At 53.8% G+C, this 125,273-nt stretch overlaps 6 protein-coding genes across 13 annotated transcripts; 3 read left to right on the forward strand and 3 right to left on the reverse strand.

Annotated features, from left to right (window-relative positions):
* Positions 1–13,978: 13,978 nt before the first annotated feature.
* LOC101556259 (tubulin gamma-2 chain) lies at positions 13,979–19,138 on the forward strand. Its single transcript, XM_004608801.2, has 11 exons — positions 13,979–14,261; positions 14,498–14,610; positions 14,798–14,965; positions 15,260–15,328; positions 15,691–15,770; positions 16,089–16,215; positions 17,096–17,182; positions 17,272–17,421; positions 17,780–17,932; positions 18,015–18,176; positions 18,731–19,138. Exons 1-11 carry the CDS (start codon positions 14,213–14,215, stop codon positions 18,926–18,928), a joined length of 1,356 nt encoding a protein of 451 aa, XP_004608858.1. The 5' UTR covers positions 13,979–14,212; the 3' UTR covers positions 18,929–19,138.
* Positions 19,139–19,489: 351 nt separating this feature from the next.
* On the reverse strand, positions 19,490–29,013 carry PLEKHH3 (pleckstrin homology, MyTH4 and FERM domain containing H3). Of its 7 annotated transcripts, none has more exons than XM_055133767.1 (14): positions 27,759–28,276; positions 26,709–26,822; positions 26,435–26,490; positions 25,998–26,077; positions 25,691–25,882; positions 25,446–25,603; positions 25,204–25,324; positions 24,038–24,344; positions 22,995–23,202; positions 22,621–22,757; positions 22,163–22,295; positions 21,529–21,987; positions 21,089–21,280; positions 19,490–20,407 (listed from the first exon to the last, which is right to left on the reverse strand). In XM_055133767.1, exons 1-14 carry the CDS (start codon positions 27,915–27,917, stop codon positions 20,177–20,179), a joined length of 2,547 nt encoding a protein of 848 aa, XP_054989742.1. In that variant the 5' UTR covers positions 27,918–28,276; the 3' UTR covers positions 19,490–20,176. The 7 variants fall into 7 exon arrangements, 5 of the variants coding, with proteins under 5 accessions (XP_054989742.1, XP_054989743.1, XP_054989741.1 ...); XM_055133768.1 differs by lacking the exon at positions 27,759–28,276 and adding an exon at positions 28,355–29,013 and having other exon boundaries at positions 19,491–20,407; positions 22,630–22,757; XM_055133766.1 differs by lacking the exon at positions 27,759–28,276 and adding an exon at positions 28,355–29,013 and having other exon boundaries at positions 19,491–20,407.
* Positions 29,014–31,143: 2,130 nt separating this feature from the next.
* CCR10 (C-C motif chemokine receptor 10) lies at positions 31,144–34,003 on the reverse strand. Its single transcript, XM_004608802.2, has 2 exons — positions 33,122–34,003; positions 31,144–32,232 (listed from the first exon to the last, which is right to left on the reverse strand). The coding sequence occupies exons 1-2, from the start codon at positions 33,143–33,145 to the stop codon at positions 31,183–31,185; spliced, it is 1,074 nt and encodes a 357-aa protein (XP_004608859.1). The 5' UTR covers positions 33,146–34,003; the 3' UTR covers positions 31,144–31,182.
* A 119-nt stretch (positions 34,004–34,122) lies between these two features.
* Positions 34,123–52,675, forward strand: CNTNAP1 (contactin associated protein 1). Its single transcript, XM_055133471.1, has 24 exons — positions 34,123–34,415; positions 35,250–35,351; positions 35,433–35,626; positions 35,975–36,122; positions 36,224–36,427; positions 38,757–38,941; positions 40,085–40,228; positions 40,619–40,880; positions 41,121–41,270; positions 42,073–42,244; positions 42,762–42,868; positions 43,036–43,155; positions 43,389–43,592; positions 43,741–43,897; positions 44,008–44,135; positions 44,616–44,801; positions 45,203–45,424; positions 45,613–45,852; positions 46,780–47,133; positions 47,239–47,366; positions 48,877–48,970; positions 49,101–49,346; positions 49,468–49,515; positions 51,355–52,675. The coding sequence occupies exons 1-24, from the start codon at positions 34,352–34,354 to the stop codon at positions 51,660–51,662; spliced, it is 4,167 nt and encodes a 1,388-aa protein (XP_054989446.1). The 5' UTR covers positions 34,123–34,351; the 3' UTR covers positions 51,663–52,675.
* A 280-nt stretch (positions 52,676–52,955) lies between these two features.
* EZH1 (enhancer of zeste 1 polycomb repressive complex 2 subunit) lies at positions 52,956–99,764 on the reverse strand. Of its 2 annotated transcripts, none has more exons than XM_055133472.1 (21): positions 99,678–99,764; positions 88,648–88,687; positions 86,781–86,910; positions 86,169–86,297; positions 83,974–84,093; positions 76,612–76,732; positions 74,277–74,453; positions 72,660–72,762; positions 71,813–71,976; positions 71,322–71,413; positions 69,440–69,620; positions 68,222–68,418; positions 63,547–63,638; positions 61,424–61,464; positions 60,888–61,013; positions 59,165–59,343; positions 58,249–58,344; positions 57,791–57,872; positions 55,707–55,787; positions 55,142–55,226; positions 52,956–54,859 (listed from the first exon to the last, which is right to left on the reverse strand). In XM_055133472.1, the coding sequence occupies exons 3-21, from the start codon at positions 86,895–86,897 to the stop codon at positions 54,799–54,801; spliced, it is 2,244 nt and encodes a 747-aa protein (XP_054989447.1). In that variant the 5' UTR covers positions 86,898–86,910; positions 88,648–88,687; positions 99,678–99,764; the 3' UTR covers positions 52,956–54,798. The 2 variants fall into 2 exon arrangements, with proteins under 2 accessions (XP_054989447.1, XP_054989448.1); XM_055133473.1 differs by having other exon boundaries at positions 88,648–88,692; positions 99,678–99,739.
* An 18,954-nt stretch (positions 99,765–118,718) lies between these two features.
* RAMP2 (receptor activity modifying protein 2) lies at positions 118,719–120,331 on the forward strand. The gene is made up of 4 exons (XM_055132674.1): positions 118,719–118,881; positions 119,205–119,270; positions 119,691–119,802; positions 119,935–120,331. The coding sequence occupies exons 1-4, from the start codon at positions 118,812–118,814 to the stop codon at positions 120,188–120,190; spliced, it is 504 nt and encodes a 167-aa protein (XP_054988649.1). The 5' UTR covers positions 118,719–118,811; the 3' UTR covers positions 120,191–120,331.
* The last annotated feature ends 4,942 nt before the right edge of the window (positions 120,332–125,273 follow it).

Genomic DNA, 125,273 nt, shown 5'->3' on the forward strand with positions numbered 1-125,273 from the left:
TGGGCCCAGCTGAGGGACTGCAGCTCAGAAGCAGAACCCATCCCTCTCAGAGGTGAGAGGAATCCTCGGTTCCAAGCCAGGCACCAAAGCAAATTGCAGCAATAAAAAGGGACAGTTAGAGAATCCTGAAAATGCTACTGTGCGATGCATAAATTCCAAAAAATAAAAAGGTTTTTTAGGGGCTAGAGCGATAGCACAGTGGGTAGGGCATTTGCCTTGCATGCGGTCGACCTGAGTTCAATTCCCAGCATCCCAAATGGTCCCCCGAGCATCTCCAGGAATAATTCCTGAGTGCAAACTCAGGAGTAACTCATGAGCATCGCCAGGTGTGACCCAAAAATTTTTTTTAAAAGTTTTTTTTAAATACATAAGGCTAAAGACCTTTCATTCGTCCTAAAATGATAAGGACTGGGCTGGAGCAATAGCACAGTGGGGAGGACATTCGCCTTGCAGGTGGCCGACATGGGTTCTATCCAAAGTAAAAAAAAAAAAAAAAAAAGATGTTGAAAGTTGGTTCATTAAACATTTTTTAAATAAATAAATAGGGGGCTGGAGTGATAGCACAGCGGATAGGGCATTTGCCTTGCATGAGGCCGATCCGGGTTCGAATCCCAGCATCCCATATGGTCCCCTGAGCACCGCCAGGGGTGATTCCTGAGTACATGAGCCACGAGTGACCCCTGTGCATCACCAGGTGTGACCCAAAAAGCAAAAATAAATAAATAAAAATAAAATAAAATAAAATAGAATGATAAGGACTGATGAAAGGTCTTTCATAATTTTAAAGATAGTGAAGCACAATCTTTTCCTTTTTTAAAATTTTGCCTAGTTTCTAAAATATTCAGAGGGTCCTGTGGCCTTCTAAAATTTCCCTTAGCATTCAAGTGACTTTCCTTTTTCTTTTTCTTTTTGGGTCACACCCAGTGATGCTCAGGGGTTACTCCTGGCTCTGCACTCAAGAATTACTCCTGGCAGTGCTTGGGGGACCATATAGGATGCCGGGGATTGAACCCAGGTCAGCCATGTGCTAGGCAAAGGCCCTACCCGCTGTACTATTACTCCGGCCCCTCAAGTGACTTTCAAGGGTACTCTTAGATTTACACGCGAGAAGAGATTCTTCATGTAAAATCAATGGTAAGGGACACAAAATGTTATTGTATTATCTTAGGTAGATTTACTTTCAAATAGTCAAAATCACAAAATTTTAAAGTTAAATTGTTTGGGGGCCACACCCAGCAATGCTCAGGGGTTCCTCCTGACAGTGCTCAGGGGATCAAACCTGGGTCAGCCACTTGCAAGACCAACACCCTACCAGCTGTATGATAGCTCCACCACAGAAAGCTCAGTTCTGCAACAAACCCAGCCCTCGGATCCTACAGGTAGACCTGCATCCAGCTGCAATTAACAGAATATTCTATTCAAAGTAGCTTCATAGAGCCAGGGAGATGCCTCAAAGGGCTGGAGCCCCAGGTTTGATCCCTGGCACATGGTCTCCTGAGCACTGCTGGGAGTACACCCAAGAACTGGTTTGTTTGTTTGTTTTTTCCTGTTTTGGGTCACACTGGCGATGCTCAGGGGTTAAATCCTGGCTCTGCACTCAGGAATTACTCCTCGCACTGCTCAGGGGACCATATGGGATGCTGGGGATAGATCCCATGTTGGCTGCATGCAAGGCAAACGCCCTACCCACTGTACTATCACTCCGGCCCCACTCCAGAACTATTGAGGAGGACCCCTCCACCCTGTCTCTGCAAAAAAAGGAACAGTAGCATTCCTCACTTGGAAAGTCTAGAGGTGTATAAATCTAGGGCCTCTAACAGAAAAGCACCAAGGGACACAGGCTTTCTCTCTGTCCTTCAGTCTTCCAGGGTAATACCCTGGGCTCAATCCACGAAGTCATGATGTGACTTCTGGACTCAGGGGCAGAAGAGTGGCCAGGACTTACCCAGTTCTAAGAGGAAGGAAGGGCCCAGGAGAAGGGCCAGTCAGCACACTCGCTCCGCAGACTGGGGCTCGGAGAAGGAAGCTCGGCTTCCCTCTCCTCTGTAAAGAGTCTGCGGGTAGAGGGTGAGGTAGAGAGATCGTAAGAACGTCTAGGGTATTCACTTGCACTAGGGCAACCTGGGTTGATTCTTGGTATCTTGTATGGTCCCCTGAGCATGGCCAGGAGTGATCCCTGAGCACAAAAGTCCCGTGTGGGGGCTGGAATGATAATACAACAGGTAGGGCATTTGCCTTGCACGCGGCCGACCCGGGTTCAATTCCCAGCATCCCATATGGTCCCCTGAGCACCACCAGGAATGATTCCTGAGTGCAGAGCCAGGAATAACCCCTGTGCATTGCCAGGTGTGACCCAAAAAGCATAAATACATTGTGGGGCTGAACAATTGTTCCTGGGTGGAACAATCCTAGACATTGCAGGACACTTAGCACCTCTGGTCTAGAGGTCCAAATGCCAGAGTTGCCCCCCACCTGGAGACAAACCCTAGGGTTTGTGGATTCTTCCTAGCCAGGTTGGGGCCAGGAAGGGGACGATCTCCGGGGGCTGGCAACCACTACACCGGACTGTGTCTGGCCCAGAATGATCTGTTTCTCCCTAGCCTCTGTAATAAAGGCTAATAACTTTTTTGGAAGCCCCAACTACAGAGGTTCATGAGTCTGCTGCTCATGAATCCTTACGGGAAGATTCTTTTATCTCTTTATTGCTACTTTCATTAGCGAGGCAGAGGGCGGGGGGAAGCCCATGGCTGGAAGCATACCTTCTGGACCACTGAGTTCCAGCCTCTCCTTATTGCTACTTTAGTTTTTAGAGTGGGGAGGGGCTGTTCCTGGCTCTGTGCTCAGGGGTGATCCCTGGCGGTCCTTGGGGAGCAAGGGATATGAGTGAGCTGCCTGCAAGGCAGAGACCTCACCTCCTGGGCTATCTCTCCAGTCCCGTGCTATTCTTTTTTTTTTTTTTTTTTTTTTTGCTTTTTGGGTCACACCCGGCGATGCACGGGGGTTACTCCTGGCTCATGCACTCAGGAATTACTCCTGGCAGTGCTCGGGGGACCATATGGGATGCTGAGAATCGAACCTGGGTCGGCCGCGTGCAAGGCAAATGCCTTACCCGCAGTGCTATCGCTCCAGTCCCCCGTGCTATTCTTCTTAATATGCGTTCCCTTCCCCAAGCTGCCTTCTCTCCACAGTCACCTCCCTCCTTGCCTGAGCCACCCAAGGCCTGACTATTTTGTTTGGTTGTGTTTTGCGGTCACACCCACTTGTGCACAGGGATTACTCCTGGCTCTGTGCTCAGGGATCACTCCTAAAAGGCTCGGGTTGCCAGACCGAACCCAGGCCACCTGAGTACAAGGTAAGCGCCCTACCCACCCACTGTACTATGGCTCCAAGCCCTGGCTACTTTATCAACCCTGATCTTCAACCCATCCTCCTGGCAAAACTCAGGCCCTGCCTCAAGCTAAGTTTCTGCTCCCGGACGCCTACATTCAGGCGTCTGAGAGCAGAAAGCTACATTCCAAGCTGAGGCCCGTCCCACTCCATTGGAGGCTGCTATCATGACTTCCTGGTGGCCTCTCCCCTGCCCCTCCAGCCACCCTTGGGGCTGGCACACAGGGCTCCAGCCTGTCCCTGTCACCCCTCTTCTGCTGCCTCCCTTGATCACCTCCGCTCTCCGATTGCTCCCCAGATAGCTCAACTCCTACTTGCAGGTGAAAATAGAACCTCCTCGACTTCCTGGCCTCGCTGCCACCCCACTAAAACACTTATTTTTATCCACCCTCATCCTTTCCTCCCTTGATTGTGGGAAAAGTTTCCTTCCTGTAGCTAATCCCTGCACCTGAGCCCTACATCCCAAGAGCGCCAGCCTCCTCAGGGACCTCGGGTCTCCAGTTCCCCTTCCTGGGCCTGAGACCGGACAGCAGGTAAGGTGGTTGTCCTGGCGACAGACCAGGTTCGAATTCCCAGCACCTCATGTTGTCTCCCTCCAACATCGCCAGGGTTCCCTCCTGAGCACAGAGCCAGGAGTAAGCCCTGAGCAGCATCCCCCAATGCGGTCCCAAAACAAAATAAATCATGATCCCACCTGTTCCTTCAGCATCTCCACACATCCACGTCCTAGGGAGGAGCATCCCCAGATACTCCCCTTCCCCTCCTCCGAGCCAGCTCCCTTCTTCCAGTAGAGCGATCTGTTTTGGTTTGGTTTTGGTTTGGTTTGGGGGCCACACCTAAGGATGCTCAGGGCTTACTCCTGGTTCTGAGCTCAGGGATCGCTCCTGGCTGTGCTCACGGGACCATATGGGATGCTGGGGATTGAACGCAGGTGCCATGCGTGCTAGGCAAATGCCCTGCCCCCTGTGCTGTTGTTCTGGCCCCTGGAACAGTTTTTTCATTTGGCTGGGGTTGTTAGGCCACAATTCAGAAGAGCTCAAGAGTTACTCCCTGCGGTGCTCAGGCAGGGGCCACGTGATTTCAAACCAAGAAGGGTCATGTGTGAGGGAAAAGCCTTAATCCTTGTACAATCTCTCTGGCTCTTGGAGCAGGGATTTTTTTCTGGGGGGGGGGGTTAGGGGTGGGGAGAGAGGGTCCCACACACACTCTGTCTGTCTGTCTGTCTCTCTGGATGGCCTTCTGTGACTCACACAGGACGCAAAGAGAGACCTGCACAGATGGCAGTGTGCACTCCTGGAGGGGCTCAGGAGACCATATGGGGTCCCAGGATCGAACCCGGGTTAGCCATTTCAAGGCAACAGCCTTATCTCTGTACTGTCTCTCTGGCCTTGTGTCTGGCTATTTTAATTTGCAGCAGGGTGGAGTCACACCTAGCAGGGCTCAGGGCTTACTCCTGACTCTGTGCTCAAGGATCACTCCTGGCAGACTCAGGGACCATATGGGATAAGGGGGATCAAACCCATGTCAATCGCATGTAGGCAAATGCTCTACCTGCTGTGCTATTGCCCCAGCCGCTGTATCCTGTTATTTTTAACCTTAAAACAACAGTGCCTAGAAGCCCTGGAGACTTGACTTACATCCCAGGAGCCTGGAGTGCACTTGAAGTGTGTGCTCCTTCCTGAATCAGTGTCTCTCGAGGAAACTGCAATTCTCATCATTGGTTTGGGTTCACTGGGACTTCCTGCTGAGTCCCTGGGGGAAGGATGAAAAGCAGGACAAATTCCAGGTGGGCCGGGCAAGGCCCTTGAGCCTCGTTGACTGCTTCATGCTGGCTCTGCTATTGTGGCTTTGCTGGCCTTCATTTTTCTTTGGAAGACCCTCCTCCTCCTTACCCCTCAGTTTTTGTCAGATTCCGTTCCAGTCTTTCCATCCAGGACCCTCCCACACCACATTCCTGGGTGGGAGGCATGTCTTCTACATGCTTGGGGTAGAGCAGCCTCTCCACCAAGTTTTTGTTCCTAAGGGTTAGGCCTGTGGGTTACTGAATGCCTACTTCCATCTGGCCATCCCTCAGACCTCTCTCTCTCTCTCTCTCTCTCTCTCTCTCTCTCTCTCTCTCTCTCTCTCTCTCTCTTTACTCTAGGCTTACTCTAGAGCTTACTCCTGGTTCTGTACTCAAGAATTACTCCTGGCAGGCTCGGGTGACCATATGGGGTGCTGGAGATCGAACCTGAGTTGGCCACATGCAAGGCAAGTGCCCTCCCCGCTATATTACCACTTAGGCCCCAAGACTGAATTCTCGTGGTCCAGACTCCTCCCTTCTTCCCATCCCCTCTTCATTCACCTTCAACTCCTGCTGACTTGCTCCACGAAGCACTCCTAGTATCTGTCCTTTTCTCTCTGTCCTTGGGCAGGTTCCTCCTCCTTTTAGGCCTGGTTGGCATCCAGACCCCTTGGCTGCAGTCTGGCCTGCCTGGCTCAGCGATACCAGAAAGATCTTTCTAAGATACAAATGAATCAGGTGCAGGGAAATAAATCAGAGGCTGCGAACAGGTGCCTTGCAAGCACATGGCTGCAAGTTCAAATCCTCAGTGTCCCACGTGTGCTGAGCAGGATCCTCACAGTTCAGTCATCTGTGATCCCTGGGGTCACAAGTGATCTCGGCCCCACTGCAGCCAGCTGTGTCAAGGCACCGCCAGAAAGGGGGTAAACCCTTTGGTGGCACCACCACTAAAAAGATGAACAATGGGAGGAGCCTGGGTTCAATCCCCAGCATCCCATACAGTTCCCAAAGCCAACCAGAAGCAACCCCTGGCATTACTCAGTGTTAAAACAAATAACAAGGGCTGGAGCGATAGCACAGCGGGTAGGGCGTTTGCCTTGCACACGGCCAACCCGGGTTTGAATCCCAAAATCCCATATGGTCCCCTGAGCACTGCCAAGGGTAATTCCTGAGTGCAGAGCCAGGAGTAACCCCTGTGCATCGCTGGGTGTAACCCAAAAAGAAAAAAAAACAAATAAACAAAATAGGAGCTGGAGCAATAAACATAGCAGGTAGGGCATTTGCTTTGCTTGCTTCTGACCCAGGTCTGATCCCTGCTATCCCATAGAGTCCCCTGAGCTCTCTGTGAGTGATTCCTGAGCATAGAGTCAGGAGTAAGCCCTGAGCATCACCAGATATGACCCAAAACCATTAAATAAATAAATAAAAATAGGGACTGGAGGGGCTGGAGTGATAGCACAGCGGGTAGGGCGTTTGCCTTGCACGTGGCCGACTTGGGTTCAAATCCCAGCATCCCATATGGTCCCCTGAGCACCGCCAGGGGTAATTCCCGAGTGCAGAGCCAGGAGTCACCCCTGTGCATCCCCGGGTGTGACCCAAAAAGCAAAAAAAAAAAAGGGACCAGAGCAACAGTCTAGCGGCTAGGCCATTGGCCTTGCTCTCAATGATCTGGGTTTGATCCCCAGCATCCCATATGATTCCCGAGCCCTCCAGAAGTGACCCCTAAACAAAGAGCCAGGAGTAAACCCTGGGCACCACAAGGTGTGGCCTGAAATGAAAAAAGTAAATAGAAATAAATATATCTTAAAATAGAAAAAGCAGTGGGTCTGAGAGAGAGTACAGCAGATAAGGTCCTTAGCTAGCACACAGCCAACCTGGGTTCAATCCTCAGTACCCCACATGGTCCTCTAAGCCCCCCTGGGAGAAATCTCTGAATATAAAGCCAGGAATAAACTCTAAGTACAGCTGGGTGTGGTCCCAAAACAGACCACAAAGTTAAAAATAGGGCCAGAGCAATAGTGTACACGGAAGGGCATTTGCCTTGCATACAGCTGGCCTGGGTTCAATCCCCAGAACCCCATATGGTCCCCTGAGTCCACCTGGAGTGATCCCTGAGCTCAGAGCCAGGAGTGAACCCTGAACACCACCAGATGTAGCCTCCCCCTCCACACACACAGAAATTAAAGATAAACTACAATACAAATTAAAATACAAATTTGGGCCCTGGATATCACTCAGTAGCCCAGTACATCTCACATGGTATGTTGCTGGTTTTGATGCCTACACCAAAATAATAACAATAATAATAATAATAATAATAATGTAAATAAAAATAACATGCAAATCAGATTCTGGGCTACAATCTGCTCAGGGTTCTAATTTAGCAGCTTCCTCTTCTATAAGAGCACATCAGGGTTTGGGTTCTCCCGACTTCTCCAGTTCAGTTCATGACAGGCACATCTGGCTGTATTGCCTCTCACAGATACGACTCTTCTACACATCCATGGTGTTGGCAACCCCCTATCAAGCAAGTCGATTGCACCATTTTCCAATAGTTAAAAAGATGTTAGCCTTTTGGGGCTGGAGTGATAGCACAGCGGGTAGGGCATTTGCCTTGCACGCGGCCGACCTGGGTTCGATCCCCAGCATCCCATATGGTCCCCCAAGCACCGCCAGGAGTAATTCGTGAGTGCAAAGCCAGGAGTAACCCCTGAGCATCGCTGGGTGTGACCCAAAAAGAAAAAATAATAATAATAAAAAATAAAAAAGATGTTAGCCTTCCTTAGCAGTAATGTATTTTTAAATTAAGGTATGTACTTTTTTTTTCTTTTTTGGGTCAAACCCGGCGGTGCACAGGGGTTACTCCTGGCTCATGCACTCAGGAATTACTCCTGGTGGTGCTTGGGGGACAATATGGGATGCTGGGAATTGAACCCGGGTCGGCCGTATGCAAGGCAAACACTCTACCCACTCTGCTATCTCTCTAGACCCAGGTATGTACTTTTTTTTTTTTAGCTATAATGCTATTTCACACTTGGTATAGTACAGAGTAAATATAACGTTCCTATGTCTCAGGAAACCAAAAAGTGACTCACTTTATTGCAGTGGTCTGGAACTGCACCCAAACCACCTCCAAGGTGCACCAGTAGCTAAAACTTCCCTCCCTAAAGGGAACATTTTGACAATGGTGGAGGAAAATAGGCACCCTGGAGAAAGACGGAGTGCTGGAAGGAAGAGTATGGGCATGATCCCCTCTCAGGAATAGAATCATAAACCACAGCTGGAGGCAGGAGGGAAACTGAGGACGTTGGTGGGAGGAAGTGAGCACTGGTGCAGGGATTGGTGTCGGGTCGTTGGATGCTTGAGACTCAGTCATGACTTACTTTGTAACTTCGCAATTCACAGTGATTAAATTTTCAAAGATCTTAAAACAATAAATAAAATCTACCAATTTTAATCAAAACAACAACAACAACAAACCCTTCCTTCCTTTACCCGAAACCCAACATGTCATCTTCCACATCTGCCTGTGTGCTTTTTCTTCCGTGCCATCAGTTCCCAACACACTCACACACAAATCTCTCTCTCTCTCTCTCTCTCTCTCTCTCTCTCTCTCTCTCTCTCTCTCTCTCTCTCTCTCTCTCTCTCTCTCTCTCTCTCTCTCTCTCTCTCTCTCTCTCTCTCTCTCTCTCTCTCTCTCTCTCTCTCTCTCTCTCTCTCTCTCTCTCTCTCTCTCTCTCTTTCTTTTGTGGCTTTTTGGGTCACACCCGGCAACGCACAGGGATTACTCCTGGCTCTGCACTCAGGAATTACTCCTGGCAGTGCTTGGGGGACCATATGGGATGCCAGGGATTGAACCCAGGTGGGCCACATGCAAGGCAAATGCCCTACCCGCTGTACTGTAGCTCCGGCCCTGGGCAAGTGCTTTAAGCCACAGCCAGTTTCTGATCCTTCTTCACTGGGGATCCAGAACAATGGAACGGTCCTCATTACTCTGGGTGGCAACACCAGGGTTTGAACTCACTACCAGCGACTGCCAGGCTAGCATCTTCCAGACTCTTTCCTTCTCATCTTTGTTTCTTCTCCTGTGCATTTTGTGTTTTGTTTTGTTTTTGAGGGGCCACACTTGGTGGTGCTCAGGGATCACTCCTGGTGGGGCACCAAACTCAGGTGCTGCATGGAAGGCACGTGACCCTCTCACTTGTACTCTCACTCCAGCCACAAAAGGTTATGAAAAATAATTTAAATTGGGGCTGGAGCAATAGCACAGCTGGTAGGGCGTTTGCCATGCATGCAACTGACCCGGGTTCGATTCCCAGTATCCTATATGGTCCCTGGAGCACTGCCAGGAGTGATTCCTGAGTGCAAAGCCAGGAGTTACCCCTGAGCATCGCTGGGTTTGACCCAAAAAAAAAGCAAAAATAATAATAATAATAATAATAATTATGGGACTGGAGTCATAGTACAGTGGGTAGGGCATTTGCCTTACAGTCAGTCAACCCAGAATCAATACCTGGCATCCCAAATGGTCCCCCAAGCCCCACCAGGAGTAATTCCTGAGTGCAGAGTCAGCAATAACCCCTGAGCACCATCGGGTGTGGCTCCAGAACAAAGCAAAATAATCGTTTCTCAGTTATACAGTGGGTAGGGTGCTTGCCTTTTGCACGGTGGACCAGAGTTCAAGCCACCAACATCCCATATGGTTCTGCAACCGAGCACCACCAGGAGTGATCCCTGAGTGCAGAGCGAAGAGCAATCTTTGAACATCACTGGGTGTAGCCCCAAAACAACAACAACAGAAAACCTAAAATAACCTCTGCTTTTCCCCTCCACAGGATCTGTTGCAACTGTACAGCTGTAAGTCACTTCTGATTGCATCCAGCTATGACAAAACAGGAGCTAATAGTCGTTGAATGTTTACCAAGAGTCAAGCCTAAGTGCTCCTGTATCATCTCAGGTAATCAATAGGGGACGGAGCAGTCCTCAGCAGAAATGGGGAGCATGACCGGCTCAGGCCTGGGAGGATTTATGCTTAGCTCTGCCGAGGCCTTTCTATAGACCCAGAGGAGCCTCGCGGCCGTCTGTGGTAGCTTCCTGGAAGAGTTTACACAGCAATTTCTCCAACTCAGGGAACCTCGCACGTTCTAACCTGCTTGCCTATAAACTAGGAGCCCAAGGAAAGTTTTCCCACTTCTGGGAGACCAGAGGGAGGAGCAAGGCTCGGTTATTAATCACAAGAAAGGGTTGAAGTGAAGCTCTGGCCTTTCACAAGAGTTCATAAATGGCCAAGTAGCTCGATTATTTGCAAGGCAGGAGACAGCCCTTCCCGACCCGGGGCAAGTTTGCTCTCATCTCTGCCTTCACCTGAGCCTGAGCCTGGCAAAGCCTCAGAAGACAGGCAGCCCTTAAGGAGGGTTGTCGGGGGGAGGGAATCCACCAGCCTAATGGGGGCGTCCGGACCCCACCCTGAAACTTCAAAGGGAGCAACCAGACTTTTCCCCCTGAAAGGGTTGAGGGGCCGCTGGGCGCTCACAGAGGGCCTGGCCCGAGCCAGAGGAAGCGGCTGGGCCTCCCAGCCCGTGTCGGGTGAGGGGAGGGAAAGCAAGCTGAGGCCAGGAGGGGCAGGCGTGGGGCGAGCCAGGGCCTTCTAAAGAAGCCCAGAAGATTCCTGGCGGCCCGGGCCTGGAAGGCAGCCGAGTTCTCTTTAAAAAGAGAGAGAGAGAGAAAAGAAAACAAAAAGCCCAGTCTGAGCCTGACTCTGGGCGGAGGCGCCTCGGCAGCGCGCTCCAGGGAAAGTCCACTAGCCAGGGACAGGCGGACAAGCCCACTGGGCGGAAGAGGTCAGGAGTGACCTCGGTGGAGGGGGGAGGTGGGGGGGCCGGAATGTTCCCGGGCAGGGGGAGACGCACAGGCTCTTCAATAATTGGTTGGGAGCCAATCGACCATCCATATGGAAAAGATAAAGTACATCCCTATCTTCCTGCAGGCCTCCAAATTAGTTCCAGATGAACTCAAGACCTCCAGGGAATAAACGAAAAACTACCACGGGCTTCGGGAAGAAACCAGAAATGGACAGCTTTATGGTACTGGAAGAGGGAGATTTCTTAAATAAGGCCTAAAGTGTGCAAAACATAAAAGAAAAGATGAAGCTCTGGTTTTATTCCAATTGAAATTGTTTCTAAGCCAAAGATACAAAGGGAGGGCCTGGAGTGATAGTACAGCGGGTAGAGCGTTTGCCTTGCACGCGGCCGACCCAGGTTCGAATCCCAGCATCCCATATGGTCCCCTGAGCACCGCCAGGGGTGATTCCTGAGTGAAGAGCCAGGAGTGACCCCTGTGCGTTTCTGGGTGTGGCCCGAAAAGAAAACAAAAGATTATGAATAGGCAGATCAGAGAGGGCAGTAACCAAGGAACATGGATCACTGCCTCACAACTGTGAGATCCTATTAGGCTCCCTCAGGACTGACAAAAACCAACAACTGATAACCCAAGGGGAGACACTGTGTAGGTAAATGAGAATTCTATTGCTGGAAAGAAGGTAAAATGGTACAGATAACTAGAGGAAAATCTTCAAAAACTAGTAAGATTTAAACTGCACTGTCTCTGGCAGAGATACTGTCCTTTGATGTTTTGCTTCCTATTCACAAGCAGACAAGCCTTATTCTCCTTGGATATAACAGGAACAAAGTGGAAATAATCTAATTGCCCCATGGGGAAATAGAATAAACTAGTTTTATTCATCCAGTGAAATGAAGCAGTTAAAAGACATGAAATTGGAACTGGAGTGATAGCACAGCGGGTAGGGCATTTGCCTTGCATGCAGCTGACCCGGGTTCGATTCCTAGCATCCCATATGGCCCCCTGAGCACCGCCAGAAGTAATTCCTGAGTGCAGAGCCAGGAGTAACCCCTGTGCATCGCCGGGTGTGACCTCCACCAAAAAGAGCAAAAAAAAAAAAAAAAGACATGAAATTAATCTACATGTATCAACATGGCTAAATCACAAAAATCTACTGTAGGGTGAAAAACTGAAGTTACCAAAGGATACAACATTCTGACACCATTTATATAAAATTTCAACACCCCCCCAAAAAAAAGTCACCATCACAATCACGATCACAAAATCCCGTTAATCATCGATTTCTCGAGCGGGCTCAGTAACCTCTCCATTCGTCCTTTCCCTGAGATCTTAGAAGTCTCTCTCCACTCAGCCCTCCCAATGATGTCGTACTGGAGGCTCTTTCAGGGTCAGGGGAATGGGATCCAGCTTAAAACTGGATTTACCATATGAATACACCATGGGAAGCTTGCAAGGCTGTCCCATGTGGGCAGGAAACTCTCAGAAGATTGCCAGTTTCTCCCAGAGGGAGAAGTAGGCTACAAGATATCATGAGGCCTCGCGCTTCTGGGAGCTTGCTTGTAAGTCTCTGGATGTTGGCTGTTGATGGGATTACACACACCTGGGTTCCTCTGCCGGTACCTTCATTCATGAGGCCTGTCCAAACATGTGGAGAGGGGCCTCCAGCATGGCTGTAGCTAGGTTCCGGTGATCTTTGGCTGCCGGGAGCTCTGCTCGTGGTGGGAAGCTGGAGCCCATCCCCTCCAGGGAAGACAGCCAGGCGTGCGGGCAAGAGACTCTACTGGTACTCTTAAATATTTTGCAATTAAAATATAGAAACCACAGCGAGATACCACTTTACACGGATTATGATGGCTATTAATTTAAGTAAATCAAGCACCAAGTACACCAGGTAGAGGACTTGCCCTGCATGTAACCAAATCGGGTTTGAGCCTTGTCACCACATATCCCCTCTCCCAGAACATTGCTAGGAGTGATCCCTGAGCACAGAGCCAAGAGAAGGCCTTGAGCTCCACCAGGCCTGGCTCCAAGCCCCGAGCCCCCAAAAAACATTAAACGTAGAATTGCCACTAATCCAACAATTTAAATTATGGGTGTATACTCAAAAGTATTGAGATCAGAGGGGCCAGAGATAGTACAGTCTGTAAGGTACTTGCTTTACATGTGGCCGACCTGGGTTCAATCCCCGGCATCCCATATAGTTCCCCAAAGCCTAGACAGAAGTGATCCCTGAGCACAGAGCCAGGAGTAATCCCTGAGCACGACCAGATGTGACCCTCCACAAAAAAAGTAATGAGAGCAGAGACTGGAACTGATATTTGCATACCCATGCTTATAGCAGCATTATTCTAAAAAGCCAATAAAAGCTAGCAAGCCCATTATTCATCTACTAATGAATCTAATAACTTAAAATGTGGTTTACGAGCACAGTGACATATTATCCAGTTTTTAAAAGGCAGGGCATTTTAACACAGGCTCCTTCATGGAGAAATCTTGAGAACGGGATGTTAAATTAAATGAGCCAGACTCCGAAGAATAAATACAAGGCAGCTGATGCAGTCAGTTTCTTGGGGCCCGAAAAAAACGGTGACGAACGGCGGGTGGAGAGCTACTCCTTAGCGGGAACAGACTCAGTTTACAAAGACGAACAAATTCTGGAGACGGGTGTTGGCAGAACGATGCCACAGAAGGACACACTTAAAAAAAAAAAAAAGATTAAAAACTGGTTTATGGTGTCTATTCCACTAAGATATGAATATCTAGCGGGAGGCAAGGTGGCAGACCCCGCCCCTCTCTCCAGCAGTGCGCGGCGCTCTGCTGGCCTCTGGGGTGAGCGCTGACGCTGGCACCTGGCCCGCCGCAGCCCGCCCCTTCCCGCACCCCCGGGTCTGGACCCAACCGGCGCGCCTGCGCGGGGCGGGGGGCGGGGGGCGGCAGGCGGGGGCGTGGCCTCCCTCTGCGCCTGTGCCGAGCTCCAGATGCGCCTACTTTAGGGGAGAAGGATGCCCGGGTTGGGCTCCCGGGCCTGCCGGCCGAGGGGAGGCCCGCACTGCACACGCGCAGACGGAGCACACGCGTCAAACGGAGCGAGCGCTCCCCGCGTCCTGCGCAGCCGGCTGCCAGGCGTTCGTCTGTGCCGTGACTCCCACCGGGCGGGACTGGGGCGCCCACGTCCGAGCAGCGATGCCCCGGGAGATCATCACCCTGCAGCTGGGCCAGTGCGGCAACCAGAGTGAGCGAGCGAGCACCCGCCTTTCCCCCTTTCCCCTCCCATGAAACGACACCCCCACCCCCCCAGCTTTCCTGCGCATGATGGTCCGAGCCCCTTCAAAGCGCGCCGCTTCTCCAGCCGTGGGTCGTGACGACTCACTGAAATGTGACAGCTGCTGAGCCCGACCCTGAGCTCACGAGGCTTTAAGGTGCTAGCAGACCCAGGCGTCTCCCTCCCCTCTCCCCCATCCCCCACAGTTGGGTTCGAGTTCTGGAAACAACTGTGCGCTGAGCATGGCATCAGCCCCGAGGGTATCGTCGAGGAGTTCGCCACCGAGGGCACTGACCGCAAGGACGTCTTTTTCTACCAGGTGCCCCCCAGCGACTGACCCAGCGCCGCCAGTGGCCCCGGGGCACAGGAAGGGCAGGGCAGCGGCCTGGCTGCAGGCAGCTGGGCTGGCCAGAGGGGTCAGGGCGCGAGCTGGAGGAGGGAGGGCAGGGAGGCGGCAGCCCCGCGCTGGCCTGGCTGATGGGCGGCCTCTGGCCTCGGCTCCACAGGCAGACGATGAGCACTACATCCCCAGGGCCGTGCTGCTGGACCTGGAGCCCCGGGTGATCCACTCCATCCTCAACTCCCCCTATGCCAAGCTCTACAACCCCGAGAACATCTACCTGTCAGAGCACGGAGGAGGAGCCGGGAACAACTGGGCCTGTGGATTCTCCCAGGTAGAGAGGCTGCCCTGGAGACCTTTGATGTTCCCTCCCTTGGGGCAAACAGCCTAGGGAATTGGCAGGACCAGATTGGCAATTAAAAAAAAAAAAGAGGCTTACGAGATCCCCTGCCAAGAGGGATGGCTTAGGTGAGGTTGATGCAACGTTTATGCAAATCATTTGCAAAGTAGCAAGAGGGTGTGGGCAGGCCTAGTCTCTGGGTAGCCCCTTTTTTTTTTTGGGGGGGGGTGTGGCGTGGTTCAGAAGACAGGACCTCCTGGCCCCTTACTCCCCTGTCTGGCACCACAGGGAGAGAAAATTCATGAAGACATTTTTGACATCATAGACCGAGAAGCGGATGGAAGTGACAGCCTAGAGGTGAGGGTCTGTTCCACTTCACTGGAGGGGGCAGGGAGCGGGTGGGAGGCTGGAAAAAGCTGGGGGAGAAACTAGAGGGGGCTGAACAGATGGCGTCTGGGGTGGGGGTGCAATTCATAACCATTTTAATGAGTATCAGATGAGACATGGAGATGTAAATAAGGGCGAGCCATGCCCTGGTGAAGGTCCTAATCTGGCTGGCATTAGCTCCGCAGGCGGGAGATTTCCTTCCCAAGGAGCCCGGGATGGAACCAGGAAGCCTGCAGCCAGGAGTGTGTTGGGCCTAGGGCCGGGGCACTGAGACAAGCCTGTAGCCTGCCCCCCTCCCTGGAGATTGCCTCTGGGTTCCCCCCCCATTGCAGGGCTTCGTGCTGTGTCACTCCATCGCTGGGGGGACAGGCTCTGGCCTGGGCTCCTACCTCCTGGAGCGACTGAATGACCGGTAAGCCTGCATGAGGGAGAGGCCGCTGGCCCGGTCCCTTTCTCCCTCTCCGAGTAAAAGGCCTGCCACTCTCCCCTTTGGGGTGTCGGTAGGAAGGGATCCTGGCTCTGGGGGATTCCAGAGGGAAAAGCTGTCGGGGAGGGGGTGTCTTCAGGACCTGGAGCTGGAGGCTGACCCTGTCTGGTTTCCTGGGGACCAAAAACTCCACCCTCACGGCTGTGATTTGAGAACTAGGTGGCAGTGGAAAAGGAAATGACCTCTTGAGAGATGAACTCCGATGGGTTCCTTCCACTCCAGTGTACGCTTTCCCCCACCCAGGTACCCCAAGAAGCTGGTCCAGACCTACTCGGTGTTTCCCAATCTGGATGAGATGAGCGATGTGGTGGTCCAGCCCTACAACTCACTGCTCACGCTCAAGAGGCTGACCCAGAACGCGGACTGTGTGGTCAGTACCGGGTGGGGGGGAGGAAGATGGGGGGGATGGTGGAGGCTGTGGCTGATCTCCCCAAACCTGTGCGCACATACGCCTTATCTAGAGAAGCCATGCGCCACAGGGCCAGCGGCGGTGGTCCCGTTGATGAGACATGGACAGAACTGGCAAGGGGCTGCGAGGCCCTTGCATCAGCGGGACTTGAGAGAGCGATGGCCCTGCACAGGCCCCGCTGGGTCTACTTAATGCCTCCTCATGCTTCCGCTCCCAGTCTCAGGGGTGACTCTTGCCACAACCTTCTCTGGCCGCCCCGGCAAGATCGAATTCCTGGGCACACATTTTCAGACTGGGACTCTCATTTTGTATTTAACAGTGAATGTGGACCTCCCTCCCCTAGAGGGTAGTCCAGGCGAGGGGGGAGATCATGCCCACTGGACTGTCTGGTGTTCCCAAAGTCAGATGCATGTGAAAGAGAGAAAGAAAGAGGGGCTGGAGCAATAGCACAGCGGGTAGGGCGTTTGCCTTGCACGCGGCCGACCCGGGTTCAAATCCCAGCATCCCATATGGTCCCCTGAGCACGGCCAGGGGTGATTCCTGAGTGCAGAGCCAGGAGTAACCCCTGTGCATCGCCAGGTGTGACCCAAAAAGCAAAAAAAAAAAAAAAAGAGAGAAAGAAAGATGGGGGTTGTTCGGGGAGGCGGACAGGACAGGGAAGGGACATGGAATGGACCCACCTGATACGGCAGATAATAGCAAAGCATCTCAGTGCCCTGGAGAAAGGACTTTCTTTGGAAATGAATATATCTTCCCCAAACTTAGAGGTGCAGGGGCAGGGGGCTAAGCTAATATTCCTATTTCTCTGCCACCCCTTCTTAAAAATGTGCTGTTCCCCAAGGTGGTGCTGGACAACACGGCCCTGAACAGGATCGCCACAGACCGCCTGCACATCCAGAACCCGTCCTTCTCGCAGATCAACCAGCTGGTGAGCCGCACGCACAGGCGCCATCACACTCAAACCCCTCCTTGCCGCTGCACCAGCTCAGGCCCCTGACACTCCCCCCGCACCCTTAGGTGTCCACCATCATGTCGGCCAGCACCACCACCCTGCGCTACCCCGGCTACATGAACAACGACCTCATCGGCCTCATCGCCTCACTCATCCCCACGCCGCGCCTCCACTTCCTCATGACCGGCTACACGCCCCTCACCACGGACCAGTCGGTGAGAGCCGCCCCCGGTGGGCCCTGAGCCTCTCCCTCCTCCCTGCTGGCCACCCCAGGCTCTGCGCTCAAACCAAGGGACAGACACCAACTGCTCCTAGCCCGCTGCTCCTCTGGGCTCTGCCTGTGGCGCCCTGCGTGGCAGGGACTGGCCGGGGCTGCGGATGTCGGATGCTGAGCAGAGAAGGGCTAAGAGTCCCCGCTGCTCAGCACAGACCCAGACTGTTCACTGATACTCACCAGGTGACACCCCACACACACCCTCACCACCCTGACTCTGAGTGGGGCCAGGGGTTGCTAATGCCCCTCTGGCTGGTGTCCTGAGGGCCGGCGGGGCCCTGTGGCCTGCTCTCCCTCAGGTGGCCAGCGTGCGGAAGACCACGGTCCTGGACGTCATGAGGCGGCTACTGCAGCCCAAGAACGTGATGGTGTCCACGGGCCGGGACCGCCAGACCAACCACTGCTACATCGCCATCCTCAACATCATCCAGGGCGAGGTGGACCCCACCCAGGTACGGGGCCCCTCTGTTCCACCCTACCCGGGCCCCCATGAGTAGAGGAGAGGCCGCCCCCGTCACGGCTGTCCCCACCCAGGTCCACAAGAGCCTGCAGAGGATCCGGGAAAGGAAGCTGGCCAACTTCATCCCCTGGGGCCCCGCCAGCATCCAGGTGGCCCTGTCCAGGAAGTCTCCATACCTGCCGTCGGCCCATCGGGTCAGTGGGCTCATGATGGCCAACCACACCAGCATCTCCTCGGTGAGCCTCACCTCCTGCTCCCTTTGGCCACCCTGCCACTAGCCACCTGCCTCATTTTCCCCTGTGCCAGGGCCTGGGACCCTCCATCCTGGACATTAACCTTTTTGTTTTGGGGGATGTAGACTATAGCACTATCATGTTGTTCATCAGTTTGCTTGAGCAGGCATCAATAACGTCTCCATTGTGAGACTTGTTGGTACTGTTTTTGGCATATTGAATACACCACAGGTATCTGGCCAGGCTCTGCCATGTGGGCAAGATACTCTCGGTAGCTTTTCGGGCTCTCCGAGAGGGACGGAGGAATCGAACCTGGGTGGGCCGCAAGCAAGGCAAACGCCCTACCTGCTGTGCTGTCACTCCAGCCCATTTTTTAGGCTACATCTGGGAATGTTCAGGGGTTAGTCCTGGCTCTGCACTCAGGAATTACTCCTGGCAGTGCTCAGGGGACCATGTGGGTTGCTGGGCATCGAACCCAGGTCGGCCATACATGCAAGGCAAGCGCCCTCCCTGCTGAACTGTGGCTCTGGGCCCCTGGACATTTCCGTTTCTTCCAGCTCTTCGAAAGCTCCTGCCAGCAGTATGACAAACTGCGGAAGCGGGAGGCCTTCCTGAAGCAGTTCCGCAAGGAGGACATCTTCAAGGAGAACTTCGACGAGCTGGACAGGTCCCGGGAAGTGGTGCAGGAGCTCATTGATGAGTATCACGCAGCCACGCGGCCGGATTACATCTCCTGGGGCACGCAGGGGCAGTGACTCCCCCCATCCCCCACAAGCCCTGCTAGACAGGAAGCACAGCCACTTCATGCCTGTTCCTCTCACTCAGATTCTCCGCCCCAGTCACCTCTTTGGCCTCGGCTCCAGCCCAGGTCCTGCGCTTGCTTCGTCCCTCCCATGCCTTGCCTGGGATATGCTTGTGTAGCTCTAATAAATGTTAAACAAAATACAAAAACTTTCCATTGTGAATAGAGTCAGCACTTGGTGTGTGGATATGGGGATGCTGAAGCCATCTCCATGTGGCCCCCCCCACCCCGTTTCCAGGTTTGTGCTTCCCTACTAGCTCGCCACGCCTTCTCCTAGGGTCTCTTGCCTGGAATCAGGCGGGGCTGGCTGACCAGATCTAGCCCTACTGTCCGCACTCCAGAGGGTCACTCACAGTTGCTCCCTCCCCAGTAGCTAAGTGTCTGGCCTAGGGAGGGTCAGGGCTCACGGGTGCCCTGGATGTATCCACCCAGGGCAGAGGCTGGGGGTGGGGGGTGGGAGCTGGGGAGGACCTGGCCACAGGCCACATCCTGAGCAGCTCAGGAATGCTAGAACTCTGGATTCCCAGGCCCCCTAGAATTCAGGAGCTCACCCCAATTCAGCAGAGTTGGTGGGCAGGACTCTGTAGGGCTGAGTCTCTGTAGGGCTGAGTCTCGCTTGATAAACTCTTTTATCTGTGCCCGAGACAGTCTTGGGCCCATGCCCACTCCAGGTCCCAGGCAGTCGGCACACCAAAGGTGCAGCCAACCAGGGCCCAGAGAGGACCAGCAGGGCAGGAACTGGGTAGTGTCGGTCTGAGTGACTCACTGCTCTGGCCTCGGGGACGCCAGGAGGCCACCTCTGTCACCCCAGGGAGAAAGGCGGGTGACTGCCAGCTTCCAGCCTGCCTGCTTGCCTGCCGCACCCACCGCCCCGACAGCAGCATGCAGGCCAGGAGGGGGTTAAATCCAGAAGGTCAAGGAGGGTGGGGCCCTGTGTGTCCAGACTCCCCTCGAGTGCGGCTTCGGCTGCGTGGGTGTCCCCCGGGGTGGAGCACAGAGCTGTGGGGCTCCAACTTGTCCCACTGACAACACTCCCACAGGAAGGGCTTGTGTAAATAAGGATTTTTCTCGTCGTTGTTGCTTCTCGTCTACAAATAAATTAAGACACAAACTAGAAAATTGTCTGCATCCATTGCAGCCGTGGGGTGTGGGGTGCGCCCTGTCCCTGCAGGGCCAAACGCGTCCATAGTTCCCTCCGATCTCAGAGCGGTCCAAGTCCGGGCCCCAAGCAGGAAGAGGTCGTGACCTCCTGGCAGGCTGAGTCCTGCAGCTGCCCCAAACAGCCAGACTGTCCCTGGGGCGCGTCCAGGCCTGGGCGCTGGCTGGGAGGGGAGGTGTCTGACGGATCTTGGCATGGAGAAGAGCCGCTGCGAGGCCTCTCGGGCGAGAGGTTGGCCAAGTAGGCATTCACCAGCTGCATGATCTCTCCCACCTGAGGGGGGGGCAGAGGGCAGAGGGCAGAGGGCATCAGGGGCCACAGGCCTCTCATCTCATCCTCCCCTCGGCTGGTGTCGTCAGACTCCAGCTTCCTTCCTGAGGCCTGACTTGTGCCCCTCCTCAACACCACCTCCCCACCCCCCCCAGCCGGCTTGCTCGGTGCCAGTCACAATCTCTTCTTTCTGTTCCGCCAAGTTTATTCTCATCCCAGAGCTCTGGCGCTCGTGGCTCCCTCCACCAGGAATGCCCTTTGCTCACATCTTCCCCGCGGCTAGCTCAGCTGTCACCCTCTGAGTATCCTTTCCCGACCGTGCATCCTGCCCAGGGCTACTTTGCCGTGGAGTCTTGATTCCCCAGCTCTCATGGAAACTCTCAGAGCCTGGCTTTGAACATGGCGGGATCCCCAGGAGCTGGCCCCGATTCAAGAAATGTTTTTTTTTTTTTTCTTTTTGGGTCACACCCAATGGTGCTCCGGGCTGGCTCCTGGCTCTGCACTCAGGGTGCACTCCTGGCGGGCTCAGGGGACCATATGGGATGGTGGGAGTCAAGCCCCAGGCAGGTGGGCCTCGTGCACGGCAAGCACCCTACGCGCTGTGCTAGCAATCTGGCCCCTGACAGGTTTCTTGGCTGATCCTCATCCTCCTCCTCCTCCACCCTCCCACTCCTTCCCACTCACCTGGGGACTCTGGAGGAGGAGCTGGCTCTCTCCCACCCTCAGCGCCAAGGTGTGGGGGCCCATTAGGTGGCAGGCGGCCACATGGCCATAGCTGACACTGTGGATGGGCTCGGTCTCACCAGGGCGGGAGAGGGACATGGCCTTGGCTCCCAGGCCCAGGCAGAGCTTCTGTGGAGCGCCCCCATCAGGCTCCTAAGAGAGACAGACTGAGTCAGGGTGCAAGGAGCGGCTCCCTGGAGGCAGCCGTGGGGTGATAACGAACAGGGAGGGTCCCGGTTCTCCCTAAGACCCACGGTCCTCCCTCTGTGTGCAGGGGCTGGGACTTGGGACGGTTTGGGCTTTGCAGCTGGTGGCTGTGACCCTCAGCCGGGGCCTGTGGCTCTGGGGCAAAGGTGTGGGGCTTGGGCCTCCAGAGTCCCCATCTCCCGTCTCCCCCTCACCGTGCTCAGCTCCAGAACGTCATACCGAGCAGCGCCGAACCCGGGACACTGCGCCGCCAGGGCCAGGTAGGCAGCCATGGCCTCAGCTCGGCCCATGCCCCGGAGCCGCTTCCAGCCGCCCAGGACGGCGGCCGCGGTGCCGGCGCCCCCGGCCCCCTCGCGGGCCACGCTGCCCGCCGCGCCGCCCGCGCCGCCGCGCCGGGCCCGTTCCGCCCGCCGCTTGGCCGGGCCCGGGCTCCAGATCGCCCCGGCCAGCAGGGCGGCGGAGGGCGCGGGTCGGGGCAGCGGGCGGGGAGGGTCCCCGCGCGGCGGCGCGGGCGGCGGCAGCAGGCAGTCGAGGCGCGGCAGGGGCGCCCGCGGGGAGAAGTCGCGGTGCAGACTCTGCAGGCGCAGCGCCGCCAGGGCGCGCAGCGTGTCGTCGGGTGGGGGCGGCCGGCCGCGCAGCAGCAGGGCGTGAGCCTGCGGGGGGAGGTAAGGGGGGAGGCAGCGGGGCGTCAGTCTTGGGGCCGTGGGCTCCCCGTCGGGATCCGTGGGAAGCCGCCGCCGCCCGCGACGCGACGCTGGGGGGGCCGTCGCAGCAAGGGAGGGGGGCCCAGGGTCGGGGACGGGGGGGGGGGTCTTCGGGGAGCCACACCTGCTCAAAGAGGAAAGGCAGCTCGTGACCATGCGGGGACAGCCCCTCTGGGTGCAGAGGCCCGTGGAGACGCAGACACAGTCTCCAGCCCGAGTCCAGCGAGTCTTCCACCCCGGTGTCTTCCGCCGCCAAACTGCAGAAGAGAAAGCGACGCGTTTGCCAATCAATGAGGGTCCCCAAGTTCCCCATCAGGGCACCGGGGGAAGTGGGGGGAGGGGTCTGGGGGAGAGCCAGAGGGGACAGGCTCGTCCGCTCGGGTAGCGGCCTATAGCTTGGGGGTGGGGCTGGGGCCGCTGAGCCTGATCGAAAATCGCCGGCGGGCAGGACTCCCCCTGGGAACCCGCGACAAGGCAACTGAGCCGCACATGGCCAGCGCAGGAGAACCCTTATTTCGGGACGGGCCGATGCCAAGAGGCAGGATGGACTAACCGGGAGCAGGGCTGGGTCTGGACATTTACTTCTCAAACCTGGTGAGCACATCGGCCACGAGGGTTCCCCCAGCCAGGGCTCGCTCCTGCGCCCCTCGCTGCTCGTACAGAGCAAATGCGTTGCGACTCCGGGCCAAGCCCAGCCTCCCCACCAGCTCCCGAGCCACCTGGAGGAGAGAGGGGGGTATGGGGGATTAGTGGGACCCACCGCGCAGGCGACCCGCCTGTGCTTGGGGGGGGGGCTGAGCCCACTGGGGGAATATTGCGGGTGTCTCCATCCGGCCACCCCACCCCACCCCACCCCCATTTCCTAGACGTCCAATCTCAGACTGGAGAGAGGGGGACGGTGGGGGGGCGCACTCTCGGGCACATCAGGGGAGCTGGGAGTTGAGGGTTTCTCTCACCTCCCCCGCTGTGGTGTGGGAGTCTATGGCCACGGGGCAGGCGCCGGCCCCCGGACAGTGCACCGTGCACAGCAGCTCCTGCCGGCGGCTCAGCGCGGAAATCTCCGCCAGCGATGGCACCAGCTCTCGGCCGCGCGTCCTGCCCAGCGCTTTCCGGATAAAGCGCGCATATTCGGCCAGTTCCGAGTCCGGCAGCGCCTGCTCCGTCCTGGGTCAGACAGAATCCAGAGGCTCAGTGCTCCCACGAAAGCCACCCTCCTCACTCCCTCCCTGCCCCCACCCTCGCCTTCTTACTTCATATGTAATTTTTCATCTCGTCTATTCTCTCCCCTCCATCTCCTGTTTAAGGCAGCCACCTGCTCTCCTAAAAAGCCGAAATTACTAAGATCCCTGCAGCCTCTCCTGAGTCGGAACCACCCCTCCCTACTTCCCCACACCTTGCCTTTCAAAACCCCCAAATGCGGCCGCATTCCCTTATTTCCTCCTTTCTTTTTTTGGTGCCAGAGATGGAACTTAGGGCCTTTGCACAAGTGCGCCACGTGAGCTCGACTAGCCCCGTTTGGTGCGCTCCCCTTTCTAACATCATTGTTTGTTTCTTTGGGGGCCCATCGAGAGATGCGCAGGGGTTACTCCTGGTTGTGCGCTCAGGAATCACTCCTGGTGGGGCTCAGAGACCCTAAGGGATGCTGGGGATGGACCCTGGGTGGGCCGCGTGCTAGATAAGCACCCTCCAGGCCGTACTATCTCTCCAGAAGCACTCCCCTTTCTAACCTAAAAGCCCCCCACCCTGGCAAAGCTGTCTTTTCTTTATCTTCTGCCCAGAGGGGGCGCCCTTCTGCAATTCCCCCCGCCTGCGCGGCAGGCTCTGGTTTTGTAATTGCCACAAAGGCACTACAGATCGGCGGCGGCCCTGACCTTGGGTAAGTCCCCTCCCTTCTCCAGGTCCCAGCGCGGTGTCTGCCAAGCTCTTTGGAAAGGCTCGTCCGTCTCTCCCCGCCCCACAGCGCCCTGGCCTCGGTCTAACCCCGCCCCTCCCCTCTCACCTCTCCAAGTGCCCCAGGAGGTGCCCCCGGACGGCTCCCCCTGGCCGGAAGGTGCAGCTCATGCAGGTGAGGAGCTGCCAGTACCGTAGGGCAGCGGGGTCGCGCGTGGCCGGGGGCCCCGGGGGGCCCGCGGGGCCCGAGGTCTGCTTAGCCAGCTGCAGGAAGAGTTCGTCGCGGAGCGCAGGCAGGTCCCGGCAGGTCTGGAGCACACCCTGCATCAGGGGCCCGGGGCGCCGCGCCCCCTCCAGCGCCTGCAGCGCCAGGAACAGCCGCACCGCCTCCTCGCGCAAGGGCGCGTAGCCGGGACCTGCGGGAGGGTGGGGCGGAGGGACGGTTTGGAGAGGGAGCCCAGAGCGCGGGCCCTGGGAGGAAGGAGTGAACCAGAGGAAGGTCAGGGGGAGTGTAAGGGTCGGGGTGGAGGGGAGGGTGTGAACAGGCTGAGTGAAGGATGGAAAGCAAAGATCCCCCAGGGCCAGCCTCTCCGCCCTACCTCCAGGAAGCCCGCCCTCGGCGGCCGAGACGGCTGGACTTTGCAAGTGGAAGGGAGGGGGACAGACCCGGGCAGATTTGGTCGCTGGGCACTGAACGTTCTCACCAGCGGCCAGAAAACCAGCTGGGCGGGGAGTCAGAAAACCAGAGTTCTTCTCCCAGCTCTCCTTAATCCTCTAGCTTAGGGTCTGGGCCAGTCACTCTTCCCTTTGGGGGAGAGGATGACTGACTGAGGCCAGCCCAGTCTTCAGCCACTTGTAAAGGGATCGTGACCTGGTCTTAAGAATATCCCACAGATTTGGACCGGAGAGAGCACAGTAGGCAGGGCCGTTTCCTTGCAGGGGGGCTGACCCGGGTTCTATCCCCGGCACCTTATATGGTCCCCCAAGTACCACCAGGAGTAACTCCTGAATGCAGAGCCAGGAGTAACCCCTGAGCAGCGCCAGGTGGGTGACTCCAAGACAAAAACAGACGGAACAAAACTGAGAACCCCACTCCTCCCTGCCGGCTCTCAATCTCAACAGCTTCAGTTTCCTCTTTGTCCTTTGGAAGGTGAGGGGCTGAGTGGGCCCCCCCAGGACTCCTGGACCCCTCCCCCTGTCAAGAAACAGGCAAGATTTTTCTCTCTGATCCACCTCCCTCCCACCCTGGGGGCTCCGGCTAGGGCACCCACTCACCTGGGGAACTAACGCCATAGGGCAGGGGCAGGAGGGGGGCGTACAAGGCCCCGCTGGTGTGTCTCAGAATCGGGTTCCGGTGGTAAATGAGGGCCACGGCCTCTGGGTCACCACAGCTCTCCTAGGGGCCAGGGAGAGGGTTGCAGTGATAAGAGAGCGCGGGTTCTGCCTCAACCCTGGAAGTTTCTGGGTCCTCCGCCCACTTCTTTCCCCGCCGCCCGCCCTTGCCTCCTCTCACAAACCTGAATGTCCCTGAGTAGCAGCTGGGTAGGGGTCTCCAGGGGCGCCTTGGAGGCGATCACTTCCCGCAGTGCCGCCCCCCAGCGTTCAGCCTCTGCCTGGCGGGGGGAGCAGAGCCGGACGCTGTGCTTCCGGCCAGACACGGTGACTGACCACAGACCTGGGGGCAAAGAGAGGCCACAGAGGGTGACCAGGGACGGCTGGAGCCCCTACCGCAGAGGGCAGGCGAGTGCCCGTGAAGCCTCACCCGTCTCCTTGGGCCTGCGCTCGGGCCCGGTCACGGAACACAGGCTGGTGAGTACGAGGCTCCCCAGGTGGCGCGCTCCCTTCCCGCTGCTGCTGAACTGGTCCAGGGATTCCCGCGTGAGCACGAACCAGGCCCTGCGCGGGGGCAGCCAGGGCCTTGCAGCTCCTGCACGGGGCTCTCGGTACAGCCAACCTGGAGGAGGAGGAGGAGGAGGAGGAGGTGGAGGGATAAGTGATCAGTGGAAGAAGCTGCCACCTGGAGGGTTTGGCATGGGGGGTCCTCCAGAATGCACGCAGGGGCCCCCCACCTTTCACAACGACGTCCGGGTCGTCCTCCAGAAGCCCCTTCTCTGGGATGAGGCTGCGCGTCTCCTCCCAGCTGTGCAGCCTGGACCAGAGGGCGGGGGGGGGGGTAAGGGGGGGAAGAGGGGCGAGGCTGCTGATCCTGACCCAGGAGAGGGTCCCCAGAGTGAGAGGGGCGCCTGCTCCCAGGCTGGGCACTCCTCCCCCCTGACTGTGGGAACCGCCGGGCCATTCTGACCTCATACCAGAAATAGCCTGGACCCCCCCTCTTCCTCCCTGTGCCCCCAGCAGGACCGCCCCCCGGGACCCTGGCCAAACCACAGCGTCCGGCAGCGTCAGGCCTCTCCCTTGTTGCACAACGGGCTAGGGAAGACAGCGAGGACGGGGGTCCCAGCAATTGCGCGTCTCAAGATCCCAAGACGAGGAGGGAGGCGGGGCTTACCTGTCGGAGACCTGCGAGCCCCTCCCGGGCTGAGTCAGTGTCACATCCAGGGGCCCCTGAGGAAGAAGGCGGGGCGGCCCTCAGAATCGGAGCCCTCCTGGGAGTTAGGGGAGCGCCTGTGGCTTTCGCCCCCGCCTCCCAGACGGCGAACTGCACTGCGCAGGAAACTGAGGAATCCCAGTGGCTGTAGTGGAGAACGCTGAAGGCGCTGGCCTGGCCCCTTCCGCTGCTCTCTGCCTAACAGCCGAGCTCAGAAGCCCCGCCGGTCCCTCACCTCCGTTACCCTCTGAAGCTGCAGGCAGGGCTTGGGCAGGGACGGGAGACCTGGGTTCCATGCCAGCTCAGCCTCGAACTCCTGGAGCAACCTTGGCAGCCCCTCCCATCTTCCCTTCAGTGGTAGGAGGGCGGTCCGGTGGGGGGAAATCCAAGGCGAGTGAAGGGGAGAGGGACCCCTTCAGTGCAGGGTTTCTCCAAGTGCTCCTCTTGTCCCCCAGCCCCAGATATGCCTGAGAGTGAAGGTGGGCCGGCCCCTGGGCTCCCTGAGCTCGGGAAGTGTGGGCTAGGCTGAAGACTGGTGCTGGCTCTCCAGGGGAGGGGTGACTGGGAATCCCCACCCCATGCCCTGGAGCTTTAACTGTACTCTGGGGTCTGAGAAAGGCCCCAGATGAGTCCAGGAGCCAGGGCAGGCGGACACCATGCCATGGTCCCATTGCACCCAGACAGCTAAAGCCAGGAGCGGGTGGGGGACAGGGGGCAAGGAACACCTGTCCCAAGCTCCCGGGAAGGGGGGGTGGAGCATGAAGGAGGCCATAGGCTGGATCTTGGAGCCGGCCCTGCCTTGAGAGAGGCTTGGGGACCCTTGAGCCCTGTGATTTCCCAGGGTGTAGACCCACCAAGCTTTAGGGTGTGTGTGTGTGTGTGTGTGTGAAAGGGGTGCTCAGCCACACACCACCACGGGGGGGGGGGTGGCCCACTTTCCTAGACCGCCTCCCCTAATCGCAGTCCCCTGCTGCCTTCCCTCCCCCCCTCTATATTTATCCGCCCTCCGCCTCCGCCAGGTGCTGGCTCCGGCCCCAGCGCCGCAGCCTGCCCCACCCGGGCACCGAGCCACCAGGCCTGCTTTGGACCCCTGAGCGGGGGAGGGGAGCCTGACCCAGGCCACGGCACAGAGAGCTTCTGGATGAGGGTGCAAAAGCACCAGAAGGGGATGCCAGGGGACGGAAGCCTCCTGCACCAGCCCAGCCTCAGTTTCCCCACCGGGAGATCCGACCACACCGCAATCGCGTCTCTCCACACCCCCTTCAAGTCTGCCCAGGAGCCTCACCAGGGCGGGTGGAGAGTTGGGTCCTGCGCAGCAGGTCCAAGACGAGAGACCCTCGAAGAGCTGTGGCCCCCAGCTCCCTCTCCGTGTCCTCGCCCCCAACCCCAAAGCGAGGATGCCTTCTCCCCCTCGCCCAGGTCCCTGTGGCGGGGGCTCCCGCATCTGGCACCTGCGCTCGGCGCTCACGAACTGGGAGCGGAGCGGACCCAGGCGACCGAGCCGCCCAGCCGGCCTCGCCACATTCCTCGGCGCTGGCGGAGGCGGAAGGAGACGGGATGGGACGCGGGCCCGGCGGGGCAGGGAGAGGCAGGGCCAGGTCGGGCCACGCGAAACGCCGCCCCTGCCTCCGGGGCCCCAGCAGGTGGACAGCAACCCGCGCGCAGCGCGAGGCCCACAGGCACAGCCCGCGCACGCCTGCTCCCGGAGCTCCGCGGGGTGGGGGGCTCCGAGACCCCGCCCGCCCCGCAGCGAAACCCCCTCCCGCGGCCCCAGGCGTCCTGACGGAGTGCGGCGCGCGGGGCTCGAGTCCCGCAGCTGAACAGGAGCGGGCGTGACGCTCGGTGGTAGCTAGACGAGGCTCCAACCCCCCTGGGACTTACCCTCCCGCCGCCCGCTGGACTCGGGGTCCGCAGCTCAAAGGTTTCCTCGTCCTCGTCCTCGTCCCCGTCCCCGCTAAGCTCGCCGTCCCCGTAGTCCCGGTGCAGAAGAGTGAACCCTCGACGGCAGCAGAGGAGCCACCACAATCCCCCGGGGAGAGGCATCCGGGCGAGCAGCCGGGGGATGGGGGCGCGGGCAGCGGGGCCGAGCTGCAGGGGGTCAGGGAAGGTGGCGGTGCTCCGACCCCCGAAGGGGGTGGGGGAAAGATGAGGCTGGAGAAGGAGGCGTAGGGAGGAGGCAGTGTCTGGCGCTGGGGTGCAAGGAGTCGCTCGCTAGAACCCGCAAGGGGCTGAGTGTCTGGGCCCCCGGAGGGGGAGGGGGGAAAGGCGTCCAGGGCCCGGAGCGGGGGGGAAGGAGGGAGCAATGTCCGGAGCTGGGAAGTAGTGTCCGTTGTAGTGTCCAGCCTTGCGGGGGGCAATGTCCGGTGCAGTGTCCGAGGTGGGCAGTGGTCCAAGCTCCAGGGAAGACTGTGTCCGGTAGGGCGTCCGGTGGCCGGGGCCCGGGCCGCGCGTGCTGCGCTCCCTGCAGCCCCGGGACTGGCGCGCTAGGAGCACAGCGCCGGGACCCCGCCTCCCCACCCCCTGCCTGCCGGGTGGCCCCCCCCTTCCCTCTTCTTTCTCTCCTCCCTTCTTCAAGGGGCAGGGTCTAGTCTTCGTCACGGTCCCTCTGCCCAATCCCTGTGCCTGGCGCCGGGAACGGCCACCAATCACACGGCCAAGGCCGCGGTGGGTTGCATCATGTGCCCCTGGCTCGGTGACAGCGGGGAGGGGCAGGGGAATAGGGAGGGAGGAGGCGGTACCCTGCGAGCCGCGCCCCAATCACTGAGGTCAGTCGCGGAGTGCTGGTGACGTCACGGAAGCCCGCCTTCACGCTCTGCTTTTAACCCTTGGCGTGCCCACCCACCGATTAAAAACCCTTTGGAGAACCCAGGGCAGGTCCCGACGACTGCCCTGTGAACCCCTTGTCTGGTCTCAGGGTCCCGGAGAGTGGACTGGGTTTCAAGTGCCCGAAAGTGCCCGGACCCGCACCGGACACAGCGGCGGAGGTGGCTCTCCGTCCCTGCGTGAAGGAGTCCAGCCCCTCCGTCTGAGTCACCTCCTTTCTGGAGTGGAGAAGCTGAGGCAGTGACTCCGGAAAAGAGAAATATTTTTTGTGGATTTTTTTTTCTCTTTGCGTAGTAAAATTGAATGCCGAGCGCCCGGCCCGCCGAAATCCAGTGGGGAGAGTTGTGCCTCGGGCGTCTGGGGGACTTGCCCTGGAACGGGAGCTGCGCGGAGAGCACTCCGGGTGGGAAGGGGTTAACCCGGGCGCCGAGGGGGCGGGGCCGGGCCGCGGGCGGGCGGGGCCAGGGCGACCTCGGGCGCGCTCGAGTGTTGCTGACTCAGCGGCTCTTCCCGCGGTCTCCGGTGGCCGGTTCCAGGTCGGCCCCGCGGGGCTGGCGCGTTGGGCTCCTCTGAGGACCGGGGCCCTCTCCGGGCTTCTTCTGCACCCTCGCCCGCTGGGGAGCCGGTGGCCCTCGGTCGCGGCCACAGGACACTCCTGGAAAAGGCGAACCCCAACTGGGCGGGGTGGGACCGGGCGGGGACAGCGGGCCAGCGCCTCCCCGGAGATCTCCCCGCCACGCCCCGCCCTTCTTGCCCCGGGTCCCCACACTCGGGGCTGGAGAGTGCACTGGGCAGCCTCGCTGACCGGATATTAAATTGAGAGAGTTGTCGCACAGGAACACCATCTTGTCTGTCGTGAGTGTGTAAAACAAAGACCAGGGATCAATAAGATTGATGGTTCTCGAGGCCCATCCCCGTCCCTGGCCGCAGATGAAAGGCGCTTCCTCCGGGATAGAAATAACTCCATCACACATGTACTCTCACCCCCGTTGGGATCCCAGCCCCTGGCCTGCAGGAAAGTTCTTTCCGAAGTCTACCCTCTCTCTCTTTCCGGAATGCTCCATGCATTTCCTATGAGCCGGCCCCGGGCAAGATGGAAAGCGGCGGTCACCCCGCCACGCCCAAGATAATGACTTGGAAATGTGCAAAGTGGAATTCTCCAAGATGAAAAAAAAAAAAGTCTTCGGCTCAACTTCTTTTTCCCCCCCCTTTCCACTACAGGACCGTGGAAAGGGTTGCAAAATGGTCATCGAATCCGAAAGTCCACCCCTCACAGGACTGTCCGGCCCGCATCCTTCCCCCTCCCGCCACCCCCCCCCCACATCGTGCACTGGCGCACACAGTCCCCACGGCCTGAGCCCCAACGTCCCTGCCCAGGCGGCGGGTGCCGGAGTGCGCTCGGGTTGTTAGAAAGCTCTCCCTTGCACCGTTTCAGGAGGGACCCTCGCGCCTCCCGGCTGGCAGCCTTCCCACCTCACCTCTGCCGGCAAGAAACAGGGTGGAGGAGAGTGTCCGTGGCCGGGGCTTTAGCAGGCTCAGCAGCCCCCCACCTCCCCCTAGGCTCGCTGCACTTTCCGCTCGGAGTCCAAAACGGGGGAGGGGGAGGAGGGGAACCCGCCGCCCCAGCGCTGTTACAAATCACTTCCAAGCCAGGAACTCAAAAATAGTAACAGTTGTTGGGTTGCATCTCATTTCCATATTCTCAACGTTCAGGGACCCGCTCCAGACGCGGTTCAGTCAAGCCTCGACCTCTTTCTCGTTCAACCCGCCCCCACCCCCCGCCTCCCCTTTCCAGCTCCCCTCAGCCCAGCCCAGCCCAGCCCACCCCACCCCCATCCCCGCGGGAATGACTTCCTCGGCCCGCCCCCTCCTCTGGATTCGCGGCCCTAGTTGTCCGTGAAGGAGACACTGTGGGTCTCGGTGGCAGCCGAGCAGGAAGAGAGGCGGGGCCGGCGGGGGCAGCGGCCGCCCGAGTGAGACCCCCGCAGCAGCCGCCGCAGATCCTGGCGGAAGCGCAGGCCGAGGAAGGCGTAGAGCACCGGGTTGAGGCCGCAGCGCGCCAGGGCCAAGGCCCCGGTCACCAGCAGCGCCAGGTCCTTGCGCTTGCTGGCCGTGCAGCTCCGCTCCCGCGCCGCCAGGAGGTCGGCCGTGTCCAGGAGCAGGGCGAGGCTGTAAGGCAGCTGCAGCACCACGAAGGCCGCCACCAGAGCCACGACGACGCGCAGCGCTCGCCGGCGCTCGGGCCCCCTGGCGGCCAGCAGCGTGCGGCCCAGGAGCGCGTAGCAGGCGACCATGACGCCCAGCGGCAGCGCGAAGCCCAGGGCCACCTGCGCCACCGCGCTCGCTCCCTTCACCGTCTGCGTCAGGCCCTCGGGGAAGATGAGGCGGCAGCGCCGCTGGCCCTCCCGCCGGCTGTCCTGGCTGTACAGGAGAGCGGGCAGCGCCAGGAGCAGGGACAGCAGCCACACGATGCTCGTGACCCAGTGTGCCCGGCTGGGTGAGGAGGGCCTGGATCCGGAGGGAAGGGCCCGCGCGATGGCCACGTAACGATCAGCGCTGATGCAGGCGAGGAAGAGAAAGCCGGCGTGGAAGGAGGCCGAGTAGAGGCCCGAGATGAGGCGGCAAGCGGTGCCCCCCAGACTCCAGCCCCACAGAGACCCCACTGCAGCAAAAGGCAGGGTTAGGGCCAGCAGAAGGTCGGCCAGGGCCAGCTGCAGCAGGTGGGCAGAGGTGGGCGAGCGGGCAGCCTTCTGGGCTGCCAGGTGGGTGGCCAGAACCAGGCCATTGCCCGCCAAGCCCAGAGCAGCCACTATGAGCGTGACACTGGGCTGGAAGGCACGGCTGAAGGCCTGCACGTCCTCCTTGTAACAGAGCTCTGGCAAGGGCCAGTCCAAGTAGGCAGTCTCATCTTCCCCGGAGTAGGGGCCCCAGGAGACCTGGGGAGGTCAGAAGGAGAAAGAGATTGATAAGACATCTTCCCCACACCTCCCCCAGAGCCCCTGTGTTCCATGCTCAACAGTCCAGGGGAAGAAAACTTAAAACTCTGCTTAGCATGCCCTCAACATGCCGGGAGCTTCCCTGAGCACCCCTCCTGCCTCCACCTTCCAGGCGGGACCTGGAGCAAGCTGCCTGCTCCCTCCCCATAGCGGTTGCATGATACATAATGTAGAGATAACAGATTTGGACCAGCCCACTGCCTGGATGGTTTGGAAGATATGCAGTTAGACATAAGAAAGATAGCAGGAGAGATATTACAGCAGGTAGAGCGTTTGCCTTGCACAAAGCTGATCCCTGGCACCCCATATGGTCCCTGGGACCCCATATGAGCACCACCAGGAATGACCCCTGAGTGCAGAGTCAGGAGAAAGATGTGCATAGCCAGAGTGGCCCACTCCCCCCCCAAAAAAAAAAAGAAAAATAAGAAAGATATCCATTGATATGAAGCGTCTGATCCTCCACACAGAGGCAGTATTATTAATAAATCCTGGTGCTACTGGCACGCCTCTGCTGCGCCCTCTCCTGGACAAACACCCAACATGCAGGTTGAAGGTTTGGGTCCTTCTGCCTCACCCCACCCAGCCCACCACCCCATGGTTGGTTCTCAGGTTATTCCAGCTGGGTTGGGACTTAGATCTCTAGGTTCAGTTTTTCCTTCCAGTCCCACACCCCCACACTTCCATCACTACCCCAACTATCCAGAACCTGGTTCCAAATAACTCTAGGCATCCTGGTCAGGTCAGGGGATACCAAGCCTACTGCTAGTTGAAGAATCCCATCCTTTACCAGCCACCCCCCCCCAATTCTCCCTCAGGACGCCACTCCTACCTGCTCTGCGGGCTCTGTCCCCATCTCTGGTTAGTGGGTTTTTGAAGTATAGCCACTGAGGGGAGAGGTTTAACCAGTGGGGCAGGAAGGAAGAGGCGGGGAGAGAGACCAGGCAGATGGGGCTGGCATTAGGGTCCTTTATTTCACTTTTCTATTCCACCACCCTTGTTTTGTTTTGTTTCAGGACCACACCCAGCAAATGCTCAGAGCCTATTCCTGACTCTGCATTCAGGAATCATTCCTGGTGGTGCTCAGGGGACCATATGGGATGCTGCAGATCGAACCAAGGTCGGCTGCTTGCAAGGCAAACGCCCTAATCACTATACTATCACTCCTGCCCTCAGTCACCCCCTAGCTACATTTATAATCTTTAGTAGAGGTTTTTTTTTTTTTTTGGTGGGGGAGGTACACTCGGCTGGGCTCCGGGACCCTATGAGATGCTGGGGATCTAACCAAGATCATCTGTGTACAAGACAAATACTGTCCCCGATGTACTATCTCTCTGATCCCCCAAGTAAAGGTTTTCGGCCTCTCTGAACTTAGGTTTAGGTCTTTTTTTTTTTTTATTTGAAACTAGAGCAACAATCAAAAATGTTGGATTCAGTCTGGGGGAAGAGGTTCGGCAGCAAAAGTGCCTTGCATGCATGAGATCTGGATTCTGTCCCCAGCAGTGAAAGGGGAAAAGTGGGAGCAGCATTCAGAGGACAGCGCCTAGCACAGGTGTCTGCGGCATAATTTACTCTTAGAAGATAAAGTGTTTTATATATATATATATTTTTTTTAACTTACTCCTCTCTCATTTTTTAGGCTTTTCCTTCTCTCTTTCCTTTTCTTGGTCCCCAGATGACCTTTGCCTTTCCTGCCAGCCTCGGGTTAGTCAGGGTATTTCCCGGCGGCTGTTGGCTCTGTCCCCCCCCCCACCCCACCCCCACCCCCGCCCTTTCGCGACAGGGCTGAGACGCGCGCTTGCGCGGGGTCCAGGAGAGAGGCTGGGGAGGGGGGAGGTGAGAGGAGAGAGGGTGGAAGGGAGCCGGGAGAGGACCACGGAGAATCTGGAGCGTCAGAGGGAGAAGAGGGAGGAGAAGGGTTAGGGGAGCAAGGAGGAGGAGAGGGCAGAGGAGGAGAGATCAGCTGCGAAAATCCCCCCCCAACCCCCCCCCGCCAGAGGCGAGCTGGGAGCCCTGGAGAAGCTGGGCACCTGGAGGCAGCCCCGACCCTGCGCCCTGCGCGATGCAGCTCCGGCTCTTCTGCATCCTGCTGGCCTGGGTGTCGGGAGCCCGGGGCTGGGGCTACTGTGAGTGCGGGGGCTGGGAGGCCGGCGGAACTGGGCCCGGGAGGCGGCAGCTTGCAAGGGCGGGTACCGCACCGCATTGCGGCTGGGTGGTCGCGGGCCCCTTCTCGGCCGGCCGGCGCGCGCTGGCTGGTTCGCATCCTTCGCTGCCTCTCCCCCGCGCTCCGCAATGCAGTTGGGAGGCTGGCAGGCGCGCCGGGGCTGGGCTGGTTCCTCCCGAGCCCGAGGATGGGGATCTGGGAGCCCAGCGGGAGCTGCTGCCGCGGGTTGGGGTGGCGGGGACGAGGGTGGCACTGGTGATGGGACCAGAGTTACCGTTTTCTGTGGTTTTGTTTTGTATGGAGGTTGGGGGGTGGGGGCTGGGTTTGGGGCTGGACTTTAGAACTGGCCAGGTGGCTGGGATTTGGGGCTGAGGCTGGATTTGGAAATCCGGGATCCTAGGTAGAGTTGGCGACGGTGATGGTTCTGGGAGCTGCTGCTGATGGGGCGGGCAGTGGCTCTGCGGTGGGGGCAGGGCTGGAGGCGCCGCCGGAGAGTGGAACTGAAGCTAAGGGCTGGGGCCAAACTGATGCCATATAAAACTCAGGCTCTCCAGGCTGCGGTCTGGGATTGTGTTTGGGGGAGTATGGAACCAGCGCAGGTAGAGCATAAAAGGGGTCCCTGCCTCTCCCGTCATCCTAGCACCCTCTGTGCTCAGGGGTGGGTAGGCAGAGGGCTTTTAGTCAGGGCTGGGGCTGCCAGTGTGGGGAGTGGAGAAGGGGGTGGGGGTGGGGAGGCAGGTGGGGAGGTGTGTGGGGATGCATCTGACCTGAGTGTCCTTTCCCCTCGACCCCAAAGATGGCTGTGATGAAGAGCTGGTGGGGCCCCTCTACTATCGCTCCCTGGGCGCCTCCTCTTACTACAGTTTTTTCACAGCACCCCGCTTTGCCCGTCTGTATGGTGAGCAGGGCAGCAGCTGGCAGGGTGGGGGCAGGCGGGGTGAAGGGCGAGGTGGTGGTGAAAGCTTTGCCTCTTTCCTAGGCATTAGCGGATGGTCTCCCCGGATCGGGGACCCAAATCCCTGGCTCCAGATAGATTTAATGAAGAAGCACCGCATCCGAGCCGTGGCCACGCAGGGTTCCTTTAACTCGTGGGACTGGGTCACACGTTACATGCTGCTCTACGGTGACCGGGTGGACAGCTGGACACCTTTCTACCAGCAAGGGCACAACTCGGTACTTGGAGCTCCCAGCCACAGACACTGGGGCAGTCTCCTGTGTTGGACACCGGTTTTGGGGGAGCAAGGGGGTGGAAGCAGCTGTGAGGACACAGTGGCACCAGGACTCAGTCCACCAGGACTCAGTCCAAAGTGTCAACTCATCATGTGTGCGCACACTTCTAGGCTTTGAGCCTGCTTTTGAGTAATCTTGGGGTGCTTCCTGAAAGAGGTGCCCCCCTGACTTGGAGCTAGGATGACCGGAGAGGCAGGGAGCAGAGTTGAGGAAGTCTGGGCATATCCCGGGAGGCCGAGATGGGCCGGGCGGGTGGGGACGCGGTCACTCCTCTCCCCGCTGCTCTCTCAGACCTTCTTCGGGAACGTGAATGAGTCGGCCGTGGTCCGCCATGACCTGCACTACCACTTCACAGCGCGATACATCCGCATCGTGCCCTTGGCCTGGAACCCGCGCGGCAAGATCGGCCTGCGGCTCGGCCTCTACGGCTGCCCCTACAGTAAGGGCGCGGGCCGGGGGCGCGCGCGCGGGCGGGCGGGCGGGCGGGACGTAGCCGGGGCCTCCCCGCGCCCACCCACGGCCGCGCGCCGCCCTCTGCAGAGTCCGACGTGCTCTACTTCGACGGCGACGATGCTATCTCCTACCGCTTCCCGCGCGGGTACAGCCGCAGCCTGTGGGACGTGGTCGCCTTCAGCTTCAAGACGGAGGAGAAAGACGGGCTCCTGGTGCACGCCGAGGGCGCCCAGGGCGACTACGTGACGCTCGAGCTCCAGGACGCGCATTTGCTGCTGCACATGAGCCTGGGTGAGCCCCGGGGGGCGCGCGCCGCCCCCAGACCGCCCGTGCCGCCCCTTTCCCAAGCCCCTGCGTCTTGAAGCATCCCTTTCTTTCTTTTTTCCCTGTTTTGGGTGGCCAGACCCGGCGGTGCTTAGGGCTTACTCCTGGCTCTGCACTCAGGAATGACTCCTGGTGGTGCTTGGGGCACCATATGGGGTGCGGGGGATTTGTGCTTGGTCCTCTGTGTGCAAGGCGAGCTCCCTACCCGAAGTACTCGCACTCCAGCTCCCTGAGCTTGTCTCTCTCTCTCTCTCTCTCTCTCTCTCTCTCTCTCTCTCTCTCTCCTTCCTTCCTTTCTTTCTTTCTTTCTTTCTTTCTTTCTTTCTTTCTTTCTTTCTTTCTTTCTTTCTTTCTTTCTTTCTTTCTTCCTTCCTTCCTTCCTTCCTTCCTTCCTTCCTTTCTTTCTTTCTTTCTTTCTTTCTTTCTTTCTTTCTTTCTTTCTTTCTTTCTTTCTTTCTTTCTTTCTTTCTTTCTTCCACCACATCCAGCGATGCTCAGGGGTTACTCCTAACTCTGCACTCAGGAATTACTCCTGGCGGTGCTCGGGAACCATATGGGATGCCAGGGACTGAATCTGGGTTGGTGTCGTGCAAATGCCCTACCTGCTGTGCTATCACTCCAGCCCCATTCTTTTTTTTTTTTTTTTAACATGAGAGGTCTTTATTGCATTCAATGTTATTGCATTTTTTAATGTTGTTTATTCAATGCTGTTTTTTTTTTTTTTTTGCTTTTTGGGTCACACCCAGCGATGCTCAGGGGTAACTCCTGGCTTTGCACTCAGGAATTACTCCTGGCAGTGCTTGGGGGCCATATGGGATGCCGGGGATCGAACCTGGGTCGGCCGCGTGCAAGGCAAACGTCCTACCCGCTGTGCTATCGCTCCGGCCCCTCCAGCCCCATTCTTAAGGTTAAGACCAACCTGCCTTTAAACAATTTTTTTTGTTTGTTCTTTTCTTTTTCTCTTAAGAAATGTTTTGTTTTGTTTTTGAGTTACACCCCCCTGGCTTTAGGTCTGGGATCAGGTCTGGCTGGCTCAGGGGCCATATGGTGGTGCCAGGGATCGAACCTGGGTTCACCGTGGGCAAAACAAGTGTCCTACCTGCTGTATACCCCCCACTTCTGTTTTTCGGTCACACCCATCGGTGCTCACTTAGGAATCACTTCTGGCAGTGTTTGGGACTGAACTGTCCCCCACCCCCCTACAAGGCCTTCAATTCTGTACTATCCCTCTGTGCCTTTTTTGTTTTGATTTGTTCAAGAGGGCCTTACCTGGCAGTGCTTCTGGTTATTCCTGACTCTGTGCTCAGGAGTGACCCCTGGTGGTGCTGTTGGGAACATATGTGGTTCAGAGATTGCGGTGGGCAGCGTGAAGGGTAATCTTAATCTTTGGACTCTCTATCTATGGGGGGGGGGTAGTTTTAGGCCACTCCTGGCTCTGTGTTCAGGGATCACTCCTGGCAGAGCTCCGGGGATCATAGGGGGTGCCGGAGGTCAAACATATGTGAAGCTGCATGCAAGGCAAGCTTCCCATCTGCTGTGCCATTGCTCTGGTTCCCTTTAAAATGTTTTTGAGGGGCTGGAGTGATAGCATAGCGGGTGGGGCGTTTGCCTTGCACGCGGCCGACCCGGGTTCAAATCCCAGCATCCCATATGGCTCCCTGAGCACCGCCAGGAGTAATTCCTAAGTGCAGAGCCAGGAGTAACCCCTGTGCATCGCCAGGTGTGACCCAAAAACCAAAAAAAAAATGTTTTTGATCGCAATTTTATGGTTTACAATCATATTAAATATAGTTTCTCATGCACATAATTCCAACAGCACACACAATACCAGTGTCCCCATCTTGCGGGGGAGGGTGTGCCTCGCTTTTTGTAGTGCTCACACCCCCCTGGCTGCAGTGGCTCCAGGCTCCCAGAGCCTCCAGAGCTGCTGAGGGCTTCCCTCAGCCCACCTGGGCCACGGGGATTTGACTCATGCTGGCAAGGCAGGTGCTCACCCACCCCGCACTCTTCCTCGCTGTTCTAGGGGGAACTGTCATTACATCAAAGCTCATTCGCCTTTCATAACTCCCCCGTGATAAGACAGAGGCAGCTCTCTGGCTCCAAATTCTGGGGAGAGAAAAGGAGATTCAGAGTATTTAGGGGTGTATCCTAAGCCACAGACTCCCCCCCCGACTCTTGTACATTCCCACCCTTCCTGGCAGCTCTGGGACCTTGTGCAGCCCCTGACATCCTGGGGTACAATAAGTGTGCTGTAAGTGTGAGTTCTGATCTGATCCCCCCTGCGCCCCTTCCCCAGGCAGCAGCCCCATCCAGCCCAGGCCAGGCCACACCACGGTGAGTGCCGGAGGCGTCCTCAATGACCTGCACTGGCATTATGTCCGGGTGGACCGATTTGGCCAGGATGTGAACTTCACCTTGGATGGCTACGTGCAGCGCTTCATACTCAATGGCGACTTTGAGAGGCTGAACCTGGACAACGAGGTGAGTGGGGGAGGCCAGAGGGGCCGTCTGGGTGGGTGGGGGAAGTCCATCTTCAGCTTTCTAATCCTGAGAGTCCTTGAGGCTCTACTACAGCCCGGGGTGGTCAGGAGCTTCTCTCAGCTGGGGCTGGGAGTGGGGTCCCTCTCTATGGAGACCCTAGATCAGACCCGGGGCTTCCGTGTGTGCTCCAGACCTTTGCATGAACTCCCTGGTTTGTCCGCGTTCTTCTCCCTACTGCTTGCAGACTCCCTGGCGTGCCACCCTACCACTACTGAGAATTGACTTTGGCGATCAGGCAAATGAGACAATGACCCCCTTGGGTTGCTCCCGCTCTGTGGAGTTAGTGAGACCCTGGGGCCTCTCCGCAGATCAAGAATCTGAGACTAGGGGCTGGAGCGATAGCACAGTGCGTAGGGCATTTGCCTTGCATGTGGCTGACCCAGGTTCGATTCCCAACATCCCATATGGTCCCCCAGGCATGGCAGGAGTAATTCCTGAGTGCAGAGCCAAGAGTAACCCCTGTGCATCGCTGGGTGTGACCCAAAAAGAAAGGAAAAAAAAATCTCAGACTAGGGGCTGGAGAAATAGCACAGTGGATAGTGCATCATCTGCCTTGCAAGCTGCTGACAGGGCTGGGGCTGGGGTATTCAATCCCTGGGACCCCACATGATCCCCGAGCTCCACCAAGAGTGATCTTGGAGCTGAGTGTCCAGCCAGGAGTAAGCCCTGAGCACTGCTGGCTGTGACCCCAAACAAAATTAAATCTCAGGAGAGGCACATACATACAATGGGTAGGGCACTTGCCTTCCACCCAGCTCACTTGGGTTCAATCTCCAGCACCCCACATGGTTCCCTGAACCTGCCAGGAGTGATCCTTGAGTGTAGAGCCAGGAGTAAGCCCCGAACACTGCTGGGTGTGGCTACAAGGCAAACCAGAGGGCTTGTTAGTGATGGTTGGGGCTGGGAACCCAAGCCTCTGGGGGCCCACGAGGATCCACTTTAGAGCCACATCGGGAGATGTCTCTATCTTTTCTAACGTGGAGTCTGGAGTCTGTCTGGGAAGATGTACAGCAAAGGGGCGGGACGGGAGAAGCTCGCAGACCTGCCCTATGGCTAACCCTGCCGGCCTGGCCTACCCTGCAGATGTTCATCGGGGGCCTGGTTGGCGCCGCTCGGAAGAACCTGGCCTACCGGCACAATTTCCGGGGCTGCATAGAGAACGTCATCTTCAACCGGGTCAACATCGCCGACCTGGCTGTGCGGCGCCACTCGCGGATCGCCTTCGAGGCCAGTGGACAGGGGCTCTGGGAGGGTGGGACCTGAGAGGGGGGGGGGCTGGGAAGATGGGGCCCTGGGAGGACTGGCACCCAAGAGATTCATTTCCACACCCAGACCCCTCCCTTAGGGGTGAGACGCTCAACGGGTGTGGGGGCGGGTCACAGACTCACAGAAGGTACAAAAACCACCCCACTCCCCCAATTCTAGAAAGTCTGGTTTGATTTTCACGAGGAGGAGGAGGAGGCGGCGCACTGACCGGCCAGGGGTCCGTTTGAGCAGGGCCGTGATTTTGACCCCTGGATGCACCGACCCCAATAGTTGGTGCCGGGCCCAGGGATCGTGGTCCGGGCGCCAGGTGGACCCCGAGGGGACACTGAGGGCCCGCACTTCCGCCCCCAGGGTAAGGTGGCGTTCCGGTGCCTGGACCCCGTCCCTCACCCCGTCCACTTCGGAGGGCCCCACAACTTCCTGCTGGTGCCCGGCTTCCCGCGGCGCGGCCGCCTGGCCGTGTCCTTCCGCTTCCGCACGTGGGACCTCACGGGACTGCTCCTCTTCTCCAGCCTGGGCGACGGGCTGGGCCACGTGGAGCTGATGCTCAGCGAGGGCCAGGTCAACGTGTCCATCGCCCAGGCCGGCCGCAAGAAGCTGCAGTTCGCTGCTGGTGAGCGCGCAGGGAGGCCTCTGTGGACCAGCGCGGGTGGAGGCCAAGCCCTGTGCTGGGGTGGGGGGAGTGGCGGGAGGCGGAGTTGGGCCCCCCCCCAGGTGTTGGGGAGAAAGGTCTGGGGAGGGGCTGCTGCTTCCCTACTGGCCACCGCCCCGTGGCCTCCTGCTCCTCCCACCCAGGCTCCTCCTCCCGCCCAGGCTCCTCCTCTCACCCCGCGGCTCCTCCTCCCCTGCCCAGGGTTTCGGCTCAACGATGGCTTCTGGCACGAGGTGAATTTCGCTGCCCAGGAGAACCACGCGGTCATTAGCATCGACGACGTGGAGGGGGCAGAGGTCAGGGTCTCATACCCACTGCTGATCCGAACGGGGACCTCATACTTCTTTGGGGGTAAGGAGGGGCCATCTGGCCAGGCCCCTGTGTCTGGGCGGGAAGGCCCCTTCTAAGTCCACCCAGACGGGGTGACTTGGAGAGTTTCAGAGGTTTGAATCCCTCTTTCTCTCCGGAAGCTGTCCGAACCAGAAAGTCACTGTGATTGTCTATGTGTCGCATTGCTTCCTTCCTCCCTTCTTCCTGTCTTCCTCCCTTGCTTCCTTCCTTCCTTTGTCCTTTCCTTCCTTCTTTCCTTCCTTTTTTCCTTCCTTCCTTCCTTCCTTCCTTCCTTCCTTCCTTCCTTCCTTCCTTCCTTCCTTCCTTCCTTCCTTCCTTCCTTCCTTCCTTTTTCCTTTCTTACTTCCATCTTCCTCCCTCCCTTCTTTCCTTTTCCCCTTCCTTTCTTTTCCTTCCTTCCTTCATCCCTCTCTCCCTTTATTTCTTATTTCCTCTTTCCCCTTCCTCCCTTCCTCCCTCCTGCCTTCCCTCCTTCCTTTCTTCCATCCTTCTTTCCTTACTCCCGCTTCCCTCCTTTATCCCTCCCTTCCTTCCTTGCTTTATTCCTTATTTTCTCCCTTCCCCTTCCTTCCTCCCTTCCCCCTCCCTCCCTCCCTTTCTCCCTACCTCCCTTTCTCCCTCCCTTTCTCCCTCCCTCCCTCCCTTCCTTCCTTCCTTCCTTCCTTCCTTCCTTCCTTCCTTCCTTCCTTCCTTCCTTCCTTCCCTACTTCCTTCCCGCCTTCCTCCCTCTCCCTGGGCATCTCCCTGGGGAGGGTCTCTGGAGTCTCCCCTGGGGAGGGTCTCACAGGGATGGTCGCTCCAGGTTGTCCCAAGCCAGCCAGTCGATGGGGCTGCCACTCCAACCAGACGGCATTCCACGGCTGCATGGAACTGTTCAAAGTGGACGGTCAGCTGGTCAACCTGACACTGGTGGAGTTCCGGAAGCTCGGCTTCTTCGCCGAGGTCCTCTTTGACACATGTGGTATCACTGACAGGTATCCAGAGCCCCTCTCCCTGTAAGAGGTGACCCCCATGGTTCCCACAAGGATTGGCCATTCTTGGTCATCTCCTTCTCAGCCTCCCTCCAGGGATGGTCCCTCCTTAGCCTCTCGCCTCCTGTCTCTTCCTTTAAGTGACCAGTGCTTGGCATGGAAATGAAGCTTCTGTTGGTGGGTTTTCTTTGGGGGCCGGGGGAGGGCCCACAGCAGCACTGTCCCTTCTCTTGGAGCGTATCGGCTCAGTGGGAAATATTCTGGAAACTTCACCATTGACCCTGATGGCAGCGGCCCCCTGAAGCCATTCATGGTGTACTGCGATATCCGAGGTGAAAACCACAGAGACTTGCACCCTGAGACCTTCCTATACCCCCCCAACCGCCCCCGGCATTGTGCTTCTCTCTTGTTCAGTGGAGTGTCAGCAGACCAGGTCTGCTTCGTGAGGTTTGTGGGCCCCAGACCCCACCCTCAAGCTCCCAACGAGGTCGCTCTTCCCTTGGGGCCCCCCGTTTCCCAGGTGCAGCCCTAACATGTGTGAGCATGATGGCCGCTGCTACCAGTCCTGGGATGATTTTATCTGCTACTGCGAGCTCACGGGCTACAAGGGCGTGACCTGTCATGAGCGTAAGCCAGCCGGGATCTGGGGGTTCTGAAGGCTCCTGGGGGTGGGGTGGGGTGATGAGGTCATGGGGGGTATGGTAGTTCTGGCCCTCCTAGCTCTCTGACCCATACTGATTTTCACCCTAACTAACCCTGCTCTGCACACACACACACACACACACACCTACCAGCTTTGTATAAGGAATCTTGTGAAGCGTATCGGCTCAGTGGGAAATATTCTGGAAACTTCACCATTGACCCTGATGGCAGCGGCCCCCTGAAGCCATTCATGGTGTACTGCGATATCCGAGGTGAGCAGCTTAGGCCAGGCCAGGGGCGTGGGGGCAAACAAGGGAGGACTGAAGGGTGACCAGGGGCCAGGGAAATAAAACTGCCCGGGATTGGCACGGAGTCTCCCGGAGCAATTCCAGCCTGGCGCTGGGCCGGGCTGCAGCTGCGCCACCCCTGTATCCTGCCTCTGACTTGTGGCCTTGGTGGCGGCAGTGGGCGGGGAGAAGTTCACCTGCTGCTGGTCCTTCCCTAGAGAACCGGGCATGGACCGTGGTGCGGCATGACAGGCTGTGGACCACGCGGGTGACAGGCTCTAGCATGGAGCGGCCCTTCCTGGGGGCTGTCCAGTACTGGAACGCATCCTGGGAGGAAGTGGGCGCTCTGGCCAACGCCTCCCAGCACTGTGAACAGTGGATCGAATTCTCCTGCTACAACTCCCGGCTGCTCAACACAGCAGGTGAGGCCGGGGTGGGGGGCAGGGAGCCACTGGGGCCGCAGAGACGTCAGCAGTGAGTGCCCCGGGACGATCCCCTTCACACTGGGTCCTGGCACCCAGAGCCTGGCGGAGGGACGGGGCCCCGAGACTGCCCGCGCCTCTCCCCCAGGAGGCTACCCCTACAGCTTCTGGATGGGCAGGAACGAGGAGCAGCATTTCTACTGGGGCGGCTCCCAGCCCGGCATCCAGCGCTGTGCCTGCGGGCTGGACCGCAGCTGCGTGGACCCCGCCCTGCACTGTAACTGTGATGCCGACCAGCCACAGTGGTGAGGGCGCAGAAGGGGGTGCTCGTGGGCGGCGGGGGGACAGGAGGGGAGGTGGCAGGGAGGAGGGGTAGCAGAGTGGTCGGGGCTGAGCCACTGCGTTTGTTCCCCAGGAGAACGGACAAGGGGCTGCTGACCTTTGTGGACCATTTGCCTGTCACCCAGGTGGTGGTGGGGGACACGAACCGCTCCAGCTCCGAGGCCCAGTTCTTCCTGAGGCCTCTACGCTGCTACGGTGACCGTGAGTGGCCGAACCCTCGCATATCTCTGCCCCGGCTTCCTCCTCTCCAGGGCCCTGAAGTGGCGGAGGGGTGGGGGGTCTCGGGACACGCTCCCAGGACACCCCGCTCCTGTGGGGACGTGACCCTCCAATCCCCCAAAACCATGCTGCTCCTGTGCATTTTCTTTATTTTTCTTATGTTTTTGGGCCACACCTAGTGATGCGCAGGGGTCACTCCAGGAGGGCTCAGGGGACCTTATGGGAACTAACGTACTGAACCTGGGTTGGCCACTTTCGAGGCAAGCTCCCTGCCTGCTGTACTGCTCTTGCAGCCCCACCTTCCTGCTCTTTCTGTCCTGTCCTGAGCATCCCTGGCCTGCCCCTGGCTGTCTCCCCTCTTCCTTCCTCCCGCCCCCCCCCCCCCCGCTGAGGGTCCCCTTCTCCTCCGTGCTGACTCTGGTCTCCCCGACACGTCTCTCTCCGTCCCCTCCGCTTTTGCAGGCAACTCCTGGAACACCATCTCCTTCCACACGGGGTCCACGCTCCGCTTCCCCCCGATCCGGGCCAACCACAGCCTCGACGTCTCCTTCTACTTCAGGACCTCGGCTCCCTCCGGCGTCTTCCTGGAGAACAAGGGGGGCCGTTACTGCCAGTTTCGGCGGCCTTACTTGCGGGTGGAACTTAACAGTGAGCGGCAGGCCCGGGGAGGGGCCTGGGGGAGCCCCTGGCCCCTGGGAAGATCGGGGCAGGCTGGGGTGACAGACACATGTTCTTAAGAGGTGGCAGGACAGGGGTCTTCAGAGACCTGGGGGCCAGGCCTGGCCCTGTCTGCACGGTGGGTGTCGTGGGGTAGCTTCGGGCCTTGCGCTCTGCCCTTGGCCTCTTGCTTCTGGACCAGGAAGTGGATTCAGAGTTGGGGAGCTGGCTCTGGCCTCTGCGGACTTGGGAAATCGGGGTCAGCAGGTTTCAGCGGCTGCTGGGTTTTGTCTCGGAAATAGACTAGCTGGAATGACTTCGGAAGTGGGGTGGCCGTGGGTGAAGGAGCCCAGGGGTCTTGGCATCCTGAGTCCTCCGTCTCCCCGCCCCAGCCTCCAGGGATGTGGTCTTCGCATTCGACATTGGCAACGGGGATGAGAACCTGACAGTGCACTCGGAGGATTTCGAATTTAATGACGACGAGTGGCACCTGGTGCGGGCGGAGATCAACGTGAAGCTGGCCCGGCTGCGCGTGGATCACCGGCCCTGGGTGCTGCGGCCGATGCCCCTGCAGACCTACATCTGGCTGGAGTATGACCAGCCCCTCTATGTCGGTGAGCCGAGGCCAGCCCCGTGTTATTTCTGGGACCCCATGTCTGCAGCTCCAGCCCCCTCGGCTTTGGGATGATTCGGGGCCCCACTTCTTCTCTAGCTCTAGAACCTTCTCTTCTCGCCTGCTGCCGCTCCCTGCCCAAGCCCACTCTCTGACATCACCCCCCCTTTCTTGCCTTCCTTTCCCCAGGATCTGCGGAGCTTAAGAGACGCCCTTTTGTGGGGTGCTTGAGGGCTATGCGTCTGAATGGGGTGACTCTGAACCTGGAGGGTCGTGCCAACGCCTCAGAGGGCACCTCCCCCAACTGCACAGGCCACTGCGCCCACCCCCGATTCCCCTGCTTCCATGGAGGCCGCTGTGTGGAGCGCTACAGCTACTACACGTGTGACTGTGACCTCACGGCGTTTGACGGGCCGTACTGCAACCACGGTCAGTGCTGCCGCAGGGAATCATGGGAGGAAGAGCAGGCAAGGCAGGAAGGGACTGTCAGGGAAAGACAGAGGTTCCTGGGTTCCTGGGGGTCAGTTAGGCTTGGAAGATGTTATGGGTAAGTCCCACGGCATAAGGAGGGCAAGGAAAGAGTGGGGCAGTTCGCAGGTAACGAAGCAGCCGAAAGGGCTGAGCTGAGGCATCCCCTGTGGTCCCTCAAGCCTGCCAGGAGTGATTCCTGAGTGCAGAGCCAAGAGTCACCCCTGACTATTGCCAGGTGTGGCCCCCCCCCAAGAAACCCCAGAAAAGCGATGAGCAAATGTTTCCCCTCTCCCCGTGCCCACCCAACTGGCTGAGGCTACACAACACCCACCCTGACCACTTCCTGTCTGACCATCTCCACCCCGCCACAAAACGTGTCTGTGGTATGGTCTTGGTTACGGCAAGCCCTGACCTTCCCCACAGCGAGATTCTGCACATCCCCCTCCAAACTTATCCCCCCATCCAAGGCTGGCCTGGGAGGAAGCAGGCCAGTTATAGGGACAGGGTGATCTGATGAGGTCGGGTCCAGCAGGCCTTTGGGCAGCCACAGGAAACCTTTGGTCTCATTTTGGAGATGTGAGGAGTGACGTGTGTGCCTGCTGGGGCCACTATTCCAGTTCAAGCTCCCGGAGCTCACCCTATGTGCTCAGGCCAGTGACTTCCTCTCCCCACGCCTCAGTTTCCCCATCAGTACAAGACAGGCTTGGATTAGGAGGATCTCTCCTGGGTTTCAGGCTCCATCCTGGGAGAGAGACGCAGCCGGCAGTATGTGGAGGGGCTGAGGGCAGGCACAGGGGCTCTGTGGGGGCCACGCTCTGCCCCCAGCTTAGGAGCTGGGCCCTGACCTCCCTCCCTCCCTCCCTCTCTCCCTCCCTCCCCCTTCAGACATCGGCGGGTTCTTCGAGCAGGGCACCTGGATGCGCTATAACCTGCAGTCGGCCCTGCGCTCTGCCGCCCGCGAGTTCTCGCACATGCTCAGCCGCCCGGTGCCTGGCTATGAGCCTGGCTACATCCCTGGCTATGACACTCCCGGCTACGTGCCGGGGTACCATGGGCCCAGGTACCGCCTGCCTGACTACCCACGGCCCGGCCGGCCCGTGCCCGGGTACCGCGGGCCCGTCTACAACGTCACGGGGGAGGAGGTATCCTTCAGCTTCAGCACCACCTCGGCCCCCGCGGTCCTGCTCTATGTCAGCTCCTTCGTGCGCGACTACATGGCCGTGCTCATCAAAGAGGACGGTAGGCGTCTCCGCCAGCATCCCCTCCCCGTCTTGCTCGCCTCCCTCATGCCAGGCCCCACGCGAGGACAGGGGGAGCTGAGGAGTCGCCCCTTCCTCCTCTCAGGGACCCTGCAGCTGCGCTACCAGCTGGGCACCAGCCCCTACGTGTACCAGCTGACCACACGGCCGGTGACCGACGGCCAGCCCCACAGTGTCAACATCACACGGGTCTACCGCCAGCTCTTCATCCAGGTGTGCGCCCAGGGAGGGCGGCAGGAGGTCAGGGGGGGGCAGAAGCTCAGGAGCTCAGCTGTGGCTCGGGTGTGGAGAGCACATGCCAGCTTACAGCGGCTCCTGTGTCCCCCGCAGCACCCTGGGGTGGCTCAGGTAGACAGAGTGTCCCCTGTCTCATTCGGCTAACACAGAAAATGGACTCAGTAAAATGGCCTTCCCCAAACCAGCAGTAAGCCACAAAGACATTGCTCAGAAAACAAAGTTTTGGGTCCAGAGAGATAGTCCAGTGGGTAGGGCATTGGCCTGGCATTGGCCTGGCCCGTGGCTGACTCGGGTTCCATCGCCAGCACCTCAGACGGTCCCCCCAGCTCAGCAGGAGTGATTCCTGAGTGCAGAGGCCGGAGTAAGCCCTGAGTATCGACAAAAGGCAGAACAGGGGACTGAGAGATGGTACGGAGGGGAGGGAATTTGCTTTGCACATGCTGCACCTGGGTTCTGTCCCTGGCATCCCAGAGGGTCCCCAAGCACCACCAGAAGTGCCCCCTGAGCTCACAGCAGGAGTAAACCCTGAGCACGGCCGGGTGTGGCCCCAAAACATAAAACAAAACAACCAAAGTTTTATTCATTAAAAATTATGTTGTTGGGGGGCTGGAGCAATAGCACAGCGGGTAGGGCGTTTGCCTTGCACGCGGCTGACCCGGGTTTGAATCCCAGCATCCCATATGGTCCCCTGAGCACCGCCAGGAGTAATTCCTGAGTGTAGAACCAGGAGTAACCCCTGTGCATTGCCCCGGGTGTGACCCAAAAAAAGCAAAAAAAAAAAAATTATGTTGTTGGGACTGGAGAGATGATACGGTGGGTAGGCATTTACCTTGCATGTGGCTGACCCAGGTTGGGTCCCCGGCCTCCCACATAGTCTCCTGAGCACCGCCAGGAGTGATCCCTGAGCACTGCTGGATGTGGTCTAGAGCCTCCCTCCCCCCCCCAAAAAAAAAAACAACCCGTAAGTTGTTGTTTGGGGGCTACACCTAGCAATGCTCAGGGGCTGCTCCTGCCACTGTGCTTGGGATCACTTCTGGCCGTACTCGGGGTCCATGTGGTTCCAGAGACAGAATTTGGGCAAAACGTGTGCCTCAGCCCTTTAAGCCTTTGCACACATCCCTCAGGACCAAGTTCTGAATTGCCAAATGTTAGGTCTGGGCTCTGGCTGATCACCTAGGACGGATCGAGGGTTCATCGGGTGGCACCTCTACTTTATTTTCCTTGTTCTTATTTTTGAGGTGTCGGGGCCACACCCGGCAGTGCTCAGCGCTTATGCCTGTGCTCAGCGGTCACTCTGGGCTGTGCTCAGGGGAACCCGATGCGAGGCTGGGGATTGAACTGGCCACAGAGCGAGTGCCTCAAGCCCTGTGCGGTCTTTCTACCCGACTCTTTTTTTTCAGTTTCGTTTAGCACAGCCCTAGAGTCGCTGTGCCGTCTTGGTTCCAGCTGCCTCTGGCCCCTTTTCTCCCCCTGCCCCAATCCCCAGGTGGACTACTTCCCGCTAACCGAACAGAAGTTCTCCTTGTTGGTGGACAGCCAGCTGGACTCACCCAAGGCTTTGTATCTTGGGCGTGTCATGGGTAAGCTGTGGGCTTCGTGGGCGGGGAGAGTGGCAGGGCCCGGCACCAAAGTGACGGAGGGGAGGGGTGGGGGAATCCTGGCTGCTGGGGCCGGGGCCAGAGTGAGCCACGCCCCCTCCCTGGCCCGCAGAGACGGGCGCCATTGATCCGGACATCCAGCACTACAACACCCCGGGCTTCTCGGGATGCCTCTCCGGCGTGCGCTTCAACAACGTGGCTCCGCTCAAGACCCACTTCCGGAGCCCGCGCCCCATGACGGCCGAGCTGGCCGAGGCCCTCCGGGTGCAGGGAGAGCTGTCGGAGTCTAACTGTGGTGCCATGCCACGTCTGGTCTCAGAGGTGCCGCCTGAGCTGGACCCCTGGTATCTGCCCCCAGGTCGGTGCCCGGGACACAGACGACCCCAGGGTTGGGTGGAGGCGGGCTGGGGGATGGTGGGAGGGTGTGGGGCATGGCTAACGTGGCCTTTCTCCTCATGAGTGCTGCTTTCTCCCCCCAGACTTCCCGTACTACCACGATGATGGATGGGTGGCCATACTTCTAGGCTGTGAGTAGCCCTGGTCATCGCCCGTCATCCTGCCCGCTCCCACCCAGACCCACCCCATTCCCCGCTTCCCCCGCCCCGGGGCTGATGGAAGAACAGGGTTGGACTGGAGACTTTTTTTTTTTTTTTGCTTTTTGGGTCACACCTGGCGATGCACGGGGGTTACTCCTGGCTCTGCACTCAGGAATTACCCCTGGCGGTGCTCAGGGGACCATATGGGATGCTGGGAATCGAACCCGGGTCGGCCGCGTGCAAGGCAAACACCCTACCCACGGTGCTATTGCTCCAGCCCCTGGACTGGAGACTTTTTTTTTTTTTTTTTTTTTTTGCTTTTTGGGTCACACCTGGCGATGCACAGGGGTTACTCCTGGCTCTGCACTCAGGAATTACCCCTGGCGGTGCTCAGGGGACCATATGGGATGCTGGGATTCGAACCTGGGTTGGCCGCGTGCAAGGCAAACGCCCTACCCGCTGTGCTATCACTCCAGCCCCCTGGACTGGAGACTTTTAACTGAGGTATCACTATGGACCCGAGGGTGAGGGAGGAGGACAGGGGCTGGTTCCCTGGGGTGTGGAAGTAGTGTTAGGAACAGGGATTGGAGAGCAGGGGAGATAGCACAGCAGGTGGGGCTCTTGCCTGGCACATGGCCCACCTGGGTTTGATCCCTGACACCCTCTATGGTCGCCTCATCTCTCCCATCTGCCGGGAGTGATCCCTGAGCATAGAGCCAGGAGTAATAACAGGCAGGTATGGCCCAAAAAAGAAACAAGGAGAAAGAGAGCGAGCTTGGGAATGGGACACAGCGCCAAGGGCTGGAATGCAGGCATCGGATGCACGAAACCCCTGTTTCACCCTTGGCCCTACAGGGGCTGAGAATGGAAACTGCTGGCTGTGCTGGGTGCCCCTCACAGCTAGCCTGGCTGGGGAGGCCTCTTTTTTTTTTTTTTTTTTTGCTTTTTGGGTCTCACCTGGCAATGCACAGGGGTTACTCCTGGCTCTGCACTCAGGAATTACTCCTGGTGGTGCTCAGGGGACCATATGGGATGCTGGGAATAGAACCCCGGTTGGCTGCGTGCAAGGCAAACGCCCCACCCGCTGTGCTATCACTCCAGCCCCTGGGGAAGCCTCCTGCCCCGAAAAATAAGATGGCAGAGGATGAGCAAGGTTCAGACCTACTGACGCTTAGGAAAAAACTTGACATGGCCATGGAGCTGCTGTGGTGTTTTCTTTCCACCAAAAGGACACGTGTCTGTGCACAAATGGCCATCTCAAACTATTATTTTAGTTTTGGGTCCCACTCGGTGATACTCAGGGGTTACTCCCTGATCTGCACTCAGGAATCACTCCTGGCTCTGCTCAGGGTACCCTATGGGGTGCCCGGGATCGAAACCTGGTTGACCACATGCAAGGCAAGTGCCTTACCCACTGTACTACCTCTCTGGCCCCTTGAAATGTTCTTACATCTTTTTTTTTTTTTTTAATTTTTGGGTCACACCTGGTGATGCATAAGGGTTACTCCTGGCTCTGCACTCAGGAGCACTCAGGTGATGCACAGGGGTTACTCCTGGTGGTGCTCAGGGGACCATATGGGATGCTGGGATTCGAACCCGGGTCGGCTGTGTGCAAGGCAGATGCCCTACCTGCTGTGCTATCGCTCCAGTCCCTGTTCTTACATCTTTTAAAAATTTTAAGCACTATGATTTATGTAGTGGTTTACAGGGGGGTTTCAGGCATATAATGTTCCATCTCTGACGCCACCACCCTGGGTCCCCAGCCCTCCACCACTGACCCCCAGCCCCTCCCACCCAGCTGAGCTGAACCGTTCCGTTCTTCCCTTTCAGTTTTGGTGGCCTTCTTGCTGCTGGGGCTGGTGGGGATGCTGGTGCTCTTCTACCTACAGAACCATCGCTACAAGGGCTCCTACCACACCAACGAGCCCAAGGCCACCCACGATTACCAACCTGGCGGCAAACCTCCCCCGACTTCGGGGCCTGCCCAGGCGCCCGCTCCTACACCAGCCCCCACAGAAGTTCCAGCCCCTGCCCCTGCCCCGGCCCCTGCACCGGCCCCGGCCCCAGCCCCCGCCCCAGTTCTAGTCCCTCGGGAACAAAACCTTCCACAGATCCTGGAGGAGTCCAGGTCTGAATGAACCAGGGGAAGAACTAGTCCGTCTCCTCTGACCCCATGAGTCCCACCCCTCCCCCGCCCCCAGCAGGGACATCGGGCTCCTTGTAGCTGGCTCTGCTCATCCAGAGGAGAGCCCCCTCCTGCCAGGTCTGGTGGGTAGAGCCGAGCCTCACTGCCTAAACCAATGTCCTGCCTGTCCCCGTGCTCCCAGCTCCTGGTTGTTTGCCTGTCCCCAAAGAGGAAGCCGAGAAGGCCCCGGTGCGCCTCCCTCCCGGCTGCGGCCACGGTCCCAGCAGAGCGCAGGGGAGGTGAACTGCCTCCTGCAAACACGGGGTCTCACTCAGCAGGAACAGATGTGAGGAGTTGCAGGGGTGCGCAGGGGCATGAGGTGGGGGGAGGAGGCTGCTAAATCCCATCTCCTAGCCTCCCCTCTGCCCCGCAGAACGTCCTCCATCTGCTTCTACTCAGCCGGACAGTTAGGGGGTCTTCTCTGCTCTTCCCTCCTACCCCCTTTTCCTTTTTTTTAACAGAGACCACGAGGCCTCAGTTTAGCACTTTAGTACCTCCGCTGCTTCACACGCTTTAGCCAAAGCCATAAAAAAGAAAAAAACAAAAAAAACCTTGCGATGTAGAGAGAAAAGATGCAGACCCTGACCTGCTTGCCCTCTACTCTCCTCCCTCTTCCAAGATATGCAACCACCCGGGTGCCTGTCTGCAGGCTCGGCCCCCCCTGCATGCGGAGCCTTTTTCCCTCTGCTCAGATGCTGCTGCGCTTGCCCAGGTCGTCGTCACTTTCTTTGTATACTTGTTGTTGCAAAGCCCCTCCCTAGAGAAACACTCTATATTAACTAATTTTTTTTAAACATCAGTTTATATATAAAAGAGAAAAAAAAAATCCATGATTGTCCTGTGCCGTGCCCACTGTCCAGACTGCTGCTCCTGTGTCGGGAAGGGGGTCTGCGGCCCGCCCAGCCCGGCCCCTGCTCTGAAGCTCCGCTCCAACTCGGAGCTGTTCTAATAAAGCCGAGAGGCAGAGCCCGGGTCTGTGTGGTGGCTGGCGCTGCGCTCAGGTGGCAGAGAAGTGGCGTGACCGGAAAGAAACAAATCAGAGGGCTAGGGGATTTCCTCGGGGAGCCCTCAGCGTCCTTACCTCAGGGACCACGAGCCCGGTTGGTTCCCGCCCAGTCCATCACCTCCTGGATGATGTAGCCAGGGGTCAGTGGGGAAATCGGGATAGTGACCTTTGCCCCAGCTGCCCCGGCACCTCCATCCTAGGGCCTGCGGTCCCACAGCACACAGTAAGCAACACCCGAAATGGATTCTACCACTTTATTCAGAGAAGAGGTCACAAGCCATTGGGCTTTAAAGTGCGTGAGAGTAGCTGCAATAGCGCCACAGGGCGGCAGCCGGGCTCTCCTGGGGAGGGGGCACCCCACCGTCACCATTCAAGCAGCAGGCGGCAGGGGGAGGGGACGGGAGTGTGAGTGGTCTGAACGGGTCACCCAGGGCGGTGGGGGCCAGGCCAGCCTCCCCCAGGCCCGTGTCATCTGCTCGTCACCTGCTCTGCGGACAGCCCCTCATTCTCCAAGCCGCACTGCTCCTCCTCCGTGTCTCGGGGCTTCCCCTATGATTTACAAGCAACCCGGAGCCCCCAACCCAGGAGGGTGTCCCCCTGCTGGCAATGATACAAAGCACAGCAGATACAGGGACCAGGTCCCCCATGGGGCAGGAACCAGTGGGCAGGGAGAGGGTCTGCCAGGAGCTGGTGCTGAGTACCCGCCAGTGAGGTTGGGAGAGGAGTGTGTGTGACTGTCGGCGTGAGCGTGTGGGTGTATGTGTACGTGTGTGTGTGTGTGTATGTGTGTGACCGGATGTGTATGGTGTGTGCTGTGTATGTGTGTCTACGTGTGCATGTGTGTTTCAGTGTATGTGTGTGTGCGTATGTGAGTGTATGTGTATGTGTGAGAGTGTGTATGTGTGGGTGTGAGTGTGTGTATGTGCATGCCCCACGAAAACCCTGAGTCCCAGCTTGGTGGCATGGAGAAGAGGGTAGAGCGGAGGGCGGAGAGGCTCCAGCTGCCCGGAGAAGGGAGAGCTGCTCCCTGGCACAGCCTCTCGCTGTCGGCACCTGCCCACACCCTGGCCGGTCCCGTGCCCGCCCTGCTGCCAGCTCAGCATCTGGCCACGGCCACGTGGGCAGCTCTCAGGCTTGGTCCTGCAGCCACCGGTGCTTCCTGCCCCCCTGGGAAATGAGCAGTGTTGGTGGAGACACGTGCTCCTCGTTCGGGAACGGGGTCTATTTACCAGGGACCCCAGAGACCGTGACTCAAGTTCCACCTTCTGAAAGAAATAAAGTGCTTTTCTGGGCACCGCAGACTGGCACAGCTGGTTGGCTGCTGCGCCCCAATACCCCAGACATCGAGGTCAGTCTGCCCTGCATGCATGATGCCCTTGGGACCCGGGCCCCGCCTCCACGCTCAGCAGAGAGGTGGCCCAGCGCGGAGAGGCGGGAACCACTCCGTCTGGGGAAGTGCTCAGAGTCCCCCTCCTGCACCTGCTGGGCCCCAGAGGCAGGCCGAGCAGGGGAAGGGCAGCGCTCCGGGAGGCGCTGAGAGGCGTGGCACGTGCACCCGAGTGGGCTGGGAAGGGGGCTCCGAGTCTCAGGGGCCCACTCGGCGCCGTCTCCTGCCATTTCCGCGGTGGCAGGGCGGCCTGAGCTCTCCTTCCCCTGGTCCTCGAGGCTGCGCTCAGAGCCCGCTCAGAACCCTCTTCCCAGCCGAACCCTGTCCGGAAGGCAGAGGCACGACCCGCTGCCCTCCGAGCTCAGGCTGGCCTGGAACCAGGCCTCTCTGAGGTGTGCGGGAACCCCGGCCGCAGGCCTCTGGCCCCACGGAGCCGAAACTCCAGGCTGAAGCCAACAGTCCCTTCAACAGTCACAGCCTGCGCAGCATCAGTCCTCGGGGGCCTGCGGTCCTGGGTCCCCTCTGAGGGGACCGGCCCTGGCTGCCTCTGTCGCCGTCTTTCTGTCCACACTCAGGGCAGAGGCGGTGGTGGGGTCACTTAGCGGGGACAGTGCGGGAAAGTCCAGCAGGGGTGGGGAGGGGCAGGAAAGCAGAGACAGTGCCGCTACCACAGCGCTGGCGGGGGACCCCGGAGGGCTAAAGGACGTCGGTCTCCCGCTCAATCCCCACGTACTTGAGGGCGTCTGCTTGGCTGTACCTGTGGAGGGCAGCAGGGGCAGGGGGGGAGGCAGGTCAGGGTCAAGGCCTCTGGGAGTGAAGCAGCAGACCTGCCTTCCCTCCCCAGCCGCAGTTTTCTTGGCGCCCACTTCCGGGGTCCCAGAGCACAGAGCCGGGAGCCCCGAGCTGGCTGGGAGAGTCCCTCCTCCAGGCCACGCCCCCCCCCCCCCCCCCGCCCCAGCCCCAGGCCTGAGCCGGCCACCACGTGCCTCCACGCCTGCTTCCAGGGCCGCCTCCCGAGAAGCGCTGCCAGCTGCCTCACCTGTAGTCAAAGAAAAGCTCTTCCCCAGCTTGAATTGCCCTCTTGGCAAAGATCCCAATCCGATGATCCCCGTTCACCATGACCACTGCAAAGAGAAGAGGCAGGGCCAGGTGCCCCGCCAAGCCCACCTCAATCATGGTGGCCTGCAGGCTCCAGTGAAACGTAAATGAAGGGGAATTAGAGCGCTTGCCTGGTACTCGGCCAACGTGGGTCCCCTGAGCCCACCAGGAGTGACCCCTGAGCAGGAGCCAGGAGTAAGCCCTGAGCGCGGCAGGGTGTGGCCCAGAAAGCCATCAGGGAGTAGTGGCCTCTCTGGTTTCGGATCTGTTATTCTAACTACAGGGAGTGGGGGACAGAGCTTAAAAGACTCACATCTGTGGGAAACGGTTGACAATGTAGCCAACGAACCAAGACTGCAACAGTGAGAGCAAGAGGCACAGAGCCATGTCCCTTGCTATTCTCCATGCTTCCACATGGATAAGACACATGCTGAATACGGGCTAGAAGTCAGAAGACCTGAACAGCCACAGCCCCCACCCCACTTCCCTGGTCACCGGGAACCCACCTTTGGCGTAACAGTTGGGATTCACTGAATGGTTTGCAAATCGGATTTTGTTTCCTTTGCGGGTAGCATCCACCACAAAATCTGTAGAACATAAATACAAAGAAGACAGTGAGCACACCACAGTTTCTGGGATCTGAATTGAAAAAAAAAAAAAAGGAATTGAGGGACACACCAGGCGACGCTCACAAACTGCCTGAGAAACTGGCACACTTCTGGCTCTGCACTCAGGAAACACACTTGGAGGTGCTCGGGGATGACATGGGATGCTGAGGATTGAACCCCGGCAGGCTGTGAGCAAGGCAAATGCCCTACCTACTGTACTACTGCTCTGGACTCTGAATTAAAAATTATTTAAACAATCATAGACATTTTATGAGAAATTTCAAAGATAGATCAGCCTGCCAAAGGGGGTGGGGGCGGGGCAGGAAAGTAAGTGACATAAGAATTCAGATGCTGCTGGGGCTGGAGTGATAGCACAGCGGGTAGGCATTTGCCTTGCACGCGGCCGACCCGGATTCGAATCCCAGCATCCCATATGGTCCCCTGAGCACCACCAGGGGTAATTCCTGAGTGCATGAGCCAGGAGTGACCCCTGTGCATTGCCGGGTGTGACCCAAAAAGCAAAAAAAAAAAAAAAGAATTCAGATGCTGGGGCTGAAGAGATGACAAAGCAGGGAGGGTATTTGCCTTGCACATGGCCAACCCGGGTTCGACCTCTGGCATCCCAGATGGGCCCTGAGCACTGCCAGGAGTGATTCCGAGTGCAGAGCCAGGAAGAACCCCAGAGCGCTGCTGGGTGTGGCCCGAAAAACAAAACACAAAATGAAACAAAAGAGAACGCAGGTGTGCTTGGAGCCACAATGAGTACAGTGGCACAGGGATTAGGGCACTTGCCTGTGGGGACCCACGCCCCAGCCATCACACACACAATCCCAACATTCAGCCAACCAGGGTTTAATCCCCGCATCCCCTATGTTCCCGAGCACGGCCAGGAGTGATTCCTGAGAGCAGAGCCAGGAGTAAACCCCGATCACTGCTGGCTGCGACCCAAACAAACAGCAACAAAGCAGAATTCAGAAGAGGGGCCTGCGACGAGCTCACCCGGTCGTTTAAGGGAGGCCGATGAGGCCGAGAACCCAGTCGCCTACACGGGCCCGCAGGCCCGAGCACGAGCCCAGCAGCTCTGCTTCTGGACATCCCCACTGCCACAACCAAGTGCCATCTCCGGAGTACCAAGAGCAAGCGTGTGCAAGAGCCACCACTGAGAGTGCGCAGCCCCTGGAGAGCACTAGAAGCAAGTGTGAGAGCACAGCCGGAAGTGGGCGCCCCAGGCATCACACACACAATCCCAGGGGCCAGGGTGCATTCAGAAAACCTCAGGGGGGCCTGAGCAGCGGAGCAGCGGGGAGGGAGCTGGCCGGGAGGTTGCCTGCCTTGCACGCAGCCAATCTGGGTTGGATCCCCAGCACCCCGTATGGTCCCCCAACCCTGCCAGGAGTGATCTCCGAGTGCAGAGCCAGGAGGAAGCCCTGAGCGCTGCTGGGTTTGGTGTGGCCCCCAAACAAAACCAGAACAAAAATTCAGGTTCAGGTGGGAGTTCTCCACTGGGGTCCCTTCTCCTTGCTTGAACTATGAACCCCTTGTCCCCCTGGACAGGGAGATGTTTTGGGGGTGTATTTTGTGGGGGGTGATACCCAGTGGCACTCAAGACTCACTCCTGGCTCTGCACTTAAGGGATCGCTCCTGGTGGGCTCGGGGGACCATATGTGGTGCCAGACATGGAACCCAGGTCGGCCACGTGTAAGGCAAATGCCCTCCCCGCTGTACCATTGCTCCGGCCTTGGGCAGGGCGGTCTCTGAAACCTCGGCGCTTCCATGGCCAACAACCCAGACATGGAGACGCCCCCAAAGCCCGTGGACTCGGGCTCATGGTACGGGAGCGCCCTTGCTCACCGCCTTGTTCTAGGAGGCTGCTAGAAAATTCCAGGCTGACCTGAATCTGGACTTATGCGAGGAAAACCTGCCTGAGACCACCTTGGGAGGAGAGGGGGGAGAGAGGAGGGCGAGCCTGAGGGGGTCCGCACCGTTGTTGAGGTTGAAGAGAAAGCTGGACATGTATTTGTCATAGACCTTCCCCCGCCGGTCAGCCTCATCCTGAGAGATGAGCTGCAGAGAGACAGAGGAGCAAGGAGCTGGGTGAGGCTGTCCACGGGGGGACAGTGCCCTGACCCTGCACATGCCCGGGCGGAGCGGCGTCACCCAGAGGTGCTTACTGAGCACCCTGACGAGAGTCGGGAGAGAGGAATCGGCAACTCCGGCAGGCAGGCAGCCTCAGGGCGGCATCCCCCCACCCCCCCACCTCCAGCCCTCACGGCAGAGCGGTTTCAGGATTACAAATCAGGCTGTGGGATCCCCCAGGAGGCCACATGAGAACTCAGATGAGTTATTTAGAGATTAATTCGCAGGCGTCTGGCCCACAGAAAATTGGGGTTTCTCGGCGGCGCTTCCCCAGAAACCCGCGGGCCAAGCCCGTGGCGCTCACCTCACCGCAGTACTCGGAAATGAATTCGTTCTTCTGCACCGACTCCTTGATGAAGGTGCCCCATCCGGCCACGTCCGAGGGAGCCAGCAGCAGGTGCTGGGGGAGAGGGGGAGTCACACCGCCGTGAGCGGGCTGTGCACATGGGGTGGGGCGGGGTCGGAAGAAACTGCAAAGAGGATCTGAAAACTTAGGAGGCCTCAGCCAACCTGCTCTGGCGGGAGGGAAAGCAGGCCGGGCGGGGAAGGAAACTCGGGCTCTTTCTCAAGGCGGGGAATTCACCGCCACGCATGGGCCCAGTAGAAACTGCCACCACCTGGGCTGGCACCTCCTCAGCTGTTGGCTCAGTCTGGCCAGCTCAAGGCGTCACTTCTTTTAGGAGGGAGGTGGGGGTGGGGGGCCACACCCAGCGATGCGCAGGGCTTACTCCTGGCTCTGTGCTCAGGGACCACTCCTGGCAGGGCTTGGGAGACTGTGTGGTGCCAGGGATCAAACCTGGGTGGACTGTGAGCCAGGCAAGCGCCCTGCCCGCCGTGCCACCTCTGACCCTCAGCCAGGGTCACTTTTCTAATCTCTCCCAGAGAACTCGACTGACTCCTTAAATATGAGTCTTTTTATTTATTCTTTGGTTGTGGGGCCATGCTCAGGGTTTACACCTGGCTCCGTGCTCGGGGACCACTCTTGGCTGTGCTCAGCAGGACCATAGGGGGTGCCGGGCATCGAACCTGGGTCAGACACATGCAAAGCAAGGGCCTAATCTGCTGTCCTATTGCTCCAGCCCCAAATGTGAGTCTCTGACAGTTGGCCTAAACGTCCTTTCACGTCCACCGCTGGGGAGGACCAGGCGGGGAGAGGCTGCCCAAGGGGTCTTCACCTCTCAATCGGGCCTGTGTCCCCCCCCCCCGAGAAATCCCCTCACCTTCTTGAGACCCCGCTGGATGCTGCAGTTTTTGCAGGAAACCACTTTGCAGTCCCAGTGCTCGGAGGCGCCGCAGGTGAGACAGAGGTCGGGGTCACACTCCCGCACGGCCAGGTAGCAGGGACACTGCTTGGTGTTGCACTGCGTCTTACAGCGGCAGCCAGGAAAGCGATTCTGGCCTGGGGGGTAGGGGGGCGTGACAGGGGGGTGAGGAGAGAAGCAGGTGAAGGGGGGTGGGGGGCAGGGAGGTTGCTGACTGCAGGGAAGTCGGGGGAAGAAACAGTGACAGAGTCGAGGCTGCTCCCCAGAGAAGCCTCCTCAGTAAATTCTTCGGGAAAAGGCCAAGCGCCTCTCCACATTCACGCCAGAGTGAGAACAGCAGAATCCGCTACCGAGATGTTTCCCCATCGGCGCTCTCCCTGCCCCGTGATGGTGGAATTTGGAAGGGAGGGAGATGGTGCCCCAGAGAAAATAAAATCTGTGCTTTTCACCAGACTGGATGGGAACGTAATGCAGAAGCCAGCTTACAAACACATTCACACAGAAGGCTCAACTAGCATCAACGGCTTAGCAAACCCTCTGACAAGGACTGGACATTCCCAGGGCGAGACCCCAGTCCTTACAGGTTTCCCTTACTGAAGTATTTTTTAAAATAATCCACATTTAGTGGTAACAAGCAATATAAAATGAATTATTTTGGGCTTGCGATGGGGGCAGGCTTGAGGGGTGGTTGGAAAAATGGGGACAATGATGGCGGGAAGGTGACAGTGGTAGGGGGATAGGGGCTGGAAGAGTGAATGCCTGGAACATCATGAACAACTCTGTCAAAACCACAGTTTAAACAAAGGAGGGGGAAAGAATCTGTGCTTTTGACTCGCTCATCCTCACTACCAAAACAACAGTCATTCTGAGAGCAGAGCGCATCCGCTCCGGGCCTCCTGCCTGCCTGGCTCGGCGCCCTCAGCCCAGGCACAGATTGGTATCTGCCAGGGCGAGGGGCAGCTCCAGCACAGCCGTCCGCTGAGCGCTGCAAGCTCTGCAGACGCCAAAATGCCACAACCCAGTCCATAGTGAGCACGCTCAGAGACGTGCCCTAAGGAGGCTGGGAAGGACAGCCTGGGGCCGGGGGAGGGTGTCAGGAGAGTGTGTGTGTGTGTGGGGGGGGGGGGTTGACTGTGAAACCACTTGCTGTGTAATTGCTACTTTTATTTCCTTTTCTAGTTCCTGCTTGTTTGGGGGGTGATATGGGCAGTGCCCAGGGACTACGGTGTGACTCAGGGATCACTCCTGGTGGAGCTCGGGGGACCGTACGTGGAGGATCTGGGAATGGATCCAGGGTTCGCTGTGGGCAAGACAAGTGCCCTCCCCGTGGGACTCTCTCTCCAGCCCCGACTCTTACTTTTAGACTCGCGTGCTTCAGACTGTTTTTTGATTTTTTTTTCTTTAAATAGGAGTCACTGCCGCAGCCCAGAAGTGCTCAAGGTACTCGGCGTGTGCCCTACCCAGTGCTCGCTCCCCAGTGCTCCCTCAGGATTTGGAAGAAATGCCCTTCCCAGATACCCAACCCCTCAGTTTCCGCTGCAGGACACTCACGAGCATAGCAGAGAAAATGAGAAGGCCCATGGGCCGGGGCCCGGGAGGGGAAGTGGGGGGGGCTGGGGCCCGGGAGGGGAGGTGTCGAGGGGGGCTGGCCCACGGTTGGGGGCGAGGCCGGGACTCTTACAGTCTGGGTTGCACTGGCAGAACTTCTCACAGAAATTCTGAGTCATGATGCAGGGGCAGGTGCTGTCGCAGGGGCGGTCCGGGTGGTCACAGGGCTGGTAGTTGTACACCTGCGTGGAGTTGTTGTCTAGGAGAGAGCAGAGAGGCACCGGGGTGCTGCCGTGTCCCTGAAGTGTCCCCTCCCTCTAGTGAGAGGCGGCTCGGCCGCACTGTGACCAGAAAGGGGATGCTCTGCCTGGGAGGGGGGAGGGCGGAGAGTGAAAATGGCCCGGGGCTGCCCGGGCTGCACATGGCACAGAGTCCAGAAGCTGGCAGATGGCACCGTCTGACAGTCGGAGGCATGAGGCCTGGGCTCTGCCTCCTGAGAGGTCTGCAGCGAGAAGCTGCGTGGAGTCAGGCCTGCAGAGGAAGCTACGATTCACAGGGGCCCCGCTCTGTCACCACAGGCAGCTGCAAGTAGGCCGGGATGGGGGCAGCTCGGTGAGACCTCGAGCCGAAGGGCCGAGGGGCAAAGGGGCCTGGCCCGGGGAGACTGACCTTTCTTCAGCTGGATTTTCCTGCAGTGCGCGGCCCACAGCCTGCAAGGGAGAGACGGGGTGGGGGCTGGGTCAGTGCTGCCCCAGGCTGGGTCAGATCTGATGGCAGGAGACCACCCTCCCGAAACGCCCTGCTTGGAGCCAGAGGCCCTCCCAAATCCTGTCGGCCGGCTGCGACCACAAGATGCATGGCCACTCAATACCCCTATCGCAAACCACAACACCCAAAAGGAGAGAGAGAACAAAATAGAATACCCTGCCACAGAGGCGGGGTGGGGTGGGGGGGCGGAGGGGACTGGAGGGTGGGAGGGATACTGGGTTCATTGGTGGTGGAGAATGGACACTGATGGAGGGATGGGTTCTCGAACACTATACGAGGGAAACACAAGCATGAAGATGGGTAAATTTGTAACTGTACCCTCACGGTGACTCACTAATTAAAAAAATAAATAGGGGCTGGAGCGATAGTACAGCGGGTAGGGCGTTTGCCTTGCACGCGGCTGACCCGGGTTTGATTCCTAGCACCCCATATGGTATCCCCAGCACCGCCAGGAGTGATTCCTGAGTGCAGAGCCAGGAGTCAGCCCTGTGCGTTGCCGGGTGAGACCCAAAAAGCAAAAAACTAAATAAGAGAAAATAAAATAAAATAAAAATAAATAAATAAATAAATAAATTTAAAAAAGATGCAAACCTGAACCACCCACTGTCCCAAGAGAGAGAAAAGACGAAGAACAAGGCCCAAGCCCCGAGTGGGTCTATCACAGCGCGGCTGAGAAGGGGGGATCTGGGGGAGTTTCGAGATGAAGAAGTGGGAAGGAACGTGAGTAATCTGCTCCGAGCGATGAAACTGAAAGGAGAGGCTTCAGGAGGCCCTTGGGTCAGTTCCTTCCTCCCACGGGGGACGGCCCTGGGGAACCATGTTCTGTTGGGGTCCAGGGGGTGAGCACAGGGGGAAAGGTGCTGGCCATGCTTGCAGCTGACCCGGGTTTGAGCTCCCGGCACCCTGGCACCACTGAGGCCGAACAGAGCCAGGAGTAGCCCTGGGCACCCCTGAGTGTAGCTTAAACCGCCGCCTTCCCCCCCCCCCCCCCCGCCCCAATTCTGTTGGTCTGCTTTGGGGCCGGGTTTGCTGGCAGTGCTCAGCGTGACCTGCGGTGCTGGGAATCTGACCTGGGCCTCCTGCACTCGGAACACACGCTTCCGCCTCATACGCTATCTCTCTGGCCCGGAATAGCACATTTTTAAAGAAAGCTCCAAGCCCTAGCAAAGGCTTACTAGGAAACGTTGTTATTATGTAATTATGTAATTTAGAAGTAAAAACAAACACCTCTAGTCAGAGTTGAGAGTGGGGGATTCTTTTCATTTTGGAAACGAACCACACCAAAATAATAAAAAAAAAATGGCCTCAAGGTGAAGTTAAGAGGGTAATTCTTGCGGCCAGAGTTATAGTATAAGGTATGGCACTTGCCTTACATGTGGCCAACCTGGGTTTGATCCCGGCACCCCAGATGGTTCCTGAATCCCACCAGGAGTGGTTCCTGAGCAGAATCAGGAGTAAGCTCTAAGCTTACGTATGCCCCCACCCCAGCAAAAAAAACAACCAGAGAGGGCTTACTCCTGGCTCCTACTGTCCAGGGGTTTAAATGGCCAGTAAAGTGACCAGAGTCCCTCACGGTCCATAGCATGTAGGGATGGGAAAGGCTGGTCAGGGAGCCGGAGGACACTGGCCCAAGGCTGCACAAGGCCAGGCTGAGGGGCAGTGGCTAAGAAGGAGGCAGAGAGGAAGTCCACGGGGAGGTCAGACACAGGGGAACAGTGTGGCCACAGAAAGTCCTTTGCAAGAGACTTAAATATAGGCTCTGTGTGCCAGAAGCTCGGGTTCGAGTCTCAGCACTGCCAGTTCCCTGAGCACTGAGCCGCTGTGACTAAAATAAAATATTTGGGTTAGAGATTACACAGGAGACGCCGAGGTCACAGGCTTTGCCTGTGGGACGCCAAGCTCGCAGCACTGCACGGGCCCCTGAGCATCCTGGGAGGGAGCCCGGAGCACGAGAGCTGGGAGCAGGGTATAATCGCCACCTGGAGAAGGAGAAAGAGAAAGGGCATCCTCAGTCCAACTCTGACCTGTGCTTTCTTTTCTTCTTCTGTGAAGGGTTCGTAAGTTCGTCGGTTGGCAGCTTCAGGATCAAAGATTCTCTGACGGCAAACTGGAAGACCTGGGAGAGAGAGCAGACAGCGCCTGTCACTCCCCGAGCACAGGGCTCCGACGGGCAGACCAGTCACCAGGCCAGAGGCGGCCAGGAGGGTCCCGGCAGCTGACGGACCGGTCAGGGAGGGCCACTGGGCTCTGAAGTGAGATTTTTTTTTTCAAATTTTTTTTTAAATGTTTTGTTTTTATTTTGGCAGAGCCGAGGATTGAACCCAGAGCCTCATACACATAAGCCATGGGCCCAACTGCCGAGTCCTATCTCTGCCTCATGGTTGTTTCCTCCCGTCACCATTCCCGCTTTTTCTTTAAATGAGGCAATGTTGGTTTGTGTTTAGACTGTTAAGTGTTTTAAGGGTATAATTTCACATTTCTTCAAAATGGAAGTGACCACCCTCTAACCCAAGTATCAGTATCTCTCCACCACAGTCCACTTAAAGGGGACTTCTCCGGGGCCACACCCAGTAGACTTACCCTGCCTCCAGTCTCTCTCTCTCCTCCCCCACACTCCTCCCTCCCACCCCCGTCTCTCTCTCTGGTTTTTGGGTCACACCCAGCAATGCTCTGGGCTTACTCCTGGCTCTACACTCAGGGATCACTCCTGGCAGGCTTGGGGAATCATACAGGACGCTGGGGACCAAACCCTGATTGGTCGCGTGCAGGGCAAGTGCCCTCCCCGCTGTACAATCTCTGGGGCGCCCGGTACCCAGTCCTTGGAGCATATCCCCAGCCCTAACGCTTCAGTGTCACCCTGATCATGAATCCTGAGCAGCACTTTCCCGCACAGGAGCTTCCATCCTCAACTCTTCCCACCAAACCCTAGGAAAGTTCATTAGACCAACAATATCCTGTGTCTTCTCAGGAACCACAACATTCAGCAGCTGTAGAACCAGCCGGAACCAGCGGCACAGCCCAACCACGGCGGGCTGAGCTTTAGCTCCCTCTGCTGGTACAATGGTGACAGTGCCTGGGCTACGTGGGGAGGGCAGGCTGGGTCCCACTCAACAGGATGGTCTCACAGAGCATTGTTGTTGGTTTTTTTTTGGGGGGGGGTCACACCCAGGGACACAAAGGGGTTACTCCTGGCTCTGCACTCAGGAATCATTCCTGGCGGTGCTTGGGGGACCGTATGGGATGTCGGGGATTGAACTGGGTCATTGCGTGCAAGGCAAATGCCCCACCCGCTGTGCTATAGCTCTAGCCCGAGCATTGGTTTTTTTTTTTTTCTTTTTGGGTCACACCCAGCGTTGCACATGGGTTATTGCTGGCTCATGCACTCAGGAATGACTCCTGGCGGTGCTCGGGGGACCATATAGGATGCTGGAACTCAAACTCGGGTCGGCCGCGTGCAAGGCAAACGCCCTACCCTCTGTGCTATCGCTCCAGCCCCCCGAGCATTGTTTTAAGGTCTTCCTTTCCTTTTCAGTTCTAGGCCATCCTGAGATTCCGTGAAAGTGATTAACATTCTCAGAATCAATGCCCACACGACATGCTCTGTGTACGCCCGGACCTTTACGTGTAGACCCTGGGCCTTGGGGAAACAGCATGTGCTCCAGAGCGCCTGATGCCACTGTCTGCAGTGGCTAAAGGATGAAGAAGAGGCGTCAGGGGAGGGAAGGAGCCATGCAAGCATGGCTTAAGCTCTGGTCTCTGCTGCAGAACCGCCCAAAAATGGGCTCCCCGGGCCGTCGAGCTGGTCTGGTGTTTGCTTCACATGTGAGCCAAGAGCTCCATGGACCAGGAGTCGGCCCCAAGCACAGGCTGGGATAGCCCCCAAACTAGACAATAAAAAAAAAGTGGGCCAGTGAGACAGCAGAGTGAGTAGGGCACCTGCCTTGCACGAGGCCGACCTGGGTACGATCCCCAGCATCCCAAACGGTCCTCTGAGCACTGCCGGGGTGATTCCTGAGTGCAAAGCCAGGAGTAACCCCTGAGCACCTCCAGGTGTGACCCCATTCCAAACAAAGAAAACTCACTAATAAACCCGACTTCCTGTCCTGTTCTTCAGTCTGTCTGCTCACTATGGGCTGATGCCCCCAGAACATCTTGTGAAGACCACCCCAGTCATGGTTCTGGCAATGGCCTAAGCGTAAAGGGTCAGGGTCAGGCACCAGGGTGGGAGATAAAGGCAATGAGGACACGGAGGACGGGGCTTCTGCTGTGGGACCAGGAGCACCGGAGGAGGAGGAAGAGAATGTCCCTGAGCCTTTCCGGCCCCGTGCGAGATCGACCCCGGAGGCAACTGAACCACTTTGGACACAAGCGGCGCCCCCAAAATGCCTCCAAACTGTGTGCTCGGAGCTTCTGGCCCAGGCGCTGCCGGCGGGGTATGGTCTTTTCTCTCTCAACTCTTTTTGAACGCAGCGAGGCTATAGCCGGTTTTTAGACTATGCAGGAAGCCCGGGAAAGTCGATGGGGCGGGACTTCCGGATCTGCCCTGTACCGGCCGACATTTAAGCGCAGAGCCTTGTGGGGACGCTCCTTTCCAGCCCCGCGCTAGATCGACCCCGGAGGCAACTGAACCACTTTGGACACGAGTGGCGCCCCCAAAATGCCTCCAAACTGTGTGCTCGGAGCTTCTGGCCCAGGTGCTGCCAGCGAGTGATGCAATTACCAAAAGAATTTTCCCTGGACTTCATATAGAAATCCAAAACCGCGCGGCTGCGATAACCTAATATCTCTTGATTGTCAGCAACGTGTAAATGTTCCTTTTTGGCAGGGCTTACCATGGGGGGAAACTCCAAACAATAGTACTAAGTTTTTTGTTGAAGGGTAAAAGATTGTAGCGATAGAATTTTAGGCAGAATTTTCCCTGGACTTTATATAGAAACCCAAAACCGCTCAGCCGCGGCAGCCTAGTGTCATCTAATCATCAGCAATAGGAAATGGTTCCTTTGTAATGGGTTGGACTTTGGGGGGACCATAATAGGGTTAAAGTTTGTAGCGACATGTAATTTCTGGCTGTACTTTCCCTGGACTTTATACAGAAATTCAAAGCCGCGAGGCCGCTGCCATGGCCGCGCAACCTATTGTCATTTAATCATCACCAATATGAAATGGTTCCCTTTTAACGGGTCGGACTTTGGTGGGAAATCCTAACAAGAATAGTAAGTCTGGGGCTGGAGCGATAGCACAGTGGGTAGGGCGTTTGCCTTGCACGCGGCCGACCCGGGTTCGAATCCCAGCATCCCATATGGTCCCCTGAGCACCGCCAGGAGTAATTCCTGAGTGTAGAACCAGGAGTAACTCCTGTGCATCGCCGGGTGTGACCCAAAAAGCAAAAAAAAAAAAAAAAAAAGAATAGTAAGTCTTTTGCTGAAATATTGAAGGCTACCAAAGTGGTAGCCATCTCTATAGACTGAACTAAGCCATATCCCCACGCCGGCTGAGAAGAAATATCCTTCTTTCTCGGGAAGAAACGTGCCGAGGCGTTAACCATAGTATGATGTCCATTAAGCTGACACGGACCTGGTGGCGTGGGAATGGGATACAAGGGAATAAATTATTATGTACTTGGAACAGCAGGACGCTGGTGGAATCTCGAGCCGGGGCCGATACCAGCGTATTACTTTTGGTTCCAGAAACTGCTTGCTGTTAGACATTCTACCAGACTATCAACTAAGCCAGAGCCCCACGCCGGCTGATGATGGGAAATAACCATCTTGTTTGGTTTGTTTTCCCTTTGTCAGGCAGCGTGGTGATTATCAAACAGGCGTGATCTCGGTGGCGCGGGACGAGGGGGGAAAAATATAGAAAAGTTATGTAACAAACAGCGGGACTTAATATCTCTACATTCTCAGCAATGGAGAGCCATCAAATGCTTCCTTGACAGTGGGACTGTCTTATTCTTTTTTGGGGAGAAACCCTAGCAACAATAGTGAGTTATGCTTTGAAACATGGACTGTAACCAAGATAAAGCGTAAACGAAGTGAAACTTATCACTTACAAGGGCGGGGACTGGGGGGACGGGAGGGGGCGGGAGGTATAATGGGGTGGTTGGTGATGGAATATGGGCACAAGTGAAGGGAAGAGTGTTTGAGTATTGTATAACTGACATAATCCTGAGAATTATGTAATCCTCCACATGGTGATTCAATAAAATTTAAATTAAAAAAAAAAAAAAAAGAGAGAATGTCCCTGAGACCCTGAGTGAGGCCATCCCGGGAAAGGGGACCACACTCAGGGAAACTGGCAGGAAGCCACAGGAGGTGCCAGCAGAGTGTAGAAGCATCTGGAAGAGTCAGACAGTGGTGAGAGACAGAACGGAGAATGGAGATGGCTCAGAGGGCTGGAGCGGGCACTCTGTGATGGGAGGCTTGGATCTGAGCCCCTCACAGTCCCCTCTAAGCCAGGAACGGACCCTGAGGGTGGGAGCCCAAACCAAGACATACAGAGAAAGAATTAAGCCAGGAGGCAACCGCGTCTCCCGGCATGGCTGAACTGGGCACCTGACGGGTCCTCGTGTCTCGGGGTTCACCCTCTGCTTGGCTCAGGAACACGGAAGCTCAGGAGCTCGTAAGACTCCCTGGGCAAGCAGAGGCCAGAAGAGCTGACCGCACCCTGGATGGAAAGACCCTCACCAGCTCTTGGTACCTGCTTGCACGTCTTGGTCCCCAGGAGCCGGGCTATGGAGCAAAAGTTGTTGAAATAAGTGCCATGGAAGACTCGAAAAAGGGATTCTTCAGCTCCCGTCCACTCCACAGGCTCGGAGGGTGCCTCAACGACACAGAGCTGGGGGGGCGCCGGGCTGGCCTTCTGCTTGGTGGGGGTCTGACAGCGGGAGTTAGCCTCTAGGAGAGAAAGGGGGAACAGAAGGTAGGACCAGAGCTGTAGTCAGCAGGCTCAGTAGGACCTCATTCTACTTTATTTATTTATTTATTTGCTTTTTGGGTCACATCGGCGATGCTTAGGGGTTACTCCTGGCTCATGCACTCAGGAATTACTCCTGGCGGTGCTCAGGGAACCATATGGGATGCTGAGAATCGAACCCAGGTCGGTCTCGTGCAAGGCAAACACCCTACCCGCTGTGCTATTTCTCCAGCCCCTCCTTCTACTTTAAAAGGCAAACAAGAGGGGCTGGAGCCACAGTACAGTGGGGAAAGAGCTTGCCTTTCACATGGCTGACCAGGGTTCAATCCCCAGCATTCCATATGTCCTTGGAGCCAGCTGGGAATAGTCCCTGAGTGTAGAGCCAGGAGTAACCCCTGAGCATCTCCAGGTAGGGCTCAAAAAAAATCAAATGAAAAACCCTCAAGCCCCATAAAAAGTGGAATGGGGGAATCAGAAAGACAGTACAGTGAGTAAGGGGCTAGTCTTACATGTAGCCAACCCAGGTTCAATCCCCGGCACCCCATATGGTGCGCCGATCCCTACCAGGAGTGATTCCTGAGCACAGAGCGGGGGGTAAGCTCTGAGCATTGCAGGGTGAGGAGAAAGAAAAAATGAAAGGCTTAACAGAAAGGAAGAAAACTATTCCACATCACTGCTCAGAGGGGCAAAGGCGCGGAATGCATTCATTTGATAAAGGTGGTAAGAATGTTAGGTAACATGGTGCTGGAGCAATAGCACAGCGGGTACGGCGTTTGCCTTGCACGCAGCTGACCCGGGTTCGATTCCCAGCATCCCATATGGTCCCCTGAGCACCGCCAGGAGTGATTCCTGAGTGCAGAGCCAGGAGTAACACCTGTGCATCGCCAGGTGTGACCCAAAAGGCCAAAAAAAAAAAAAAACAATGTTAGGTAACAAAGGGACTCTGGGTTTCCCAGTCTACGCTGTGCATGCAAAGAGAAGATCCTTTCCGGCTCACTGTACCTGAAGAACTAGAGGCCCAGTCGTTGCCCGTGTCCCTGTCGCTGTCCCCTTCTTTAGTCTCTGTGACGGCAGAGGCTGAGGTGTTGGAGCAGGAGGCACTGACCACGTGGTGCCTTCTCCGGCGACGACCAGAGCACTTGGAACGAGGGTTGTGGAGCATGGCGTACTCCTTAGCTCCTTCCTGCCGGGGACAAGGCACAGACAGGAAGTAGGCACGGGCCCAGGCTCACGGAAGCCACCATAAGTTCACAACTGGACGCCTTTGCCGGCACTGCACTTTATTTCTTGGCGGTATACCCCACCAAGCGTGACCAGACACTGCTTCACAAACATTCTAAAAATTACAATCGGGCTGTTCTATCATGTCATCACTGTCACTGTCATCCCGTTGCTCATCGATTTGTTCGAGCGGGCACCAGTAACGTCTCTCATTGTGAGACTTATTATTACTGTTTTTGACGTATATCGAATACGCCACAGGTAGCTTGCCAGGCTCTGCCATGCGGGCTGATACTCTCGGTAGCTTGCCGGGCTCTCTGAGAGGGGCAGAGGAATCGAACAGGGGTTGGCCATGTGAAAGGCAAATACCCTACCGCTGTGCTATCGCTCCAGCCCAGCTGTTCTATCATCATAAAAAATATATATAGCTTTTTGATACCTGGCATCCTATACAGTCCCCCAGTTCCCATTGAGTGATCCCTGAGCACAGAGCTAAGTGTAAGCCCTGAGCACTGCTGCATGTGGCCCCCAAACAAAAAGTCTCATAATGCAATTAGGATAATAAATAAAGTGTGTGTGTGTGTGTGTGTGTGTGTGTGTGTGTGTGTGTGTGTGTGTGTGTGTGTTACACTAGGCCACATCCTAGGCCCGGATTCTATTTATTCTTTTTATCTTACTGCAGGGAACATTCTCCAAACACAAACCCAACAACATTCTTTAACCATCTTTCGTGCTATTGTCCCACTAAAGATGATCCCAAGGACAACTGGCTTTATAACCTAACTTTAATTGTCAGTAGAAATTTGATTAAGTTGTTACATTCTTTACCTCAGTTCCTCCTAGTAGGCAGAAAACACAATTAGGTTTCTGTCCAGTCCACCTGATTATTCTCTTCTAGTTTTCAACCTTCCCCAAGGATATAGGAGAATCTACGCTGTCACCAAAGGTCTATCCATTGAGGGAGGAATGGCCCATCCAGGGAATCACCTCACAACAGATGTCAATACTGTTTTTTGCTTGTTTGTTTTTTGGCCACACCCAGCAGTGCTCAGGGACCTTATGTAGTGCTGGGGATCAAATGCAGGTTGGCCAAGTGCAAGGCAAACGCCTTACCTGCTGCACTATCACTCCAGCCCTGTTTCGTTTTGCTTTCAAGCCATGCCTGGTGGGGTTCAGGGATCACTCCAGGCAGGACTCGGGCACCATAAGGAGCATCAGGGAGAAAACCAGGGTCGGCAATGAGCAAGGCCAAGAGTGTTACCCACTGTACTATCTCTCCGGCTCCAAACATCAGCACGTTTACACGCTGTCCCTTCACAGTCACACTCACAGAAAGGAGGACAGCAGGGGGTTGGGACACACACATACAGGCACAGTACTCTGATCTAACCAGTACAGTTCCAGACTCTGGAATCTGAAGAGATGAGCCTGAGATCGCCCCTAAGACCTCACTCCGGCGATTGACGGTCCCTGTGTGGGAGTCCTATCACCCTTCACCCAGGAACGCCTCTAAGAGCAGAAAGCATGTCCCACTGCATGGCTCGGGCCCTCCGGGGCCTGGGCCGGCTCCTCTGCTCTGGCCACCAGGAGCAAAAAGCCCAAGAACCATTTCCTGTTCAACTGTAAGCAAAGTCAACCCGGGCAGAGCAGCTTGGGAACGTACCAGCAGGAGGAAGCAGTCTGTGCCACAGGGTTCCGGTTCAATCTTGATTTCTTTGTTCCTGCGTTTATATACATTAGGGGTGGCATGAAAAGCTGGAAAACACAAAACTGTTCTGTTTCCAACGGTTCATCCACTGGACGGGACAGAGAGGAGCAACGGTGAATCAGGGCGTGGTGCTGGGGGAACCTAGCTGGAACGAGCTACCGGGAGGGGAACGCCGGAATGTCACCGCTGCTGACACCCAACGCGCTTCTTTCACAGCTCAGGTCTGTCCCACCCGTGCCACGCACGCTGCCCTTGAGCCTAATGGGCTGGCCTGGTAAAACCACCATTGGAGCAGCGGCCGGGAGCCTTAGGGAACAAACTAAAATAAGGAGAAGGAGGCGGTGGTGGGACCTGGGGATGCAGGGAGCCCGGGGGACCGAGCCGCCCCAGGAGGAGGCGGTATGGGGGTGGGCAAGGGAGCCAGGCGGCCGCCCAGCTACACTCACGGTGGAGGAAGCAGTCGTATCTGAAGCAGCGGCGGCAGAAGAGCGTGTGGAAGGAGTGCAGCGACTGCTCCCGCTGCACAGACTTGGCGTTGGGGCCGTCGATGTTGGGCGTGCACTGGGGTGGAAGAGCGTTGGGGTCCGACATCTCAGTGAGCTCTCGGTACCTGGTGTGGGAGAGACCAGATGAGAATTCTGCCCGAGTTCCACCGGAAACAGACAAACAAACAGGAAAACGCAGACTGAGGGCACTGACAAGTCACCGAGGTACAGCTGGCCAAGGGAAGATGTGGTTGGTTGGTTTTTTCTTTTTGTAGAGGTTCTTGATATAATGGTCTCCGTATCTTGATATAATCTGAGTCTCTACCTAGATTAGGCTGGACCAGAACTTTTTTTTTTTTGGCTTTTTGGGTCACACCCGGCCATGCACAGGGGTTATTCCTGGCCTTAGGACTCAGGAATTTCTCCTGGTGGTGCTCAGGGGACCACATAGAATGCAGGGAATCGAACCCAGATCAGGTGCATGGAAGGCAAATGCCTGACCCACTGTACTATTGCTCTAGCCCCAACCAGCGCATTTTCAACAGTAAGGGGGAAGGAAAGATTGGTTAAGTAGCTCTCCAGAAAAATGGCAGAATTTGAAAACCTCTCTGCACAGCTTCACTCAGAAGCCAGCACATAAGGACCCTGAACATGGCAAAGGGCATTTAGAGGTAAGCAAGGAAGCAACAAATGATCAGAAGTATAGCTGACCCAAATGCACTTTCTACGAACCAGGCTTTCTCCTTACTGCACATGGCCTTGAAGAAGTCTACTGTCTGAGTATTCTGGGTGGGGGAGAGTTCCCTACCTCTCCTTCATGTCATCCGGGACTCCATTCTCAGGAAACATCGAGGCAATTGCACTGAAGATCATGTCATTTGGGAACTGTTTTTTGGAACTCTTTTTGTTGCCTGAATTGGAAATGACAAAAACAAACAAACAAATAAACAAACAAGAACCCTCCCGAGTGCTGTCATCAGAGCAGGCGGACAAAGCTGTCCGGCCTTTCTCCTCCTGCCACAACACTTTTGCTCAAGCTGTTCTGCTAACCCAACCAATGACCACTGAGGGGGTACAAACAGGTCTGAACTCATCTATCAGGTTACAGTAAGAAAATCGGTCCTTCACATACTGATAACAACACCTAAGGTCTCCAAGACAGGATCTAAAGGTGTTTTCACAGGAATCTAGAAGAATTCTATCACAATGTTGATGCGGAAAAAAAAAGATTGGTATTATTACTGTGTGACTGTATGATTTTAAGAGGGAGATAGCAGAGGGCAGGACGATAGCCCAGCAGGAAGCCCTGGGCACAGCCAGGAGTGCCTTCCCCAATCAAGAAAAAAAAAAAAAAAGCTTCATCACTATATCCCTGGACAAATACCTTAATGAAGAAACACAAAGTAACAGAGTAGGCACATTGTACACCCTGGAGATCCACCCACATCTCTACCTGAGATATGTCTTCTTAGCCTTTTCCCCTCTAGAGAAGCCCATATTTTCCTCTGAACATCTCTCTCTTTTCCACCTCATATTTCTCTAAGCAAATTTCTCTAAATAATACTATTTTACTTTGCTTTTAAAAAGAGTATAAATAGAAAATGAACTTAATATTAAGAACATGAGATGTGTTCATGATAAAGTATTAAATAAAAAGGAATACATGAGTGTATTTTGTGTGTATGCATATACAAACACACCTGTGGCCTGATCTTGATTTCATATAACATATATAAAAAAGATGATTTATATATGTACTTAAAAACTAAGGTATAGGGGCCTGACACATAGAGGGTAGGCAGGTACAGGATAGTGAATGGGTCCAAAAAAATGATTAGAAAGGAACAACGGGGGCTGGAGCAATAGCACAGTGGGTAGGGCGTTTGTTTTGCACGTGGACGACCCGGGTTCAATTCCCAGCATCCCATATGGTTCCCTGAGCACTGCTAGGAGTAATTCCTGAGTGCAAAGCCAGGAGTAACCCCTGTGCATCACCGGTGTGACCCAAAAGGCAAAAAAAAAAAAGGACCAACAAGGACTTTTTTATGTAAGTTGCTCTACTTTCTTCTTCAATGAGGTCCTGGCTCTCCCAAACAGTCAATGGTCATGGTCTCTCCCTTTCAAGTGAACCAATGAGAAGCATCCACAACTTTTAATAAGCAAGAAGCCTTTTTTGGGGGTTTGTTTTTATTTTGGGGCCACACTGGCAATGCTTAAAGGTTACTCCTGGCTCTACTCTCAGGAATTACTCCAGGTGGTGCTCAGGGGACCATATGGGATGCCAGGGATCGAACCCTGGTCGACTGTGTAAGGCAAGCACCTTACCCGCTGAGCTAGCTCTCTGGCCCTGGAAAGGGACCCTTCTTGTTTTCCTGTCTTTCCTCCCTGTCACTTTCAAAGCGAGTAATGCTCTGGCGCTGCTTACTTTCTATCGCATGCCGTTTTCTTTTTCTCGTTACTGGCAGGTCTTCTTTGCTGTCGTCCTGTTTTCCATCTGAGGTATCGTTGTGCCCTTCCTCCTCCTCATCCGAGTACTGATTCAGAGCATCGACCAGCTCCAGGAAAACAGCATCACTAATGAGGACAGACCCGGGGATCATTTCTGAAACAAGGATTGGAGAGGCGAGCTGTGGTCGTTTCATACTCCACAGTTGCAGGAAGGATTGTTTGCATTCACTCCTAAAGCACAGATGAGCAATACACAGACACTGTAATATGGACCGACAACCAGTACATTACAGTCATTTGACTGCGGGGCTGGAGTGATAGTACAATGGGTAGGCACTTGCCTTGTACTAGGCTGATCCAGATTCGATTCCCAGCATTCCATATGGTCCCCCAAGCACTGCTAGGAGTGATGCCAGATCTGAACCCCAAACCAAAAATAATATACACATTTGACTGGCTTTGACAGCTACCACAGTTCAACTAGCTGAAGCACAAAATCCAGTTACATGTTTTGTTTTTAGTGGAGTAACTTCCTTAGTCACAAGTCAACCTGCATTTTTACTACCCAAAATCTCATAAAATTGTAAAAACAATATAAATGGGACAGAGAAAGAATGGTAAGATGAAGACATTCTTGATTTTACAGCTGATGGATCAGTAATGATTATTTTTTTAAAAAAAAGACTGATTTTAATTTTTTTTTTCCTGGCCTTTCTATCCCCACTCCACCCTCACACCCCCCTGGATTTTTCTTTTTCTTTTATTTTTTTGCTTTTTGGGTCACACCCAGCGATGCACAGGGGTTACTCCTGGCTCTGCACTCAGGAATCACTCCTGGCAGTGCTTCGGGATGGGATGCTGGGAATCGAACCCAGCTCGGCGGCGTGCGAAGGCAAATGCCCTACCCGCTGTGCTATCACTCCAGCCCCACTGGATTTTTCTTAAAGCCATGCATGGGTTTATAAAAGTTAGGAAAATGTATTTTGTTTACATATATTTTATTATAAAGTAAATGTCACATGGTAAGTTTACTTTATGGGAATGTATCTTGCGTAATTGAATTCCCATTTCCGCTCTCTATTTGTTGTACCAACTAAAATAAAATCTAATTTGAAATGCTGTTAAATAAATAAATAAATAAATAATGAAAGTTAGAAAAATGTCTTTGAACGTTAGGGGGCGCTGTGGGTAAATTTAATTTATAATTAAATAGTGCATTTCAATACCTTGGCAAGAGCCCCCACGTTTGTCAAAGAACGGGGGATGCCTTGGTTTATCGAGGGCATCCCTCCCCACCTTCCCGTTTCTTATATACCAACAGCCTTTTCTACAATGACAACTGGGACTGGAGCGATAGCACAGCGGGTAGGGAGTTTGCCTTGCACACGGCGAACCCAGGTTCGATTCCCAGCATCCCATATGGTCCCCTGAGCACCACCAAGGATAATTCCTGAGTGCAGAGCCAGGAGTAACCCCTGTGCATCGCCGGGTGTGACCCCCCCAAAAAATCAAAAAACAAATACAATGACAACTAACTCTAAATGACTTGCTTTAGAAAAATCAGGATATTGGGGCTGGAGTGATAGCACAGCGGGTAGGGCGTTTGCCTTGCACGCGGCCGACCCGGGTTCGATCCCCAGCATCCCATATGGTCCCCTGAGCACCGCCAGGAGTGATTCCTGAGTGCAGAGCCAGGAGTAACCCCTGTGCATCGCCAGGTGTGACCCAAAAAGCAAAAAAAAAAAGAAAAATCAGGATATTATAACCAACCTCTGGGAGGCGCAAGGGGACAGACAACCTGGATCAAAGGAGGAGGACAACGGGGTTATGCTCCCGGCCATGCTCACAGTCAGGAAACCAAGAACACACAGGTCTTGGGAAAATTCATGGAAAATTACAAAGATCAACCTCACTTGTATACTGAACATTCTCTCCAATTGCTGATTAAGAATTTATGTATCAATTCCTTCCAAAAGTTAGCTGGATGGGTTTTTAACTATAAAATGTTTAGTCTGGGGCTGGAGTGATAGTTCAGCGGGTAGGGTGTTTGCCTTGCACGCGGCTGACCCAGGTTCGATCCCCAGCATCCCATAGTGTCCTTCAAGCACCGTCAGGAGTAACCCCTGAGCATCGCCAGGTGTAACCCCCCCAAAAAGCAAAAATAATAACAATAAATAAATACAATAAATGTTTAGTTTTACATAGGAGGACACAAAAACATTTCTTGGGGTACAAAATGAGGGAAGAGACGGAAGCAAGACTGTGAGATGACAAAGCAGACAGAGCTCCCCCCGTGGGGCCAGCCCCAATACCTTCTTCACCATGGACCTTCCCGTCATAGTTATTGATCAGCTCCTCGATGAAAGTCTCGTCTTCTTCTTTCACCTCGTCTCCCATGTAGGGAATATTACACAGAACGGTCTCATCTTCAACCTGAAATCAAACCAGACTATGATTCACTCAGGAAACCATGAAGTTCCTCCTCTCTCCTGTCTTCTCTTCTCTCTCTTCGTACCAGCCACTGAACCAGTTTTACACACGTGACCTGCGTGTCCCACCATCGAGCAGCATCCCCAGTCCTTTTCTTTTCCTATTAAATGGGATTTTACAAAGCCCTTCTTGTTGTTTGAATCTCCTAAAGGTTAAGTTCAGCCTCAGATTTTACTGCATTTAAAAGACTTTCCATTTTATTTTACCAAACAGAATGTCAAATGAAAAATGGATAATACAAATGTTAGAGAAAAACATATAAGCTATTTTAGCAACTAAAGGAGATGTGTGTGTGTGTGTGTGTGTGTGTGTGTGTGTGTGTTGGTGGTGATGTTTGCTAGTTTGTTTTGGGTCACTCCTGGCGGTGTTCTGGGCTTACTCTTGGGCCTGCACTCAGGGATCTCTTCTGATTGGTACTCAGGGGACAACATAAGATGCCGGGGATAGAACCCAGGTCAGCCGTGTACAGGCAAATGCCCAACCCTCTGTACTAGATAGATACTCTGGCCCTATTACTACTGGAGAATATAAACTGTCCATGTTCAGCTTGAAATTAATAATTACATTTCCACCAACACCTAGAAATTGACAGTATACATATTTTTCACACTGACTTTTACTTTGGGGGTGGCCACACCCAGCACTGCTCAGGGCTTACTCTTGGCATGCTCAGCAGACTATATAGGTGCCAGGGATTAAACCTGGGTTGGCCATATACAAGGCAAGCGCCCTACCCACTGTACTACCTTTCTGGTCCCTCATACGCACTTAGCTAATTTTATCCACAAAAAAATCACACACACACACACGCACACACACACAACAAAGACTATCTAAAATATTTCAATTCTAATTTTTTTTTTTTAAGTAGAGAGACAGAAAAGTAAAAAAGGAGGCTTCCACCTTCTCCCCACCCCGATGAGGCCCTGAGTTGCTGCCCAGGAATGGCTCCTCCGGTTCCTGAACAGCCACGATCCTTGAGGCACAAAAACCAATCTTGGAACCCAGCGGCTTTTGGCAGAAATGCATCTGGACTGTGCATTAAACTATGGGGCCGTGCCACCCCAGGTGGGGAAAGATATTGTTCCTTCTGCCTTTTCCCCTGGGAGCACAGTGGCTGCCATCTTTCAGAGCCTATTAGACAGCCAGGTATGAGACTCCAGTGACGAGACACACAGGGCCTCATGGGATGGGGGGTGGAACTGGCCCTTCTCCCCGCCCTGATGAGGTCCCGAATTGCCGACCATGAACGGCTCCTCCGGCTCCTGAATGGCCATGATCCCAGAGGCACACAAACCAATCTCGGAACCCAGAGGCTTTTGGCAGAAATCCCTCCAGACTTATTACTAAAATATCAGAAATCCAAAATTGTGCGGCCACTACTGCAGCCACACATCATCATATGCTCTTCATGGTCAGTGACAGAAAATAATTTGTCTAATGATGCCTTTTCGGCAGGTCTGATTGTTGGGGAAAATTCCAAATAATAGTGGTGGGTCTTTTGTCGAAGTGTTGAGTGTGATCAGGGTAGAGAGAGAGTAGGGTTGAGGTCACCTGCCACACAGGCAAGGGGAGGAGTAGGATGGGGGGGTATACTGGGGTTCTTGGTGGTGGAAAATGTGCACTGGTGAAGGGATAGGTGTTTGATCATTGTATGACCGAGACTTAAACTTGAAAGCTTTGTAACTGCTCTCACGGTGAATCAATGAATAAAAAATAAAAATATAAGAAAAAAATAGGCTTCCAAAAATATAGTCTAAAATGTAACTAGAATATTTAGAATAGAAATAGAGTAGAAAATGACAACCTAAAGCTTTGGCAGTCCTAAAACTAGATATTCGGTTATACTAACTAAAGCCAGCTTCCTATAATAACAAACTATGATGAAAAATCCATGGACGCGTGAAGGCATTTGCCTTACACATTGCCCACACCTCAGCAGGGAATATCGTCCCCCCAAGCTCCACCGGGAGTAACCCCTGAGTACAGAACTAGATTTAAGCACCATAGCCTCCTCCCCTCTCAGAGAGTCCAGCAAGCTACCGAGAGTATCACACCCGTACGGCAGAGCCTGGCAAGCCACCTGTGGCGTACTCGATATGCCAAAAACAGTAACACTGAGTCTCACAATGGAGTGTCCCATTGCTCACTGATTTGCTCGAACGGGCACCAGTAACGTCTCCATTGTGAGAGGGACGGAGGAATTGAACCCGGGTAAGCCGTGTGCAAGGCAAACAACCTACCCGCTGTGCTATCGCTCCAGTCCATAAAAGGAAATATTATCCTTTAATTCCTTTAATCAGGCCATGGCAGTCTTTTAGGTTTAAGTACCTGACTTTATAGTTTCTACTCTTACTAGCCCAACTGGGTCTTCTAAAACATAATCTGTGATGACAACAGATTCCATTTACACTTGCTTCTCTTCTAAAGATTTGGCTTTAACAAATATCTACTAAGATGCAATTTGTAAAGGTTGTAAGTGAAAATCTGATATATTTTTAACAATCTCATAGCACTGCACTGTAGCACTATTGTCTCGTTAATTTGCTTGAGCAGGCACCAGTACCGTCTCCATTGTGAGACTTGTTGTTACTGTTTTTGACAATCTCATATGTGAATAAATTCCAAATCATATGTGGACAGGAAAACAGACCAAATCAAATTTCTACAAATTAAGAATAAAAATGTGTCACACATACACACACACACACACACACACACTCACACACAAGTGAGTCACCATCAATAGCACAGAAATATTGAAACTTGGGAAAAGAGTGAAAGAGTGATCCTCAGACCAAGGCTGAAGATGACATTGTTAAGATAAAACATCTGTGCCCATTAACACAGATATACATTTGTGCATGTCAGCAAAAAACTCTTAAAAATGGGACTCAAATCAGGGGTTAGCAGGATTTTTTGGTTTTTCTTTTTCTTCTTTTTCTTTTTGGGTCACACCCAGTGATGCACAGGTGTTACTCCTGGCTCTGCACTCAGGAATCACTCCTGGCGGTGCTCAGGGGACCATATGGGATGCTGGGAATCGAACCCGGGTCCGTCGAGTGCAAGGCAACGCCCTACCCGCTGTGCTATCGCTCCAGCCCCAAATTTTTGGTTTTTCAATTCCCCCCTAAAAGGGATCTTCTCCCAGTTGTTGGTCATATTACTAATCTGAAAAGTAAAAAAAAAAGATGAGCAGGAAACCCACAGAGGTGGAGTCGCAGACATTTGTCCCCCTGTGTCTGGCTAACATCACTTAACTACAATACAGTGCTGGAAATCGAACCCGAGGCTACTACATGCAGAGCACACCCTCCATCCCGTCCTTGAGCCCCACCCTAGCAATCTCATTTTTCCCCTCTACAAGGTTTTGTCACATTTAAGGGAGAATTTTTTAGGTTTGCTTCTGGTCCACATCGGGTGATGCTCAGGATCACCTTATTTTTCCTGGCTCTGCATTCAGGAATCACTCCTGGTGGTGCCTGGGGAAACAGATGTGATGCCGAGGACTGAACCTGGGGCCAGCTGCGTGCATGGCAAAAGCCTTACCCGCCATACTATTGCTCCAGTCCCTAAGGGAGAATTTTTTTTTAACCCCATAATGAGCGTCCTACATTTTAGGCTTAAAATCTGGGGTCATCGGGAAAGCTGTGCACCTCTGTCCCAGTGGCAGTTCATGACTGAGTGACTGAGTTCACCATCCTACAGTGGCCAGCATACTGCCAATCAGTAGACTACAGCCTAGCAATCAGGACCGTCCACCCGAGATTTATTCATGGGCACACTGCTGCTGGAAGAGGCCTGTTACCGTTTTCCTGGAGAGGGCACAACCTTGGTGCTTGGGGTCCCTTCGTGTGCTGGGGGACATGGGGGCTCCCACATACAAAGCTTGCACTCCTAGCCTTTGAGCACCTTGCCTGGCCCCAGAATCTCTACTGCTATCAGGCAGTCAGAGCATTATCCTTCAGCTGGTCCACAGTGAGGGGAGTGACCCTTATAGCCCTTTCCCCCAACTTTCTGCTCATCTGACACCCGCTCAATAATAAACTCAAACTGCACAGTACAGGCAAACAACAGCTTCACCTTACCACGTAAGCACTCACTTCCTACGGTGGTGGTTTTCACCATAGGATTATGGCCTAAAAAACAAAAACTAAAACAAATCAATAGGAGCCTAATATCAACTGCCACTTATACTATATTTCTGGCAATAAGCAATGCTGGTGGATTGTTCTGGGGGTGGGGATAAAGGAGAATTTGGGCATTCTTAAATTCCCAAGTATCAAGTAAAATTACTTGGAAATTTAAGAAAAGCTATCCTGGAGAGGTAGGGGGAGGGCAGAGCATTAAGACAACAGGTAGGGTGCTTGCCTTGCACGTGGCTGACCAAGTTCAACCCCTGGCACCTCATTTAGTCCCTTGAGCCCATCAGGAAAATATATCCTGGGGCCGGAGAGATAGTGAAGCGGGTAAGGTGCTCGCCTTACAGGAGCTGCACTGGATCAACACTACGCACCCCAGATGGTCCCTTGAGCCCTGCCAGGGGTGATCCCTGAGCACAGACCCAGGAGTAAATCCTGAGCACTGCTGGGTATAATGCTCCCCTCAGAAAAAAAGAGGAAAAAAAAAAGGTATCCTTATCTATAAAGGATATAATCTATATTTCAATCTTCAGAAATGCTGTCTTAGGGGCGGAGTAATAGTATAGCGGGTAGGGTGTTTGTCCTGCATGCAGCTGACCCAGGTTCGATCCCTGGCATCCCATATGGTCCCCTGAGCACTGCCAGGAGTAATTCCTGAGTGCAGAGCCAGGAGTAACCCCTGAGTATCACCGGATGTGACCCAAAAAAGCAAAAAAGAAAGAAATGCTGTCTCTCTCCACAACAGGTAGGGCGTTTGCCTTGCATGCAGCCGACCTGGTTCGATTCCTCCGTCCCCTAGCAAGCTACCGAGAGTATCCCACCTGTACGGCAAAGTCTGGCAAGCTACTCGTGACATATGTGATATGCCAAAAACAGTAACAAGTCTCACAATGGAGACATTACTGGTGCCCGCTCGAGCAAATCGATGAGCAACAGGATGACAGTGACAGTGATAGTGATCAAAACTACAAATAAACGTAGTAGGGTGGCAGGAAGATCCAGATGAAAAGTACTTTATCACCTCTCTTATCAGCTTTGTTTTCTTACTGGCCTTGTAAAATCAAGTTTTTAAAAAGAAAAAAATTAAGAAAACTTAAAACTGCTTTAGGCTGGGGATAGGTCAGTGGCAAAAGTACCTTGTGGGTCCCGTGTAAGGCAACTGCCTTAATGCTTCCATAGATTTTTCATCATAGTTTGGTATTATGATTATAGGAAGTTGACTTTAGTTTGTATGACAGAGCGTCTAGTTTTAGGATTGCCAAAGCTGTAGGCTGTCTAGTTTCTATTCTAAATATTCTATTTATAGTGTAGATTATATATATATATTTTTGGGAGGGGGAAGCCTTGCTACCCTGAGGCCCGTGAGGTTTTGAGTTCAATCCCAGAACCACCTACATCTGAGTAGCTCTGCGGCTTGTGCTCCTGGAAGCCACAGGCAACTGCAAACTCCAGAGCACTGCAACCACTACATGTGAACACCACAACTGGGAAGTGTGGGGGAGGTCAGAAGAGGGAAAGAGAGAGGAAGGGAGGGATGGAGGGAGGGAGAGAGAGGACGGAAGGAAGGGAGAGGAAGGGGAGAGCAGGCAGACAGGAAGTAGGAGGGAGCAAGGAAGGTTCTGTCAACAGGGAGTTGTCAAACTACCTGTCTCAAGTGCTCCCCAAACCCACTTTTTTTTTTTTTTTGCCACACCAACGCTCAGGGGTTACTCCTGGCAGGCTTGGGGAACCATATGGGTTGCTAGAGATCAAACTCGGGTTGGCCACATATAAGGCAAGCGCCCTCTCCGCTGTACTAACAGCCCCAGAAGTGTCTCACTTTGACTGCATTAAACTGCAGACATGTTACAAAACTGAGCCAAGACAGGCAAAATCGGAGTTCCTCCCAGTGCCATTCATGCAAAAAAGATGCTGTCTCAGCTCAGTAAGACACTTAGGGGCAGGGACAAAATCTGACAAGCGAGAACAATCTGCAACATGTTACGCTTTAGAGCATACTGCATTAACACTCTGCCTTGTGTGTCCCTGCTTTTTTTTTTTTTTTGCTTTTTGGGTCACACCCAGCGATGCACAGGGGTTACTCCTGGCTTTGCACTCAGGAATTACTCCTGGCGGTGCTCAGGGGACCATATGGGATGCTGGGATACAAACTCCAGCCCCATGTGTCCCTGCTTTCTTAAGTGACCTTGAGGCCGGAGCAAGAGGACAGCGAGGAGGGCATTTGCGGCTGACCCAGGTATGATCCCTGGCATCCCATATGATGCCTCGAGCACTATCAGGAGAAATTCCTGAGTGCAGAGCCACGGAGAGCAGAGCCAGGAGTAACTTCTGAGCATCGCCAGGGAGCTTTGCCACACACAAAAAAGTAACTGACCACATGTGACCAGAAGAGGACTGCAAGTGTAAAACCAGCGTATTTAAATTTTATTACTGTTTAGGGGTAGAGGGAGCTGGAATCTCCAAGTGGAGCTCAGGCGGCCCAGGGAAGTTCTTGGTCAACCGTGGACGGGCCCAGGCTGCAGTGCTGTCCTGTGTCTCTACCCCAGGGGAAAACAGGGCCCCTCCTGGGCCACACCCTACAGAACTCAGGGTGCACCCAGCAATTCTCTGGTGACTGTGTGGAGCTAGAGATCAAACAGACATGTGCCTTAATCCCTGCACTATCTTTTTTGGCTTTATGTTTGGGGGCTACATCCAGCCATGTTCAAGGGTTACTCCTGTCCCTGTGCTCAAGAATCACTCCTGGCGGTGGTCAGAAGATCATATGGGATGCCGGGAATGGAACCCAGGTCAGCTGCGGGCAGGGACAGCACCCTACCTGCCGTACAATGGCTCCGGCCCCTCTTCCCAGTCTTTTATTTTGTTTTATTTGTTGGTGGTGGGGGGTACAACTGATGGTGCTCTGGGCTTCCTCCCAACAGCGCCCAGGGGACCATGCATGCCAGAGACTGGACCTGTGCCTCCCTCATGGAAAGCACACGCTCTAGCCTTAGCCCCAAATCATCCCACTGAAACAATCCCCGAAGTATTTTCAATACATACCATAAAGTTCTGCTGGAGAGGGGACCAGGAATACATGATGGGAACCAAGGCGACCGTATTCAGAGACCTCATTAACATGTGTTGACTTGCAAAGCCCGGGAAAATGCTCTCTATGGTACACTGAAATATAAACAGCGACATGGAAAATGGGGGACAAGCAGACAACCAAACCATGAGAAAATTTCACTTTCCTTTCTTTTTTTTCTTTTTTTTTTTGCTTTTTGGGTCACACCTGGCGATGCACAGGGGTTTATTCCTGGCTTTGCACTCAGGAATTACCCCTGGCAGTGCTCAGGGAACCATATGGGGTGCTGGGAATCGAACCCGGGTTGGCCGCGTGCAAGGCAAATGCCCTACCCGCTGTGCTATCACTCCAGCCCCCAAATTCACTTTCCTTCTAAACTGACCCAAAGAGGGACTCGAGCGCTAGTACAACGGCTAGTACAAAAGGCCAAAAACACAAAATCAAGAAACCAAACAGCAACACTGATCCAAATAGCTCTCTAGTTCTTCCAAAGAAAGAAGCTGAGGCTTTTGTAGCGATCACTCCTACAAGGTACTATCTGACTACAACCCCCCGGGAAGCAGACCCGGCCCCAAATTCACCTCCGCACCCTCTAGCCTCCCATACTCAACTTTGGCCTATCTGTTTGTTTGTTCTGGTTCTTCGGCCACACCAGGCTATGCTCAGGGGCTACTGTTCCTGGCTGTGTCATCAAGGGCTGCTCCCAGCGGTGCTCAGGGGACCTTGCAAGGCTGAGGATGAAGCCCAGAGGCACCACGGGCAAAGCCCACACTTCACTCTGTTGAGCCATCTCTCTGGGCCCTGGGGATGCTTATTTCTCTTACTTTTTATAGTGCCAGGGATCAAACCAAAGGCCTCTCACACATTTGAGGCAAACACTCTACCACCTTTTTAAGACATGACGAAATGCAAACTGTGACTGAAATGGTAGAGTGCCTTGCCTTGCGCATTCAAGGCCCTGGGTTCTATTCCCAGTGTGGTATGGACCCAGAAAACCAACCACCAGCAACCCTGTCCTCACCAGGGCTGAGTGGGCCTTTTATTATTTTGGGCCACAACATGCAGTGCTCAGGGTTTAATCCAAGTTCTGTGCTCAGGGATTACTTCTGGCAGCACTCAGGGGAGCACATACAGTGCTGGGGATCGAATCCAGGTTGGCCACATGCGAAGTAAGCACTCTACCCACTGTACTATCTTTTTGGCACCTTAGTTTTTAAAAACATGCTTTTTAACTAAAGAAAAAATAAGGTGTTTTTTCTTTTCCCCCAGTTTTTGGGTTCATACCCTGTTCCTCAAATCATGCTCAGAGATCATTACTAGCAGTGCTCAGGGGGACCCGCGGGGCCAGGGCTAACCCCGGGGCCTTCTGTACGCAGAGCGAGCACTCCAGCCTGTGCAGCTGGTCATCTCTCTGGCCTGCTTTTTAACTTTTTGCCTGATAAAAAGTTAAAAAGCAGGCCAGAGAGATTTTTTTGGTTTTTGGTTTGTCCTTAGGGCCACACCTAGTGGTGTTCAGGGCTTACTCCTGGTTCTGTGCTCAGGGGGTCACTCTTGGTGGTGCTCAGGGGATCATATGGGGGGGGTGCCAGGGACTGAACCCAGGTCAGCCGTGTGCAAGGCAAGCGCCCTCCCTGCTGTGCTATCGCTCCATCCCCACTATATTCCTCTTTTTTTCCTTTGGCGAGGGGGAAAGCACAGCCAGCAGTTCGGGGGAGCAGGCCTTGGGGGTGTGGGCGTGGGGGGGACACCCTTGCTCCCCTGGCTCTGCTGCATGCTCTCCTGCCTGAGTCATCTTCCTGGCCCCAAGCGCTATTCCTTTGATCCAGACCCTCCTGTCCGTTATCCAGGGCATTCCTTTCCCAGTATCAAAGTACCTGAGGAGTCAAACAAGAAAAGGCTGTTGTGGAAATTGATCCCAGCGCCCAGGAGAGACAGGAAATGTCTTGTTTTTCTATGAAAACCTCAGGGATACTCGTGAACTGAGAAGAACATTAGGTGGAACAGGTTATCTTGAAAGCTACAGATTTCAAGTTTTCCAAGTCAGGACTCTACCAGCTATCGCCACTCTCCTTACTTACTCTCTACTCGGTGACAGACGGAGACAGAGAACACAACAGACAACCCGAGCGCCAGGAGGAGAGGAGAGCTGCGCGTCAGCACCTGGACGTACCTTTTTGAGGAAAGGATGTCCACTCACAGGCTTCATCAACTGAACCGGCTGGACGCGAAGCTTCTTCCATTCCTCGTTGAGGATCTGGGTCTTTTCCTGAACCTTAGCAAAATTGGCTACGTATAGCGCCTAGCGAAGTCAAGGGGGAAAACAGTTAGGATTTCTAGAAGGAAAGAAAAAAAATATCCAGGGGAAAATACCTAGAGAGATCAGGATGGGCTGGGGCTGCGCTCTGTACACAGGAGGCCGAGGTCCAATTCCTGGCACTGCACGGTCCCCAGAGTGCCACTGGAAATGACTGCTGAGCTCAGAGCCATGAGTATACCCCGAGCACTGCCAGGCAGGCTCCCCAAAAAATGAAACAAAAAAATCCAGCGACTCCAACGTGACCTAAGTGACGGAGCACTTGGTCTGCATTTGTGACGTCCTGGTTTCCACCGTGGCCTGACACAGAATCACCCCCAAAACCAAATAAATGCCCTGACAGCAAGGAAAAAACAATCCAGGGGTGGAGATACAGTGTAGGGGCAAAAAAACCAAACAAGTCCATACTCGCTTGGTAGCTTGGTAGAAATTTTTTTTTGGGGGGCGGGGAATTTTTTTTTTTTTTACCTTTGCACCCATATTTGCCTGAAGCCGTTTGAGTTGTCGAAGTCTCATATATTCAGATTTGACTTTTCTTTTCCAATAAGTGATACATTTGGAAGTTGGGGGATTTTGTATATCCATTTTGCTATATAATCTAAGCAAGAGAGACAGAGATGAGAAATAAACATTTCATTGCTTAGAAATAAAACATTCCTGCGGCTGGAGTGATAGCACAGCGCGTAGGGCGTTTGCCTTGCACTCGGCCAACCCGGGTTCAAATCCCAGCATCCCATATGGTCCCCTGAGCACCGCCAGGGGTGATTCCTGAGTGCATGAGCCAGGAGTGACCCCTGTGCATTGCTGGGTGTGACCCAAAAAGAAAAAAAAAAAAGAAATAAAACATTCCTGAAACTTAAATGGACATGATCAATTATGATTTAAGTCCTGTGACATTTATAAAAAAAACACTATTTAAAAAACCCTAATCTATAGGGCCAGAGTGACAGCACAGCAGGTGGGGGGGGGCACTTGTCTTGCACATGGCAGATCCAAGTTCGGTCCCTGGCACCCAATAAGGTCCCTGACCACCTCACCCTCACCCCACAGTCCCTGAACACAGAGAGAGGAGTAAGTCCTGTGTGCTCCAAAGTAAAAAAAGAACCCTAATCTCACAATACTTCCATGAAAAGACTTCACATCAGCAGTTCAAATCTGATTACTTAAAGATAGCCTATGTCCTCTGCTATTCTCATTTGTTTGAGAAAGACAAACAAATTATGACGCCTAGGATCAAACCCAGGTCAGTCGAGTGCAAGGCAAGAGCCTTGCCTGTTTTACTATCTCTCTCTGGCTCTGTTTTTTGTTTGTTTGCTGGGGCGGGGGAGGGGAGTACATAGCAATACTCAGTGGATACTCCCAGCTCAGTATGTTGTTGTTGTTGTCTTTTGGGAGGCCCACACCCAGTCGTGCCCAGGGCTTATTCCTGGCTCTGTACTAAGCAATCACTCCTGGCAGGCTCAGGGGACAGTGTGGGATGCTAGGGCTTGGCCACATGCAAGGCAAGTGACCACTACACTCTCCAGCCCCCGACTCATTCCTGAGGACGGATTCAGATGGAGCCAAGGGCTGAACCTGCATCTCCTTCACACCAAGCCTGTGCTCAGGCAGAAGAGCTCTCTGGGGCCCATCCGATGAGAACGCTCCAGAAATCTCTCAGAGACATTAGGAACCTGGATCCCTTGGGGGTCTGGATGCCTATGCAGCCCCTCAAAGCAACGTTCAGCAAGAATCAACTGCTGGGGTTGGAGAGATAGCACAGCGGGTAGGGCGTTTGCCTTGCACGCGGCCGACCCGGGTTCAAATCCCAGCATCCCATATGGTCCCCTGAGCATGGCCAGGGGTGATTCCTGAGTGCAGAGCCAGGAGTAACCCCTGTGCATTGCCAGGTGTGACCCAAAAAGAAAAAAAAAAAAAAAGAATCAACTGCTAAGGGCATCATGGAAAGATCCACCCACACTACAAAACCCTACCTGCCACATTATCTACATCAACCTCATGACGGTAAATAAAGATCACATATGACAAGTGCCATTTCCAAGAATACAGCAAGTGGAAATGAAGGGAAAGCCACTTTTTTTTTTTATTATTTTGGGTCACACCCGGCGATGCTTAGGGGTTACTCCTGGCTCATGCACTCAGGAATGACTCCTGGTGGTGCTCAGGGGACCATATGGGATGCTGGGAATCGAATCCGGGTCGGCTGCATGCAAGGCAAACACCCTACCTGCTGTGCTATTGCTCCAGCCCCGGAAAGCCACCTTTTTTTTTTTCTTTTGGTATTTGAATTGCAGCTCAAAGTTTTCAAGAAGTAATTATAATTCACCCCACCTACCTCCTGGAGTACAGCAGCGTCAGGTTTTATGATATGCCTTCTGTTCTTCAGGGGAATAGCAAGACACAAAAGGGAAGAAAAAATAAAGTTCAGGTACTCAAAAAGAGAACAGATAGCAATTTCATGATGTCTCTGAAGCATATTCAGGTCTTGGTACCCCCGTGGGCATGTGCTCCCTGCCAAACTGAGAGCTGAGGTCCTCGTCTGCCCCATTATGTCTACAAGTGAGGCTCTGGACACACTCTGTGTCACTTGAGAAGGGGTCGGTGATTTTACTGAATTGTACCCTTAGAGCTGGTGTGCATGCCTGGTAAGCTGGAGCCATAGGCTTTTTTTCCTCAAAGGTTTTTCCTTTGGGGAAAGGGAATTTGGGGGCCACACCTATTGGTTTTCAGGACTTATTCCTGGCTCTGTGCTCAGGGATCATCTTGGCAGGGCTGGGGGGGTGGGGGAGGGATTACATGTGGGCGTGGGAGACTGAACCCAGGGCAGCCGCTGTCCCATCGGTTCTGGGCCCTGGCATAGGTTTGGTCCCTAGCACCACCTGGTCTAAGGGAGCAACACCCTAGTGCAGCTCTGGGAACGGCCCTGAATACCCCTAGGTGTGGCCCCCAAACAAAATTAAGTTAAAAAAAAAAAGGAGGGCCAGGGCAATGGTTTAAAAGCCTGGACCACACAGTATGTATGGAGGGGCCCCAGTTTCAATCCCCGGCACCAACCACATGGTTCTCTGAGCACCCTGGGGCCTTACCTCAAGCACCACAGGCCTGCCCAAAGCATGAAGAAATGAAAGGTGTAGGCCTCATTTCAAAATTTCCTTGAAAAATTACTTTTTTCTCATGTTGAACAGAAAGTACAAAGGTCAAGACACTTGTTGTGCACGTGGCCAGCCCCTGTTTGATCCCCAGAACCCCACTGGGTCCCCTGAAAACTGCCAGGAGTGACTCCTGAGGGCAGTCAGGAGAAAGCCCCGAGCACTGCCAGGTGGAGCCCCCAAACAACCCAATCGCGTTTTTTTCTTTAAAGTTTAGTATTTTACTTCTTCTGAAGAAGCAGCTTGAGGGATTGGAATGAGAGTGCAACAAACTGTGTGCAAAAGGTCTGAAGAGGTAAGGGTGCTTCTCCCCAGCACCACATGGAGCCACTGTGGGCAAGTGGCTCAGGAGCACTGAGCGCTGATCCGAAGTAGCTCCCAAGCACGAGCCGCTATGGTCCCCAATGAGAGGCAGCAGTATCAAATGGCCTGTTTCCCCCCCTTTAAAATGACATTGCACCAGAGCGGCTTCTTACAGACATGCATCTAGACTGTGAGGTATACTACGACTATGTGCCACCCGGGGAGGGATTTTCCCTTTCCAACCTGTTTTTCTGCTCGGAAAATGGTAGCGGCAGCATTATTCACGTGGCGAGAGCCACCCCCTAAGACTTCCACCCAGAGGTAGGAACTTTGCAATGCTGTAGTTCATAGGCGATCATGGGATGGGGGCGGTACCGGCACACCCTCTGCCCAGATAAGATCCGGAGCCTCTGCTCGTAAAGACTGATCCAAGAGGTCTTCTAACCCATTTTGGCACCCAGAGCAGCTTCTTACAGACATGCATCTACAGTGTGAACTGAACTAAAATATCAGAAATCCAAAACAGCGGTTTTGGATTTCTGATATTTTGGCCGCTGTTGCAGCCGTGCGAGCTCATAGAATCTTCATTCTCAGCAATGAAGAGAAATTATTAAATGATGCCTTTTCAGCAGGCCTGATTGTTGGGGAGAAAATTCCAAACAATAACAGTGAGTTCTCTATTGAAATATTGAATGTATTCAAAGTATAGAGAATAAAATAAAGACCATTAGCTACTTAGGTGAGGGCTGGAAGGGAGGGGGGTATACTGGGGTTCTTGGTGGTGGAACATGTGCACTGGTGAAGGGATGAGAGTTCAATCATTGTATGACTGTATGACTGAGACTTAAACCTGAAAGCTCTGTATTTTTTTTCCTCACGGTGATTCAATATAATAAAATAAAATATAAAAAAAAATGACGGTGCAGACAAGAAAGCAGAACTTAACCCACGATCAGACATCGGCCACAATTAGATCCCGATTAAAATGTCTCACACAAGGACTTTACAAGGACAAAACCTGAACATTTCAGTGGAACAGCTGCACAGACTGGTGTAATGCATGTCTGATTTTGGAGGGGCCACATCCAGCAGTGCTCAGGGCTTCCTCCTGGCTCTGTGCTCAAGGATCCCCCCGCCCCCACCCCGTGGGCTCAGGGGACCATACATGGTTCTGGGGACCAAGCCTGGGGGTTCTGCAGTCTCGCACTCTCCCTGCTGAACCACTGCCCCTGCCCAGACATGTTCAGTTTAGAGGATAAATAAAGGAAGGAAGGAATAGCGAAGGAGCAGGCTGGTTTACTGTGTTTACTGTTAACTCAAGTGATTCAAGTCTAAAAATTCCCTATGAGTTAAATATTATCACTCTGAGGACAGGGAATGAAAGAAAAACAAAATCTAAACAAGAGTTTGAATTCCGGGGCTGGAGTGATAGCACAGCGCGCGTAGGGCGTTTGCCTTGCACTCGGCCAACCCGGGTTCGAATTCCAGCATCCCATATGGTCCCCTGAGCACCACCAGGAGTAATTCCTGAGGGTAGAACCAGGAGTAACCCCTGTGCATCGCCGGGTGTAACCCAAAAAGCAAAAAAAAAAAAAAAAAGAGGGGGCTGGAGTGATAGTACAGCAGGTAGGGTGTTTGCCTTGCACATGGCCGACCCGGGTTGATTCCCAGCATCCCATATGGTCCCCTGTGCACTGCCAGGGATAATTCCTGAGTGCAGAGCCAGGAATAACCCCTGTGCATCGCCAGGTGTGACCCAAAAAGAAAAAAAAAAAAGAGGGAGTTTTAATTCCAAAGAGTTAAAGTACTAATTAAAAAAAAAAAATTAAAGGGCCAGGGAGATCGCTCAAAAAAAGGGCTTGGAATTAATGCTTTCCTACATGCAGGCTCTGGCACCACACGTTCCCCCCAAGCACCAAGCCAGGAGTAGCCCCTGAACACGACCAGGGGTGACCCAAAATGAAAGTTAAAAAAATTAATCAGACCTTGGGGCTGGAGCAATAGCACAGCAGGTAGGGCCTTGCACGCGGCCGGCCCCGATTCGATTCCCAGCATCCCCTATGGTCCCCTGAGCACCACCAGGGGTGATTCCGGAGTACAGAGCCAGGAGTAACCTCTGTGCATTGCCGGGTGTGACCCAAAAAGTAAAAAAAAAAATAATAATAATCAGACCTAATCTTCCCTCTACACACTGCATTCTCATTCTCCTATAAGTTGTTTTTTTTTGGGGGGGTGGGGTCACACCAGGTGATGCTCAGGGGTCACTCCTGGCTCTGCACTCAGGAATTACTCCTGGCAGTGCTCAGGGGACCATATGGGATGCTGAGGATTCAATCCGGGTCAGTCGCATGCAAAGTAAACCCCCTCCCCACTGTACTATCATTCCAGCCCCTCTCCTATAACTTTTAAATAATTCTTATTCCTCTATGAACTGAGCTGAAAGAGGAAACATTTGAATGATGAAACTAAGAACACAGAGACCAGAGCTACAGTAGAACGGGTCAGGTGCTTGCCTTACATGCAGCTGATCTGAGTTTGATCCCTGGCATCCTATATGATCCCCCAAGCACTGCCAGGAGTAATTCCTGAGCCAGACTCACTGTCAGGTGTCCCCAAAACAAGACCAAAACAAGAGCCTGCTCTGGAGTAAGAGACAGTTCAGGGGCTGGAGCAATAGCACAGCGGTAGGGCGTTAGCCTAGTACTCGGCCGACCCAGGTTCGATTCCCAGCATCTCATATGGTCCCCTGAGCACCGTCAGGGGTGATTCCTGAGTGCAAAGCCAGGAGTAACCCCTGTGCATCGCCGGGTGTGATCCAAAAAGAAAAAAAAAAGAGGGACAGTTCAAAGAGCTTAAGTGAATGTTTCGCAGGTGGGAATCCCAGGTTCAATCCCCTACACTGACACTCCCCCACCCCCTTCCCCCGCCTCCAGGTATTAACTTAGCACTAGTCCCTGAGCACCACCAGGTATGCTGCCACACCCCAAAAAAAGTCATTACCAGGAACTGGAAAAAAGTGACTTAAATCTAGGACCAACGGCCTCCCTCTAAAACGTGATCTTAGCCTTATTAAGACCCAAATGTTGGGCCAGAGAAGCAGAACAGTTGGTAGAGCACACAGCTGACCAGGGTTCGAACAGCCCTGCCAGCAGTGATTCCTGAGCACACAGCCAGGAGTAAGCCCTGAGCACAGCTAAGTCTGGTGCAAACTCCCTCCCCTCTGAAAGACCCAAATGTTACAAATTCAATGAGACATAGTAACCGACCTAAAGTACGTGTATTTTTTTTGTTTTTTTTTTTGGGGGGGGGGTCACACCTGGCAATGCACAGGGGTTACTCCTGGCTCTGCACTCAGGAATTACTCCTGGTGGTGCTCAGGGGACCATATGGGATGCTGGGATTTGAACCCGGGTCGGCCGCGTGCAAGGCAAACGCCCTACCCGCTATGCTATCACTCCAGCCCCAAATACGTGTATTTTTGTTTTAATTGTAGTTCTGACTTTTTGGTTACACTCAACTGTGTTTAGGACTTACTCCTGGCTTTGCATTTAGGGATCACTCCTGAGAGTGGCTGGAGGATCATATGGGGTGCTGGGGATCGAACCCGGGTCAGCTGTGCTGAAGGCAAGTGCCCTGCCCACTGTACTATTCCTCCTGTCCTCTATGTTCGTGAGGGACCAGAAGACAGAACACATGCTTTGCAAGTTGGAGCCTAAAATTCATTCCCTATGGCCACAGAGGGTTCAATCCCTAAACTTCAGGGGTAACCCTCACCCCCAGGCCCCTGAAACAAACAAAATGTTCTGAACAGTAACCCCTCTACCATCCCAGTTATTTTTGGGGGGGTGGGACACGCACCTGCCGGTGCCAGGTGGGGAACATGCAGTGCCAGGGCTCGTGGGCGAAGAAGCATGAGCGCCAGTCTTCTAAGCTCTCTCCCAGACCTCCCAACTCATTTTGGAACTCAGTTCCCTTTCTGAAATATTAAGCTAAGGTCAGGTTTCTCCATCCACTTAAAACGGAGATCAGGTAATGGAAAGTAACAAAACCTGGGGCTGGAGCAACAGTGTAGCGAGGAGGGCATTTGATCCCCGGCACCCCATACCTCCTAAGCCCACCAGGAGTGATCTCCTAGCCCAGAGCCCAGAAGTAAGCCCTCAGCACCATGAGGTGTGGCCCCCAAACAAAAACAACAAAAAGAAAGTAACAATCCACAGCTGCAACCCCTGTGTGTAGATTTCTTGAAAGAGACCTTCACAACAACATCAGTATTTTTATTTAGGAAGTTATAACTGAAATATAATCTCTTATAGTCTTGTCAAAAGAAGGCAGTATGTACACCACAAGAGGCTGACAATTTATAGCATCATTTAAAATTTTATCCAAGAGCCCTATTTGGGCAGGGGATTATCCATGTATACACAAAAATCCTACTTTTAGCCAACCGTGATATGCTGCACCACTTTTGTATATAATTAAAGTGATATGCGAATCTTGTGTGACCAAAGACATTTTACTAAGCTCCTTAATGGGTCTGTGATGTCTTTAAAAGTGTATTTGGCAGCAGGTCAGTCCCCACAGAGCATATGAGGGAGACAAGACAGACTGTTTCAAACAGATAAGTATGATTACAACAAATACCTGAAACTCAGCCACAGATTGGCTTAGAGTGCCTGGATGCTAACCAACAACTATCACTGCAAAGATTTAAAAAATGCAAATAAACAAAAAACTCATCATTTACCAGAACTGACTTAGAGGAACATGGTTCATGCAGCTTGGGCAGTACACAAAAATACTTGATCTCTACTACATATATTCTCCAGTTACTGACATGTACAAAACATCATTTATATTCCAGTGACTACCAAGTCACTACTTAAGGACTTTTCACTAAGTCCACTTAAATGCTGGAAATACGTTGTAAAATATATACTATTTTGGTCAGGAAACTTTAAATTAGGTCCTTTAGTAACTCTTACAACCCAAGTAGACAAGCAACCAAATACAAAATGGACAACATTTTAAAATATGAAAAACATGGGGGCTGGAGCGATAGCACAGCGGGTAGGGCATTTGCCTTGCATGCGGCTGCCCTGGGTTTGATCCCCAACTTCCCATATGGTCCCCTGAGCACCACCAAGAGTAATTCCTGAATACAAAGCCAGGAGTAACCCCTGTGCATCACCAGGTGTGACTCAAAAAGCTAAAAAATAATAATAATACAAAAAATGAAAAACATGAAAAAAAGATATAAAGATATCTGGGTCCCTTGAATCAGTATTGGCCCAGCAACTGTAAAAAGTACTACATATATACTAATATAAGACAGTAATATTAGAAAAGTCAGTGTGGCGCTTATGATAACTCCCTGTGGTAACTTATTATATTTTTTGTAAACCTAAAATTAGCCTCTAGGGGCTGGAGTGTAGGGCATTTGCCTTGCACGTGGCCAACCCGGGTTTGATTCCCAGCATCCCATATGGTCCCCTGAGCACCGCCAGGAGTGATTTCTGAGTGCAAAGCCAGGAGTTAGCCCTGAGTATCAAAGGGTGTGGCCCAAAAAAGAAAAAAAAAAAACACTAAAACTACCCTTTAACAGTTAATTAAAAAAAAAAAAAGTTTGATAGGGCTGGAGAGCTAGTACAGTGGGGAAGGCACTTGCCTTGCAGGCAGGAATGATCCCAGAGCTCAGCGTCAGGAGTAAGCCCTGAGCACTGCGGGGTGTGGCCCCCAAACAAATAATAATAAAAATAAATGTTGAGGGGGCTGGAGCGATAGCACAACGGGTAAGGCGTTTGCCTTGCATGCGGCTGACCCGGGTTCTAATCCCAGCATCCCATATGGTCCCCTGAGCACTGCCAGGGGTAATTCCTGAGTGAAGAGCCAGGAGTAACCCCTGTGCATTGCCAGGTGTGACCCAAAAACAAAAAACTAAAACAAAAAAATATATATTGATAATAGGAAATAAGAACTGCCTTATTAATATGTCAAATTTCCACAAAGAAAAGCTATAAAAACTTGAAAGCCCTTCCCGAGACAATTGGATCTCAATTAGCTTCAAAGAAACTAAAATATAGTCTGTCACTAGTTGGAAATGAAAAAAAATCGGCGAAACTGTTTAGGGATTACATGTCTCAGAAATAATATTCATTTGTGGAGGTGGGGGGTTGGACCACACCATGCGGTGGTCAGGGCTGACTCCCAGTTCTGTGCTCAAGGATCACTCCTGCTAGGGTTTGGAGACCTTTTGGAGTGCTGGGGATTGAACCTGGATTGGTCACCTACTAGGCAAACACCCGCCCCACGCTACTATTTCTCTGGCTCCTAATTTTTATTTTTAAAGTAAAACAGGTATTTTGCTTGTTTCGTTTTTTGGATTTTTTTAGGTTGTTTGTTTGTTTGGGGGCCACACCTGGCAATGCTCAGTGGCTCTGCACTCAGGAATCACTCCTGGTAGTGCTTGGGAGGCCATATGGGATGCCAGGGATCGAAACCAGGTCAGCTACATGTAAGGCAAGCGACCTACCTACTGTACAATCGCTTCAACCCCTACAGTAAAATAGTTTTTATGTAGACAAATGTGAAAGGGCGGGGGCAAGCAAAGCACACACTACAGGCTGTGAGGTGGGCAACAGGAGAATGTGCTGTGCTCATTTTTGGTTTGTTTTGTTTTGGGGGCCACATCCAGCTTTGCTCAGGGCTTACTCCCAGCTCTGCATTCAGGGATCACTCCTGGTGGGCTCAGGGGGCCATATGGGGTGCTGGGAATCAAATCTGGAGTGGCCACGCACCAGGAAAGGGCCCTGCATGCTGTCCTGCTGCTCTGGCCTTGTGCTCATTTTTTAAGCTGAAAGCCTGCTGGCATAGAGACAGAGGCCCAAAGAGTAAATCTTCCCCCAACCTAACCCATCTGGCAAATCACCTTCCTCTCTGTTTTTTTTTTCCTTCTTTACTGCTATTATTTTCTTTTAGAAGAGTCACATTCAGCAGCGCATTAGCAATGCTGTACTCACACTCGGGCCTGAAGGAAGGGGCCACCAGGACCAGAACTCGTGCTCCACAGAGGGGATGGGAGAAGGGCGGAGGGCAATGTGGTCATTAGGGTTAACTCCGCTAGGCATGTAGTAGGCCTGTGCTCTGGAATGACTCTCCTGGTCCCCAATTTTTGTTCTTTTCTGGGTTGTGTTTGTTTTTTTTTGGTCACACCCTGCTATGCTCAGGGGTTATTCCTTGCTCTGCACTCAGGAATTACTTCTGGTGGTGCACGGAGGACCCTAAGGGATGCCAGGGATCAAACCGAGGTCAGCTGCTCACAAGGTAAGCACCTTACCTGGCTCTATTTCCAGATCAGTTCTTCTTCTTCTTTTTTTAATCTTTAACTAGCCTATGTAGAAATACAATGTTTCTAGTGTTACTGTTTCAAACCAAAGTTCTTACTCAACAAAGTAGAAACTTTAAAAATATACACCAAGACAAGAAAAGATAAGGCTTGGAGGTCACACCCTGTGGTGTTCTGCACTTACTCCTGGCTCTGTGCTCAGGATCACTCTTGGCAGTGCTGAGACAATATATATGGTACTGAGGAAACTGGGTCATTTGCACGCAAGGAAAGTGCCTTAGCCCCTGTATTTTAACCCTTGGGAAAATTATATTTGAATAAAATTGTTACATATTTCAAATTGGGCACAAATTAAGGGCAGGGACTATTTACCCACAGGTCTCAGAAGTTAGATTTCAGATTTTAAGAGTACAGTGGTTGGGTTTGGAGTGACAGCACAAAGGGTAAGGTGCTTGCCTTGCATGGGGGCCAACCGGGATTCCATCCCTGATATCTGAAATGGTCCCCTGAGCCTGCCAGTGGTGATCCCTCAGTGCAGAACTAGGAGTAACCCCTGAGCATTGTCAGGTGTGGCCCCCAACTAGCAAACAACAAAAGAAGCGGCAACTCATTTAAAATGCTTTCCAGGGGCTGGAGCAATAGCACAGCAGGTAGGGCATCTGCCTTGCACGTGTCTGACTGGTTAGATTCCCAGCATCCCATATGGTCCTCCGAGCACCGAGCACCGCCAGGGGTAATTCCTGAGTGCAAAGCCAGGAGTAACCCCTGTGCATCCCCGGGTGAGACCCAAAAAAGCCAAAAATAAAAAAAAGCTTTCCAAAAGACATGCTAATTCAAGGTAAGTGACAGGAGAGATGCAGTTCATGATCCATGGGTACATCAGTGAAAAAAAAGAACATCCCTACCCTTGGAGGTTAATTCAAACATTTAGCATAAGCTTAGACAATAGTAGTATTATCACATGTTTATATATACACGATCCTTTACTATAAATGTGTAAAAAGAGAGAAAGTGCTTCTCGCCTAACACATACCGTCTTTCATATACATAGGCAATTCTTTTTCTCACGGCCACACCATCCCAGCCCGGGAGATTCCACGACTTAAAAATAGACAAGCTCTAACAGAAAGCGCTGAAAGACCTAGCACCTTCTCACGCTGTTAACGCCATTCTTGGGCGCCAGAGCGACAGTACCGCGGGGATGGCGTTTGCCCTGGGTGGAACCTTCCCGGGTTCCACCCACTGCATCCCATCTGGTCCCCGGAGCACGCCAGGAGTATCCCTATGCATCACTGGGTGTGGCTCGATAACCAAAGAGCAAACCTCCTCCCCCCAAAAAAAATTTCCTAAAAAACAAAAGAAAGAAACACCATTCTAAAATTAAAACCAAAGGGGGGAGGGGGGCTGGAGGTGGGGGAGGGACTTTCCCCTTCAAAGACTTCTGGGCAGCAAATGCAAGGGAAGCAATCCACATACTGAACACACCCAGTTACCCAGCTGTTCCTCCCCCTTGGCTACCTCCCTGCATCTTCTAGCCCTAGAATCCTCACCCAGGCCATTCTATTTACAGTTCTATACTTCCCCGGTACATCAACATTCCCTGATCGCAGGAGAGATGACTCAAGGGACTGATCGCGCTGAGAATGTTTCACATGCAGGAGGCCCGGGGCTCGACTCCGGTGCTGCAGGAGCCAGGGGCCACGCCCCAAGCCCCTGAGCTTGTCGATTGCCGAATGTGGCCCCAAGCAAGACAAAAAAAACAAAAACAAAACCCAACCCTAACCCCAAACCTAGCTAGACCTCACTCTCAAGCTGCACTTGCCGCACTGACATCTTCCCACGTGCCTTCCCGCCCCCGCCGCCAATCTAATCTCTCTGCAGCCGCCGGGAGAAGTTTTGCAGCACAGTTCCACCGCGCCTTGGCTGCAGGGCGCTTTCCGTTAGAGCATTCGATCCTAGGGAGAATTCTGAGGATCTGGCACGAGCCCAAATTGTGGAGAAAAGCCTCTTAGGGTTCGGACTGGCGAGCGACCAGCAAGTAGGCGGCCGGGAGGGCGGCGCGGCGCCCGCAGCAGCACCCCGGCCTGCGCCCGCTCGCCGGAGTCCTCGTCCCCGCTTTCCCCGCCCTCCAACCCTCCCCAGCGCTCGCCAGCTGAGCCTCCATGTCTGGCCTTCTGCGTGCACGGCCCCGGGCACCCGAGTCCACCCGGCTCCAGCCCCCCGCAGGCGCCACCGCCCACCCGCGCGCTCCGGGCGCCCGGGCTCCCGCCCACCCCAGCCCTCCAACGGGAGGCCCCGGGCCCGGCCCGCCCCCGCCGCGCCTCCTCCCGGGCACGCCGCCCGCCCCGCCCCAGCGGCGGTCCAGGCCGGGGGCTCGCTCGCCGCGTCACCCCCGTGCACGCAGACCTCCGGATGGGGAGGAGCACCCCCGCCCCCCGCCCGCGGCAGGGTAGGCGGTGAGCTCCGCGGCTTCCTCCCAGTTCCAAGCCCCCTTCTCTCCCTCCCGCAGGCCCCGGGTATGAGGTGCGAGGCCCGGCCCCGCAGCCGGCCCCGGCTTGTTTACTCACTCACCCTCCATCCCGAGCCGCAGAACTCGCCGCCAGCGCGCCTGCGCGCCGAGTCCCGCCCCCGCGCCGAGATCCGCCCCGCTCCGCCCCGCGCCTGCGCGTCTAGACCACGCCCCCGAGCCTAGTCCCGCCCTGCGCCTGTATGCCGAGACCACGCCCCCAAAGACCCCCCCCCCCCCGCCCTCGAGCCCACGCCCTTCCCCGAGTCCCGCCTCTGCCCCGCCCCGCCCCGCGCCTGCGCGCTGCGTTGTTGGCAACGGGCCACACCCTCCCGTAGGGCTTCTTTCTCTCTGTCTACACAGTCTGGAAGACCTGATTTCACACTTACACCATCAGCAAGTTCCATTTCATTTCACCATTTGAAACTAACTTGAAAAAACCTTGCTACTGACCTCTCACACCTACCACCCCCCACTCAGACACCTACTGTGTGCTCTCGTATCTTTCTTCTTTTTGATTTGGGGCCACACCTGGCGATGCTCAAAGCTTACTCCTGGCTCTGGCTCAAGGATCACTCTTGGAGGTGCTCAGGAACCTTTTTTTTTTTCCTTTAATTTTACTGAATCACTATGAGATAGTTACAAGCTTTCATGTTTGGGTTACAATCACACAATGATCACACACCCATCCCTCTACCAGTGCACATCCCCCACCACCAATATCCCCGGTATACCCCCCACCCTTTCCCACCCTCCCACTGCCTCCATGGCAGACAATATTCCCCATACTCTCTCTCTGCTTTTGGGCATTATGGTTTGCAACACAGACACTGAGAGGTCATCATGTTTGGTCCATTATCTACTTTGGGCACACATCTCCCATCCCACTGATTCCTCCAGTCATCATTTTCTTAGTGATCCCTTCTCTATTCCATCTGCCTTCTCCCCTCCGCTCATGAAGCAGTTTTCCAGCTATGGGGCAATCCTCCTGGCCCTTGTATCTGCTGTCCTTGGGTGTCAGCCTCATGTGATGTTCTTCTATACTCCACAAATGAGTGTAGTCCTTCTATGTCTGTCCCTCTCTTTCTGACTCATTTCACTTCGCATGATACTCTCCATGTCTATCCACTTATAAGCAAATTTCATGACTTCATCTCTCCTTACAGCTGCATAGTATTCCATTGTGTAGATGTACCAAAGTTTCTTTAACCAGTCTTCTGTTCTAGGGCACTTGGGTTGTTTCCAGATTTTGGCTATTATGAACAGTGCTGCAGTGAACATATAGGTACAGATGTCATTTCTACTGTGCTTTTTTGCATCTTCAGGATATATTCCCAGAAGTGGTATTGCGGGGCCATATGGAAGCTCAATTTCTAGTTTTTGAAGGACTGTTCATATTGTTTTCCAGAAAGGCTGGACCAGTCAGCATTCCCACCAACAGTGAAAGAGCATCCCTTTTCCCCTGCATCCATGCCAGCACTGGTTGCTTTTGTTCTTTTAAATGTGTGCCAATCTCTGTGGTGTGAAATGATATCTCATTTTTTTGTGTTTTTTTTTTCTTTTTGGGTCACACCGGTGATGCACAGTGGTCACTCCTGGCTCTGCACTCAGGAATTACCCCTGGCGGTGCTCAGGGGACCATATGGGATGCTGGGAATTGAACCCGGGTCAGTCGTGTGCAAGGCAAACGCCCTACCCGCTGTGCTATCACTCCAGCCCCTCATTGTTGTTTTGATTTGCATCTCCCTGATGACTAGCAATGTGGAGCATTTTTTTTCTTGTGCCTTTTGGCCATTTGTATTTCTTTTTTGAAGAAGCTTCTGTTCATTTCTTCTCCCAGTTTTTGATGGGGTTGGAGGGTTTTTTCTTACACAATTCTACTAGTGTCTTGTATATCCTGGATATTAATCCCTTATCAGATGGGTATTGGGTAAATATTCTTTCCCATTCTCTGGGCTCTTTTTGTATTTTGGTCACTATCTTTTTTATTATTAATTTATTCTTTTATTGAAGGTCACTTTCTTTTGAAGTGCAGAAGCTTCTTAGTTTGATGTAGTCCCATTTGTTTACATTTACTTTCACTTGCGTGGTCAGTGCTGTTTCATCCTTACAGACGCTTTTAGCTTCAGTGTCATGGAGGGTTCTACCTACATTTTCCTCTATGTATACTTTATAGATTCATGTCTGATATTAAGGTCTTTTTTTTTTTTTTGGCTTTTTGGGTCACACCTGGCGATGCACAGGGGTTACTCCTGGCTCTTCACTCAGGAATTACCCCTGGCTGTGCTCAGGGGACCATATGGGATGCTAGGATTTGAACCCGGGTCGGCCGCGTGCAAGGCAAACGCCCTGCCCGCTGTGCTATCTCTCCAGCCCCGATATTAAGGTCTTTAATTCACTTTTATCTGACCTTTGTGCCTGGCATTAGACAGAGGTCAGAGTTAATTTTTTTGCAGGTAGCTATCCAGTTTTCCCAGCACCACTTGTTGAAGAGGCTTTCCTTGTTCCACTTCACATTTCTTGCTCCTTTGTCAAAGATTAAATGTCCATATATTTGGGGGTCTGTGACAGGATATTCACAGACTGTTCCATTGGTCTACAGGTCTGTTTTTATCCCAGTACCATGCTGTTTTAATTACTACTGCTTTGTAGTAGAGTTTGAAGTTGGGGAAGGTGACACAACCCATCTTCTTTTTCCCAAGGATTGCTTTAGCTATTCGTGGGAGTGTATTGTTCCATATGAATTTCAGGAGTGTTTTGTCTATTTATTTGAAAAATGTCATGGGTATCCTGATAGGGACCGCGTTTAATTTGTCCAATACTTTGGCTGTATTGCTATTCTGATAATGTTAATTCTCCCTATCCATGAGTGCTCAGGAACCTTCTGGAGTCTGGGGACCGAACCCGAGTCAGACACATGCAAGGCAAGCCTTTTCCCTGAACTACAGCTCTGGCCTCTCTCTGGTATCTTCCTTGGTGTATTTATACCCGATTTCCCTATTTGTCAGTGGTTATCCCAGTGACTTAGACTTGAATTAATGACCATGGATCAGAGTATCTGCTCACAAGATACCTATAAGTTGCAAAGGAAAAACAGTAACTTGACAGGAGAGGCAGCTCCATAATCAAGTGATAAAAACCATCTGAGTAATGAAAGTGCTTCTTGTTTTGAGGTGCTGATGCCACCTAAGATTCCTCATTTTTTTTTTGGTAGTTTTGTTTTTATTTTATGTTATTGTTTTGTTTTGCGTTTTGTTGTTGTCGTATTTGGGGGAACCACACCCAGCTGTGCTCAATGAGGGCTTACTCCTGGCTCTATGCTCAGGGATCACTTCTGGGTCCTCAGGAGACCGTATGTGTGCTGGGGATGGAACCTGGGTCAGCCACATATAAGGGTATAGTAATCTTTGCTCACTAGAAGATTATAAAAACAACTTTTCACATTCTGGGAAAAAAAGTGTGAGCATCTTGGGGTGAAACTTGTTTGTGAGTTGGCAAGCACCCTACCCACAGTGTGATCTCACCAGACCAGAATATTTTTGGGGGGGATGTGGAATGGAACTACACCCAGCAGTGCTCAGGGATCAGTCCCTTTACTCTTGGCTCTGAGCTCAGGGGTCACTCCTGGTGAGGCTCCAGGGATCAGATAGAATGCTAGAGATCAATTGGGTGGGTCCATTAATTGGTTTGAGATACAGGCCCAGGGATTGCATTGTGCAACCAAGTTTGAAAAGAATCATATAGATAAATAACCATTGAAAATTAGAGTGTGGTTTAACTGATCTCCACCAGGAACAACCCTTGAGTCCCTCTCCAGGAATAGCCTTTGAGAACCACATGGGTATAGCCCCAAAACAAAAGTCAACAACAAAATGCAAAAAAGCATGTGGGTTAAGAAAAAGAGAAAGACCCTCTAGAGAGATAGTACAACAGGTAGTGTGCTTGCCTTGCACATTGCCAGGTATCACATATAGTTCCCCAAACCCCACCAGGAAGGATCGTTGAGCACAGAGCAAGGAATAATCCCTGAGAACCTTCAAGTAAGCCTTGAGCCCCCAAACAAAACAAAAATAAAAGAGTTAGGGTGGGGCTGGAGTAATAACACAGAGGGTAGTGCGTTTGCCTTTCATGCGGCCAACCTGGCTTCGATTCCCAGCATCCCATATGGTTCCCTGAGCATCACTAGGAGTAATTCCTGAGTGCAGAGCCAGAAGTAACCCCTGTGCATTGCCAGATGTGACCCAAAAAGAAAAAAGAGAGTTGGGGTGAATGGTAGATAAAAAAGAAAAAGCGAGGGGAGCAGTGCAATAGTACAGCAGGTAGGGTATTTGCCTTGCATGATTTGCATTGCTGACTGAGGTTTGAATCCAGCATCCCATGTGGTCCCCCAAGCACAATTAGGAGAAATTTCTGAGTACAGAGCCAGAAATATCCCCTGAGCATCACTGGGTGTGATCCAAAAACCAAAAAGAAAAAAGGGGGTAGAGGTGTAGTACAGTAGGTAAGGTGCTTGCTTTACAAGCAGCTAACCCCATTTTGATCATCGGAACCCCATTTGGTTCCCTGGGCACAGCCAGGTATGACCCCCCACACAAAAAAAAAAAAGAGAAAAGAAAAAGAAGTCTAGCAAGATAGTATAGCAGGTAAGGCACCTTACAAGTGGCTCACCCAGGTTCAATCCTGAGTATTCTATATGGTCCCTGAGCACTGTCAGGAGTAAGCCCTGAGCACCACCCTCCCCCCCCCCCAAAAAAAAAAAAAGAAGAAAGGAAGAAAAAGATCCTGAGAGCCTGGAGGAATAGCTCAGTGTCTTAGCATGTTTGCCTTACAAGTATATGGCCGTGAGTCCATTCCTCAGTACCACCACACAAAGCAAGCACAATCTTATCAGTTCTGTTGTTGGACCCTGACGGCTCAGCTCTCTATAATCACCAGCATTGTGAGCAATTTCTCGCCAGACCACAACCAGGCATGTAAACACTGAGAAGGGCACACGGCCCCTGCCAAACGTGTGCGCTGTAACTGAAGGAGTACAAACCTGGAGTGTGTGCAGTCACCACAATTTGATGTTTAACCCCAAAGAGCACCATAGCTAAAATGTGTGAGCAGGGCTGGAGTGATAGCATAGCGGGTAGGGCATTTGCCTTGCATGCAGCAGACCCAGGTTCAATTCCCAGCATCCCATATGGTTCTCCCAAGCACCACCAGGAGTAATTCCTGAGTGCATGAACCAGGAGTAACCTCTGTGCACCTCTGGGTGTGACCCAAAAAGCAAAAAAAAAAAAAAAAAGTGTGAGCACTGGAGCCAGGTGTGTGCCACCTCTGGTCATCACATCAACACACCAGGCAGTGCTCAGAGCTTACTCCTGCCTCTGCACTCAGATTATTCCTGGCAGAACACAGGGAGAGGACTCTGTGGGGTGCCAGGGATTGAACGAGGTCAGCTGCGTACAATGCAAGTGACTTACCTGCTGTTCTGTCCCTTCAGTCCCTGTATTATGGATTATCTAAAGAGAGATTCAGGGGACAAAGTGATTGTACAGAGCACTGAACTTTTGCTTTGTATGCGGCTGACTTGGGTTGTTCTCTGGTATCTCATCTGCTCCCCAAGCTCAACCAGGAGTGATTCCTGAGTGCAGAGCCGGAAGTAACCCCTGAGCATTGTTGGGTGTGGCCCCAAACCCAAAATAAACAGAGATTCAGAAGATGTGAGTGTCCGGACTGAGCCAGGAGAGAGACTTGGGAACCATGAACATACTGGAGGGAGCCAATATTGGTTTAGACAAGAATGCCAAGTGACAAGAGTAGGAGAGTCACATAGAAATGTTGTAACAACCAAGAAAATACAGTTGCCAGAAAGTAAGGAAGGGGGGCTGGAGTGATAGCATAGCGGGTAGGGCATTTGTCTTGCATGCAGCCAACCCGGGTTCGATTCCTAGCATCCTGTATGGTCCCCCAAGCACCTCCAGGAGTAATTCCTGAGTGCATGAGCCAGGAGTAACCTCTGTGCAGTGCCGGGTGTGACCCAAAAAAGCAAAAAAGAAAGAAAGGAAAGAAGGGAAAAGATCTATGTCAAAGTTGTAGATCTGAATAGTGCAGCCAGTTCAACCTCCACCTCCTTTTCAAACCTTTCAGCGCTCCTGGACCTGGCACTTCCGTGCACTTTACTCTGAGACCCCACTGTTTCCCTCCTCAGATCTGCCGCCATACTTGGCAGAGAACTTGACCCGTGCTTTAGTAATCCTTGCCCACTGGAGGATTATAAAAACAACTTTCCACATTCCCCCCAAAGTGTGAGCATCTTGGGGGAAAATTTGTTTGCCAATTGGTTCCTCCTCATTGACATGGGAGAGTTTTTCCTGGGACCAGCCTGTTTCTTAACTGACCTCAGTCCAAGACACTTATCAGCTCATCTTTGGCCAGATCTTTCTAGCCTTTTTTTTTTCTTTTTTTCTTTTCCATCCCTTCAGGTCTTTGTTCTATAAATTTGTAGAAAAACTATTATCAAAGGCTCAACAACTGGACCTTTGAAAAATAATACTAAGGCCCCTAGGCCCCCTCCTCCTATCCCCACCCCCAGGCCGTTAATGGAGAAAGAAATAACTGTGTCACTTCTGGCTTCCAGTTGCTCATCTTGCCCTTAAATTGGAGGTCTGTGGGGCAGAAAAAAACTGGACAAAGTGTGCTGAATAGCCTAAGAGAGGAGGTTCTTTTTTTTTTTTTCTTTCTTTCTGAAAGTTCCCTGTTGCGGAAAAATAAAATTATGTGTTTAATTTCTGAAACCTGATCCCTGATTTGCCTTGGCAGTCCTTCTCCCAGCCTTGGCCAAGAGTCCAGCAACACTAGTGTCCTGATGAATGCCAGTTCCGCTCGCTCCCTGGAGGAGAAGAGCTTTATGTCCATGCTCATGTTCTTAAATGCCCTGAAATGTGCATATATCATAACAGGATCTTACTGATTTTGACAGGCCATGCCTCTGACCCCTGGGCCCAGGGAAGCCTGTGCATGCACATCTCCATCACAAGGAAAGCTTTGGCTCAACCCAGTGATTAGATTGATGCGTCACACGTTCTAGTCCTTCTGTGGCAGGCAAGTTCGGAGTGTTCCTTTGTCCCCTGCTGGTCTGCAGGCGGCTGGTAGAAAGTACTGGAATGCAAACAGTACTTTCTGCACTCTTCCCCGTGCACTTTCCACTCTGCTTCCAGCCCCTTCGAATGGCAACCCCCTGAGGCCAGAGCACAGCTGGCAAGGGGGTAGGGCGATGGCCTTTCACTTGAGTTTGATCCCTGGCACCCCCCCTCCCAGAGTCTGCCAGGAGTGATCCCCGAACATAGAACCAGAAGTAAGACCTGAGCACAGCGGGGTGTGGCCTCGAAAATAAAAAACCAAAAGAATGGCAACCCTCCTGGCTCGTTCTACCCACTTCTTGTAAAGCCCAAAGCGTTTCTAGCCTTTCTCTAAGGGGACACAGAGAACTGAGAAAGTTTGGGCCCCAGACAATTCCTGACAAGGAAGTATAAACACAGCTGTGAGATGGGAGAAAACTGTCCCTCCCCCCTTACACACACCCCCTTCAGCTTCCCACCCAGAAGCAGGAGAGGCCACCCTGCTTTGGAGGAACAAAGAAGAAAATAAAACAAAGCCACCTGACAGCTTATGTGAAGGTCACCAGCAGCTGGGGCTGCCGTCCAGGCCTTGGCAGGCCCCCCTCGGCCCCTCCCTGCACTCTTCAAGGCAAAGGCGGCTCCCAAGCGAAGTGGAGGTCTGGACATTACAGACCCTGGGAGCCTGGCTGCGTTTTTGGAAGCTTTTCCACTCCTGGACACTTTGTCCTCTGGAGCTCAAAAGCCCAGTGTTCCCGCCCCCAGGTTCTTGACCTCAGTGACCCAATCCCTAGTTGCTTAGGGACCATAATAATGCTTTCAATTCAGCAAGTAAGAACTGGCTTACAATAAACCCTTGTTTGTAGATGTTTTAAGTTTAAATTCGGAGCCTCAAGGCCAAAATATTAGCAAGGACCTCCTTAGCCTCTGTTAATTACAAAATTAAGTTATGCCCGCAGAAAAAAAAAACTTTCTGTTTTGGGAGGATTACCTAAGTGGGAGTCAGGCCTTGCTTTGCACATAGTCTGAAAACGCCACAACTTGGGGGTTGCTGCTCCTTCTAGCTCTCTTGGTGTGAGAATGCAAAGCCTTGGCCCTGACGGACATAGCTTTGGCACGACCCTGCCTCGGAGGTAGCCCTAGTGGGGTTAACACAGTGGGCAGTTCATAAGCCTGTGATTCCTCTTTTATTATTATTATTATTATTATTATTTGGTTTTGTGGCCACACTTGGCGGTGCTCAGGGTTTACTCCTGGCTCTGTGCTCAGGAATCACTCCTGACAGGCTCAGGGGACCATATGAGATGCAGGGGATGGAACCTGAGTCGGTTGCGTGCAAGGCAAATGCCCTACCCGCTGTACTATCACTCCAACCCCCACATGCTTCCTTTCTGACCACCTCAAAACTAGAACACTGCTAGACAAGAAAAATCATAGGAGCTGTCAATACTGGCTTCTGAGTATTGTTCTAAGAATTTGACAATAGATGACTTCATTTCATATCATTATCATCATCCTGTTGATGGTCAAATTTCTCGAGCCAGTCTCAGTAATGTCTCCATTCATCCTAGCCCTGAGGTTTTAAAAGCCTCTCTTTACTCGTCCTTTCCAATGGTGCCACATTGGAGGCTCTTTCAGGGTCAGGGGAATGAGACCCATTACTAGTTTTGGCATATGAATACGCCATGGGGAGTTTGCGAGGCTCTCCCATGTGGGCAGGTAGCTTGCCAGGTTCTCCCAGAGGGAGAACTAGGCACTTCCAGGAGCTTGGTTTTATAGTCTCTGGATGTTGACTGTTGGTGGGATTACACGGCACTGGGGGCAGTCCCTGGGTGTGACTGCCTAGCTACTGGAAAATGGGGAATCTGGGCAGAAGAGGCCCAGTCCCAATCTGAGCAGGCTTGGAGGTTTCATCCCCGGTCCCACACACCTGGGTTCCTCTGCTGGTTCCTTCATGTGTGAGGCTCATCCAAATGTGTGGAGAGGGGCCTTGAACATGGCTGTGGCTAGACTCCGGAGGTCTTCAGCGCGGGAGCTCTGCTCGGGGCGGGGAGGAAAACTGAAGCCCACCCCCTCCAAGGGGCCCTGAGGAAGACAGCCAGGCACGGTGGCAAGGCACTCCCTGCATTTCATATGCAGCCAGTAATTTTTTTTTTCTTGTTGGGTCACACCCGGCGATGCACAGGGGTCACTCCTGGCTCATGCACTCAGGAATCACCCCTGGCGGTGCTCAGGGGACCATATGGGATGCTGGGATTCGAACCCAGGTCGGCCGCGTGCAAGGCAAACGCCCTACCCGCTGTGCTATCACTCCAGCCCCCTGCAGCCAGTAATTTTGTTTGTTTTGGAGTCACAGTCACCTGGTGGCACTGGAGGCTACTCCCAGCTCAGTGCTCAGGGCCCTGAGACAATCAAATAGTACTAGGGATCAAATCTGGAGCTCCCGCATTCAAAGTTTGCACTTCAGTCCTGTGACCTATATCCCTGGCCCAATAATCTTTTCTGGTTTTATTTTTTTGGGTTTGAAACCATACCTCATGGTGCTCAGGATGCTCAGAAACTACTCCCCAGCTCCCCTGGTGATGCTCAGGAAACCATGTGATCCCAGGGATCAAACCCTGGCCTCCTCCATGCAAATCATGCATTCCAGGCTTCATCTCCTTGAAATATATCTCCAGTCCCAACTTCACCAACTTCATTTTTTTTTTTAGGGTGAGGGAAAGAGATCGGGCCACAGTTGTCTGTGCTCAGGCCTTACTCCTGGCTCTGTGCTCAAGGATCACTCCTGGCAATGGTTAGGAAACCATATGTGGTTACAGGGATCAAATGCAGCATCAGCTGCATGCAAGGCAAGTGCTTAAAACCCATTTTATCTTCCTGGCCCTCTCCACCCCCAATTTTGACCTTATTTTTTTTATAATTAGAAAAGTAGGCTTTAAAGAGATTCTGAAATTGGCCCAAGGTCACCACTTGGCTGGCATACGGTGTGCCCCCAAACCCATGCTCTGAACCATCTGCTGTGTGTCTCCTTTCTCTGAAGTCCTTCCGCTCTGACATCATGCTTCTGGAGTCTCTCCATGATGTTTGACTCTAACCAGTGGTGCCAGAGAGAGATGCAATATATTTGGGGCTTTGCTGTTCGGAGAAAAATGTTTTTGGAACTCTAGGGGCATTTTACTTCCTCTGTATTGAAGATGCCAATCAAAGCTAGATACTCCACAGACCCTCATATCAGCAGGGAACAGTCTGTGTGGAAGACAAACAAATCCTAGTCAGACAGGAAAGGGGAGTTCCTCTTGGTTCTGTGACTTCCCCTTCTCTCTTCCCTGGCTTATCAGCAGGGTCCCACACTGCTGATATGATGACCCTTTGAACCCTTCTTGTGGCTGGGGTGTTGTACCAGGCTACTGAGACCCTTCTAGGGAGAGGGACAAGGAAAGAGTACAATGCATACACTCAAAGGTTATAACCACAACATTGTACAGAAAGGAGCAAAATTCATCTTATTAATTTCAATATTGAATTGCCTTTAGCATTCTCATATTCTCTAAACATTGGACTGGGTGTGACCCTATACTGTCTCATACAATGCTTGCAAGTTGTGTAAGAAGTAGGGATTATTAGCCCCATTTTACAGAAACGATATTGAGGTTCAGAGATTGACCACATTGGCCCTGGTCACCCATATGACTGGTAAGTAGGAAAATCAATTCAAATCTGGGTTGTCTGCTGACTCCAAAGCCTGTTTTTTTGTTTTGTTTTGTTTTTAGTTTGGTTTGATTTGTTTTGATTTTAGAGTTACACCCAAGAGGTTCTGGGTGGGAGATGGGGCTTATGCCTGGATCTCTGCTTGGGGATCACTCTTGGTGGTACTTGGGGGACTACATGGCTCTTTGGATCAAAGCCTGGATCTCTAGCAGTATTCATGCTCATTGAATTATTTCTCCAGCCCTGTAATTCTTTCTTTTTGTTTTGGGCCACACCCCACAGTTGCTCAAGGGTTACTTCTGGCTTTGCACTCAGGAATTACTCTTAGTGGTTCGAGAGGGATCAAATGGGATATCAGGGACCAAACCTAGATCTACTGCATGCAAGGCAAATGCCCTGCCCGCTATATTATTGCTCTGGCCCAAAAAAAGAAGTGCTGTGCAATAAATAGAACACGTTTATGAAACTGGAAGAAGCCCAGAATATATTGGAAATGTAACTGTCATAATAATATGTGTGACACATTGTGAAAGCAACTGCTCTTTATTACAGCTTTCGGGTGCCAGGCATGGCGCCAAGAGCTTTACATATCTCTGTGCTGTTCAGTAAAGACATATGCTGGTAACCCCATTTTGCAAATCAGAAAACAAACTCAGAGGAGCTAACTAATTGCACACATTCACAGACAGCTAAATAAGCAAGAGAGCTGGGATTCAAACTCAAGTCTGTAAATTTGAATCTATAGAAATATTTACTCAATCGAAATATATACCAATATGTTTAGATTGCACCAAGGGCAGAATTCTAATTGAACTAAGAGTTGCCTGAGGGCTCAATTAAATGCACTGTTTCTAATAACTTCAAGATATTATTACCTTTATTTATTATTATTATTATTATTATTATTATTGGGTTTTGGGTCACACCCGGCGATGCACAGGGGTTACTCCTGGCTCTTCACTCAGGAATTACCCCTGGCGGTGCTCAGGGGACCATATGGGATGCTGGGATTAGAACCCAGGTCGGCCGCGTGCAAGGCAAACGCCCTACCCGCTGTGCTATCACTCCAGTCCCTTACCTTTATTTTACAGGCAAGGAAAGATTGTCTTTTCTAGCATGAAGCTCACAGTATAAACTATGTGCAAGTTAAACACACCTGTGATCTCAGTGCCAGTATTTGCTTAACAAAGGTTAAATCTGGGGGCCAGAGCAATAGTACAGCAGGTAGAAAATTTGTCTCACATGCGACCAACCCAGGTTCAATCCCCGGCATCCCGTTAGGTCCTCCAGGTCTACCTGGAGTGAACCCTGAACATAGCTAGATGTGGCCCCAACACCAACATCAAACAAACAAAAACAAAGGCTAAGTTCCTGGGCTGTTGCAGAAAATTATTTCACATTAACAGGCGGTTTTCACTGTTTCGATAATATATGAATACTTGCAGAAAGGGCGAAAAAATGTGCTGTCCATTAGGAAAGCACGATAGTCAGGGGAAGGACCGGGGTAGGGCTCAAAGGGTTGGGGGCACATGCAGAACACCCAAGTTTGAGCCCCAGCACTGGTGCCCACCCCCTGCGGGGATCCTGGTGGCCTCTGAGCACTGCTGGAGAAGCTCCCCCCAAATAAAAACATATTTAAAAAACAATAGTCAAGAGAGGGGCCGCGCTGAGAGGGAAGTCCCCTCTGTGCCGTGAGGAGCCTCCGAGTCTCCTTCCTGGCTTCGTCACACAGGCAGCTGGCAGGTCGCTTCCATCAGGCATTGGAGGGCAGAAGCGAAGAGCTTTGGCTTCAGCATCAGGAAGATCTGGATGTCTCACCAATAGGAGTTGAATGAAGGGCTAGAGGGCTGATAGTACAGCAGGTAAGGCACTGGCCTTGCATGCAGCCAACCCGGGTTTGATCCCCAGCATCCCACATGCATCCCCTGAGCACCACCAGGAGTGATGCCTGAATGCAGAAGCAGGAGTGACCCCTGAACTAAAATTAAACAACAAAAACAAAAAGAAGTTGAATGATACCCAACTATCTGCTTCACTTTTCTGAGCTTCCATTTCCCCATCTATAAAATGAGCTGCTAAGGTACCCATTGTGATGGAGATGCAAGATGTTGCATTATTTTGGGTGTGATGGGTTTTTAGATCATACGCTGCAGTGCTCAGAGGCAACTCCCAGCATAGTGCTTGGAGGTTGTTTCCAATACTGCTCAGGGGACCTTGTGGTGCCAGGGTGTTTTTGTTTTCTGGTTTTTGGGTCACCCCTGGCAATGCTCAGGGGTTACTCCTGACTCTGCACTCAGGAATTACTCCTGGCAATGCTCAGAGAAACATATAGGACACTGGGGATTGAACCTGGATCAGCCACATGCAAGGCAAATGCCCTACCCACTGTACTATTGCTCCAGCCCAGGCCAGAGTTTCAGGGCAATGATTGAACCCAGGTCTCCTGCATGCCAAGCCTGCACTCCAACCCTCTGAGCCACCTCCTTGGCCCTGTGAGTTTTCTACAAAACTTTTTCTTTATTTGTTAATTTATTTTAGTTTTGGGGCCACACCAGAGATACTCAGGGGCTACTCCTGACTCCACACTCAGAAACTATTCCTGGTGGTGCTCAGGAGGTCATATGAAATGCTGAGGATCAAACCCAGGTTGACGTGTGAAAGGCAAGCACCCTACTTGCTATACTGTCTTTCCACCCCTAACATAAAACAACTCGAAGGCCAAAAGATGACCCAGTGAGATGGAGCACACGCTTTGTATGCAGGAGGCCCCGTTTTGATCCTTGGCATGGTGTGATCCCCTGAGCACCTCCAGGAGCCACCCCCAAGCACTGCACTGGGAATTGTGCAGTGAGCACTACCAGATGTGCACCCGACCCCCCTGCCTCCCCCAAAAGAACCAATTTGTTTGAAGCATTGAGCATGTTGCCAGCCATTCCCGTGTTATACAATATCCAGGCTCCTGGGGTGCTGGGAAGGTCAAAGAGCTCATGGGAATGGTTTGCTGGGAATGGTTCTGAGGCGTGAAAGAAGGCTGAGAGCAATCCTGGCGTCTGGCATTTGGGTCTTAACAGTAACCATGCGTCAGTCCCAGGTGCCGAGGGACCAGCAGTGTTCTTGGCGATGTTAGGCGTGGGCCTGTGGTCACTTGGCCACAATCCTCTTTGGTCATGCTGTCTGCACATTGTTCCTGTGAATCTGGTCCAGTTTCTTCTCAGAAAACAACCCCCGCCATGTGATGTCATGTTTAGCCAGTGTGAGAGAAGGAAGAGGAGGAGGTTGTGTACAAATAAATGCAAACAGAATCTTATTTCTGGAGGGACGAGTCAGGCCTTGGAAGAAACTGTGTGCCCTTCTCTCCTCCTTTCTGGGTTCAGGAAGGAACCGGTATTATGATGTGGGGTTCGAGGAAGGTTATGTATCATGACGATTATTGAAACTTAGGGCTGGAGAGAGAGTTCAGTGAGTAAGGTACTTGATTAGGCACGGCTGACTCCAGTTTGATCCCTGGCACCCCAAAAGTTCTCCTGAGTACTGCCAGGAATGATTCCTAGCACATGGCCAGGAGTAAGCCCTGAACATGTCCAGAACCAAACAATAAAGACATGACATTTAGCATCAAGAAGTCTTAAGATCTGAAAATAAAATGGCCACTCAATGCCTCTATTGCAAACCACAACACCCAAAAGGAGAGAGAGAATGAAAGGGAATGCCCTGCCACAGAGGCAGGATGGGGTGGGGGTGGTGGGAGGGATACTGGGATCACTGGTGGTGGAGAATGGGCACTGGTGGAAGAAAGGTTACTCTATCATTGTATGACTGAAATGCAAACACGAAAGTTTGTAAGTATGTAACTGTACCTCAAGGTGATTCACTATTTTAAAAAAAAAAGATTAAAAAAAAAAAAGAAGTCCTAAGATCTGGGATGAGGGCTATAGCACAATGAAAAGCACTTAGCTTGCAAGAGTAAGGCCTGGGTGCAATCCCCAGCACTATCAAAAGAAGGAGTCCTGCTTCATCAATTATTGGGATCTCAGACAAATCCCTTCTATTTCTCCAGAGAAGAGATAATTCTCTCTCTTTACTCTCTCTCTCTCTCTCTCTCTCTCTGTGGAGAGGGGGCACACCTGGCCATGCTCAGAGGTTCTATTCCTGGTTCTACACTCAGGAATCACTCCTGGTGGTGCTCAGGGGACCACTGAGGTGTCAGTGATCAAACCCAGGTCAGCCATGTGCAAGGCAAGCACGCTACCCACTGCACTACCTCTCCAGCTCTGGAGCAAGATAATTCTGATGCAATGGTAGGAAGGTTTTTAAGAAACACATCAGAAAGGGGCTAGAGAGATAGTACAGCATCTAGGGCATTGGCCTTGCATGCAGCTGATCCAGGTTCAATCACTGACATCTCATATGGTCCCCCATGCTTTGCTAGGAGTGATTCCTCAGTGTAGAGTCAGGAGTAATACCTGAGCATCACCACGTGTGACCCCAAAAGAAACAAACAAACAAACAAGCAAACAAAATGGATCAGAGAACTGGCTATGCAAAATTATTCCATCAATGGTATTAAGTTCCAGTGAATGGTAAATGAGTCCCCAGTAGTTGATGAGGCTTGAGCAATGGTTTAAACATGTTGCCTACCTTTTTTTTATCAACCTGAGAGTAAATAGTTTTCCCAGTGATTATTCTTTCCCTCTGAGAAGGGGCTGTGATCCTGGAGAGGAGCCTAGGGAGCAAGGGGATGGTCAAATTCCCCCCATGCCTCCCCTCCTTTTGCCTGCTGGCTCCCTGCCCGCAGCCACTCCTCTTCCCCTGCCTCCTCTCCGCCCTCTGAAGCAATCTCTCCTCTCTGCAGCTTGAAAGGATCAGCCCCTCCCAGGCAGGACTTTTGGCTTCCCTGACCCTGACATCTTCTGTGCTCTGCTCTTCTGCAGACAGCTGGAGAAGAGGTCAGTACATGCGAATGCCTCTACACTGTATACACTGTAGATGTGGAATGCAGGGATGGTCTGCACATACTCTCTCCACCCTGTGATACTCTGTTTCGTTATCTTTGGGGTGGCAATGGTGGTGCATGGGACCAAGTCCAGGACTTCACATGTGGAAGGCATCATGATCTCTGCTGAGCTTTGATCCTGATCCCACTGTTGTTCCGTGTGTGTGTGTGTGTGTGTGTGTGTGTGTGTGTGTTGGGAGGAGGAAGAGGATTAGAAATAGTGTTGCTTCGGACCAGATAGATAATTACAGAAGGTTAGGCATTTGCCTTGCATGTGGGTGATCCAGGTTCAATCCTCTGCATCCCATCTGGTCCGCCGAGCACTGCCAGGAGTAATTCCTGAGTACAAAGCTAGAAGTAAGCCCTGAGTATTGCCAGGTGTGGTCCAAAGCCAGTAACATCAAATCAGAAATGGTGTTACTAAATGGTGTTCCATTTAAGGATTGAGCCCCTTTCTCTCTGCTCCAGGCAGTGCAGGAGGGGAAAATTTCTTATAGTAGGATCCCTGGGCGAACAATCCCTGGGAGGAGAGAATAGGGAGGAAAGAAAATTCCTAGATTCTCCAACAGGAGGGTGTGGATTCCCCAGGACAAGAATGACTCATCTAAACTCTTCCTCAGAACTTTTCACAACATGATGCAAACATTTTTTTTTTTAATGGGGGAGGTTGGGACCACACCCAAAAGTGCTTAAGGACTTACTCTTAACATTCTGCTAAGGGGTCACTCTGCTGGTGCTCAGGAGGCCATATGAAGTGCTGGGGGACTGAACCTGAGTTGGCCACATGCAAGGCCTTACCACTGCACTATCTCTCCAGTCAGACATGATGCACAACTTAACCCCAACTCCAGGCTAAGTGACTTTCTACCAAGTCACTGATGATTTCCCTTTGTTTCTAAGGTCATATACATACACTATATGCACTATAAGAACATGAGATGGCCTTCAGAATCTTATCCAGTGCTCATTTCATTTTCTTTTGTTTGTTTTTGGTTTTTGGGACACATACTCTGTGGTATGCTGGGAGGGGGTGTGCCCTCTTGGTGCCACAAGTAAACCCTGGTGTCCCACCTGCAAACCATGCATCCAGCCCGTTGAGCTCTCTCTCTCTCATCATTTGGCTTTGTACACATTGTACCATCCTACCCTATTTGAAATTCCACATTTGTGTTCGTCTGCTTCAATTTTGACCTCCCCGCCCCCCCATCCTAGTTCCAATCCAGTGTGGACTCACTTGGCTCTGGCCCCAGCCTGTTGGAAATAACTGGTCTTACTGGCTGCCCCTCCTATCTTATTACCAGAAATTGTCCTTTATTATAATTTTTGGGGGAGCCACACCCAGTTATGCTCAGAGTTTACTCCTGGCTCAGTGCTCAGGGATCACTCCTGGGGGGTGTCAGGGGACCAAATGCAGTACCAGGGATCAGACCTGAGTCTGCTACACACAAGGGAAGCTCCTTTCCCACTGGACTCTCTCCAGCCCCATGCAATCTCCCTGTTGCCCGTGTTTTCTTCTCAAGGAAGACAGTCACTGGTGGGAGGGAAGGAATGGATCCGGTCCCTCGGCTCATGTGGCTTTGAGGCTGCCTGGCTCTTCTCAGCACATTGCAAAAGATGACTCTCACCAGGACAGCTCTGCGGTTTGTGCCAAGTAGGCCACCTCCCTTCTCTGGATGTCTGGTGAAAGCAACCTCTGCACCCCAGATGTGACAGAGGAACTCGGCGTGAAGTCAGGTTCTCGACACCAGGATTCAGAGAGAAGGACCCTGAGATGAAGCTCGTTCAAGAGACACCACAGTGGACACAAGTCTAAAGAGGTAGAGCTGCAGCCGCTGGGTCCCAGGGTCAGTGTCTGGGAGTAATTTAGAAAAGTCTGCTGCTGACAACGGCGTCTGGAATTGAACGGCATGGCCAAGCCAGCTCCCGGGCTCCTCTGCTGCCTCGGTCTAATGAAGCTCTGGCCAGGGACACGGAGACAGCTGTGGTGTGGCTGGAGTCAGCCCTGGGACACCCACCCACTTCTCTTGTGCTTCACTGCATGTGGCCTAGGAAAGGAGGAAGGGAAGTTAGCCAGGCAGAGCAAGCGCCATGCCCTTCCCAGACTCCATCCGCCTGGGGCCAGTCGCGGCCCTATTTACCAGGAGAAACGGAATTGGGGAGGGTAACTGAAATCTTTTCAGGCTAGAGGAGCGGGACCTGGAGCAAAGATGGAACTAACACTGATTGTGTGACCCAATTTTGGTCTTCCCCCAAAGTTTTGTCTTTGCAAAATGGAGATAAACTGCGGGGTAGGAGGGAAACTGGGGGCAATGGTGAAGGGATTGCTATTGGAACATTGTACACCTGAAACTTGGTCATGAATGACTTGTAACTTATGGGTGATTCAATGAAAAATAAATTTAAAATAAAAGAATGTGTTGTCCTAGGGTCAGAGAGATAGGACAACCGATAAGGCACTTGCCTTGCATAATGTGGTATCTGGACCCAGATACCACATATGGTCCCCAGAACCTCGTCAAGAGTGATGCCCGGGCACAGAGCCAGGACTAGTTCCTGTGCACCTCCTGATGTGGTCCAATTTGGAAAATAAAAAAGGTGCCCGTAGGAGTGAGGTCACACCTGGGAGGTTCCAGGCTCTTGCCCTCTCACAGCCTCAGTGCTGAGACTCGAACCCACTTTTCTCCCGAGAAAGGCGGTCATCTCATTTTGCCCCTCTTCGTCAATCTGGCTGGCACCCACGATTTGCCTGGAAGGGTTGAGCTGGGCGTTGGTTCTCCTCTCCTCTCCCGAGACTTTCTCCCCACTCCAGTTCTCTCATTCCAGGGCCAGGCAAGCGCACTAATCAACTGCAGTGCGTGTTACCCGCCCCGGGCGCCCGCCCAGCCGCAGACGCCCCTTCCCACAGCGCCCAGGACAGCCTCAAGCCCCACCTTAGACGCTGGGGGTGTGCCCCCCTCCCGCTCCCCCGGGAGCTCCCAGCCTGGAAAAGTCAGACCCCGGAGGGCAGCCCCAGCTCTCGGGAAAGAGCAGGGCTGGTCTGCCCACAGCTTTGAAAGCCGGGCGAGTCTTGGGGCGCGGGCGGGCGAGCCCAAGAAACGGATCCCGGTTCTGGGGCCCCGAAGGGAGCTGTCCAGCCCCACGGGGTGCGCGGGGAGCCTGGGAGCAAGAGTGGGCCCGGCCGGCTGGGCGGGCGGGCGGGCGCCAGGGGCGGGTGCGGCCGCGACTCCCCCCCTCCAGCCGCCCGGCCGGGGCGTCGCCCCCGCCCCCCACGTGGCCGCGGCCGTCCCAGCCCCTGCGAGGAAGCGGCGCGGCTTCCTGCGGCGGGGGCCGCGGATATAGGCGCCCCAGCCCGGCCCGCCGCCGCGCCGCCGCCCTCCTCGCCTGCTCGCCGCGCGATGGCCTCGCTGCGGGCCGGGCGCGCCGCCGGCCGCCCCGCCGCGCTGCGTCTCCTGCTGCTGCTGAGCGGTGAGCGGGCGCCGCGGGCGGGCGGCCCGGGGCCCCCGCGGCGAGGGTGGCCGGGACGGGGTGCAGCGCGCGCGCTCCCCCCGACGGTCCCCGGCCCTGCCGCCGGGAGGCGCGACGGGGAGCGTTGGTTCAGGAGGGGAGGGGGTTAGGACACCACGATCGCAGCCCCGTTGCGGGCGTGGGGGCAGCCCGTGGGAGCCTGGATTGTTTCTCTTTGTCTTCCACGGGGACCCGAGACCACCGAGGTTCTCTTTCTGCAGCTCCTGCCCCCTTCCCAGACTCCACCGCCTCCAGCCCACTTTTTCTCCCTTTTCTGCCCACAGCCGCCCTGAAGCCCCATGAGTGCTTCTCGCAGCCAGACCCCACCCAGGACACCTGGGAGTTCAAAGGTGGGTACCCTGCGGCGCTGGGGGGGGGGGTGGCCTGGGGAGCCCGGATCAGCGGGGAGGTGCGGTGCCCACCAGCAGGCCACATCCCCAGCGGTTGATGCTCCCAACTCCCAACTCCACTCCTTCTGTTCTCTCTTGGGGTCTTTTCCCCTCTCATTGCACCCCCACCCCACCCCAGCCGACTCCCTTACCCACCCTGGCCTGGGAGTCCCCGTGAAAAGGTGGAGATGAGAGTGTGGCTCCGGGAAGGGTGTTCAACAGTTTCTGAGCTGGGACTCTGCTCCTCCAGTGTCCAGCCTGGGGAACTCTCCAGACTCTTCTGCTAGCTCCCCTGTTAGAAGACCGGGACATCTTCCCAGACAGAAGAGCCTGCTGGGAGGGCCCGGGTGTGGTCTATGTGCCGCATCTGTTTCCCTGTAGGGAAAACAGCAGAGGAGGACTATGAGAATATCATTCAGCTTTGCTGGAAGTATTATAAGAATAACATGGACCTTATTGAAAAGGACTGGTGTGACTGGGCCATGATTAGCAGGTAGGGGGCAGGGCTGGGGGGCCCCTGGGAGCCAGCTGCATGCTGGTGGGTGAGCTTTGAGTGAATGTGGGGCGCGCCTTTTGGGCCCCATCCTTCTTCCTTCACGCTCGCCTCCCACCCCCTCTCCCTCAGGCCTTATAGCGAACTGAGATACTGTTTGGAGGGTACCGCAGAGGAGTTTGGCCTGGCCTTCCCCAACCCCTGGGCTGAACGGATCATCTTGGAGACTCACCAGATCCACTTCGCCAATTGCTCTCTGGTGCGGCCCGCCTTCTCAGATCCTCCCGAGGACATACTCCTGGCCATGATCATCGCCCCCATCTGCCTCATCCCCTTTCTTGTCACCCTTGTGGTGTGGCGGAGTAAAGACAACGAGGCTCAGACTTAGGCTTCTCGGCCTACCTACCTGGCCCCCTCTCTCTCCCCTCCCGGTCCTTGCACTCCCCAGTGGATCAGTGGACAAAGGAGCCAGTCGGAGCTCACTGTATAAATTCTGTAACCTCCAAAATAAAGCCTTTTGTACGCCGTCGCCCTCCCCATCTCAGTGGGGCTGTGTCTTCAGTGTCTCTGCCCTTCCACAGGCCTGTAGCTCTGCGCAGTCAGAGCTGGGAGACTCTGGATGGCCTCTACTGCTTTGTTCACGCACCTGCCCCCGCCTCCTCTGCCCCCACCCCTCACCCCCCACCTGAAGTGTATCCCTGCACTCCTTCCTCCCCAGGCGGGGCCTTTCCTGCCCTAATCCAAACCCAGCTCCAGGAAGCATGCCGGAAGAGACTCCCTTCCTGTCTGGAGAGCAGCTGGGGAGCGGTGGGGGAAGGGAGGGAGAAATCTGCTGTGATTCCTGTGGAAAGGCAGGGGGGACCACCTGGGCTCTCGCCTGAGGGATCCAGTTCTCACCTTCATCCTGCCTCAGTGTGCCCCCAGGAGCTGGGAGTGGGAACCCTGTTTGACCTAGAGGAATTGATCGTAGGTAGCCGAGGATTGGGGGACTATGATGTGAGGGTTTCCTTTAATTGGTTCACTACTGGCCCTCACTTCACAAGGCACTGACCCCAGGGGGTGTGGCCACAACCTGGTCACACACTGCCCCCTGGTGTTCACTAATACCAACAACCAGAAGATGGGTGCACAGGGCTGGATGAATCCTGTCCTCAGACACTGATCCTGGCCACCTACACTGTTAGTTCTCAGCTGGGCCCTTCTAGAAGCCAAACGGATACTCGTTTAACACACCTTCCCACTTCCCAGTAGGAGTGAGTAACTCTGCAACTCGCCACTTCCGTGTATGGACACTTTTATATTCCCTGCATGGTGAGGCCCAGTTCTCCCATGGAAACATTCACTTAGTTATCTCTAGGACAAATCTGTCAGGTCGTAAAAGGGCTGGAGAATTATTACTGTGAGTATGCCACTTGTCTTGCGTGTGGCCGGCCCGGGTTCAATGCCTGGCACTACATTTGGTCTTCTGAACCCTGCCAGGAGTGCAGAGCCAGGGACCAGTCTGAGCACCACCAGGTGTGGCCCAAAACCATAAAGACAATAAAACAAGGGGCCTGGAGAGATAGTACGATGGATAGAGCATTTACCTTGCACACAGCCAACCCAGGTTTGATCCCCAGCATCCCAGAGAAGAACTTAACTCCTCCTAAAGACACCTGTTTACTTATGGTGACACCTTAGAGCCTCTTTAGCGAGGTTGAAATACCTGCTTGAGAACTGGCATATCCATTTCCTGGGGTATATGTTTCTGTTCCACAGTTAACTGTATGCTTCTTGGAGCATATCCAATCTCTGAGACACACTTCTTTCAGGACACTTTTTTTTTCTTGCTTTTTTTGGGTCACACTCGGTGATGCTCAGGGGTTACTCCTGGCTCTGCACTCAGGAATTACTTCTGGAGATGCTCGGGGGAACCATATGGGATGCCAAAGATTGAATCTGGGTTGGCCACATGCAAGGCAAACGCCCTCCCTGCTGTACTCCGACTTTCAGGACAAATTTCTTTGTCTAGATACATCAGTGTTCATTAGGACATTTTGAGTTTTCATCCAAGATAAATGTTTCCATGAATGCATTTGTCTTCCTGAAGGGCATATCTATCTTCTTCTTGGATCACACTTGTCTTCAAAGCATTTTATTAATGCACATCAAAGGCATACATGTTGGGGTCAGAGAGATCGTACAATGAGTCAGTACTTGCCTTGCGTGCGGCCAACTTCAGGTCGATCCCGGCATCACATATGGTACCCCAAGCACTACTACGAATGATTCCTGATTGCAGAGGCAGAAGTAGCCCTTGAGCATTTCTGAGTGTACCCCCACCACCTCCCGCCAATAAAAAGGGGCCAGAGTGGTGGTACAGAAGATAGGGCATTTGCCTTACACATGACTGACGGGGTTCGTTCCCTGGCATCCTGTTTGGTGACCTGAGCCCACCAGGAGTGATTCCTAAGTTCAGAACCAGGAGTAACCTCTGAGCATTGCTGGGTGTGACCAAAAAACAAAGCAAAGGTATACTTGTCTGAGACAATGCATATGTTATATTAAAAAGTTAAGATTACACAGGGCCTAGTTTTGTTGTTGTTGTTGTTTTGCTTTTTGGGTCACACCTGGCGATGCATAGGGGTTACTCCTGGCTCTGTACTCAGGAATTACTCCTAGTCGTGCTCAGGGGACCATACGGGATGCTGGGAATCTTGAACCCAGGTCGGCCACATGCAAGGCAAATGTCCTACCTGCTGTGCTATTGCTCCAGCCCCGACAGGGCCTAGTTTTGATTCTTAAATTGTTTTCATCTAAAAGGGGACATACACACAACTAAAAACAATGGATGTGGATAATAGTCATACAAGTGTATGTATAAACCAAACATGATCTGGTGTGCAGAGGACAGAGGAGTTGCATGTAGTGGAGTTGTGATCACAGTAGATTGACTGGAATTGGTAGATGAAGTGTATTCTAAGGAAAATAGTAGAAAGGAAGATGAGTTAGTAACTTCAATAATTTAGGCTGAAGGAAACAAAACTGATAAACAAGGATATGGAACGTAATTTTTTTTTTTTTTTTTGCTTTTTGGGTCACACCTGGCGATGCACAGGGGTTACTCCTGGCTCTGCACTCAGGAATTACTCCTGGCGGTGCTCAGGGGACCATATGGGATGCTGGGAATTGAACCCGGGTCGGCCGCGTGCAAGGCAAATGCCCTACCCGCTGTGCTATTGCTCCAGCCCCTGGAACGTAATTTAATATCAAGCAACATTATTAAAAATGGATCAGAGAGATAACAAAGGGGGGACACGCTTTGGTGTTTCTTCTTTTGTTTTTGGGGTCACACCCACCATTGCTCAGGGCTTACTCCTGGCTCTGTGTTCAGGGGTCATTTCTGGCAGGGCTTGGGGAAGCATATGGGGTGCTGGGACTCGAACCAGGGTTGGCTACATGCAAGCCAAGCTCCTTGCCCACTGTACTATGACTCTGGCCTCAGAACACATGCTTTGTAATCAGGAGGACTGGGTTCTGTCCCTAGCATCGTATGGTCCTCCAGGCACTCCTGGAAATGACCACCAAGCACCACTGGATGTAGCTCCCAAATCAAGTAACCAAGTAACCAAAACAAAGCAACAGCAAACCCAGGGCAGGGAGTTGTCAGGACTTTGGATATGAAAGAAGTGAGGTAGAGGAGAGATTAGAGCCGAGCAGTCTTTAAGCCTATTGTTACTAGGACAGTGATGGAAGTAAAGTCGAACTGGAAAAGAAGCATGAGGGGCTAGAGCAATAATAGTACAGTGGGTAGGGTGCTTGCCTTGCATGCTGCCAACCAGGGTTGATTCCTGGCACCACATATGGTCCCCTAAACCCTTCATGAGTAATCCTTGAGTGCAGAGCCAGGAGTAAGCCCTGAGCACACCTCCAGCTGTGTTCCCTTCCCCCAAGAAAGAAAGCGAGAGAGAGTGAGGGAGAGAAAAAGATAGAGAAAGAGAGAGAGAGAGAGAGAGAGAGAGAGAGAGAGAGAGAGAGAGAGAGAGAGAGAGAGAGAAGAGCCACAAGAAACAGGCATGAAGAAAAAGATGTACAAGGTGAGGGCCTATGGAACAAACCATTATGTTCCATAGAGAGAAAAGGAAATGTTATTGGGGAGAGCTGGTAGAAATGTCACCTCACTGTCATCCCGTTGCTCATCGATTTGCTTGAGTGGGCACCAGTAACGTCTCCTCTGTGAGACTTGTTGTTACTGTTTTTGGCATATCGAATACGCCACGGGTAGCTTGCCGGGTTCTCCGAGAGGAGCGGAGGAATTGAACCCGGGTTGGCTGCGTGCAAGGTGAACACCCTACCCACTGCGCTATTGCTCCAGCCCGGTAGAAATGTAGGTTTAGGAATCTTCTGAACATAAATGTCATGTGAAGCCATGAGAGGGATGAGAGTTCTAAGAGAAATGGAGGCTGAGGGGGCCAGAGAGCTAGTATACTTGCCTTGTGTGAAATTGACCAGGTTCAATCCGCAGAACCACATATGGTCCTGAGTCCTGCCAGGAGTGATACCTGAGCACAGAGACAGGAGTCAGTGCTGAGCACCACCGAGTATGGCAAAAAAAGCGGGGGGAAGGGGAATGAGGTTGCATCCTTAGGAAACACCCACTTTTAAAGAAATGAAGACAAAGGGAAAGATGAGGAGAGAGCGAGAATGAGAGAAGCAAAACAAAGATAAAACAGTGTCATGGAGGCAAAGATTTGAGACAACATTATCAGTTAAATTTTCCAGCCATTCAACAAATTTTCTTGGGCACTGGGTGACCAAGAACTCTGCACAATGAAGGCTGAGCTTTCCGTATTTTAAGTAGGGATGACATAAGCATGTGTGCAGTGTTAAAGAAGGAGCCAGAGAAAAGATGAAGAGGGAAAATGAAAAGGATATTCAGAGAAGTCAGTCCTGGCAAAGTCAGAGAGGAGAGGCAAGAAGATTAGTCAAAGGACTGGCATTGTAAAGGAAAGGTGACATTTCTTTTGACTCCACAGGGAAAGAGTAAAAGTACAGAAGGAATTTGGAGTGATCAATCAAGTGTCGTGACAGGGAAGGATGAAGAGGTTCACAGGGTGACTCAATCTTCTCAAACAGAAGGAAAAGGCATTCTGTGGGGCAGGGGTGGGGTAGGGTGAGGGCAAAGACACGTGGGATCGCCTGATGAGTGTGGCAAATTACTCTGAGGGATGTGACATAGAGTGAATAAATAACAAAGGTCACAAAGAGCCAGGCGGTGAGGTTAGTAAGTGGACCTGCGGCTTGGCTAGGGTACTCTGTGAACCCCATTACTAGGAACACTCCCCAGAATTGAGGGGTGGTGGAGAAGGAAGGCGGTATTCAGTGACCAGTGAGGAATTGGGAGGAATCCTGCTATGGAAAGAAACCGCATCGGGGCTGGGGGTGTAGCTCAGCCGTAGAGCACATGCCTTGCACATGAGGGGTCCTGGGTT

Source organism: Sorex araneus, chromosome 3 (assembly GCF_027595985.1).
Source record: "Sorex araneus isolate mSorAra2 chromosome 3, mSorAra2.pri, whole genome shotgun sequence".
NCBI classification, from domain to species: domain Eukaryota; kingdom Metazoa; phylum Chordata; class Mammalia; order Eulipotyphla; family Soricidae; genus Sorex; species Sorex araneus.

Bases quoted from the DNA above. Each gene is read 5' to 3' on its own strand.
- LOC101556259 (XM_004608801.2), top strand. From the start codon at position 14,213: ATGCCCCGGGAGATCATCACCCTGCAGCTGGGCCAGTGCGGCAACCAG. The intron at 16,216-17,095 runs GTCAGTACCGGG...CTGTTCCCCAAG, and splicing joins CCCAGAACGCGGACTGTGTG to GTGGTGCTGGACAACACGGC. The intron at 17,933-18,014 runs GTACGGGGCCCC...GTCCCCACCCAG, and splicing joins GCGAGGTGGACCCCACCCAG to GTCCACAAGAGCCTGCAGAG.
- CCR10 (XM_004608802.2), bottom strand. From the start codon at position 33,145: ATGGGGACAGAGCCCGCAGAGCAG. The intron at 32,233-33,121 runs GTAGGAGTGGCG...TGACCTCCCCAG, and splicing joins GGACAGAGCCCGCAGAGCAG to GTCTCCTGGGGCCCCTACTC.
- PLEKHH3 (XM_055133766.1), bottom strand. From the start codon at position 28,516: ATGCCTCTCCCCGGGGGATTGTGGTGGCTCCTCTGCTGCCGTCGAGGG. The intron at 26,823-28,354 runs GTAAGTCCCAGG...CTACCACTGAAG, and splicing joins GTCCAGCGGGCGGCGGGAGG to GGAAGATGGGAGGGGCTGCC. The intron at 25,883-25,997 runs GTGGGGGGCCCC...CTCCTCCTCCAG, and splicing joins CCCGGACGTCGTTGTGAAAG to GTTGGCTGTACCGAGAGCCC.
- CNTNAP1 (XM_055133471.1), top strand. From the start codon at position 34,352: ATGCAGCTCCGGCTCTTCTGCATCCTGCTGGCCTGGGTGTCGGGAGCC. The intron at 44,802-45,202 runs GTGAGCGGCAGG...TCCCCGCCCCAG, and splicing joins CTTGCGGGTGGAACTTAACA to CCTCCAGGGATGTGGTCTTC. The intron at 45,425-45,612 runs GTGAGCCGAGGC...TCCTTTCCCCAG, and splicing joins TGACCAGCCCCTCTATGTCG to GATCTGCGGAGCTTAAGAGA.
- RAMP2 (XM_055132674.1), top strand. From the start codon at position 118,812: ATGGCCTCGCTGCGGGCCGGGCGCGCCGCCGGCCGCCCCGCCGCGCTG. The intron at 118,882-119,204 runs GTGAGCGGGCGC...TTCTGCCCACAG, and splicing joins TCTCCTGCTGCTGCTGAGCG to CCGCCCTGAAGCCCCATGAG. The intron at 119,271-119,690 runs GTGGGTACCCTG...GTTTCCCTGTAG, and splicing joins GGACACCTGGGAGTTCAAAG to GGAAAACAGCAGAGGAGGAC.
- EZH1 (XM_055133472.1), bottom strand. From the start codon at position 86,897: ATGGATATACAAAATCCCCCAACTTCCAAATGTATCACTTATTGGAAA. The intron at 69,621-71,321 runs GTACGTTCCCAA...TGTCCCCGGCAG, and splicing joins CAGACTGCTTCCTCCTGCTG to GAAGGAGCTAAGGAGTACGC. The intron at 59,344-60,887 runs GTAAGAGTCCCG...CCTACCCCCCAG, and splicing joins CTGCCAGTGCAACCCAGACT to GCCAGAATCGCTTTCCTGGC.